At 40.8% G+C, this 144,179-nt stretch overlaps 5 protein-coding genes across 10 annotated transcripts in view; 2 read left to right on the top strand and 3 right to left on the bottom strand.

The window, feature by feature from the left end:
- Positions 1-9,610, top strand: part of LOC139479608 (receptor-type tyrosine-protein phosphatase eta-like) — a 17,453-nt gene extending 7,843 nt beyond the window's left edge. The window contains exons 3-14 of the mRNA XM_071262449.1: positions 311-383; positions 1,151-1,215; positions 2,262-2,338; positions 3,107-3,194; positions 4,170-4,243; positions 5,367-5,403; positions 6,017-6,114; positions 6,335-6,460; positions 7,166-7,317; positions 7,865-8,000; positions 9,064-9,191; positions 9,322-9,610. Coding sequence (XP_071118550.1) covers positions 311-383; positions 1,151-1,215; positions 2,262-2,338; positions 3,107-3,194; positions 4,170-4,243; positions 5,367-5,403; positions 6,017-6,114; positions 6,335-6,460; positions 7,166-7,317; positions 7,865-8,000; positions 9,064-9,191; positions 9,322-9,610 — 1,343 coding nt within the window. The remainder of the gene's footprint in view (positions 1-310; positions 384-1,150; positions 1,216-2,261; positions 2,339-3,106; positions 3,195-4,169; positions 4,244-5,366; positions 5,404-6,016; positions 6,115-6,334; positions 6,461-7,165; positions 7,318-7,864; positions 8,001-9,063; positions 9,192-9,321) is intronic.
- A 17,149-nt stretch (positions 9,611-26,759) lies between these two features.
- Positions 26,760-47,462, top strand: LOC139478403 (uncharacterized). Its single transcript, XM_071260848.1, has 17 exons — positions 26,760-26,826; positions 27,924-28,602; positions 29,053-29,209; positions 35,265-35,289; positions 36,513-36,533; positions 37,884-37,959; positions 38,741-38,805; positions 39,854-39,930; positions 40,692-40,779; positions 41,373-41,446; positions 42,717-42,753; positions 43,361-43,458; positions 43,679-43,804; positions 45,020-45,171; positions 45,719-45,854; positions 46,886-47,013; positions 47,174-47,462. The coding sequence occupies exons 1-17, from the start codon at positions 26,760-26,762 to the stop codon at positions 47,460-47,462; spliced, it is 2,295 nt and encodes a 764-aa protein (XP_071116949.1).
- A 6,017-nt stretch (positions 47,463-53,479) lies between these two features.
- LOC139478725 (ornithine decarboxylase 1-like) lies at positions 53,480-86,394 on the bottom strand. Of its 6 annotated transcripts, none has more exons than XM_071261327.1 (11): positions 86,243-86,394; positions 68,417-68,596; positions 67,704-67,800; positions 65,952-66,028; positions 65,287-65,459; positions 63,876-64,013; positions 62,845-63,010; positions 62,015-62,189; positions 57,911-58,041; positions 56,006-56,217; positions 53,480-54,259 (listed from the first exon to the last, which is right to left on the bottom strand). In XM_071261327.1, the coding sequence occupies exons 2-11, from the start codon at positions 68,501-68,503 to the stop codon at positions 54,208-54,210; spliced, it is 1,308 nt and encodes a 435-aa protein (XP_071117428.1). In that variant the 5' UTR covers positions 68,504-68,596; positions 86,243-86,394; the 3' UTR covers positions 53,480-54,207. The 6 variants fall into 6 exon arrangements, with proteins under 6 accessions (XP_071117428.1, XP_071117433.1, XP_071117432.1 ...); XM_071261332.1 differs by having other exon boundaries at positions 62,021-62,189; XM_071261331.1 differs by having other exon boundaries at positions 68,417-68,509.
- Positions 86,395-117,229: 30,835 nt separating this feature from the next.
- On the bottom strand, positions 117,230-134,745 carry LOC139480401 (ornithine decarboxylase 1-like). The gene is made up of 9 exons (XM_071263467.1): positions 134,659-134,745; positions 126,842-126,938; positions 126,232-126,308; positions 125,585-125,757; positions 120,867-121,004; positions 120,247-120,412; positions 118,117-118,282; positions 117,819-117,943; positions 117,230-117,445 (listed from the first exon to the last, which is right to left on the bottom strand). The coding sequence occupies exons 1-9, from the start codon at positions 134,743-134,745 to the stop codon at positions 117,230-117,232; spliced, it is 1,245 nt and encodes a 414-aa protein (XP_071119568.1).
- A 6,264-nt stretch (positions 134,746-141,009) lies between these two features.
- LOC139479607 (mucin-22-like) lies at positions 141,010-141,768 on the bottom strand. The gene has a single exon (XM_071262448.1). It carries the CDS (start codon positions 141,766-141,768, stop codon positions 141,010-141,012), a length of 759 nt encoding a protein of 252 aa, XP_071118549.1.
- Positions 141,769-144,179: the final 2,411 nt, after the last annotated feature.

Raw genomic sequence — 144,179 nt, 5'->3', positions numbered from 1 at the left:
AGAGAGAGACACATACGCGCACATACACACAAGCTCAGATACACACATACACAGACAAACGCAGACATGTACAGGTAGACATACACAAACGCAGACACACATATATACGCAGACACACACGCATTTATTTTGCCATTGTCTTCCAAAGCGTTTGAGTCAATATATTTAGATACTGAATCACTGTTTAAATGACCAGCAGACAGCCACAGCTGTTAGCGAGAGGCCAATACATACGAGATATATTTGTGCATGTATTCTGTGACTTGATCATGACCATCTGACCGGTATGTAATGAACACGTTTGTTTCAGCCAACGCTGGAGCCACGTATGTTGTACTTGCCGCCATCGCCATCCTCATCCTCGTTGTCATCGTGTACAGAAGGTGCGCAGTTCATTGTATTCGTGTATACTCCAAGACTCCAGTTAGAGAATACCACCCCCATAAGCAGAATAACATCAATATAAGCCTCACTGGATGCTTTACCGTTCACCCATTCGTGACCAACTCGTGTTATTCCGGGACAAGCCGAATAGCGACTCGTTTCCCTCTCGTGGCCATTTTTGAGACCGGGTTCTGTCTTAGCCCAAACGGGCATACCTAAAACAATTGTCAACTCGTTGCGTAATGGTTCACATATATTTTCCCATATATTTTATATATTTCAGATGCAATTTAAAGCACATCTGGACATGCGTAGTTATACAGTATGATTGAACATATTTAACTGTGTCATGGGTATATTTTTAGATGCAAGACATATGTAAAATCAAAAATGATTTCTGGGGGATTCTTTGACGAAGAACTTGAAATCACACGCACATTCTGATTGGTTTGTCGTATTTTCGCACATTATATTCATCGATAGGGGAATGAGTCTTCTTGCAGGTTACGGAAAGGGGCGAGCGGTTACGAATGACCGTTTACCGTCAAGGCGACATAAAGTAGGGAACATGTTATTAAGGGTATGTCGTTCCATGTTGGTCCCTGAAACCATTTATGGAACTTTTATCGTCAGCCCGATGCGTGTCACGCTCAACAGGACCCACCCCGCAACGAAGAAGGGATCGCGCTTTACGTTGTCTTGTTTATTTATCATCTTGCGGATTTCACGATTATAAGAATACCAAGTGCCTTTTTTTCAAACAAAGGCGACGCAAAGGAAGACAGCAGAACCAAAAAGGAACTCCTAATCCAACTTACACATCGTGTTCGGGTAAGAATATAGCCAATAGACAATCGATCTAAACTAATCAATATGGTGTAAGTATGACTTTTGAGAGTTCATTTTACCTAAATTAACCCAATCAAAGGATTTTGTCACCAAAGGGATAAAATGTATCTTATGAACCTATTTGTGCAAAATTTAATTTCCCACCATGTTCGAGGTCCAATTGAACAAAATACATTAAACTACGGTTATAACGAACTCAAAGGGACCACAAATTTTAGTTCATAGAAACCGTAGTTCTTTACACGCATATATACAGCATAACTACAGCAAAAAGTCGGGACAAAATGTAAGTTCGTTATATCCGTCAGTTCGTTATAAGCGTGTTCGTTATAAGCGTAGTTTCATGTATGTGCATGTGGAATATAATTCAGAACTATGCCTATTTCACGTAAAGTTTCATCATGGAATATCACTTACATCGACTTCCTTGGATTCATAGATGGACAGGACAGTGTGACATGTGTCCATCCTCCTGAGTTATGTCCCTTCTATGTCCCTCCTATTGACCAATCAGATTCCCCTCTCATATCACTTGCATTGGTCTTACCCCGAGAAGTGCATCAGATCACTCGAGCACCTTGATTAAAAACATGAAAAGATTTGCAAAATATCTGTCAACGCCCAGTCGACCGAAATCTGCATGTTGAAATCTATGTTGTTTACGAAACATGTGACTAGTTCGTTACGCGATTTTGATTGGACCATGCAAAGACTCGTTAATGCAGCCAAAATGTAACTCCGGAATTCCAGCCTAGTTCGGCAAGGGTAGAAACTGCACTTTAATAGTCAGTTAAAGCCCTTGCCCCGGGGAGATGACAGGTGTCATGTAACTGGGATTTTACTGCATGCAATGGGATTTTACTGTTTTCGAAGTTACATACATGTTAATCTGCATGTCTTCGTGACCGGAAAATGTAAGACACATAACGAGATTTAACATTAGGATAAGACGTAAATTCTGCAAACGAATGTATACATGCAACCTAAGTGTGCATTCGGTACATATTAATCATATGTTCATCTTCCAGTCTATACACTAGGCGGGGACATGTGTGATGAGCTGAACGGGGACACGTCGAAGGAGGTCATGGAGGGGGAGTTTAAAGTAGGTATACTTCAAGGTTCTAAATATCATCAACCGTACGAGGGGCACGGGGGGGGGGGGGTCAGTCGTCTAATTGCCGCAGTTTTGCGTCCCTTGGGCACGCCAGAAAACTATGATTGTTGGTTCGAATCCCGGTTCGCCCTGATTATGTTTCTAGGTTTGTCAGCACCATACCAGCTCGTGGGTTTCACCGAAGTGGTAAATGCCTGAGACCTGCATCACTTCGGGCTTTCCTCCCACATTAAGCTGAGACGCCGTGATATAACTGGAATATTGTTAAAGGCGGCGTTAAATCAAACTCATTCACTCACTCAACCGTACGATAAAAAAATAATGTGTTGTCATATGGCGAGTGGATGATCTGTGGTTAACGCTGCTAAAATTTGGAGGCTTACGTCCTTGGTGCAAATATAATGTTTATCAGCAAGGGATCTTAACATAGGATGGATGTGCGATTCGAACCACACACCCGGGTGCCGTTGTACGAAGCGATCTTAGCGCTAAGGTGATCGTTACTCCCATACCATATCATAGACTTACGACAGTCGTAGCGTTAAGGTTGTGTTGTACAACGGCACCTAGGACCTTAAGGTACATACCTGCACATGGAACTCCCTAATATATAGATCGGGGAGTGCTGTATGACTCGGCTGATTCTGTGTCTCAAACCCGACCAACTTTTGCCAAGTCAATATTCAAGCATTTTTCTCCATGACATATTGCTCTCTGCGGCTGTAAACACTACAAGCTATTATGTTTCTGTTTTAGAAACTGCCTTCTTCAAATATAAAACCAGTAGATTGTGCCTCCTTGGACGAAAACGAAGGGAAGAACAGATACAAAGATATCCTTCCATGTATGTAATTATATATCCTGCTGTACTCTTTATCAAGAGTCATTTTACAAAAGAAATTTATACTTACTTTAATCAATCTTAGATAGGTAGAATTTTGCGGTTCGTTATGGAACTTCTACTTTGAGTAAATGTTCGAAATTGGAGTTTATTGATATCTATGCTTGCTGAGCCTTTTCGCGAACTCCAGGTGTCATCACCATTTTTTCAGCGATCCATAATTATATATTCACTGTTTGGGCTTCTGCGCCAAATCGGACAGGAGAGCGGAAGGTCCGGGGTTCGATCTCCGGCCGCGTCATACCAAAAGACGTTAAAAGATGGTACTTGTTGTTACCCTGTCTGGCGCTCGGCATTAAGGGGCTAAAAGGCTGGTCGGCTCGGAGTCAGTATACTTTGTCTGAGTGGGGTATTCATGTTAAACTGCGGCATGGTATCTCAGTGAGCTAGCACTATAAATCGGCATCAGTCCGGACTAGTACAAGCAGCCACACAAACACACACACGTACATGCACGTCGCTATATAAGTGTAATAATCTTGGACGCGACGTTAAACCCCATTTCACCTCACCTCACCTCACCTCACCTCACCTCACCTCACCTCACATCACATCACCTCTGCGCCAAATTGAGTCTGTTTTGGTGGATAATCGAGACTGGTCTCTGGCGTTGACGTTTTCAACTTCACATTCAATTTCGAGGTTTAATCATATCTAAAACATACAGATTCACACGGAGTACTTTTCTCTGATGTTGTTCAGCTTTATCACCCTATTTTCGAAATAGTCTCCATGTCACGTGTTCCTTAACAGTAGCATCAAACAGACATGGCGGATAGATATCTGATAAAATGCATGTCCCATTTGCTTGTTACACATGCGTGTCCCGCCAACTGCTATTGTTATCGCCGTTATTGCAGAGAAACAGTTCAATCCTGCCACAAAAACAGCATAAGATGTTATTTTTGGTATTTACAGTTGATGCTACACGAGTACCCCTTGAGATTGAAAATGAAGATGACAGCGACTACATCAACGCCTCCTACATAGATGTAAGTTATGAAGAATTTAGTTTGGTTCTTGTTAGATTTTGTGTGGTTCTTGTATTTAGTGTGGTTCTTGTTTTTAGTAAGACCGGCATCACTACCCGCTACCCACAGTTACCGCCTCCGTGGTCTAGTGGTAGAGCGCCCGACCGGAGAGCTGAAAGTCCGGGGTTCGATTCCCGGCCGCGTCATACCAAAAAATGTCAAAAGATGGTACTTGTTGTTACCCTGTCTGGCGCTCGACATTACTCATTAAGGGACGAAAACATGGACTGCTCGGCTCGGAGTCAGTATACTGTGTCTGAATGGGGTAATTATGTTAAACTGCGGCACGACATCTCAGTGAGCTAGCTCTATAAATCGGCATCAGTGCTGACTAGTACAAGCAGACACGCGCATGCACGTGGCCATATAAGTGTAATAATCTTGGACGCAACGTTAAACCAAATTTCCCCTAATCTCGCCTACGCGTTACTGGAATGAGTGAGTTCGGCTTAACGCCGCTTTTAAAATTATTCCAGTTATATCACGGCGTGTCAGCTTAATGTGGGAGGAAAAACCGAAGTGATGCAGGTCTCAGACGTTAACCACTTCGGTGAAACCCACGAGCACGGGTATGGTGCTGACAAACCTAGAAACATAATCGGTGCGAACCGGGATTCGAACCCATAATCATAGGTTTCTGGCGTGTTCAAGGGACGCAACTCTGCACAGCGAATCGCGGTGTCTTAGAAGACTTGGCCAACGTGTCCCCAGGCGTTACTAGGGGTGAGATGAGGAGAAATTGGCTTTAAAGTTTATAGTGATAGCCCACTGAGATACCATGCCACAGTTTAACATGAATACCCTACTCAGACACAGTATACTGACTCCGAGCCGACCAGTCCTTGTTTTAGCCCCTTAATGTCGAGCGCCAGACAGGGTAACTGCAAGTACCATCTTTTAACATCTTTTGGTATGACGCGGTCGGGGACCGAACCTCGGACCTTCCGCTCTCCGGGCGGACGCTCTACCACTGGACCACGGAGGCGGTCTGATATCACTGGAATAATGCTAACAGCTCAACAAAACTGGCTTAATAATGTATTGGGAGTTACACAGTTACTCATGGAGATTCCATCCCCCACAGGGATACATGGACCAGACCCGCTATGTTGCAACCCAAGGTACGTGGAGACTTTCATGGGTTTGGTAAACTACTTTCTTCCTCATCTCCACACATATCATAATACTGCCAATGGACATACTCGTGTCTATCCTACTAAGTCGACATTCAAATGTCTTCTTAGTTCAATATGACTATGCCAATACTCATGTCAATCGGAACAGAACAACTAACTCATGTCATTACGGGAATTCTTTTTTCGCTTTTATATGGATATAGTTACGAATTCATTTCAATATTTCTTGCGTTTATGGCCTCATATAAACGTGTTAACAGGTTTTAACGTTTCTAACTCCACAAACGCTAAAAAATATTTAAGTCAATTCATTTGAATAAATACGTCAACAATAATTACTTGACAGACTGCTTATTTCACCATTAACACAAAAACCAAAAGTACGAAATCGGTGACATCATTTAGCGCTAAAATGCAACACAAGCCCCGCCCATTCTATTATAAGCCAATCAAGAATCAAAAGCCCGCCAGTGGGCGTGATTTAATTATGTTTTGGTGAATTAAAACATAAGGACAGGACAGATTGGTTAACCAATCAAATGCCATGGAATGACATGCAACGTATTTGCTATAGATAGCCTTGAAAACCTTTCTACAGGGCCCTTGGAACACACAAAGAACGACTTCTGGAGGATGATATGGCAGCTGAACACCGCCAAGATTGTCATGGTTACTAACCTCATGGAGTCGGGGAAGGTCAGAATACATTATGTCAGCTTCTTGTGAAAATAATAATAATCAAGATGTCTCCTACCATGAAGTGATGATATCGTCGACGTTCATGTACAAATATATTTTGAACTGCCGATACAAAAATCTTTACTCGCCATCATGTCATCACATTAGGGATCATGAGCAAATAATAGTACTACTACATTAATAACCCTATATATAAATATATCATCCATTCTCTCAGTTTAAGTGCTACGGGTACTGGCCATTCTGCAGCTCTGAGTCCACGATGTACGGCAGTATAAGTGTTCAGTGCGCGAAAGAGGAAGTCTATGAGACCTACACCCTCCGCTCAATGGCGATCTGGAAGGTAGGTGACCTACACCCAGGGCTTCCTGTTCATATGGAAATAGGTGACCTGAAACACACGTCCGCTTCCTGGCCATCTCGAAGTTAGGTGACCCACATCCTCCGCCCCGTGGCCTTTGTGAACACAGGTGACCTTTTGGAAGGTTTCTGGCCATATGGAAGGTAGGTGACCTATTTTCTGAGCTCCCTGGACATCCGGCCTTCTGGAAGTTAGGTGACCTACACCCTCCACTCCGTGGCAATCTGGATGACAGGTGACCTACACCCTCCGATTCTGACCATCTGCCATATAGTAGGTAGCTTCAACTTCCAATCCCTGGCCATATACTCGTTGGGTTACCTACACCTTCCATCCACTGGTTCTATAGTAGGCGGGATAGCTACACCCTCCAACCCCTGGTTCTATAGTAGGCGGGATAGCTACACCCTCCAACCCCTGGTCCTATAGTAGGCGGGATAGCTACACCCTCCACCCCCTGGTCCTATAGTAGGCGGGATAACAACACCCTCCAACCCCTGGTCCTATAGTAGGCGGGAGAGCTACACCTTCCACCCCCTGGTCCTATAGTAGGCGGGATAGCTACACCCTCCACTCACTAGCCATATAGTACAAATTATGCCTACAACCTATCGACCCGCCCCTAGCAATTTAATGCAAGTGAGCTCTCCGCACCGGTTGAAGCGTTGCTGTTTTATGTCCTTACAGGAAGGTACAGAGACAAGAGTGATCAAGCAGTTCCACTTCACCCAGTGGCCCGACCACGGGGTTCCCAAGGACACTACAGCACTATTACACTTCCACAAAGTAGTGAAGGACACGGCACTACCACTGTCAGGGCCATTAGTGGTTCACTGCAGGTAACAGATATTTATTCCAAATATCTATTTCACGTACAATAAGAAAAACGTATGTATCTTATTAGTAGACAAACACAACTTAATCGTTAACGATGACATTGCCCTTAACTTGTGTAGCGACAGCATATGCTTACACCTGTCGTCAGAATTGGTAACTTGCAATGATTCAAAGTTCTTGAATTAATATATTTGGAATAGTTCTTCTGTCAAATGGAATATGGCATTGACTTTTGTTATCAATATGTACGATCCACACTTTTCACACAGTAATGGATTTGACGAATATGCAGGTTCGTTTTTGCTGAAGCAATTGATTGTGTTGAATACATGACATTTTTTAATGAAAGCAACTTATTTTAATCTTTGTAAGACGTCTCAGAGCTACTTCTTGCTCCTTTATCAGGTGAATGGTGAAGCAAGAAGGAGCTCTGAAATGTCGCACAAAGAATAAAATAAGTTGCTTTCCATTAAAAAGTGTCATGTATTCATGCTCTCCCAACTTCTAAATGCCAATCAAAGTATTCATTGTGTTTCTTGCCCTATGCAGTGCAGGTGTTGGACGGACTGGGACTTTCTTAGCGTTGGACTACTTACTGGACCAGGCGAGGAGCGAGGGTCGAGTCTGTGTCTACAACTGTGTGCAACACTTCCGTAGGAAGAGGATGAAAATGGTTCAGACAAAAGTTAGTTTATTACTAAAAGATTACTAAAATGTCTGACTGAAGTCCTGCGAACTTATGACATATAGTCTGCCTTAAACAACAGACAAACAAACAAACAGCATCTGCAGGTGTTAATCCCTTATCAGAGAAGGTAATTTGGAATAAGTGAGTGAGTGAGTTGGGTTTAACGCCGCTTTTAACATTATTATTAACAGTAATATCACGGCGTGTCAGCTTAATGTGGGAGGAAAGCCCGAAGTGATGCAGGTGTCAGACGTTTACCACATCGGTGAAACCCACAAGCACGGGTATGGTGCTGACAAACCTAGAAACATAATTGGGGCGAACCGGGATTCGAACCCACAATCATAGGTTTCTGGCATGTCCAAGGGACGCAACTCTGCACAGAGAATCGCGGCGCCTTTGACGACTGGGCCACCCGTACCCCCTAATTCGGAATAAAAATCCTTCGAGACATGTTAGCTGCATGCAATGTTCTTTGTGAAACAAGGTAGAGGTATCAAGAGTATTTCACGTTTTTGTTCACGTTTAAAACCACATCACACCTCAAGAATAATATCACGGGAATCCTTTGACCACATACGTTACACAAGATTTCTCGCCTGTGACACTGTTGGTACAATCAGAGGTAGAAGGTGACCAATGGTTATGCATGCGGCAAACATTGCTGTGACGCCCCTCTACAGGGTCAGGTCAACGGCAGACGGTGTTTGTCTTCCTATTTTACTTCCTTAATATATGTTGACCCTAGTGAAATTCAACATAACTGTTTAGTCTCCACAATCGTTATAAAGTGAATAATATTATCACGTTACTTCTAACAGAAAACAAACGGGCTAAAAATGTTCCAATGTTAATGCTGACAAGGACTTTGGTTAAATTGCTGTCATTGACGACATTATCAAATGTTGACCATGTGTTTTATGTTGTCCTGACACTATTAATATCGGTTCGGGATCAATATGCATGTTGTATTCCTGAAGTACAACACTTCAACTTTTTATGTTTATTCAAGAGACACGTTTAAATTTCGAAAGTTTGAGTTTGTGTGATGTATTTTCAGGAGCAGTATATATTCATACACAGCATTCTCCTGGATGCCTTGCAATGTGAACAGACCTTCACTCGTCCCATGGAGCCAGTACACATCCAGTGTGAGACATGCTGGAACCGGCTTAATAATACGCACAGGTGAGTGAGTGAGTGAGTGAGTGCGTAAGTGAGTGAGTGGGTGGGTGGGTGGGGGTGAGTGGGTGGGTGAGTGGGTGAGTGAGTGAATTAAATGCAAAATATTGTACTGTACAGCTGATTTTGATTTTAGGGTCAATATGGACATTTCATCCATTGACAGTGATGAAGAAGATGTCCTGTATGAAAATGTTCCCCATCACTTGGCACGTCAGCTTCAACAAAGAAGTGGAGATGCGGCCTCTCTCCCCGACGTCTGTGACGTGGTCTGTGAAACAATGCCCTTGCTGCCTAGTGAAACAGACATTACAAGCGAGGAGAGGAGCCCGGAAGAGAAGACGGACGACGAGGGAGTAAGGATGAGTTGGGTGTCGCCTCTGTTAGGTACAAGTGACAGGATACAGGAGACAGGTTACGAGTGACAAGTCACCGTTTCGTTCAGCCACATATTCCAGAGCTCCTTGAATACATATTTTGTTCATACTGTGCGTGTGTAGTGATAAGTAGGGCAGTGCATCGTATTGGTAAATTTCGTTTAAGGCCATCCATATCTTGTATATGTTTCTCATTTACAACCTTAACCAGCAAGAGAGAGGGCGGACGAAATATGATTAAAATAATCTGATGTTGTGTATATTATTCTATAACATTTTAAAGTTTTGCTTTCAGTCTTTAATAATTTATTTATGACGTAGATCGAGTTGCTTTGCTTCAGTAACGAATATCTAATAAACATAGCTGAAGAAAGATCAATCTCAACTGGTTTTATTATAGACTTCAGTGTGACTGAAGTGTAAAGTGTGAAGTGTAAAGTGAACATAACACTTGATATTTCACTGCAGTAACACGTTGACGGAACTATTGTTATACAAGAGTTACGTCCCCTTAAATTGTCTCCCTTTAGCGTAAATGTCAAGCCCGTACACAAACTGTTGATGTCCTTTTTACGTTAGTTCCACATTCAACAAAGCAAAATAATGACAGATGGTCTTTTATGGAATTAATATCACTTCTTTGCCGTTTGTTATTCTCTCGAAAATCTTTCGTTATAAATTGTACATTTCTCATTCAACGCGTCAATCGACACTGTTCGTTTCGCAAAGCGCCATTTTTGTTACTTGACCAGCGTGTATTCTTTCGCTTCCAACAGCAGTCTCCAAGTTTTCAAGAATATTTTTTGTTGATTTTGTATATAATCATATCTAAATGTATGATCAAGAATTTTCGTGACCCTAAATATTTTTGCATACTTTTGTACATATTTTTTAAGATTTTGCCAACACGAAACTACTTTTAAATCGCAATACAAGGGATGGTGAACCGTCCCTATGTGAAAGGTAGGGAGAATTTACGTTTCAAGGTTTTACATTTGTAATGAAATAATGTAATATTCCGGTAGATAACTGCACGAAAGTATACAATAAATAGGATATTCTTTGTGTCTCGTGAAATATCATGTTTCTCTTATCGTGTGCCACTCGTGAAAATATCTCCTTTCCGCCGTCACTCGATGAGAGATATATGACATTTCACTCGACACATGAAATATCCTCTATTTATTGCATGAATGTGCGATGGTAGTTGTAACTTTTTGTTATCACACCGGGGCTTATTTTTTCACAGCGGCGGGGGAATTTGATATACGAAAACTTATTGTTACTTCACGTCAGAATGAAAGTTCACAGCGGGTGGGAGATGGGAATCTCAGACTAAATCCGGACATCACGTAAGCAAACGCGCTTAATAGGATCAGTATCCATCGAGTGCATAAGCTGCCAGTTGCGTTCAATGCAATATGTTCATTATTTTGGTGATATAAGCAGTTCTCTATTAAACCTAATTGTACAGATCATGAAGGGTGGATAAATCTTTAACTTTCAATACAATTTGTACATAAATGGTGCTTATCAAGGAACTATACCATGTTAATAAATGCTTACAATGAAACTTACATCGATAACTCCAGGTGAGGTGAGGTGGACTGGGGTTTAACGTCGCGTCCAAGATTATTGCACTTATATAACGATGAGCATGTACGTGTGTGGCTGCTTGTATTAACCAGGCTATCATGTTAGTTGTGTTGATTTTGGTTTATCGTTATCATTTGTTATTATGTGTTATTATGAGTTATTCCTTCACGACCTTTCATCTGTACCATGATTGTTTTGCATAATTGGCCTGTTAAAGCAAGTACATGTATGCTGAAACTGAATTTGTTTTAATACTGATATCTCGAACCTATATTCCAAGCATGTTTGCGCTTTATATTTTATATCTATATTTCGAACTAAAGCTGTTACGAAAGGTTACCTAGATTACTGACCATCCCGGATTCCAGTTTGTTTAAGCTTGCTATATTTCTTTTCTTTCTTCTTTGAATAAAGTGCTATTTTAAAAAATCCGTTTGACAGCTTGTGTAGTCTTTAAATAAATGTAAGAGAACCCTTTTTATAATTATTAAAAAATCTCTGCCCGACCATACAGAATACAATTTGTACATAAATGGTGCTTATCAATGAACTATACCATATTAATAAATGCTTACAATGAAACTTACATCGATAACTCCAGGTGAGGTGAGGTGGACTGGGGTTTAACGTCGCGTCCAAGATTATTGCACTTATATAGCGACGAGCATGTACGTGTGTGGCTGCTTGTACTAGTCCGGACTGATGCCGATTTATAGTGCTAGCTCACTGAGATACCATGCCGCAGTTAAACATGAATACCCCACTCAAACACAGTATACTGACTCCGAACCGACCAGTCCTTGTTTTAGCCCCTTAATGCCGAGCGCCTTAGACAGGGTAACAACAAGTACCATTGTTAACGTCTTTTGGTAAGACGAGGCCGGGGATCCCACCCCGGACCTTCCGCTCTCCGGGCGGACGCTCTACCACTAGACCACGGAGGCTGTCCGATAACTCCAAATCACATTTAATGTACAGCGTTTATTCATACCTATGAACGTTTTTTATGGGTTTTTTTTATATTAACCAGGCTATCATGTTAGTTGTGTTGATTTTGGTTTATCGTGATCATTTGCTATTATGTTTTATTATGAGTTATTCCTTCACGACCTTTCATCTGTACCATGATTGTTTTGCATAACTGTTCTGTTAAAGCAAGCAATGTATGCTGAAACTGAATTTGTTTTAATACTGATATCTCGAACCTATATTCCAAGCATGTTTGCGCTTTATATTTTATATCTATATTTCGAACTATAGCTGTTACGAAAGGTTACCTAGATTACTGACCATCCCGGATTCCAGTTTGTTTAAGCTTGCTATATTTCTTTTCTTTCTTCTTTGAATAAAGTGCTATTTTAAAAATTCCGTTTGACAGCTTGTGTAGTCTTTAAATAAATGTAAGAGAACCCTTTTTATAATTATTAAAAAATCTCTGCCCGACCATGCCATAAGCACTATCAAGTGGCGATGGCACCGGATGTTCGCGAAAGACGTCATAACGTTTTATGTTAATCAGGATAAAATGCTAAGAGTCATCAATGAAGGTGGAGGTGACATTGAGTGAGTGAGTGAGTGAGTGAGTGAGTGAGTGAGTGAGTGAGTGAGTGGGCGGTGAGTGGTGAGTGAGTGAGTATAGTTTTATGCCGTTTTTAGCAACATTCCAGCAATCACGGCGGGGGACACCAGAAATGGGCTTCACACATTGTACCATGTCGGGAATCGAACCAGGGTCTTCGGCGTGACGGACGAACGGTGTAACCACAAGGCTACCCGACCGCCCCTAGAGGTGACATTGATTGCAGCATATTGCAAATACTTAAAACACGCAGCACGACAGCAGTTCAGTACTCGCCTATGTCCTGGACTGGGTGCTGGGAGCATTGTTTTACGCCGGTTTTAGATCTATCATGGCGAGGAACATCAGAAATGAGCATCAAGTATTTTAGCTAGAAAAGACATTTTAAACAATATTTATCAACAATTTTATGTTTTAAACGTACTTTCCATGAATCTTAGGAAACGGACCTAAAATATCTCTTGCTGGCGTGCAGGACTTTGAAAAGATATTCTTAAAAGCATTGGCATTAATCAGCGACTATGTAGCCTGGCGGAGGAACGTCTCTTAAAGTGCTAAAAGTCCTATAAGTAAATATTAGATCGAATTTTTTAAAGCGATCTCCCAGGGGTAAATCTCCAGGGCAGATCTTTTGCACAAAAACTCTTGATCTTGAAATATGTCTGACATATGTTTTCTGAGCGAGTGTGAAAACCCATCCGGAAACTATCCCTTACATCACAAGAAGATAAATTAGTTTTCCGAGTGAGTGGCTGTGTGGTGAAAGGTGATATGGGGTTTAATGTCGCGTCCAAGATTATTGTACTTATATAGCGACGTGCATGTACGTGTGTGTGTTTGTGTGGCTGCTTGTACTAGTCCGGACTGATGCCGATTTATAGTTCTAGCTCACTGAGATACCATGCCGCAGTTTAACATGAATACCCCACTCAGACATAGTATACTGACCTCGAGCCGACCAGTCCTTGCTTTAGCCCCTAAATGCCAAGCGCTTGACAGGGTAACAACAAGTACCATCTTTTAACGCCTTTTGGTATGACGCGGTCGGGGATCGAACCCTGACCTTTCGCTCTCCGGGCGGACGCTCTACCACTAGATCACGGAGGCGGTCGAGTGGCTATATACAACGCGGCTTTGTTCAGGGATTTCAGCTTGAAGTACGAGTGATGCAGGTCATAGACGTGTACCTCTTTGGTGAAACCTTCAGGTACGTGTGAGGTGCTGACAAACCTGGAAACATAATCAGGGGGCGGATCTGGGATTCGAACCCAAAGTTGTGTTTTAAGGTGGAGGCGAACTGACCCTAATGTTGTTCCTGTGAAACCGGGGTAGAATAGGTCTTCAGCAACCAATGCTTGCCGTACAAGGCGACTAAGCTTGTCGTAAGAGGCGACAAATGGGATCAGATGGTCAGGCTCGTTAATTTGGATGATGCATGTAATCGTATCCCAATTGCGTGGATCAATGGTCATGTTATCAATCACTCGATTGTCTGGTCAGGACTCGATTATTTACAGACCGCCGTCATATAGATGGAATATTGCTGTGTGCAGTGTTAAACAAAAAACAAACAAACATGTCCCTGTGAAAGAATGCTCTGAACATAAGTGGTTTCTGTATCGGTATTCTGAATACCCCAAAGCAAACGTGTATGTTCTTATGTTTTGTTTAAAACAGCATATCCTTGAGCATGAGGTAGATCAGGCGTTCAAGATTACTGCAAGTATACACCTAGAAATTAGTTAAACGCCACAAAATCAAAATGACACAGAATGATTAGTCTTGAAAAAAAAAGTTTTATCTAATATATTAGATATTATGTCCCCTTTCCCCCACCATACCATTGCCAATACCACCGTCAACGCCCGTGGTGTTGTACTTACTGCACGTGAAGCACAATAGCCATGAAATGTCTAAAACACATTACTCGTGAACATTGCAGGCACACACTTCTCAAACAGGCTGCATGCTCATTACGAAGCATTATCATGAGTATTGTTTTCCGCCGCTTTGAGCAATATTCCAGCAATATCACGGCGGGGGACACCAGAAATGGGCTTCACACAATGTACCCATGTCGGGAATCGAAACCGGGTCTTCGGCGTGACGAGCGAACGCTTTAACCACTGGGCTACCCGACCGCCCACGCACCTTTGAATATCAGTGGTAGATGATTTGTGGCGTAAGCAAACCGCGCTCACAGTTTTGTCATTACAATGATACGTCGGCCCGGGTTTAAAAATGTACTATGAATGAACATCTAAAAAGACGTATAGATGTTTCCTGAATAAAAGTGGAAAATGTGTGTGTAAGTGTGTGTGTATGTGTGTGTGCGTGTGTGTGCGTGTGTGTGTGTGTGTGTGTGTGTGTGTGTGTGTGTGTGTGTGTGTGTGTGTGTGTGTGTGTGTGTGTGTGTGTGTGTGTGTGTATGTGTGTGTGTGCGTGTGTACTCACACACACACACATATACATATATATATATATATATATATATATATATACATACATACATACAGATACGCATACATACACATACACACATATACATATACATACATATATATATATATATATATATATATAATTTCATACTTTGACGTTTACACTGTTTCTTTCGTGCTGATTGGCTGAATGGGTAGTCACGTGATCTGATATTTGGAGTTCACACACCTGTGAACAGACGAAAAAAGTTCACATGATGTGCACTATTTGTGAAATTGATCATGTGAACTTTTGCCGGAACTACTTTACGGGGTTCCCCGAATTCTCGATCAGTGTTAACTATCAACTCGTTTTTTCTATTTTCTTTTTAATCCCTGCATTTATCAGCAATATAATTAATTTAGTATTTTGCCTGGTCTTGGAACATTTCATCTGACTTATAAATAAAAAAAATAAATGCTTTGGTTCGGGTGTTTAATGTCGTCTAGCTGCTACATGAAACAAAATGGATGGTCCTTACGGTGATTTGGATGTGGAATGGCTATCTTTCAATACTAATAACGCAAGTAAAGAAAATTAATTCTGTAAAATTACTGAGGTGAACGAAATTGATTTATTATGTGATATTGACTTTGATGCCTTGTTTTCGGAAATGACATGAATCTAGTAACAATGAAAACAATGTAGTACCCTGCTCAGATATGGCCGCTGACACAGAGCAAACGCGATTGCTCCTGATCAATCTCAAACTAAAACTCGATTCAGTATCTCATCGGGAAAAAATCTAAGATTTTGAGAAACCATAAAACATAAACATAAATTTTTAAAAACAAAACAAAAAAACTTGCCTACCTGTTTTACTGATTGGTTATCGGAGACGAGAAAATACCCCTAGACGAAATTAGAAATCTACTATTCCGGTTTCTGAGTTGGCCGACCTTCTCCGTGCATTCTAGGCTGAGAAGCGGCGGCACATGAGGAGAGACGGGGCACAGAAATGAAACTGGCATCAGGTCATACAGTAGGTCCATCTCAGGTGACAAGACACAACAGCTAAGCAAAGTATTTCAGCACATGCGACAAATCCCAAACTCCAAATATAACATACCCTGACATTGATGACATCTTTTTTGATGTCTTTATCCGGGTGTTTCTGAGTACGTGTCTGTCAGCTGGCATCAGTTGTTTTACCTACATGTATGTCTTTTTGAGTGCAGTACAGAGAAGGGTGGAGCGATTCATGTTTTATTAAAACGGGAAAAATCCAGATTCAAGATTTACTGGTCAAAACTATAGATCTATACAACCCAAAGTCCAGCTACCTTTCAATCGTCATTTTTGTTAAGATTTAATTAATAAACAAAGTACTTTTACGAGCGGATATCAAAACGTTTTGAGCCTCATCTGGTTTTCCAATCATTAATGCCCGATATATAGAAGTCCAGCCGTCAATTGTTGTCGTCCTCAAATCTTCAACCCCGCAGGCCCTTTTTCAATTTAGGGGACAAGTGGACATCACTGGGGGCAAGATATGAGATGGTGGTCTTGTTAGACAATCTAAAACAGGTACTAGTATTTGGGTATTCTCCATTGTTTTGTATAGAGTCGCTTAATGTGGTAAAGAATGCTCGTCGTTATCTACTTATTACAAGTGTTTTAGGCTCAAAGCATTTGATAACGTCCACATTTCCTAAATTCATTGTGCATTTTTTAAATTCGGCAAAATTCACAGATATTAATACAATTTACTGAAGATTTTGAACTAGTGCTGGTTTTGTTTCTTTTCATTTAATCGCGCACACTACTTTTCACAATTAAAACAGGCTTTTATAGGCATTGTGTGTAACATCATTGTCAATTTTTTAAATGAGTTCAATCTCTTTGATTATGTGTTTTTTCGAAGAGTTGCCTTCATTGCCACACCGATACGGACACAGTTCACTGACTTAATAGAACATTGCCCTTTTGGTCAGGTTTTCAGCTTTCTTATCTTGAAATGCCTATAGTAAGCAGATGTGTCTTTGATCTTTACCTTTGTGTGATCTATTAAGTGTTTGACCTTTTTAGAAATAGTGAAAAAGTTTAATCTTTCGAAACTTGGTATTTTGCTGTTGGCGAGTCTGGTAACTTCCATTGCTTGGCCTGCACTTTTGTTTCACGTTGTAAATGGTGGTAGTGGTCATTGTAACATATGTGATTAGAAACTTCTAGGGTTTATAATACAAAACTATGCATTCTGATATGTTTCATCTGCCTTGCATAAACCGCTTTTATTCCTGATTCGATGATGATAATGATGATGTGATCCACCCTTCCAACAGAGATGCTAATAACCCAGTGAACACAGGGGCTCCAGGCAACGTTGCATACGTAGGTTACTATTTGGTTACTATGTAGACTCCCAAGGATGTGACGAGAGCGTTCCTGTGGAACCATGCAACGTCTGTGCAACGTTCGAATTATTGGCTGCTTTAATACGTTGTAGCAATATTACGACAACGTCACGTTGAGGGTAACGTTGGATGCCACTTTTCTTAAACAAAGTAACGTTCTTACAACATTGTGGGGAGGTACATTTGTTAGCTGGTTACACTTGCAGTCTGTCCTTTCTGGCCATTGTCATGCATTAGATTAATGGTTTCTATTAAGTTCCACCGAAAACGTCCCCACGCATCGAATGCGAATGGTGCTTTTAATGTTGTGTTTTTAAACTAATCTTATTGATACTAACTTCTCACAATATTGTTTATTCGTTTGTGAAGTGGGGTTTCATATTTTGAAATATTACGGGGTTGAAGTTTGTATGTAAATATACCAACTTGCGTACCAACTCAATATATATTTGCCTCAAAATAATTATATCAGAATAACTTAAAATTACAACATTTATGTATTATGGCACTGTAATATAGTTGACATCATGTTACCACTTCATTAAACGCAATTCCTAACACCACATTTTATGCGTGGGGACGTTTTCGGTGTACCTCTTTCTATTTACGGCTTCCAGATTGTAGATAATATCTTTGGATATATATAAAGTTAATGCTTTACGTCAGATCGGGAACTGGTTCTACTTTGAGAACATGGGCGCCTACTCTATCAGTCTCCACTCACGATTCAATGGAATGGCTGTGCCTGAGTGCCATTATATGTGCGAGGAAGAGATCTGGTAAGATGAATGGTACCAACTTATACCCCACGAGAACCCTGTTCAGAATAGATCCCCACCACTGCTTGTCTTCGGATGCTGCTAGATCAGGGCCCACCTTGCACAAAGCGATCTTAGCGTTAAGATGATCGTAACTCCCATACTTTAACATAGGCTTACAATAGTTGTAGCGCTAAGATCGCTTTGTGCAAATGGGCCCAGGTGTCAGGCTTTATGACAGGTTGTTGTGATGCCGCTGGAAACTTGCTGACGCAGCGAGATTGGAGATGAGCCACGATGCCTGATACTGGGTTTCAATTGGTAGACATTAAGATATTAGTAGCGGGGCTTCCAACGATTCTAGCTAAACGCGGTTACAAGATATCTGTGGATGGTTTAACCTTTAGCCGTACTGACGCTTAAATATTTCAGCTCATCTGTTCGTGGTTGCACAGTATTCGTCATTGTAGAGATCCGGTGGACTGTCATGTGTTCAGCATTAGCACCACATCAACTTCTCATTAGTTTTGTCATTATTACTGCAGAAACAGATCTCGGTAAACACGTGCTACCAACCAGGCATTTGCTATGTCTACGAAATGCAGTCGTCTTCATCCAAATTGTGTGGATAAGGTTGACCTTAAGTTCCTAAAGAGAGGACTGTTGTGTGTGTGTGTGATGTTTGGACCCTTTACAGGACAAATGGCACTTCATTTTAACTTTGCAGATAAACTCACATCAACCTGATTATGCTCCTATGATGTCTTGCAATATGGATTTGTTAAAGCACGAGGACCTGGGCCCACTTGCACAAAGCGATCTTAGCGCTAAGACTATTAAGCCTATGCTAAAGTATGGGAGTAACGGTCATCTTAGCGCTAAGATCGCTTTGTGAAAGTGGGCGCTGGTGTCTAATCCTTAACACGGTTAGTTAAGAGTCAGATTTATTATCATGGTCCATGGTCCAATTGCTCTAACCTATTAAAACCATTTCCGCAAATTCAGCACCTAAAAGGCTTAAAAAACATTTTTTTGTTAAAGGTATTTTGAATGATATTCATTAACCCTTTCGCACGTGCACCTCTCTTTGCCAACTCGGGTTATGTAATGCATGACCCGGGAATTAGAACTATTTATTTTGTACCAGCTCGAGCACATTTATCAATCACCGAAACATTACTTACCCATGTTGCTGGGTCTATTATGATCAAGCATAGCCCTGATCAAGATAATAGTAATTTCCTTTCCTTCTGTTCTTTTCTTTGAACGAAAAGCTACCAAATCACAATTGCATGCATAAAGTAATGATAGGAAAGAAAAGAAGTTCCGTCATTGCAAAGTGGTGTTTAACTAACGTTTCAGTTAGTTGGAGCATCGTGAAAGACAAAGGAGCCATGCTTTAAATGTATGTTGTTGTTTTTCAGGGAAACGGTTTTGAAGGGAGCAAGACAGATTAATGGATATAAATAAGATCATCTAGTTTCTCCATTTCCAATTGATCAACATGGTGTTTGTTCTCGGTTTGTCCTATTTATAAAAAAAACACATGTCACGTAGAGATACAAATCAGTGTCCAACTACCGCTCAACCATACTTGGGGTGCAACACAATATACTTTATATATGTATCAGATACATGACCAATTCATTTTTATGCAGCCCTATCAGACAGTTTATAAACTGGAAAGTAGAAATTGGATAATTATCACGACAAGTGGATGGTTTTGGATGAATGATACCATTAATGTTTTTTATCACGTGGAATCTTAAATTATTGGTTCTACTTTCAATTTCAATATTGAAATAAATCCTTAATGTTGTAAGAAGTTGGTATTGCGTTTTTCATATTTTGCATTTCACCTTTGAAATTTGAAATTTGATTAATATGTCGTAAATGCAACGATGTCCCATCGCTGCTATTCTGAAGCATTAATGCAATGAAGCCGAATCGACGCCAACAGTTGAAGTGGAAGGATCTTGCCATAATCATAGCATTTCAACTGTCAACAGTCACACTGTTTGTATGTTGTGTAAATTCGATGGATATTCCCCTAATGCCAATCGCAAAAAATATTTTGTCAATACCGGTTGCCCTTTCACAAACAGATTCAATGGATTGTTAGATAGAGGATTCGGTCAAATTCACAGACAGAGATTCAATGAATTTACAGGTATAGGGATTCAATTACATTCACAGAGGGATTCAGCAACATTTACAGACATATCGATTCAGTAATATTCACAGACAGTGGGATTCAGTGACGTCTACAGAAAGAGATTCAATGAATTTACAGATATAAGGAGTCAATGCCATAAACACAGAGATGGATTCAGAGACGTTAACAGACAGAGATTCAATGAATTCACGGGTACATGGATATAATGGCAGGTACAGACAGAGGGATTCCATGACATGTACAGAGGAATACAGTAACATTTACAGACATAGGGATTCAGTGACATTCACAGACAGAGTGAGTGAGTGTGTTTCATTTTACGCCGCTTTTAGCAATATTCCAGCAATATCACGGCGGGGGACACCAGAAATGGTCTTCATACATTGTACCAATGTCGGGAATCAAACCCAGGTCTTAGGCGTGACAAGCTAACGCTTTAACCACTAGGCTACCCGACCGCCTCACCCATGCAACATGAATTCACCCTAGCGATGTCATAAAAAATGTGTGAAGCCCACAAGATTGCTAAAAGCGGCGTAAAATCAACCTCACTCACTCACTCACTCACTCACTCACTCACTCACAGTCGAAAGACCAATGCATGTACTCGAAAAAAAGAGTAACAATAGTTTTCATCTCCAGTTTATTACTGCTACTGATGAATTAAAACCAAACTCGTAGTTCATGCCATCAAGGAAGTACGATTGCGAAACGATAGGGGCTGATAATTTATTGGTTTGTTTTGTTTTGTTAAACCAATGATCTTTATACGTATTATTCACCATTTCTTACGAACAGAGATGACAAAATCTCAGGTGTGTTGTTTTAATTTCACCTAACTGTTTTTTGTCAAAAGTCATATTTTGTCTAAATCTTGGTTTTTTTGTCGGTCGGTCTCGAAAACTATTTAAACAAATATATGGCTTACCTGCTACAACGATTGTTATTGTTTTTAGGATAAGCTTGTCAGAATAAACGTTGGACATGAATACAGATTACATAAGGAATAAATGAATGAGTGAGTAAGTTTCTGTATATATATTGTATCACGGTATGTTAGTTTAATGAGTAATGGTTTTACGCCGCTTTTAGCAATATTCCAGCAATATCAAGGCGGGGGACACCAGAAATGGGCTTCACACAGTGTACCTATGTGGTCATTCGAACACGGGTCTTCGGCGTGACGAGCGAACGCTTTAACCACTAGGCTACCCCACCGCCCCTGTTAGTTTAATGTTAGAGGGAAGTCCGAATGGATGCAGGCCTCAGGTTTATACCACTTTTGCGAAACTCTTTAGGAACCAAGAATCATAATCAGGGCGATCTGGGATTCGAACCCACAATCTTAAATTTCAGACACGCCAAATGGACTCAACTCCACACAGCGAAACGAACAGGGTCGACGACAGGGATACACGTTTCAAATTCAGGGTGTGAGGCATTTTGTTGTTGTTTTTTGTTTTTATGAAAGGGACATAATTCGTGTTTTGTTGCAAAGCGGAAAAAGGGAAGGATTCTCCCAAAGTCAAAATCGAATTAAATATCTGAAAATAGATAGGGAAGGAAATATGGCCCGACTGGGCGAACAAAGAGAGAGATTAAACTATTGTATTTAAATGTGAACAGGGAACCATCATATTCAACAACCCGGCACACAATAAAGTATCATTTATATTCATAGGATTGTATGACAATTCTAGAGAAGTAATGCTATGTTCATTACGACGAATAACCAGTATTGAGGCAGTAAAAGTGTATGGAATAATGAAAAACTACTATGTTTTAATGTTATTATAATATAATGTCCTATTAAGAAGATTAAGAAGATCCGACTGATGATACCCTTTTCTGTAACTTGATTGTAAAATAAGGTCCCTTTAGGTAACTTGTGAAACCTTCCGGTATTGTGACTGATTTTCACAAAGAGAAGCAACTGTTGCGACGTCTTAATAAATGAGTGAACCTTCAGCGACATTAAAAGCTGACAAGAGCGTAAGCAGATATTACATTGTCTGGGTGCTAGTGACGATGAGACACCGTCAACCAGGACACACATTGTGTGTAGCTACAAAGGGTGTGAGTGACGATGAAACACCATCAACCAGGACACAAATTGTGTGTAGCTACATAAGGTGCGGGTTACGATGAGACACCGTCAACCAGGACACACATTGTGTATAGCTACATAAGGCTCGGGTTCCGATGAGACACCGTCAACCAGGACACACATTGTGTGTAGCTACATAAGGCGCGTTTTACGATGAGACACCATCAACCAGGACACACATTGTGTGTAGCTTAATAAGGCGCGGGTTACGAGGGCCACCGTCAACCAGGACACACATTGTGTGTAGCTACATAAGGCGCGGGTTACGAGGGCCACCATCAACCAGGACACACATTTTGACAACCCGATCCTCAGCTTTCGGCCCTCACTACAAACATGAGATACAGGGAAACTTTTCTGCCACTGAATCCCTTTGCAATGGTAATCGGTTTCTTAAGTCTTTGACACCTTTGTTACAGGGAAGTAGCTCATTTTATGCCCAATAAAGGATACACCCTCAGCATCATAAAAGCTGTGAAAACCTTTACAACACAAACTTCTGTTCGTCAAGCTAATGCATGGTCAATATTTCCGCATCATAATTCTGTCAAATGCAGAAGGGGAAACTATTACTACAGCTAAATGCTGTATTTTGGACAAAGATGACTAGTCCTCGGGGATGTATGCACGGAAGGTGAAACGCTGGCTCTGTAACAGATGAAGCAGCCACAAGGTACTCGTAGTTCACGTCTCTACTGCTGAAGCTGATAAAGGTAGTGCTCCATCTTTGTTTCATACATGGACATTTGCTCATGGCTTTATGATATCGTCACATTTAGCAATTCATACACACGTAAACCCGTGACAGGTCTTCAGCAACCCATGCTTGCCGTAAAAGGTGTCTATGCTTGTCGACTAACGGGATCGGGTGGTCAGGCTCGCTGACTTGGTTGATGCATGCCAATAACGCGGATCGATGCTCATGATGTCAATCACTGGATTGTCTGGTCCAGATTCGATTAATCACAGACCGACGTCATATAGCTGGAATATTGCTGAGTGTGGCGTTAAACAACAAACAAACAAACATAAACACGTGCTTGTGACAAGTCGGTGTCAATAGACTCTGATTTCAGCAGATATTGTAACGGATTATGGGATGGGTTTTGTCGCTTGAAACAACAGAAGCCAAATGATTTTTCTCGATTTGAGATATGCCACCGTCTGAACATATGCTGTCAAGGTGGTGACAATACCGACATACTTCATAATGTCCAAGGTTATTGCACTTATATAGCGACGTGCATGCACGTGTGTGTGTGGCTGCTTTTACCAGTCCAGACTGATGCCGATTTATAGTGCTAGCACACTGAGATACCATGCCACAGTTTAACATGAATATCCCACTCAGACACAGTATACTGACTCCGAGTCGACAGTCCTTGTTTTAGCCAAGTACATCTTTTAACGTTTTTTGATATAACGCGGCCGGGTGTTGCTTAAGTGTTTAAGAGCTTGCCTTCTGCCTCGGCTATTTCTTTTGACCTGTCCTTCTGTGGGACTCATGTTGTGTTTCTTTGTTGTTTAACGCCACACTCAGCAATATTCCATATTAATACATATAAATAACCGAGTCTGTAGCACACAATCCAGTGATTGACATCATGAGGATCGATCCACGCAATTAGGATACGATGACATGCATCAACCAAGTCAGTATACTGACTCCAAGGCGACAGTCCTTGTTTTAGCCCCTTAATGCCGAGCGCCAGGCAGGGTAACAACAAGTACCATATTTTAACGTCTTTTGGTATGACACGGTCGAGGATCGAACCCCGGACCTTATGCTCTCCTGGCGGACGCTCTACCACTAGACCACGGAGGCGGTCACTTCATAACCAGACGTGAGTCTTATTGAAGGAAAACTGCGGGTAATGGGTTGACGTTGGTTTTATGAGTATATAACTACTGCGGAGTACAATAGAAATTCAACCCATTTCAGAAAGTGTATCCATATTATAACGTCGTTCCACAAAGCAGACGGACAAAACTTCAAATTATAGCATTTGGAATGTTTGGGATTATTTGGGATGTTTTCAGAGGGTATCTATTTTCCATAAAATACCCTGACAGGACCAGTGACAACCACGGGGACGGCTGAATACCCATCTCTTCATATATACCTATAGTAAGCAACATCGGTTACATTAGGCCGAACGATGTATACAAGTTTAATAAATTCACGTAAATCAACAACAAGCGCATATAACACAAAATTCACTTTAAGTGTTACCATTGAATAAAAAAATGAATTATCGGTCATATCAAATATCATAAAGTCTCACCAGTTTTATGAAAAAACGGTTGCATCTAAATCTTATAGTTCACGCTCAAATGTTGCCTTGTTGATCGCATTGAACGAGAATATGCATTTTATAACTAATTAGATAATACTCGGAAATCCTAGCCGGGCTAGCTCTATTGTGATGAGATGTCCTACAAGCGTGTGTATGAGGCGGAAGGATATTTCAATTTTCCTGGTATGACTAACCCATTTGTGTTCCCTGCTTAACATGTGGATGTTTGAATGCTTTGCTGTGGTTAATACTTGTATCATTGCAATGATGTGTACGTGCCATGGTAAAGGTACTTCCTTGTTTGAGTAGCCCAGCGGTAGAGTGTTCGCTCGTCAAGCCGGCCAGGGTTCGATCCCCATACGCGGCTCGTCAAAAAGTTAAACAAACTTTATAATGGACCATAACCAAGGTGGGCTAGTTAATGTAATACATTGTTTGAGTAGTTCATTGCAAGTGTATTTGGTCTCTTGTGGCCGTTTGTATATTAGTGACACCGAGTTGAACGTGGTAGGGCTCCAATTGGACACAGAAATGGAAAAGAACGAGTACCGAGCAGTCAAGTTTTTGAGAAAAGTACTCCCTGAGAAATTCATGACCGCATGTCACAAGTGTATGAGGATACGTGCCCTAGCTATCCAACTGTTGAGCGTTATGTTTAAGGCTGGGATTATGACCCCAGGTCTCGTCCCTCAACTTCCATCCATAAAGATTCAATCAAGGAGATAGAAAAACATATGCTGTCAGATAGACATATTGCCATTGCTGAACTTAAGGAAGACTCAGGTCTAAAAAATGGATCCACTGAAAATCATATTCATGAACATTTACATAAGAATAAGATATCTACTCGTTGGGTGAAAAAGTTTCAAAATTCTGATCTTGAGGTAAAACGAACTGACATTAGGAGAAACAATTTAGAAGAGGATTTTGTCAAATTCCAAAAAAAAATTAGTAACGGGTGATGAAACATGGGTTTTCCAATTTGATCCCGAGTCTATTGAAGAGCACCATCCTATTTCTCCGGCAACAAAGAAACTAAAGTCTTCAAGATCAGTGAAGTAGGTTATGGCTACTGTATTCTGGGATGCAAAGTGTGTGATCCTTGTTGATTACTTAGAAAGTCAAAAGACGATTACCGGTGCCTGCTATGCTGATTTGCCTCATCGCCTGAAAGATTATATTAAAGAAAATCTACGAAAGATGCTGACTGCTGGAGTTCTACTACTTCATGACAATGCCTCTTCTCACACCTCTCGACTTGCAAAAGCTGCTGTGCGACAATGTGGGTTCGAAAACACTTTCACAATTGTTGGTTTTGTTAGAACCAGCCTTCAAAGACACTACACGGGTGGCCCAGTCGTCTTAGGCGCCGCGATTTGATGTGCAGAGCTGCGTCCCTTGGACACGCCAGAAACCTATGATTGTGGGTTCGAATCACGATTCTCCCCGATTATGTTTCCAGGTTTGTCAGCACCACACCCGTGCTCGTTAGTTTCACCGAAGTGGTAAACGTCTGAGATCTGCATCACTTCGGGCTTTCCTCCCTCATTAAGCGGATTTGAGAGAACAACTGGTCTTTTTATTGCGTTACAGACTTGGCACAAGCAGACACGATGGTATGTTTTCTTAGTTATGGGCCAGTCGTCAATCTATAAACACCGCCCAAATCGGTATTAGGTTTCCAAAAAGAAAGCACCGATACACTTGGCTGTGTGACTCTGTTGCAGGTTCCCTGGCGCCTGTACCCCTCCCCTCTCCAGCATACAGGGTATGAGTGGAGACAAGGCTGTACATGGAACATCCCTGTATTGTTTACCATCCAGGTCGACGCCGTGTCCATGGGGATAGAATGCAGGCCACGTGGCTCGCTACCTTGTCCGCTGTTATCATCCTGATTGGTCCAAGGATCCCATGCAGTAAGATTTAATGACGTAATATACTGTACTTGAGTGAGTGAGTGAATTTGGTTTTACTCCGCTTTACGCAATATTCCAGCAATATCACGGCGGGGGACACCAGAAATGGGCTTCACACATTGTACCCATGTCGGGATTCGAACCCGGGTCTTCGGCGTGACGAGCCAACGCTTTAACCACTAGGCTACCCAACCGCCCCTACTGTACTTGAAATTAGCTGGCCAGCAAAAGCAAGTATACACTAATGTGGGTTTTAGGGTGGCAATAATTATACAAACAAGAAATGGTTATTCGATGGTGATGTATTTGATACGGGTATCAGAGGCCATACTGCATGCATCGTATCAGGTGAGGTGAAATGGGGTTTAACGTCGCGTCAAAGATTATTGCACTTATAAAGCGACGTGCATGCACGTGTGTGTGTGTGTGTGTGTGTGTGTGTGTGTGTGTGTGTGTGTGTGTGTGTGTGTGTGTGTGTGTGTGTGTGTGTGTCTGCTTGAACTAGTCCGGACTGATGCCGATTTAATAGTGCTAGCTCACTGAGATATCATGCTGCAGTTTAACATGAATACCCAACTCAGACACAGTATACTGACTCCGAGCCGACCAGTCCTTGTTTTAGCCCCTTAATGCCGAGCGCCAGACAGGGTAACAACAAGTACCATTTTTAACGTCTTTTGGTATGACGCGGCTGGGGATCGAGCCCCGGACCTTGCGCTCTCCGGGCGGACGCTCTACCATTAGACCACGGAGGCGGTCGCATCGTATCAACGATTATGTCACAGCAAGTGTCTGTGTTCAGCCTAGTAACTTGTGCAAGTTTTAGATTAAATCCAGTTTTCAAGTGTATATTTTCTTTTCCCCGGCACTTTATCTCGACAAGAGTAACCGTTCTGTTTATTTTTAATATTTAGTAAGATATCAGGAACAACAGATTTAATAAGTGTAGAAAGTGTGCATTGTCCGAAGGGCGGAATCAAATTACCATGTATGCATGTATGTAGTTTTCATGTATTTTGTTGTATTAAGAAATGTGTTATATCATTTTTAACAATGTATGTGTGTATCTATGATTGTTCTGCCAATTTATATCACAGCATCCTCAGCAAGCACACCATGCAGCAACTGTGACGGTAACAACGTGACCTGTGTTGACGGTGTGTGTCTACCTCGCTGTAGTGTGACGTCATTTGGAGAGTGTCTCCAGTGTCGGGACTCCAGGTTCTATGGTAAACAGTGTGAACATGACTGTCCAGACACCTGTCTCAACTCTCGCTGTCAGATGGACAACACCCGTGTTGTGTGTACAGAGGGATGTGTGGCCGGCAAGAAGGGAGATAACTGTGGTGTGAACTGTCCTACAGCCTGTACACAGTGTGAACGTTCTGGTGATGGTTGTACAGGACCATGTCAGAATCCCCGGTATTACGGTCAACACTGTAGAACGCCTTGTTCCTCCAGCTGCACAGATGGATGTGATAAAGACACGGGGGAGTGTGACAGCTGTAAACCAGGTTACACAGGGGACAAGTGTAATGTTACCTGTCCCCACAACTGTAGAGATGGATGTGATAAAGACACGGGGGAGTGTGACAGCTGTGAGCCAGGTTACAGAGGGGACAAGTGTGATGTTACCTGTTCCCCCAACTGTAGTAGAGATGGATGTGATAAAAACTCGGGGCAGTGTGACAGCTGCGTCTCGGGTTACAGAGGGAATAATTGTAATGACACCTGTCCCCCCAACTGTAGCGATGGATGTGATAGGGAGATCGGAAAGTGTGAGGGTTGTAAAGCAGGGAACAGTGGGAAGTACTGTAATATCTCCTGTCCTATCACCTGTAGGGAAGGATGTCATCAAGACGGTGGATGCATCTTGATACGTAAGTTGTACACATATTATTTTATTCATTTCAATCCCACATTGGAATAAACACTTCGAAAGTAGTTATGTTGTGCACTTGCTGGTGTCACAAAGAGAGGGGGTTGTGACAGTTGTGATACTAGAAATACGATAGGGATTAGTTTGTGTTTCTCTGTCTTTACTTTGGAATACGGAAACTGATTGAAGAGGGCCATATAAACATAAAGTCTACATGGAATAATCCGTTGGGATTCCGGGTTAGAACGTTATGGCGATGGTTGTACAGGACCATGTCAGGATCCCCGGTATTACGGCCCACACTGCAGAACACCTTGTTCCTCCAGATGTCCAGATGGATGTGATAGGATCACGGGGGAGTGTGGCAGCTGTGAGCCAGGTTACATGGGGGACAAGTGTAATGTTACCTGTCCCCCCAACTGTAGAGATGGATGTGATAAAGTCATGGGGGAGTGTTACAGCTGTAAACCAGGTTACACAGGGGACAAGTGCGATGTTACAGAGGTGCATAGTCTGAATGTGATGAGAGCTGGGTGAGTTACACGTACGGATTGTGATAGTTATGGCCGGTTACAGGGATGCATTGTGACAGCTATGGCCGGTTACAGGGATGTATTATGACAGTTATGGCAGGTTACAGGGATGTATTGTGACAGCTATGGTCGGTTACAGGGAAGTATTATGACAGTTATGGCAGGTTACAGGGATGTATTGTGACAGTTATGGTCGGTTCAAAGGGATGTATTGTGACAGTTATAGCCGGTTACAGGGATGTATTGTGACAGTTATGGACGGTTACAGGGATGTATTGTTACAGCTGTAAACCAGGTTACACACGGGACAAGTGCGATGTTACAGAGGTGCATAGTCTGAATGTGATGAGAGCTGGGTGAGTTACACGTACGGATTGTGACAGTTATGGCCGGTTACAGGGGTGTATTGTGACAGCTATGGCCGGTTACAGGGATGTATTGTGACAGCTATGGCCGGTTACAGGGATGTATTATGACAGTTATGGCAGGTTACAGGGATGTATTGTGACAGTTATGGTCGGTTCAAAGGGATGTATTGTGACAGTTATAGCCGGTTACAGGGATGTATTGTGACAGTTATAGCCGGTTACAGGGATGTATTGTTACAGCTGTAAACCAGGTTACACAGGGGACAAGTGCGATGTTACAGAGGGGCATAGTCTGATGATGAGAGCTGGGTGAGTTACACGTACGGATTGTGACAGTTATGGCCGGTTACAGGGATGTATTGTGACAGTTATGGTCGGTTCAAAGGGATCTATTGTGACAGTTATAGTCGGGCTACAGGGATGTATTGTGACAGTTATAGTCGGGCTACAGGGATGTATTGTGACAGTTATAGTCGGGTTACAGGGATGTATTGTAACAGTTATGGTCGGGTTACGCGGATTTTTTGTGAAAGTTATGGTTGGTTCACAGGGATGCATTGTGACAGTTATAGTCCGGTTACAGGGATGTATTGTGACACTTTTTAATCGGGTTACAGGGATGTATTGTGACAGTTATAGTCGGGTTCAGGGGATGTATTGTGACTGTTATAGTTAACAGGGATGTATTGTGAAAGGTATGGTCGCTTTACAAGGATGTATTGTGAGAGTTATGATCGGTTCATAGGGATGTATTGTGACTGTTATAGTCGGTTCACAGGGATGTATTGTGACAGTTATGGTCGCTTTACAAGGATGTATTGTGAGAGTTATGGTCGGTTCATAGGGATGTATTGTGACTATTATAATCGGGTTACAGGGAGGATATATTGTGACAGTTCTGGTCGGTTCACAGGGATGCATTGAGACAGTTTTAGTCGAGTTACAGTGATGTATTGTGAGAGTTTTAGTCGGGTTATATGAATTGATTGTGACACTTTTTAGTCGGTTCACAGCGATATATTTTGACAGTTTTTCTTGGTTTACGGGGATGTATTGTGAAAGTTATGGTCGGTTCAAAGGGATGTATTGTGACAGTTATAGTCGGTTCACAAGGACGTATTGTGATTGTTATAGTCGGTCCACAAGAACATATTGTGACACTTATAGTCGGGCTGCAGGGATGTATTGTGACAGTTATAGTCGGGCTACAGGGATGTATTTTGACAGTTATGGCCGGTTACAGGGATGAATTGTGAAAGTTATGGTCTGTTCAAAGGGATGTATTGTGACTGTTATAGTCGGGTTACAGGGATGTATTGTGACAGTTATGGTCGGTTCAAAGGGATGTATTGTGACAGTTATAGTCGGTTCACAAGGACGTATTGTGACAGTTATAGTCGGGCTACAGAGATGTATTGTGACAGTTATAGTCGGTTCACAGTGATGTATTGTGATTGTTATATTCGGTTCACAAGGATGTATTGTGACTGTTATAGTCGGTTCACAGTGATGTATTGTGATAGTTATAGTCGCTTTACAAGGATGTATTGTGACTGTTATAGTGGGTTTAAAGGGATGTATTGTGAGAGTTATAGTAGTGTTACAGGGATGTATAATGACAGTTATGGTCGGGTTACAGGGATGTATAATGACAGTTATGGTCGGGTTACAGGGATGTATAATGACAGTTATGGTCGGGTTACAGGGATGTATAATGACAGTTATGGTCAGGTTACAGGAATGTATAATGACAGTTATAATAAGGTTACAGAGATGTATTGTGACAGTTATGGTCGGTTCAAAGGGATGTATTGTTACAGTTTTTGTCGGGTAACGGGGATGTATTGTGACAGTTATAGTCTGGCTACAGGGATATATTGTGACAGTTATAGTCGGGTTACAGGGATGTATTGTGACACCTTTTTGTTGGTTCACAGGGATGTATTGTGAAAGTTGTACTAGGTTTGTGGGGATGTATTGTGACAGTTATGGTTGGTTCACAGGGATGCATTTGTTTCAGTTTTAGTCGGTTCACAGCGATATATTATGACAGTGTTTCTCGGTTTACAGGGATGTATTGTAACAGTTATAGTCGGGTTACAGGGATGTATTGTGACAGTTTTTCTCGGTTTACAGGGATGTATTTTGACAGTTATTATCGGTTCACAGTGATGCATTGTGGAAGTTATAGTCGCTTTACAAGGATGTATTGTGACTGTTATAGTGGTGTTACAGGGATGTATTGTGCCAGTTATGGTCGGGCTACGGGGATGTATTGTGACAGTTTTAGTCGGGTTACAGGGCTGTACTGTGACAGTTATAGTCAGGTTAAGGGGGATGTATTGTGACAGTTATGGTCGGGTTACAGGGATGTATTGTTTGTATTTTGGTCGGATTGCAGTGATGCATAATTAAAGTTGTTGGTGGCATAGCAGATACTTATGAATACAGTTGTTCACGTTGTTAGAAATGGGTGGGTTCGTATTATGACAGTTATAGTAGAAACGTTTGGATCGCGTTTCATACAAAATTCTAATTCGTTTTACTAACTACTGTTTATGACGAAACATGGAGGATCGCTTGGTGTAGTCATCTTACTGTTCGTATACCCATCCACACGTTCCTTAAATATACTCTTCAAAAGGGTAGGGAATACTCAGAAATAACTTAGAATTTCCAAAATGGTAACATATTTTGTTTCCTATTAATGGTTCTATGAAAATAATGAACAAATTGGGAACACATTACAACTTGTAGTGATGAATGACAGTAGATGTTATGAACGCCCGCGATAGGGAGAAGTTGGGAAATTTCAAAGTTGACGTTTCTGGATCAGTAGTGCGAAATACCGCCACGATTTGTCTAACATCCATTCACTCGACGAGCAAACTGCTTATGAGTCTCCCAATAGCGATTTGAGGGAGCTTGTCCCACCCCTCTTGCAGCGCCTTGCCCAGGTAAGCCATCGTCATCGGCGGCCATTGACGTTGACGCCCACGTCTCCCTATAATGTTCCAGGCATTCTATGGATGGTGTGCTGCTGGAGGTGGGCATTTGCGATCAGTGCACGGTGATCGAGGGTGTTCTCGTCCTGAAAAAGCCTTGCAAAGGGGACATCAAAAAGTGTCAGGATGTTGACCCGATGGTACAGATGGTACCTTCTTTGCACAATATGGAGTGGGATTCGGTCGGTCATAGTGACACCTGTCAACTCTCATATGATCTCAGGTTGTCATTGGCTTGAGGTTCATTTTGACGTCGCTAGAAACGACCACGTCTATCAGGGAAGTGCAAAGTTAATCAATAATTGACAGAAATAATGGTCCATAGAGATTAATCGGCCTTCCTTTAAAGTGTCTAAATCAGGAATGACATCTACAGATGTGTTTGGCGCTAACTGTGTGAGGAACGTGCAAACTGAAGGTAGTGTTTTCAGACATAAACGTTCCGTCACAGGAAGTTATCTTTGTTCTTTAATACTTTGTATTTACATTATATTTCATGTTCCCCTAAGTGTATAATTTGCTTTTTTCAACGGAACAGAGCGTAAACTAGTTCGCACTTTGTACAGTTCCAAATGCTGTTGAAGGAAGAGCAAACATTCTTCTGACTAGAGGTTCTAGAGGGTCTGGGGGGTCTGGAGGGTCTAGAGGGTCTAGAGGGTCTGGAGGGTCTAGAGGGTCAAGAGGGTCTGGAGGGTCAACAGGGTCTTTGGCCTTCGTCCTTCTTGTGGACATGCCTGTAATGATGTCTTTGGTATGTCGTAAACAGACTCAAGACATTAACTGGCAGTTCGATGATTAGAAAGACTGCCAGCGTCCCAAATTTACAATTAAATTCATATGACATTGTTGTCCATGTAGCAGGGCGTGGAGTCATCCCACAGATGACATCCTTACCTTGTCAGCTTGCTGACAGGGTTAACCTCTTTGGTAATGTGGACAAGGCGTCCGACCTCGGATCAGAAGGTCCGTGGTTTGCATCCCATCTCGGGACTCGGAAATTTTATGGCCGCTACATACACAACAGTCGAATCCACTGATTGTCTCCGTAAAGTCGACTTCATTTAACGCTGTTAGATAGATGCAAAGGATATCCTCCGGAGACAAGGGAGTTGACTGATTATTAAAGTCCAGTTTCCATCCGAAACTGGCTAGAAGTTCGGAGTTATCTTTTGGCTGGACTAACGAGTCTATGCATTGTCCTGTCAAAATCGCGTTGCGAAATCAACATACGCTTCCTAAACAACATTGCTACCGCCGTGCAGATTTCGGTCGGTTGCAGGATTTGCAAAACATGTGTACCGCCAACTCGTCGTAAACGCGAAGTAAAACCCGTTTGATCACAATATAGGTTTTCATTACTGATCAGATCGCCTTGACTGGGCGCCGCCATTTTGTTTGAGGCAAATGCAAGTGATACGAGAGGTGGAATTTGATTTAAGAGTTATAGTCGGGTTACAGGGATGTTTTGTAAGAGTTATAGTCGGGTTACAGGGATGTATTGTGACAGTTTTAGTTGAGTTACAGGTATGTATTGTGAGAGTTATAGTCGGGTTACAGGGATTGATTGAGACACTTTTTAGTCGATTCACAGCGATATATTGTGACAGTTTTTCTAGGTTTACGGGGATGTATTGTGGCAGTTATGGTCGGTTCACGGGGATGTATTGTGACAGTTATAGTCGGTTCACAGGGATGTATTGTCACTGTTAAATTTGTTTTTTTATAGATGTATTGTGAAGTTATAGTCGCTTTACAAGGATGTATTGTGACTGTTATGGTCGGGCTACGGGGATGTATTGTGACAGTTTTAGTCGGGTTACAGGGATGTATTCTGACAGTTATAGTCGGGTTCAGGGATGTATTGTGCCAGTTATGGTCGGTTCACAGGGATGTATTGTGACAGTAATGGTCGCTTTACAGGGATGTATCATTCTATTATGGGCGGGTTACAGTGAGGTAAAATTAAAGTTGTTGGTGGCATAGCAGGTACTTATGAATACAGTTGTTCACGTTGATAGAAATGGGTAGGGTCGTATTATGACAGTTATGGTAGAGACGTTTTGATCGCGTTTCATACAAATTAAATTCGTTTTCCTATCTACTGTTTATGACGAAACATGGACGATCGCTTGGTGTAGTCATCTTACTGTTCGTATACCCATCCATCAGCACACATTCCTTTAATTTACTCTTCAAAAGGGTAGGGAATACTCAGAAATAACTTAGAATTTCCAAAATTGTAACATATATTGGTTTCCTAGTAATAGTTCTATGATAATAATGAACAAATTGGGAACACATTACAACTTGTAGTGATGTATGACAGTAGATGTTATGAACGCCCGCGACAAGGAGAAGTTGGGAAATTTCAAAGTTGACGTTTCTGGATCAGTAGTGCGAAATACCGCCACGATTTGTCTAACATCCATTCACTCGACGAGCATACCGCTTATGAGTCTCCCAATAGCGATTTGAGGGAGCTTGTCCCACCCCTCTTGCAGCGCCTTGCCCAGGTAAGCCATCGTCGTCGGCGACCTATGACGTTGACGCCCACGTCACCCTATAATGTTCCAGGCATTCTATGGATGGTGTGCTGCTAGATCGCATTTGCGATCAGTGCACGGTGATCGAGGGCGTTCTCGTCCTGAAAAAGCCTTGCAAAGGGGACGACAAAGGGTGTCAGTATGTTGACCCGATGGTACAGATGGTACCTTCTTTACACAATATGGAGTGGGATTCGGTCGGTCATAGTGACACCTGTCAACTCTCATGTGATCTCAGGTTGTCATTGGCTTGAGGTTCATTTCGACGTCGCTAGAAACGACCACGCATATCAGGGAAGTGCAAAGTTAATCAATAATTGACAGAAATAATGGTCCATAGAGATTAATCGGCCTTCCTTTAAAGTGTCTAAATCAGGAATGACATCTACAGATGTGTTTGGCGCTAACTGTGTGAGGCACGTGCAAACTGCACGTAGTTTTTCAGACATAAACGTTCCGTCACAGGAAGTTATCTTTGTTCTTTAATACTTTGTATTTACATCATATTTCATGTTCCCCTAAGTGTATAATTTGCTTTTTTCAACGGAACAGAGCGTAAACTAGTTTGCACTTTGTACAGTACAGCTGTTAAAGGAAGAGCAAACATTCTTCTGACTAGAGGGTCTAGAGGGTCATGAGGGCCTAGAGGGTCAAGAGGGTCTGGAGGGCCTAGAGGGTCAAGAGGGTCTAGAGGGTCTAGAGGGTCTGGAGGGTCAAGAGGATCTAGAGGGTCAAGGGGGTCTAGAGGTTCAGGGTCAAGAGGGTCTAGAGGGTCTAGCGGGTCTGGAGGGTCTCATTTGGCCTTCGTCCTTCTTGTGGACATGCCTGTAATGATGTATTTGGTATGCCGGATACAGACTCAAGACATTGACTGGCAGTTCGATGATTAGAAAGACTGCCTGCGCCCCAAATTTATAATTAAATTCAGATGACATTGTTGTCCATGTAGCAGGGTGTGGAGTCGTCCCACAGATGACATCCTTACCTTGTCAGCTTGCTGACAGGGTTAACCTCTTTGGTAATGTGGACAAGGTGCCCGACCTCGGATCAGAAGGTCCGTGGTTTGCATCCCATCTCGGGACTCGGAAATTTTATGGCCGCTACATACACAACAGTCGAATCCACTGATTGTCTCCGTAAAGTTGACTTCATTTAACGCTGTTAGATAGATGCAAAGGATATCCTCCCGAGGCAAGGGAATTAACTGATTATAAAAGTCGAGTTTCCACCCGAAACTGGCTAGAAGTTCGGAGTTTTCTTTTGGCTGGACTAACGAGTCTTTGTCCAAATCGACATACGCTTCCTAAACAACATTGCTACCGCCGTGCAGATTTCGATTGGTTGCGGGATTTGCAAAGCATGTGTACCGCCAACTCGTCGTAAACGCGAAGTAAAACCCGTTTGATCACAATATAGGTTTTCATTACTGATCAGATCGCCTTGACTGGGCACCGCCATTTTGTTTGAAGCAAATGCAAGTGATACGAAAGGTGGAATGTGATTGTAATTAGGAGGGACATAGAATGGACATAACTCGTAATAGCCACTGGTGACGCTACGATCGATATTTTCCAAATCTATGTATGTGTATAATCAAGGCGCTCAAGTAGATCTTGACTATCGATTAGAGCGTCTTGACTGGGAGCCGCCATTTTGTTTGAAGTGATATGAGATGTGGAATCTGATTGGTCAATAGGAGGGACATAGAAGGGACAGCACTCGTAATAGCCGATCGAGTCACGAAATTCACGAAAATCCGGCCTAGTTCGGCAAGGATAGGAACTTGACTTTTATAGTCAGTTAGCTCCCTGGCCTCCGGAAGATGTGCAAAAGAATATGTTCAAACTAAATGCGATTGCCCAAACGATTTACATTTAATAACATTACTTGCATATACAATGTAACAAACACGCAGACACATATACACATATACGCAGACGCAGACACACACACATACTCACACACACATACGCACACATACACACAAACGCAGATACAAACATATATTCACACATACACACAGATGCAGAAATACACATACAGAAACAGACGCAGACACACACAAACACATGACGCAGGCACACACACACACACACACACACACACAAATACGCACCAATACACAAAGACGAAGACATACACATACATATATACACAGACGCAGACATACACACACACACATAAATAGACAGACGCAGACACACAGACTCACGCATACAATTAGACGCAGACACACACACAGATACCTATACAGAAATACATAGACAGACGCAGACACACAGACTCACACATACAATTAGACGCACACACACACACTGATACCCATACAGAAATACATACACAGACGCAGACACACAGACTCACACATACATACGCAGACACACACAAACACACGGACGCAGTCACACATACATAGAGCGAAACATACGCGCACATACACACAAGCTCAGATACACACATACACAGACACATGCAGACATGCACAGGTAGACGTACATAAAACCAAGACACACACACATACGCAGACACACACACATTTATTTTGCCATTGTCTTCCCAAGCGTTTGAGTCAATATATTTAGATACTGAATCACTGTTTAAATGACCAGCAGACAGCCACAGGTGTTAGCAAGAGGCCAATACATACGAGATATATTTGTGCATGTATTTTGTGACTTGATCATGACCATCTAACCGGTATGTAATGAACACGTTTGTTTCAGCCACAGGAGCCAAAGCTGGAGCCACGTGTGTTGTACTTGCCGCCATCGCCATCCTTATCCTCGTTGTCATCGTGTACAGAAGGTGCGCAGTTCATTGTATTCGTGTATACTCCGAGACTCCAGTTAGAGAATACCACGCCCATAAGCAGAATAACATTAATATAAGCCTCATTGCATGCTTTACCGTTCACCCATTCGTGACCAACTCGTGTTATTCCGGGACAAGCAGAATAGCGACTCGTTTCCCTCTCATGGCCATTTTTGAGACCGGGTTCCGTCTTAGCGCAAACGGGCATACCTAAAACAATTGTCAACTCGTTGCGTAATGGTTCACATATATTTCCCCATATATTTTATATATTTCAGATGCAATTTAAAGCACATCTGGACATGCGGAGTTATACAGTATGATCGAACACATTTAACTGTGTCATGGGTATATTTTTAGATGCAAGACATATGTAAAATCAAAAATGATTTCTGAGGGATTCTTTGATGAAGAACTTGAAATCATACGCAGATTCTGATTGGTTTGTCGTATTTTCGCACATTATATTCAACGATAGGGGGATGAGTCTTCTTGCAGGTTACGGAAAGGGGCGAGTGGTGACGAATGACCGTTTACCGTTAAGGCAACGTAAAGTAGGGACCATGTCATTAAGGGTATGTCGTTCCATGTTGGTCCCTGAAACCATTTATGGAACTTTTATCGTCAGCCCTATGCGTGTCACGCTCAACAGTACCCACCCCGCAACGAAGAAGGGATCGCGCTTTACGTTGTCTTGTTTATTTATCATCTACGCCCATCTTGCGGATTTCACGACATGTATAATAATACCACGTGCCTTTTTTTTCAAACAAAGGCGACGCAAAGGAAGACAACAGAACCAAAAAGGAACTCCTAATCCAACTTACACATCGTGTTCGGGTAAGAATATAGCCAATAGACACTCGATCTAAACTAATCGATATGGTGTAAGTATGACTTTTGAGAGTTCCTTATACCTTATTTTGACCCAATCAAAGGATCTTGTCACCAAAAGTATAAAATGTATCTAATAAAACTATTTGTGCAAAATTTAATTTCCCACCATTTTCGAGGTCCAATTGAAAAAATACATTAAACTACGGTTATAACAAACTCAAATTTTAGTTCGTAATAACCGTAGTTCTTTACACGCATATATACAGCATAACTACAGCAAAAGGTCGGGACAAAAAGTAAGTTCGTTATATCCGTCAGTTCGTTATAAGCGTGTTCGTTATATACGTAGTTTCATGTATGTGCATGTGGAAAATTCAGAGCTATGCCTTTTTCATGTGAAGTTTCATCATGGCATATCACTTACATCGACTTCCTTGGCTTCATATTTGGACAGGACAGTATGACATGTGTCCATTCTCCTGAGTTATGTCACTTCTACGTCCCTGCTATTGACCAATCAGATTCCCCTCTCGTATCACTTGCATTGGCATCAAACAAAATGGCGGCGCCCAATCAAGACGATCTGATCGATAAACAATATGTATATTGTAATAAAACGGGTCTTACCCCGCGAAGTGCATCAGATCACTCGACCACCTTTATTACGATGAAAATATCTGTACACATACTTTGCAAATCCTGCAGTCGACCGAAATCTGTATGTTGAAATCTATGTTGTTTACGAAACATGTGACTAGTTCGTTACGCGATTTTGATTGGACCATGCATAGACTTGTTAATGCAGCCAAAATGTAACTCCGGAATTCCAGCCTAGTTCGGCAAGGTTAGAAACTGTACTTTAATAGTCAGTTAACGTCCTTGAAATGTTTTCGAAGTTACATACATGTTAATCTGCATGTCTTCGTGACCGGAAAATGTAAGACACATAACGAGACTTAACATTAGGATAAGACGAAAATTCTGCAAACGAATCTATACATGCAACCTAAGTGTGCATTCCGTACATATTAATCATATGTCAATCTTCCAGTCTATACACTAGGCGGGGACATGTGTGATGAGCTGAACGGGGACACGTCGAAGGAGGTCATGGAGGGGGAGTTTAAAGTAGGTATACTTCAAGGTTCTGAATATCATCAACCGTACGGGGGGCACGGGGGGCCCAGTCGTCTAATTGCCGCAGATTTGCGTCCCTTGGGCACGCCAGAAACCTATGGTTGTTGGTTCGAATCCAGGTTCGCCCTGACTATGTTTCTAGGTTTGTCAGCACCATACCAGCTCGTTGGTTTCACCGAAGTGGTAAACGCCTGAGACCTGCATCACTTCGGGCTTTCCTCCCACATTAAGCTGACACGCCGTGATAGAACTGGAATATTGTTAAAAGCGACGTTAAATCCAACTCACTCACTCACTCAACCGTACGATAAAAAATAATGTGTTGCCATTTGGCGAGTTGGTTGTCTGTGGTTAACGCTGCTAAAATTTGGAGGCTTACGTCCTTGGTGCAAATATAATGTTTATCAGCAAGGGATCTTAACATAGGATGGATGTGCGATTCGAACCACACACCCGGGTGCCGTTGTACGAAGCGATCTTAGCGCTAAGGTGATCGTTACTCCCATACCATATCATAGACTTACGACAGTCGTAGCGTTAAGGTTGTGTTGTACAACGGCACCTAGGACCTTAAGGTACATACCTGCACATGGAACTCCCTAATATATAGATCGGGGAGTGTTGTATGAATCGGCTGATTCTGTGTCTCAAACCCGACCAACTTTTGCCAAGTCAATATTCAAGCATTTTTCTCCATGACATATTGCTCTCTGCGGCTGTAAACACTACAAGCTATTATGTTTCTGTTTTAGAAACTGCCTTCTTCAAATATAAAACCAGTAGATTGTGCCTCCTTGGACGAAAACGAAGGGAAGAACAGATACAAAGATATCCTGCCATGTATGTAATTATATATCCTGCTGTACTCTTTTATCAAGAGTCATTTTTACAAAAGAAATTTATTCTTACTTTAATTTATCTCATATAGGTAGAATTTTGGAACCTTTACATTGAGTAAATGTTCGAAATTGGAGTTATGGATATCTATGAGTTGCTGATCCTTTTCGCGAACTCCAGGTGTCATCACCATTTTTCCAGCGATCCATAAGAATAGTGTTCACTGTTTTGCTTCTGCGCCAAACTGAGTCTGTTTTAGTGGATAATCGAGACTGGTTGTCTCTGGCGTTGACGTTTTCGATTTCACATTCAATTTCGAGGTTTAATCATATCTAAAACATACAGATTCACACGGAGTACTTTTCTCTGATGTTGGTTAGCTTTATCACCAAATTTTCGAAATAGTCTCCATGTCACGTGTTCCTTAACAGTAGCATCAAACAGACATGGCGGATAGATATTTGATAAAATGCATGTCCCATTTGCTTATTAGACACGCGTGTCCGACCAACTGCTTTTGTTATCGCCGTTATTGCAGAGAAACAGTTCAATCCTGCCACAAAAACAGCATGAGATGTTATTTTTGGTATTTACAGTTGATGCTACACGAGTGCCCCTTGAGATTGAAAATGAGGATGACAGCGACTACATCAACGCCTCTTACATAGATGTAAGTTATGAAACAATTTAGTTTGGTTCTTATTAGATTTTGTGTGGTTCTTGTATTTAGTGTGGTTCTCGTATTTATTATGGTTCTTGTATTTAGTGTGGTTCTCGTATTTAGTGTGATGCTTCTTTTTTTACTGTGGTTCTTGTATTTAGCGTGGTTCTCGTATTCAGTGTGATGCTTCTTTTTTTTTAATGTGGTTCTTGTATTTAGTGTGGTTCTCGTATTTATTATGGTTCTTGTATTTAGCGTGGTTCTCGTATTCAGTGTGATGCTTCTTTTTTTTTAATGTGGTTCTTGTATTTAGTGTGGTTCTCGTATTTATTATGGTTCTTGTATTTAGCGTGGTTCTCGTATTCAGTGTGATGCTTCTTTTTTTTTACTGTGGTTCTTGTATTTAGTGTGGTTCTCGTATTTATTATGGTTCTTGTATTTAGCGTGGTTCTCGTATTCAGTGTGATGCTTCGTTTTTTACTGTGGTTCTTGTATTTAGCGTGGTTCTCGTATTTAGTGTGATGCTTTTTTTTTACTGTGGTTCTTGTATTTAGTGTGGTTCTCGTATTTATTATGGTTCTTGTATTTAGTGTGGTTCTCGTATTCAGTGTGATGCTTCTTTTTTTACAGTGGTTCTCGTATTTAGCGTGTTTCTTGTATTTAGTGTCACAGTAGTTCTCGTATTTAGTGTGGTTCTAGTATTTGGAATGAGTAATTGGATTCGAACCCCAGACTCGTCCTTATAACGGTACTTAGTTGGGAAGCATCACAGCGATCTCGGGGGTTTCTCCAAGGTTGTACTCGTCTTTGACCGGCACCGCTACACTTCACTACACAGGAACACGTGGTGAGACCGCCTCAGCGGTCTAGTTGTAGAGTGTCTGACCGGAGAGCGGAAGGTTCGAGATTCGATCCCCGACCGCGTCATACCAAACAAACGTTAAAAGATGGAACTTGTTAATACTCTGTCTGGCGCTCGGCATAACTCATTAAGGGATTAAATCATTTTTAACATGAATACCCCACTCATACACAGTGTACTGGCTCCTTGTTTTAGCCGATCGCTAGACAGGGTAACAACAAGTACCATCTTTTAACATCTTTTGGTATGACGCGGTCGGGGACCGAACCCCTGACCTTCGCTCTCCGGGCGGACGCTCCACCACTAGATCACGGAGGCGGTCTGATATTACTGGAATAATGCTCACAGCTCAACAAAACTCGCTTAATAATGTATTGGGAGTTACACAGTTACTCATGGAGACTCTCTCCCCCACAGGGATACATGGACCAGACCCGCTATGTTGCAACCCAAGGTACGTGGAGATTTTCATGGGTTTGGTAAACTACTTTCTTCGTCATCTCCACACATAAAATAATACTGCCAATGGACATACTCGTGTCGACATTCAAATGGCTTTTTAATTCAATATGACTGTGCCAATACTCATGTCAATCGGAACAGAACAACGAACTCTTATCATTACGGAAATTCTTTTTTCGCTTTTATATGGACATAGTTAAGAATTCACTTCAATATTTTCTGCGTTTATGGCCGCATATAAACGTGTAAACCGTTTTTTAGGTTTCTAACTCCAAACTCTCAACACTAATACATATTAAAGTCAATTCATTTGAATAAATACGTCAACAATAATAACTTGACAGACTGCTTATTTCATCATTAACACAAAAAAACAAAAGTACGAAATCGGTGACATCATTTAGCGCAATAATACAACACAAGCCCCGCCCATTCTATTATCAGCCAATCAAGAATCAAAAGTCCGCTAGTGGGAGTGATTTAATTATTTGTTTTGTTGAATTAAAATATAAGGACAGGACAGATTGGTTAACCACTCAAATGCCATGGAATGACATGCAACGTATTTGCTATAGATAGCCTTGAAAACCTTTCTACAGGGCCCTTGGAACACACAAAGAACGACTTCTGGAGGATGATATGGCAGCTGAACACCGCCAAGATTGTCATGGTTACTAACCTCATGGAGTCGGGGAAGGTCAGAGTACATTATGTCAGCTTCTTGTAAAAATAATAATAATCAAGACGTCTCCTACCATGAAGTAATGATATCGACGACGTTCAAGTGCAAATATATTTTGGACTGCCAATGCAAAAATCTTTACTCGCCATGATGTCATCACATTAGGTATTATGAGCAAATAATAGTACTACTACATTAATAACCCTATGTGTATATATATCATGCATTCTCTCAGTTTAAGTGTTACGGGTACTGGCCATTCTGCAGCTCTGAGTCCACGATGTACGGCAGTATAAGTGTTCAGTGCGCGAAAGAGGAAGTCTACGAGACCTACACCCTCCGCTCAATGGCGATCTGGAAGGTAGGTGACCTACACCCAGCGCTTCCTGTTCATATGGAAGGTAGGTGACCTGGAACACCCGTCCGCTTCCTGAACACCTAGAAGGTAGGCGACCTACACCCTCCACTCAATGGCGATCTGGAAGGTAGGCGACCTGAAACATCCGTCCGCTTCCTGGCCATCTGGAAGTTAGGTGACCCACATCCTCCGCTCCCTGAACACCTAGAAGGTAGGCGACCTACACCCTCCACTCAATGGCGATCTGGAAGTAAGTTGACCTACACCCTCCGCTCCCTGAACACCTAGAAGTTAGGTGACTCACACCCTCCGCCGCGTGGCCTTTATGAACGTAGGTGGCTTTTTGGAAGGTTTCTGGCCATATGGGGGTTGGATGACCTATTTTCTGAGCTCCCTGGACACCTGACCTTCTGGAAGATAGGTGACCTACACCCTCCGCTCCGTGGCATATTAGGAGGTAGCTGACCTCCGCCATCCGATCCCTGGCAATCTGGATGACAGGTGACCAACACCCTCCGATTCTGACCATCTGCCATATAGCAGGTCGGGCAGCTTCAACCTCCAATGCCTGGCCATATACTCGTTGGGTTACCTACACCTTCCTTCCACTGGCCATATAGCAATTGGGTTACCTACAAACTCTACACCCTGGCGATGTAGTCGTTGGGTTATCTACGCTCCTATAGTAGGCGGGATAGCTACACCCTCCATCCCCTGGTCCTATAGTAGGCGGGATAGCTACACCCTCCATCCCCTGGTCCTATAGTAGGCGGGATAGCTACACCCTCCAACCCCTGGTCATATAGTAGGCGGGAGAGCTACACCCTCCACCCCCTGGTCCTATAGTAGGCGGGATAGCAACACCCTCCACCCGCTGGTCCTATAGTAGGCGGGATAGCTACACCCTCCACCCCCTGGTCATATAGTAGGCGGGATAGCTACACCCTCCACCCCCTGGTCATATAGTAGGCGGGAGAGCTACACCCTCCACCCCCTGGTCCTATAGTAGGCGGGATAGCAACACCCTCCACCCGCTGGTCCTATAGTAGGTGGGAGAGCTACACCCTCCACCCCCTGGTCCTATAGTAGGCGGGATAGCTACCCGTCCACTCACTAGCCATATAGTACAAATTATACCTACAACCTATCGACCTTCCCCTACCAATGTAAGTGTGCTCTCCGCACCGGTTGAAACCTTGCTGTTTTATGTCCTTACAGGAAGGTACAGAGACAAGAGTGATCGAGCAGTTCCACTTCACCCAGTGGCCCGACCACGGGGTTCCCAGGGACACTACAGCACTATTACACTTCCACAAAGTAGTGAAGGACACGGCACTACCACTGTCAGGGCCATTAGTGGTTCACTGCAGGTAACAGATATTTATTCCAAATATCTATTTCACGTACAATAAGAAAAACGTATGTATCTTATTAGTAGACACACACAACTTAATCGTTAACGATGACATTGCCCTTAACTTGTGTAGCGGCAGCATATGCTCACATCTGTCGTCAGAATTGGTAACTTGCAATGATTCAAAGTTCTTGAATTAATATATTTGGAATAGTTCTTCTGTCAAATGGAATATGGCATTGACTTTTGTTATCAATATGTACGATCCACACTTTTCACACAGTAATGGATTTGACGAATATGCAGGTTCGTTTTTGTTGAAGCAATTGATTGTGTTGAATACATGACATTTTTTAATGAAAGCAACTTATTTTAATCTTTGTTAGGCGTCTCAGAGCTACTTCTTGTTCCTTCATCAGGTGAATAGTGAAGCAAGAAGGGGCTCTGAAATGTCGCACAAAGAATAAAATAAGTTGCTTTCCATTAAAACGTGTCATGTATTCATGCTCTCCCAACTTCTAAATGCCAATCAAAGTATTCATTGTGTTTCTTGTCCTATGCAGTGCAGGTGTTGGACGGACTGGGACTTTCTTAGCGTTGGACTACTTACTGGACCAGGCGAGGAGCGAGGGTCGAGTCTGTGTCTACAACTGTGTGCAACACTTCCGTAGGAAGAGGATGAAAATGGTTCAGACAAAAGTTAGTTTATTACTAAAAGAATTCTAAAATGTCTGACTGAAAGTCCTGCGAACTTATAACATATCGTCTGCCTTAAACAACAAACAAACAAACAAACAGCATCTGCAGGTGTTAATCCCTTATCAGAGTAGGTAATTCGGAATAAGTGAGTGAGTGAGTGAGCTGGGTTTACGCTGCTTTTAACATGATTCCAGTAATATCTCGGCGTATCAGCTTATTGTGGGAGGAAAGCCCGAAGTTATCCAGGTCTCAGACGTTTACCACTTCGGTGAAACCCAGGAGCACGGGTATGGTGCTGACAAACCTAGAAACATAATCGGGGCGAACCGGGATTCGAACCCACAATCATAGGTTTCTGGCGTGTCCAACGGACGCAACTCTGCACATCGAATCGCGGCGCCTTAGACGACTGGGCCACTCGCACCCCCTAATTCGGAATAAAAATGCAATGTTCTTTGTGAAACAAGGAAGAGGTATCAAGAGTGTTTCACGTTTTTGTTCACGTTTAAAACCACATCACACCTTAAGAATACTATCACGGAAATCCTTTGACCACATACGTTACACAAGATTTCTCGCCTGTGACACTGTTGGTACAACCAGAGGTGGAAGGTGACCAATGGTTATGCATGCGGCAAACATTGCTGTGACGCCCTTCCACAGGGTCAGGTCAACGGCAGACGGTGTTTTTCTTCCTATTTTTCCTCCTCAAAATATGTTGACCCAAGTGTGCAGAAATTCAGCAGAACCGTTTAGTCTCCACGATCGTTATAAAGTGAATAATATTATTACATTACTTCTAACAGAAAACAAACGGGCTAAAAATGTTCCAATGTTAATGCTGACAAGGACTTTGGTTAAATTGCTATCTTTGAGGACATGATCAAATGTTGACGATGTGTTTTACGTTGTCCTGACACTATTAATATCGGTTCGGGATCAATATGCATGTTGTATTCCTGAAGTACAACACTTCAACTTTTAATGTTTATTAAATTTCGAAAGTTTGAGTTTGTGTGATGTATTTTCAGGAGCAGTATATATTCATACACAGCATTCTCCTGGATGCCTTGCAATGTGAACAGACCTTCACTCGTCCCATGGAGCCAGTACACATCCAGTGTGAGACATGCTGGAACCGGCTTAATAATACGCACAGGTCAGTGAGTGAGTAAGTGAGTGAGTGATAGAGTGAGTGAGTGAGTGAGTGCGTGCGTGAGTGCGTAAGTGAGTGCTTGAGTGAGTGCGTAAGTGCTTGAGTGAGTGAGTGAGTGAATTAAATGCAAAATATTGTACTGTACAGCTGATTTTGATTTTAGGGTCAATATGGACATTTCATACATTGACAGTGATGAAGAAGATGTCCTGTATGAAAATGTTCCCCATCACTGGGCATGTCAGCTTCAACAAAGAAGTGGAGATGCGGCCTCTCTCCCCGGCGTCTGTGGCGTGGTCTGTGAAACGATGCCCTTGCTGCCTAGTGAAACAGACAAGACAAGCGAGGAGAGGAGCCCGGAAGAGAAGACGGACGACGAGGGAGGAAGGATGAGTTGGGTGTCGCCTCTGTTAGGTACAAGTGACAGGATACAGGAGACAGGTTACGAGTGACAAGTCACTGTTTCGTTCTGCCACATAATCCAGAGTTCCTTGAATACATATTTTGTTCATACTGTGCGTGTGTAGTGATAAGTAGGACAGTGCACTGTATTGGTAAATTTCGTTTAAGGCCATCCATATCTTGTATGTGTTTCTCATTTACAACCTTAACCAGCAAGAGAGAGGGCGGACGAAATATGATAAAAAAAGTTGTTGTTTTTTAAAACAAAATAAACTGATGTTGTGTAACTTATTCTATAACATTTTAAAGTTTTGCTATCAGTCTTCAAATAATTTATTTGTGACGTAGATCGAGTTACTTTGCTTCAGTAACGAATATTTAATAAACATAGCTGAAGAAAGATCAATTTCATCTGGTTTTATTATAGACTTCAGTGTGAAAGACTGAAGTGTAAAGTGATATTTTCATTGCAGTGAACATAAAACTTGCAGTAACACTTTGACGGAACTATTGTTATACAAGAGTTACCTCCCCTTAAATTGTCTCCCTTTAGCGTAAATGTCAAGCCCGTACACAAACTGTTGACGTCCTTTTCACGTTAGTTCCACATTCAACAAAGCAAAATAATGACAGATGGTCTTTTATGGAGTTAATATCACTTCTTTGCCGTTTGTTATTCTCTCGAGAAACTTTCGTTATAAATTTTACATTTCTCATTCAACTCGTCAATCGACACAGTTCGTTTTGCAAAGCGCCATTTTTGTTACTTGACCAGCGTGTATTCTGTCGCTTCCAACAGCGGTCTCCAAGTTTTCAAGAATATTTTTTTGTTGATTTTGTATATAATCATATATTAATGTATGATAAAGAATTTTCGTGACCCTAAATATTTTGGGATACTTTGTTTATATTTTTTAAGATTCGCAAACACGAGCTACTTTTTAAATCGCAAATACAAGGGATGGTGAACCGTCCCTATGTGAAAGGTAGGGAGAATTTACGTTTCAAGGTTTTAGATTTGTAATGAAATAATCTAATATTCTGGTAGATAACTGCACGAAAAGTATACAATAAATAGGATATTCCTTGTGTCTCGTGAAATATCATGTTTCTCTTATCGTATGCCAAACGTGAAAATATCTCCTTTCCGCCGTCACTCGATGAGAGATATATGATATTTCACTCGACACATGAAATATCCTCAATTTATTGCATGAGTGTGCAATGGAAGTTGTAACTTTTTGTTATCACACTGGGGCTTACTTTTTCACAGCGGCGGGGCAATTTGATATACGAAAACTAATTGTTACTTCACGTCAGAATGAAAGTTCACAGCGGGTGGGAGATGGGAATCTCAGCCTTAATCCGGACATCATGTAAGCAAACGTGCTTAATATGATAAGTATCCATCGAGTGCATAAGCTGCCAGTAGCGTTCAATGCAATATGTTCATTATTTTGGTGATATAAGCAGTTCTGTGTTAATCCTAATTTTACAGATCATGAAGGGTGGATAAATCTTTAACTTTCAATACAATTTGTACATAAATGGCCTTATCAATGAACTATACCATGTGAATAAATGCTTACAATGAAACTTACATCGATAACTCCAGGTGAGGTGAGGTGAAATGGGGTTTAACGTCGCGTCCAAGATTATTGCACTTATATAGCGACGTGCATGTATGTGTGTGGCTGCTTGTACTAGTCCGGACTGATGCCGATTTATAGTGCTACCTCCCTGAGATACCATGCTGCAGTTTAACATGAATACGCCACTCAGACACAGACTCAGACACAGTTTACTGACTCCGAGCCGACCAGTCCTTGTTTTAGCCCCATAATGCCGAGCGCTAGACAGGGTAACAACAAGTACCATTTTTTAACGTCTTTTGGTATGACGCAGCCGAGGATCGAATCCCGGACCCTCCGCTCTCCGGGCGGACGCTCTACCACTAGACCACGGAGGCGGTCCGATAACTCCAAATCACATTTAATGTACAGCGTTTATTCATACCTATGAACGTTTTTTACGTTTTTTCATATTAACCATGTTATCATGTTAGTTGTGTTGATTTTGGTTTATCGTGATCATTTGCTATTATGTGTTATTATGAGTTATTCCTTCACGACCTTTCATCTGTACCATGATTGTTTTGCATAATTGGCCTGTTAAAGCAAGTACATGTATGCTGAAACTGAATTTTTTTAATACTGATATCTCGAACCTATATTCCAAGCATGTTTGCGCTTTATACTTTATATCTATTTTTCGAACTTAAGCTGTTACGAAAGGTTACCTAGATTACTGACCATCCCGGATTCCAGTTTGTTTAAGCTTGCTATATTTCTTTTCATTCTTCTTTGAATAAAGTGCTATTTAAAAAAAATCCGTTTGACAGCTTGTGTAGTCTTTAAATAAATGTAAGAGAACCCTTTTATAATTATTAAAAAATCTCTGCCCGACCATGCCATAAGCACGATCAAGTGGCGATGGCATCGGATGTTCGCGAAACACGTCATAACGTTTTATGTTAATCAGGATAAGATGCTAAGAGTCATCAATGAAGGTGGAGGTGACATTGAGTGAGTGAGTGAGTATAGTTCTATGACGCTTTTAGCAATATTCCCAGCAATATCACGGCGGGGGACACCAGAAATGGGCTTCACACATTGTACCATGTCGGGAATCGAACCAGGGTCTTCGGCGTGAGGTGCGAACGGTTTAACCACAAGGCTACCCAACCGCCCCCAGAGGTGACATTGATTGCAGCATATTGCAAATACTTAAAACACGCGGCACGACAGCAGTTCAGTACTCGCCTATGTCCTGGACTGGGTGCTGGGAGCATTGTTTTACGCCGGTTTTAGATCTATCATGGCGAGGAACATCAGAAATGAGCTTCACGAATTTTAGCTAGAAAAGACATTTTAAACAATATTTATCAACAATTTTATGTTTTAAACGTACTTTCCATGAATCTTAGGAAACGGACCTAAAATATCTCTTGCTGGCGTGCAGGACTTTGAAAAGATATTCTTCAAAGCATTGGTATTAATCAGCGACTATGGAGCCTGGCGGAGGAACGTCTCTTAAAGTGCTAAAAGTCCTATAAGTAAATATTAGATCGAATTTTTTAAATCGATCTCCCAGGGATAATTCTCCAGGGCAGATCTTTTGCACAAAAACTCTTGATCTTGAAATATGTCTGACATGTGTTTTCTGAGCGAGTGTGAAAACCCATCCGGAAACTACCCCTTATATCACAAGAAGATAAATTAGTTTTCCGAGTGAGTGGCTATGTGGTGAAAGGTGAAATGGGGTTTAATGTCGCGTCCAGGATAATTGTACTTATATAGCGACGTGCATGTACGTGTGTGTGTTTGTGTGGCTGCTTGTACTAGTCCAGACTGATGCCGATTTATAGTGCTAGCTCACTGAGACACCATGCCGCAGTTTAACATGAATACCCAACTCAGACACAGTATACTGACTCCGAACCGACCAGTCCTTGTTTTAGCCCCTTAATGCCGAGCGCCAGACAGGGTAACAACAAGTACCATCTTTTAACGTCTTTTGGTATGACGCGGTCGGGGATCGAACCCCGGACCTTCCGCTCTCTGGGCGGACGCTCTACCACTAGACCACAGAGGCGGTCGAGTGGCTATGTACAACGAGGCTTTGTTCAGGGATTTCAGCTTGAAGTGCGAGTGATAGGTCATAGACGTGTACCTCTTTGGTGAAACCTTCAGGTACGTGTGTGGTGCTGACAAACCTGGAAACATAATCAGGGGGCGGATCTGGGATTCGAACCCACAATTGTGTTTAAGGTGGAGGTGAACTGACCCTAATGTTGTTCCGTTGAAACCGGATAGAATAGGTCTTCAGCAACCCATGCTTGCCGTACAAGGCGACTATGCTTGTCGTAAGAGGCGACTAACGGGATCAGATAGTCAGGCTCGCTAATTTGGATGATGCATGTCATTGTATCCCAATTGCGTGGATCAATGATCATGATATCAATCACTCGATTGTCTGGTCAGGACTCGATTATTAACAGACCGCCGTCATATAGATGGAATATTGCTGGGTGCAGCGTTAAACAAAAAAACAAAACAAATATGTTCCTGTAAAATAATGCTCTCAACATAATTGGTTTCTGTATCGGTATTCTGAATACCCCAAAGCAAACGTGTATGTTGTTATGTTTTGTTTAAAACAGCATATCCTTGAGCATGAGGTAGATCAGGCGTTCAAGATTACTGCAAGTATACACCTAGAAATTAGTTAAACACCACAAAATCAAAATGACACAGAATGATTAGTTTTGAAAATAAGTAAGTTTTATCTAATATATTAGATACTATGTCCCCTTTTTCACCCCACCATACCATAACCAATACCACCGTCAACGCGCGTGGTGTTGTCCATACTGCACGTGAAGCACAATAGCCATGAAATGTCAAAAACACATTAGTCGCGTACATTGCAGCACACATTTCTCAAATAGGCTTCATTCTTATTACAAAGCATTATCAGGGGCGAAACTACCATTGTAGCAAAAAAGCAATTTCTTACACAAAAAGCAAAATGTCTTTTGCATCTAAAAAAAAAAAGAAGCAAAATTTGTTTTACACCTAAAATATCCATATTTTCTTGTTAATTCAAACTCTACACGGTCGAACATGATATTTGTCTTCTTTTTTTTATCGTAATCTTTACGCACCTGAGGATATCAGTGGTAGATGGTTTGCAAACCGTGCTCACAGTTTTGTCATTACAGTGATACGTCGCCTCGGGTTTAAATATGGAAACAAACACAAATAAAAACACAAACTACGAATGAACATGTAAAAAGACACAAAAGTAATATAGATTCGTTTTATTTCATCATAGATGATTCCTGAATAAAATTAGACATATAGACATACACATACATACATACATATACATATATAGATACATATACACACATATACATATATATACATATACATATATATATACATATATATATATATAACATATACATATATTACCAATGAAACATTATTATAAATTCCAATATTTGTTACAAATAATATCTCACATACAAGGTCCCTAAGTGCAGCAAATAGCGATTAAGAGCATTTCATTTTATAAAAAATTCGGGTTGAGCAATCCCCAAAACCCTCCTCGCGGGCCCTCCTCATAACATTTTTTTTGCTCACACTTACAATTGGTCAAGTTATCACGGCACAGCGTGGTTTGTCTGAAGCATTCAGATGGCAGATTATTGGAATGACAAATGCAGGAATGTCTTGTGACATTGGACGTAAACTTGGACTGTAGTTCAAGACCAGGGCAGACACACCGAACAACAAACGAAGTTTAGAACAGGCCATGACCAGGTCAGCCTCACAAGACATCGGACACCATCCCTTTGGCGGGGGATCGGTAATGGCATGGGGATGTGTACCAATCAATTCAACACTTGACTTGATCAATGTGCAGGGTAATCTGGATGGACCTCGATACCACCATGACATCCTAAAGACGGCAGTTATCCCCCTTTTTGACGTCCATGTGTTGGCCACAAGACCTGTCTTCGTGGAAAATTATTCAAGAGACCCATGAAGATTCCGGGTTAGCATAGGTCTTCATAAACCCATTCTTGCCGTAAAAGGCGACTATGCTTGTTGTAAAAGGCGACTAACGGGATCGGGTGGTAAGGCTCCCTGACTTGGTTGATATATGTCATCGATCCCAATTGCGTTGATCGATGTTCATGATGTCAATCACTGGACTGTCTGGTCCAGACTCGATTATTTTACAGACCGCCGTCATATAGCTGGAATATTGCTGAGTGCGGCGTTAAACAACAAACAAACAAAGATAATTCAAGACGTCACAGATCACGTGCTGTTCTGGAGTGCTTACGTCAGAATCTCACTGAGACATTCTTTAGCTAGCAAGACGTCCGGATCTTCCAGAAGAACAATTGTGGGATGAATACCCTAAAGGCAGTGATGTTACAATCCCCTCAATTTGTTGTAACAAATATAATAACACATTGTTGGTCTATACACGTACATTCAATTTATTGTAAGTCTTTCTACAAAAGGCAACATGTTGATATAAATAGCAGTAGCAACAGCATAAATAATAGCGGAAAACAATATCTTGCATTACAACCAGGATGCGAAGACAACAATGTGGTTTGATAGACATTCGTGTATCATGGATGCCATATATAAATTCTGTTTTTGAAACAATAATGGCAGTTAAGGTTACACCAGGGTATAAATTACTTGCTACGTTAGAGGTGACTAATGGGATCGGGTGGTCAGGCTCGCTGACTCGGTTGATGCCTGTATCCCAATTGAGTGGATCGATGTTCATGATGTCAATCTCTGGATTGTCTGATCCAGATTCGATTATTTACCTCCGTCATGTGGCTGGAATATTGCTGGGTGCGGCGTTAGAGAACAAAACAAACTTGCTAAGTACTGACAGGGATATAGCACGTCGTGATAGAGCATTAAATGTGTAAAATCTGATTATCAAACCCGTGGTATCTTTGAAGTAAGCTGTAAGAGAAGTCCCTTTTCATTCTGATACGAGTTTACAGAAACTGAAGAAATCTGACACAAGGGAAGCAACTCATGGTCATGCTACCCATAACTGCACGGATAACACTGGTCAACTCCAAAATACCTGTCCTTCCCGATTATAAACCAGACTATACATGTGTCTTACATAGGAAATACTGTCATCTGGAATACAATGGCAGAGCTTGGTGCTGTCCACATTAACTTAAGAATGGTTTCCACTGAAATGTCGTCCATTTTCTGTGAAAATCTTATCCCTGAAAACAAATAAACACATCTAAAAACAACACTGTCTTTAAATATATGTCCATTACTCGGTGCTAGGTGTAAACAGCTTGAATTATTGGTTGATTGCCACCAAGGGAGACAATTGATGAGACGAACTAGAGGTACATACACAATACGGCGCTTGAGTTTGTGAGGAGGCCAGTTGCTGTGGGTGAAAGAAGCCCTGCCTTGTAAGTGAATGAGTATGGTTTTAAGCCACTTTTATCAATTTACCAGCAGTATCACGTAGGGGGACACCAGAAATGAGCTTCACACATTGTACCGATGTGGGGAATCGAACCCTGGCGTGACGAGCGAACGCTTTTACAACCATGCTACCCCCCTTGTCTTGGAAGACACGAAGCAGTCAGCATCGATTTGGTATAAATGTTTCCCTTCAAAATGTCAAACGTCAGAAACATATAAAAGGTAAATTAGTGATGAAAGCTTTTTGGATCAGTGGAAAACTATATGGAACCCGTGATGACTTCATAAAATGGATAAGCATGTTCTGCTATGCCGCCACTCGCATAGTTTTCATAAAAGATAAGGTTTTGTTTGTTGCCTAACGCCGCTTGTCCTGATCAGGCAGGTGACCAGAGGGATGACACACTGGCGGTTGAATGAAAGAGTTTCCGGAAACACAGATCTCAGATGTGGCCTCATTTGGGTTCTTACCCCATGTCATGAATGCATGCTCATGTAATTTGCATATGGAAAATAGCGAATAACCGTTACATTCCTAACATACCACTTCCATACAACCATTACATCCCCAACATACCGCTCCTATATAACCATTACATACCGCTTCTATGTAACGATTACATCCCGCTTCTATATAAACATTACATCCCTAACATACAGCTTTTATAAAACCATTACATCCCTAACATACCGCTTCTATATAACCGTCACATCCCTAACATACCGCTTCTATATAACCGTCACATCCCTAACATACACCTTTTATATAACCGTCACATCCCTCAAATACACCTTTTATATAACGATTACATTCTGCCTCTATACAACCGTTACATCCCTAACATACCGCTTCTATATAACCATTACATCCCTGACATACCGCTACTATACAACGATTACATCCTGCTTCTATATAACATTACATCCCAAACATACCACTTCTACATAACCATTACATCCCGCTTCTATATAACCATTACATCCCTAACTTACCGCTTCTGTATAAATATTACATCCCGCTTCAATATAACCATTACATCCCGCTTTTATATAACCATTACATACCACTTCTACATAACCATTACATCCCGCTTCTATATAACCATTACATCCCAAACATACCACTTCTATATAACCATTACATCCCGCTTTGATATAACCATTACATCACGCTTTGATATAACCATTACATCCCAAACATACTACTTCTGTGTAACCATTACATCCCGCTTCTATATAACCATTACATCCCAAACATACCGCTTCTATATAACCATTACATCCCTTACATACGCTCCCGTATAAGCGTTACATCCCCAACATACATGTCCTGTATAATCATTGCATCCCTAACATGCTGCTTCTATATAACTATTCCATCCCTTACATACTGTATAACCGTTAAATCCCTTTTCCCTAGCCCTGGCTGCAGACTACTTATCTCCTAGCATGTTGTCCGGGGTAGGCAATATATTACCCAACTGACCAAGGGAACCATACCTTCTGTTAGAATGAGACAGTGATCTTACCAGACCTTTTCTTCGCATATATAATAACATCCAGGTATGGGCATTCCGTTAAAACGTGAAGCTATGCTCTTGGTGTAGGCGCCCATGTTCTCAACGTACAACCAGTCCCCGTTCTGCAGCTCGGGTAGAGAAAGGCCCTTCTGTACACAATCAAGGCTGTCACATGTCGGACCCCACAGGCTGGAGGTGAAGGTCACGTCACTAGAGGGCGCCTGTAACCGAACCAATTGGATATTACTAGGGAATCGATCGTTTGATATTATTGGGGTAGGGGTGTTGACAGGGGCAGGATGGTTTGAGACGGATTAGTCAGCACTTCGAGACATACAATATATTTCTCTGAACGCAGCTAAGGGTTGCTGGGTTGGTGGGGGATTAAACTATAAGGTTTGGTTGGCGTGACGAACAAGTTCTTTGCTGCCCAAGTACCCACAAACAAAAATATGTGGTCTGTATCCGATATCACCAGCGTTCCCTTTTCGCTATACCCTGCCCTTAATTTCGGCTGTGGCTGTGGATGTGGAGTGTTTTAAAGTATGTACATGACAACATGTATTTAAATACCAGTATTGTTTATAAAACAAATGTTGTCTCTGCCCCATCAGTTGAGATAATTCATAAAGATTGATTTCAAATATGCGTATATGAAGGGGTACAAAAACCGGTTTGCACACTTCGTAAATCCGCAAAGCAGCATCGTGCAACACAAGTGCAATACAAGTCGAACACAACTCCATCCCCACTCACTTTTTTGTCAGCGAACCAGAAAGGAAACCAAAAACTGGTAGTGGTCGAGGCCTAATTGTTTTCTCTCTTTTTTTCTCTTCTTGGGCATGGGGAGGTATGGAAACATGTAATTAAACATACAAAATAACTTTTAGAGTGAGCCCGTCAAATACCAAGGAATCAGTATTTGTTTAGATTGCAATAAATCGAGTTTCACTGCACCCATTATCTACAAAATGAATACAATGGAACAAGATGAATTGACTCCTTCGAACATCAGGGTCAGAATCGATCGAAACACATGCAAAGGCACCTGAAAAACACGGGAACATATGGTACAAGTCAAAATAGGGAATTGTATCGCGGGATCGGATATCAGTTTTGTCAGATGCGTCAAATTTTGGAAATGTCGAGCATAAACCGTTTTGAAAGCTTTACTGAGCTTCTGATCAAGAGTTGTACGAAGCTATTTAAAATTTTGTTGGAAAGAGCATGCTCTAGTGTACCTGAAAAGTGAAATGTTGACACTAAGGACTAAGGCTGGAATATTGCTCGACATAAAGGGAAAGCTGACAATTGGAAAGTTGAAGTCATCCTTCTTATCATGCAATCTTGTGGAGGATGTTTTGTCACTCTGAATCCTTATGCATAGATCTAAAGATGAAACAGATGAGGCGGTCCCACGAGTCTCCTTTATTTCTAGTTCAGGTGGGTACATTCAAAGGAAGGGAATTTGCTATTTGACGGTTATTGAATGATATCAGATCATCGATATACCTGAAGCTTTAGTTAAACTTCTTTACCTAAGGACTTGTTTTGACTTTGCCAATCCGAGCAGAAAGTCCTACTCATATGCATAAAGAAACAGATCCGCAAGAAGGAGAGCACAATTGGTGCCCATGGATGCCTAATTGCCGAAATGTCTTACCCCCAAAATGCACATGCTTGTTACCAGTGCTTTTCTTAAGAGGCGACTAACGGGATCGGTAGAGCAGGCTCGTTGACTTGGTTTATGCATGTCATCGTATCATCGTATCGATGTTCATGATATCAACCACTGGATTGTCTTGTCCAGACTCGACTATTTACAGAGCACCGTGATATAGCTGAAATATGACTGTGATTTTAAACAATAAACAAACAAGATGAATGGAAGTGGAATATAGATGTAATATCTACCTTTACTAATTTAGGGGATATGTGCATGCCTTCGAAGATGATTACGTTGAATGATCCAAATACACCGTCTGTGAGGTAGTACATGAAGGTTGGTTTGTTGTCACTTGACGTCTCCGACTCACAATTGTTCTCTTATAATAGAAAGAACATCAACAACGAATAAGAAATTACAATACATATGATAAATTGTGTATTTATGTACTTATTCTGTTTCACACTTTGCATTTCTCCTCTTCTCGATCCTATAAACGTGCTTGAACAAAGTTTCCAGCTTCAATAAAACATTTCCATTACCACCGTCACCAGCCCGACAATCTAGGTCACGCATGACTCTCCTGCCCCTGATCACTGGTGATCACCCCAGCCACCTCATTCTCTTTCTGGAGCTAACAGGCTGGTCGGCTGGGCATATAGCATGTGCGATAGGATAGGTATAGTACAATTTAAAAATCTCACATTGTGCATTTATCCCCCGGCTGGATGATGGAGCGCAGATACCCTATCCTGCAGGAGACAACAACGGGGAGACATACACAAGGAAGCTGGTGCAAAACAGTGAAAAAACAAATTATGTATAACACTGCCTAGAGTCGTAAAACAAGAACTCGCGAGCAGGAAAACACACCACATAAGTGATACAATACTGATACCTTTATCAAACGAAACAAATGAGATGCACTACATATCTTCACGTATGCCCACATTAACGACTGTGTAGCTAATACAGCATACGATTTGTAATCGATTCGTAAGGACTCCATCCAATCGATTCAACAAGACAGGACATATAACAGGAGAATAAGATATATGGACAATAGAGTGCGCCTGCTCAGCATTTCTTTTAGTGAATCGTCAAAGCTACCAATCATGCCCTAGGAACGATCGACAATATTCATAAAAGGGATCTCTGCACCAATCACCGTCAGCACATGTACCAGACAGATGTGAGTGGAATAACCGTTCATGATCAGGACACTGTTAAAAATGGCTGCGACCTGTGAACACTTCCTTGATGAAGACTGACGTCTCTTCAGACGAGTGAATCCACCCTCCAACAGGGAGCCCGTAAACTGAAAAAAACAACAACACAGGAACGAAGAACAACAAACAGGATCGGGTGTGAACCTCAATTATCTACCCTTCTGTGCAGTTGAGAGCAGTTGTGCCAGGACAAATGCATGTAAGCCTTGGATGTCTGTAACGAAGATATCACGGGGATAGTAGGAAGTGAAAACCATGTTCGGATCCTGTGCAGCAGAGACAAGGATCAGTAGAAAACTTGAAACTGATCATCTAAAAGTCTTTGTCAGCAAGTAAAATGACACAGAATGTTAAGATCCCATGTGGGAGGCCAGAAACAGGATGTCGTAAAGATGGAGTGTTTTGAGCAACTTTTGCAGCAGCTGGGAGTGAGGCTGCAGGAGAAGGTCGTCTAATAGGGAAGACAGTAGAACCTTCAGTCAGCAAGCAGTATTAACGTGGGAAAACAATTCCGAGTTGGCCAAAAGGGTGCGACCACAAATCAGTCAGAGTAAATTGGTGGAAGCTACTTTCTGAAGGACCAGAGATAGAACAGCATGGTCCCAAGCTTAAGGATCGAGGATGGGAGAGACGAACCAGGATAACTGAGCGTTGAACCTTGTAGCAAACAGATTGACTTCTGGGACAGGTTAGTGTTGGCAGATCCACCTGAAGATCGACGGATGGAGACACCATTCTGTTGGTGACAGCCGGTCAGATCAGGATGGGGAGTCGGCTATCGCGGTGGAGATCACTTGAATATGCATCACTCGATCATGAATGTTTAGGGAGTCGATCTGCAAGAAGAAGTTGAGTAGGAGTGACATCGACTTGGTGGAAGCCATCTTCTTGATGAACCAGACGACCGAGCTGATGTCCGACTGGATCATGAGGTGTGATGAATGAAGGAGCTCTCTCTGATGGGAGATTGCCAGGATGACTGCCTTGAACTCAAGGTTGTTGATGTGAAGTGGCTTGTCAGTAATGGACTAGTAATGAAACCATGTTCAGAGGAACTGAGACAAGGCAATGGGTGTCAAAGCTGACGTGGAAATTGCAGGGGCCACCAGAGGTCTGAAATGAGAATAGAAAGCCAAAGACACAGCTTGCAGAATAGACTGGACTGGTAGGTAAAACATTAGCATTCTACAAAGTAGGAAGTACCTGTGTGGACGAAGGAGTGTCACAGGAGGATACAGACAAGGTGGTAGTGGCCCGAACCAGAAGCGGCAACAGAGATAGGGATCGACTTGATGACATGCGATTCCCAGGTGTGGCTGTCAGCAACAGACATCTTCAGAAAGTAGAAAAACAGTGAGGTCATCACAGTGATGATTAGCAGAAGGTAGATCCCTGCCTGGAAAGCGATAGTATCGAGCACAGGAGCGGTTATCTGGGTGAAGGTGAAGAGCATCCATGCCAAGGAGAGTACAATTCATTTACAAGGGGAAGTGTTCCCATTCACTTGTGAGTTTCGCGATAAATGGAGGGTAAGAAGCGCCCCAAAGTCAATGAACATTCCAACAAAGCAGTAAAGTGAAGAATCCAGGGTGTCCCTGCCTGAACGACGATGCGCATATGACCAATCCCCCAAGCGATGATCATGAGTGGAGCGTCAATCATTGGAAGAGCATCTTTCCATTGAGGAGCGCCAATTTTGAGATGAGCAATGATTGTGAGTTAAGCATTGATCCTTAGAGGAATGCTGATCCTTAGATGAGCGTTGATCCTGAGAGCGCTGAACTCCCAATTGCTGATCCCTGTCCTTAAAGCGTCAATCCCTAGAAGAATGTTGATCCTTGGAGGAGCACAGATCATTGGAAAACCCAACCTCCGATTGCCAATCCTTATCACGAGAGCACCGATTTTTGAAAGAGCGATTCTGTGAACGTGAATCCCGCGATCGCCGATCCTGAGAACGTCTAAAACACTAAAACACTAAGGTGATCGGCGAACTGGTGATCGGCGAACTGGTGATCGGCAAACTGGTGATCGGCGAACTGGTGATCGGCGAACTGGTGATCGGCGAACTGTTGATGATGGGTCATAGATGATGAGTGGGAGTGAGCTTCACTACGCCAAACTGGAGGATCAGACGAGCTCAAATGAACAGCAATGGAGGACGTCTGTGTCGTCAGCAGCATCAGCAACAGTAGTCATGTGAGAAGAGGACAAAAAACGACTCATTGCAGACTCTGTTGGAGCAGGACAGGAAATGACTGACTGTGAAGGCAGGGTGGGATTCAACGATCCTTGAAGAAACCAAGATTACATTTTCTTGAACCAGCCACCAATGCTGCTGCCAATTTAGACCCCCAAATCCTCAGGGATGGACTGCTTGTAAAGAACAACATGGATGTCGTCCGATGAATAAGTATCTCATACACTTTCATCTTTGAGGGAGAGCGCAGGTAGAGCTGATTCCCGAGGCTTGACTTCCTGCTTCCAAGGTTTCTTGGTAGTGGTCTTCTCAGCCTTGATGAGTTTACACTCCGAATCCTTCGCCCGTTCATTTTTTGACACCGACATTTGTGCAGGTAGGTACAGTAAGCTTCATCAAAGAGATGAACTTAAAGGGGACATCGTGAAGAAGAGCTGCTGTGATACCAACAGTCACAACACTTGTCGTATGGGTTGGAGGGTGAAAACCTTAGTCACCAAATGAGCCAGGCGATGTGTTTCTTGGTCGTCTATGATCTCTCAGTGTAACCACCTTAACGACAAATATGTATGCTTTAACAAACAAGCAAGTCACAACCGTGTTGCGGTTACAGTTATGTGAGTTAAATTTTAAATCACATCGACCACGAGTGTGGAAATTAGGAAGAAAATGCGGTGGCTGGAGTGATGACTTGTTCAGCGCGTGTATGTTGCTTGGCGCTAGAGTTGTGCGTGACTCAGATTTCGGATGAATTGTTTTTAAGCAGGTTTCGACAAAGGATCGAAAAAAAGACAGAAAAATGCATAGTTTGAGATAGGATAAGACTTTTCCTCAAAGGCGGGTGATTGAATCCTAAACGTGTGAAATATAGGTTTCTGACTTTTTTTCACTAAATTGCCTGGTAATCATTACTCAACACATACCGGTACCTGAGTTCTTATGATCTCTATGTTTTGAAAGGCATTTCCTTTTTCCGATCACACTAGTCACTAAGGTGAAGGCTGATGATGCAAAATACCGCCCTGGTTCTGCTATGACCTTGACATTGGAGCTGATGGGGAAGTACTTGTCAAGAGACTTGTTCAAGGCGGTGGCAACCTGAAACAAATCAAGCCCTGGATTTCTTTTGGATAACAGCTTCTTATATTCTTTGTCAAGCAGTTTCAGAGCAGCTTCATGTCCTTTTATTATTTACCCGTTGAAGAGGCAAGTAGTAATAATGAAACGTCGTCCTAAGTATTAAAAGAACTTGTTATCTATAGAAAGTGTCATGTGTTCACGTTCTTCCAAATTCTAAATGCCTATCAAAAACTTCAAGAACAGACACTGTGGCAGTATCACCATGAACGTCCAGTGTACGAAGTTAATCAGATGTTTTACATTCACAAACTGCTGACAAGATTCCAGGAGTAGTGGGGCGAATGTTTGCCCATTTTGTCAAAGGTCCAGAATCGAGTCCTAGATCATACAGGAGGTTTGAGTAGGTGAGCTAGCTTAAACGTCGCCCTAAAAATATTTTCAATCTTTCACAGCCTGTCAGGTTAATGTGTGAGGAAAGCCCAGAGTGATGTAGGTTTTAGACGTCAATCATTTTGATGAAATCCACGGGTAAGTTTATGATGTTTACAAATCAAGAATCAAAATCGGTTTTCGAACATTTTTGTACCCATGACAAGGGCAAGACAAGAAGGATGCATCTCTGTAGACTGAATATTGGCGGCACCACCTGCACCCAAGGTCAAGGATGTTATACCTTTTCAAACGATAGTGGTGCTCCTTTGTGACCGTAGAAACCTCCGCCAATGTCAATAATATTTGGTGTGAATCCTAATTTCTCTGCCATAGCAAACACATTGTGTGATCTCTGTAGCGAGGCAGCAAAAGCTTCCGGGTCCTCTGCTCCACTCCCAACGTGGAAACTGCGAGTATAATGAGAGATAGTCAAAGATTGATCATGTTTATTTAGTGCGAACCCCTTTTACTGTCGTTGTCGTCTGCGTATTTAGAGGAACATAACTACGATCCCATCATTCCTAAATCCGGGCATATGTTAAACTGGACAATTCAATGGAACAGAAAACTATGGATGAAAAAAAAGGGACTTGTTATGCAATTATTAACTCTACACACAGTTACTTTTACACAGTGTAATACACTTCAGCCCAGTGTGCATGTCCAACCTTTAGTTTCGGAATATCCCATGGATACTTGTACTAAAATAAGCCCTTCTAGCAATTGGAATTCTGTGAAATAGTGTACAAATCAACATCTGAATGAGGGTCTACATTGTCAATTGGATGTAACCAATGTACTTATTATCACTACTTCTGTCCATCATACATGTTCTAATGAATCGTTGGTGCCTATATTCAACTATTCGACTAATCATGATAATATTAAAACGTGAATTTGCGTAATATACTACTCAAAAGAAGTTAAAGAACATCCAATTCTTTCATATTACTATAGTTAATCTCACATGCCAAGACAGATTAACTATAATAATATGAAAGAATTGGGTGTTCTTTAACTTCTTTTGAGTAGTATATATTTGGATACTCGGTTAATACCGAGGTAATATAAGGTTAGTGTAAGACTGAAAGCTTATAATTCATTGTAAATAAATATCAAAATAATATATTATCATTATAATGAGCTTTTCCGTGTAGCAAGGTCTAGCTGTGTTACATCTATTGTTGTATGTTGTATTTCGTGATATGTTGTCGGGGGAAAAAAGCCAGGTTGATAAAATTACCGTTTTGTCCAAAAGAGGAATGCTCTCACCTAACTCCGACAACATGTAGACCGAGAGTTTTTGCTGTCCTCAGGATTCCGCTGACGTCACCAGTGTGGCAGCCAAATTTCTCGGACAGGTCGTACAGAACTTTGTAGTTAGCTGGGGGGACAATCCGTAGGAGGAGTCTGGAAGAAACTTGATGTCAGGGAGGGGTGGATGGGTAAGAGATACTAGTGAGGTGAGGTGAGGTGAAATGCGTTTTGGTATGACGCGACCGGGAATCGAACCCGGGACCTTCCGCTCTCCGGGCGGACTCTCTACCACTAGACCACGTAGGCGGTCAGGTGCTAGTGAACTAGCAACAGAAAGGCCATGAAAAATCAAATAACGTGATAAGCTGCCAATGGCAGTTCTCACTATCGTGTCAAGTACAGTGAAGTTATCTACATAATGCGAAGCCATATATCAAACATGATGAAACTGGGATATAATTACTCTGTCGTTACGTTATCCTGTGTCAGATTGGGTTATATGTTTCAACTGTAGTTATTATGTGCAGAAATGGGAGGGAGACGTTGCCAGTTTAACGAAACAGCAGGCTCGGCAATAACATGACCTGAATAGGCTGCTGCGGTTCTTCACAGTCGAAAGACCTTTAAGTATGTAAGGGAGATAATCGGATAGTAATTAGGAACAGGGAATAAATTGATACCATTAGTGTTCATATTGTTTTAAACATGCCCACGTAGACAGGAAAATAATTTTATTGTACCTTTAGTTTGTTTACCATTTTTATAAGGACATGATAATGTGTTTCCGTTTTCTTGGTGTATCATATACAACTCTCTGTTCAGTTCTTGACAGTAGATTGTGTACACTACGATTTGGGAACTTGCATACTGCATAGGATACAACACAATTACTGGTGACACTTGACTTAGGGGCGTGGAACAATCTAACTGTATAATAATATTCAAAGAAGTTGAAGATTGCTTCCATGACTACAGTTAATCTGGGCTGGTGGGAATTGAAACGCACATTCTTCAACTGCTGATGTCCTTAACAGGTGTTAGTGATTCCTAGAAACAAACTTTATACAGATTCCAACCCCTAAAAACTTATTACACAACATTTAGAGCTTACCTTATGCCAGTCATGTTCACCGAATTGAAATAATATACTTACTCAAATGTTGTAGGCGCATAACAGAGATTGCAAATTGAAACAACCTTGCTCCATTTGGACAAACTAAATCAAGTCATCTTACATCAGAGGATTGGTTTCCACGTTCTGGAGGTCTTGTAACATCAGTTTCCTATACAGCTAGAATACTCACTAGACGACATCAGTTCGGGATTTCACTCATTTAGCTGATGTAACAAGAATACAGTTAAAAGCAGCTTTAAACCCAACTCAATCTCTCATACGCAACAGATAATCTAGATGTTTTAAGGGTACCTTGCACCTGGATACGTTGACTTGACTTTGTAGAGTTCATCTTCATTGTCGAAAGTCATGAGATCTATGTTGTTCTTTACTGCATACTCAAGATGGGAAATCTGTTTGCATGGGTTGGCATACACTATCCTGTCCGCGGCCACGCCCATTTGTAATACCATGTCCATCTCAGACTGTCAAAAAATATATTGTTCAGATTAAACTTTCATTATTATAATAACAGCTTGTGTCTTTTTCTGCAGTTCCGAATAGCTAAGAAAAGAAAAGATGTTACATTTAGACCAAGGTCAACGGATCAGTATGCACTGGGAATATCATTCTCAGATCCATGTGGAAAATACACCAGCTGTTGGTTACGTCTATCAATGTTCTGCATTTATGTCATCACCCAATCCTACTGACGTAATGATAATACTAATAATGGGTGTAATTATATGTAGCTTGCCTCCATACTCCCGAGCAATGGATCGATGTGCACTCAATGTTCACTATTTGACAGTAGTTCATGCTCATGATATAGTCGGAATCGTGCAATCGTCTCTGTTTTCTTGTCATTATGGGAAGGATTTGGTCGTATATATTAACCTAGTCTCCAGGTGTATATTTGTCATTGTGGTTAACTATTATTCATTCAACACGTCCATATAGAGATTATGAGGAAGTACCTTGCTTGCACAGTCGAATCCGGTTCCCATTTCAGAGAGAACACGAAGCAGTAATGGATCAGGGTTACACTTGATAGCTGCAGAGGAAAAACGTTCAATTCAATCAAATACACAAAAGGTACTAATGGTGTTTTGAGAAATAATGTCAACTGTGAGCATGGAATCAGAAAGTTTGAAATGTGTTGGGGTTTTTTTCAAATGTAATGAATCAAAATTTCTACAACAAACAGATACAAGTTCAAGCTGTTTGAAACATATTTTCAGTTATGTCACAGCGTGTCAGCATAAGTGGGAGAAAGGGAGGGCTTAGACGTTTACCACTTAGGTGAAGACCGCGAACACAGGAATGGTGCTGGTGCTACTAAAAACGATATGACAGCGAATCTGGGATTAGAAATGCTCGATAATATGTTCCTGGCTTACCGATGGGACGCCTTACAGCGCCATCGAGTACCGGGCCATCCCTTCCCCAAAGTAAAATGAGAAATGGTGAGCAAGAGTTAAATAAAAGGGCAACATGTCTACCTTGTTATGCCTGTTTAACCAGACAGATGAACGAATAATGGTTGACTGTGTGATCAGCAAATATAAGGGACAAAATCCTTTACATATTCATAATAAATCTGGGCAAAAATAGTCGATTATATTATTCCGACTATATCATGAGCATGTCTTTATGAATCACTATCAAATATCGATGATATCAGGTGTTCGTGAAAAGGTAAGCGTATCCTGCCCCACCGGTGGCACCCATCAAAAACACATGCAAAGGAAACTCAATTGCTCACATGGAAAACATAGGAACATATGGTGCAAGTCAAAATAGGGAACTGCATCGGATATCATTTTCGTCATTGATGCATCAGCCTTGAAAGGTCTTCCACGTGTCGACCATAAAACGTTTTGAACGTTGTACCCTTTATCAAACAACTTCTGATCAAGAGTTGTATGACACTAACTGAAATCTTGGTGGAAAGAGCATGGTCTACTGTACCTCAAGAGTTGTGAGTGTAAACACCAAGAGCCGGAGCCGCTGGAATATTGCTCGACATAAAGGGGAAAGTTGACAATTAGAAAGTTGAAGTCATCTCTTTTGACATACGGTCAAGTAGAGTGTGTTTTGTCACTCTGAATCTTTATGCATAGATCTTAATATGAAACAGATAAGCGGTCTCACTGGTCTCCTTTATTTCTAGGTCAGGCGGGTAAATCAGTGGAAGGGAATTGTCTATTTGATTGTTATTGAACGATATCAGTTCATCGATATACCTGAAGCTTAAGTTAAACTTTTTTACCAAATTACCTTGTTTTGCCTTTGCCAATCCGAGCAGAAATTCTGAATCGAATGCATAAAGAAACAGATCAAGAAGGAGAGCGCAATTGGTAACAATGAGGATGCCTACTTCTTTTTTGCTTTCATTTTGGACAAATGGACCTGAATCTCTTAAGATAGATATGTAACTATATCTGTGGTCACCACGTTTGTGACAAAATCCTCATGGAATTTTTCCTAAAGTTTATGATGTGGGATAGTGGTGTACAAAGGTGAAAAAAGTTTTAAAAACATTGAACCTGGTTTTTTCTGCGATCAAAAAAGTCCAGCAAGATTTGGAGACTCCACAAGGTATTAATTCCACTTGTCTCAAATAATTTTGGGGAATGTAGCGAAAGTCCTTCCTTGATTGTATAAAGATTTATTCGTGCCCTTACCTTCACCAAATGCAAGGTTTACATAATATACGTGTAAATTACCGTAGAATGGTTCCACCCGTGGCAATAATCTCTGCCAACGTCGATGGTTGCTGACGACGTCACCGACATCCATAACATAGAAAGCGTCGTCAACTCCCTGCAACGTAGACGTCCACATATATATGGTCATAGCTGAGCAGGCTTGTGCATAGTTTTCAATTAATTCCTAGATCTTGTGGTGTTCCAGGGGAAGATTTGATCATAAAATCTTGGCCATTATCCGATACGATGATATAAACACACATGGGTTTTGTCCAAGGTGAGTAATACCATACACTTCGAGGTGTATTGGCCAATACACCAGGGACTCCATGTGTATAACTATCATGTTGTCCAATTTGGGCCTATAAATATTTTCATTTTTTTTAAGAATTTTATTCTCTCTTGAATTTTATACGGAACCAAAAAGCACTGTCCAGCCACAAAATTAAAATAACAACAATTCATATTTTGCTCTGAATGTTGAATTACGGACACGATAAATGGGATTCGACGTTTTTTAAGTACTGACACAAAATGACACATGGGAGGTATTTGGCTGATAATCAAAGATAACGCACTTGACTTCCTGAATTATGGATTATATCTTGCGTGTGAAATTAACGTTTTAAATCCCTCGCCAAAGACCAAGACAGTTAACGTTAATTTCCCCCAGCACATACAATCCGTAATTCCTCGTGGCTCCGAAGTTATTCTCTGTTATTCGACAATACCTTTAGTTCTCTGGCGTTCACTGCTGTGGCAACTCTGTCTGCTGTTGACTGTTTGGCAGGCACCATATGGACATGTTGCCTGTTCATGGTCAGCTGTGTGGGAGATCGGGAGAGAATCAGTCTGGTTGTCACACCCGTGTTGTGTACTTCAGCGGTGATGAGAAGCAGAACAATATAACTCTGTATTTGGGGCAATAGAAAAAGCTGATTAATTTGTGCATGTGTCACATTTGCATTTCTACCTCGGAATTATGTATTGCCGACGTCATCCACCAGCTGATTCGAGGCTGATAGGGACTACAATTATCATTATGTGTTGCAATTAATAAGCCATTGTTGTCCTCACTGAAGCTTCAAATCTGGAAATGTCCTCCACATGTCCACCATAAAACATTTCTAATGTCTTGGATGTTGTAACCCTGATCAAACAACTTTTGACCAAGAGTCGTATGGCGCTCTTTGAAATTTTCGTTGAAAGTGCATGCTCGATTGTACCTCAAAAGAAATGTAGATACCACAGACTGCGGGCTGCTGGAATATCGCTCAAAATAAAGAGACTGTAAGAAAGTTGAAAGTTATCCCTCTTGTTAAAAAGTCTTTGTTTGGATATTAGCATGTGATTGGTTATGTTAAGGCTCATTCGATACGTATTTGCGTTCTTTGAAACTTTACGTTTCCTACGCCTCCTACGCCTCCTTAAATATATAACGTAAACACCAGAGAATAATGAGTCTCGAATATCCACCGAAAGAGATTCCATAAGGCGTAAACTAAAACACATACATGACATGTCAGTTGAATGTTTGTCAGGCTTGTTTCTTGTTTACGGTGAAGTCGGCAATCTAACCTTTGTGGTCTACTCGTGCTCAAATAGGCAACAAAATACCGGGCTGCAAAACTATAGCTGACGTCATGTCCCATCATTTCGATAACACCTTTTTTTTACAGAATAGACAGGCCATAGGATCTCAGTACAATATATGAGGGGTGTCAAGAACATTCTAATTTTAACCACTTGACAGGTTGCATGTATAAAGTACAGCCCATTCCATAATTACAGGCTGCATTTGAACCAAATAAACAGACAGGCAGCATATTTCTGCAGGTATCAAAGTGACTAGGTATTGTCTCTTGATGAAAATGGACAAAACGGGCCAGGCTACCGCATGGCATCATGTATCTCCAACTGAAAGGGCCAACTCCCCCAAAAGCCAGTCATGTGGACATTGTACCAACTTTAGAGGATGATGCTCCACTTTAAGAAATGGGCTGTGGAGATCAAGAGGGGAAGAGAAAGCCTTTAAGTCTTTTCATTGAGGAAAATGTTCGTAAACTACATGATATGAGTATAGATGATCGGCGACTCACCATGCATCTCATAGACAATATTAACGGCATAAGGAAGGTGAGAACATTGTGAGGAATGAACTGGGGATGGCAAATATTTCAGCATGCTTCTGACTTGAAAAGGAACGTTCGTCGTCTCTTGTGAGAATTTACGTCGTTTTGAACCATACCCTGGAGATTTCTGTTGAGCGATCGGTAAGTATGGATGAGTGTTGGGTTCACCACTATCAACCATAGACTAAACAAGTGCTATCGCAATGGAAACATCTAACATCTCCTCCTCAATAAACAAGACAAAGTCTGTTGCATCAGCTGGCAAGGTGGAAGGTTCGGATTCTGGGATTCCAAATGAATCCTACTGGTGGACTACCTCCCGAAAGGTCAGGAAATTAATGGCTAATAGTATGCTGGTGGCAACTTCGTTGAGATATCAAGACTAATCGTGGAAAACTAAAAGTATGTTGTTTTATCAGGACAAAGCATCTGTCGCAATGGTTGGAAAGCATGAATGTGACTTTGAACCCACTGAAGATATGTATTTGACACCGCCACATTTCCACTTCTTCTCAAACTGGAAGAAAGAATGGCCTGGCGATTTTATGCAAATGACGATGACGTCATTTCTGCTATTGAGGACCTTTACACCGCCAGGAGGAAGTTTCACGTACTCCATCATCGTTGGTAGAGGTGTGTTGACCTCCGAGGTGATTATGTTGCTAAAAAAATAATCTGCAAACAATTCCATTAACGCAGTCCATCATAATCAGGCTCAGAACGCGTATGCCCTCATCGAAATAGTGGTACATTTCTTTCTTGGAAATGTTAGAGCAGACCTCGGTCAGGTTTTGATACTAATATATGGAATCTGTGTTTGACTGGACAAAGTGTGAGTCTTGAGGGAAATGAAGTTTTCCTTATTGAACATAGATCCGACAAGGTTATGAGTAACGTATTCACCACAGTAGCAAAGAATTCGTGTCATCTTTACCATTATATGTGTCCCGTGAGTGAGTGAGTGAGTGAGTGAGTTGGGTTTAACGCCGCTTTTAACAGTATTCCAGTCATATCACGGCGTGTCAGCTTAATGTGGGAGGAAAGCCCGAAGTGATGCAGGTCTTAGACGTTTACCACTTCGGTGAAACCCACGAGCACGGGATTGGTGCTGACAAACCTAGAACATAATCGGGGTGAACCGGGATTCGAACCCACAATCATAGGTTTCTGGCGTTCTAAGGGACGCAACTCTGCACAGTGTGTCCCGTGAAGATTCCGGGTTAGATTATGTCTTCAGCAACACATGCTTGTCGTAAGAGGCGACTAACGGGATCAGGTGGTCAGGCTCGCTGACTTGGTTGATACATGTCATCGTATCCCATTTGCGTCGATCGCTGCTCATGATGTCAATTACTTGACTCGCTTATTTACAGACTGCCGTCATATAGCTGGAATATTGCTGAGTGCGGCGTTAAACAGAAAACAAACAAACAAACCATTATATATTTGTTGTATAGGACCATCTAGTTTTGAATTATCTTAATGGTCATTTACACTAGGTATCTGGTGTGTGAAATAGACAGACAGACAGACTCCGAAACGTTGTGTTCCTCATAATAAAGAAGTTGACATCCATATATTCTCTTCCTTATGTGAATCACTTCTAAATGCCTTTCAAAGATATCTATATCTATATATATCTATATATATAGACTGCGTTATACCATGGGTGCATGAAACTCAGAGTTGCAAAATGATATAAGGAAAGTGTATCCAAATCTGTATTTATGCTCTACTTTGTATTGAGCACTCTCTTCTGCAATTGGATCATACTTTGTGTTTTTGTTGTTTTTTTGTTTGTTTTTTTTTTGGGGGTGTGTGTTTTTGTTGGGTTTTTGAGGGGTTTTTTTTGTGGGGGGGATGTTGTTAAACACTGCACTCAGCAATATTCCATCTTAATGAAGGCGGCCTTTAAAAAAATCGATCTTAAACCACATAATCCAGTGATTGGTATTGTGAGCAACGATCCACACCATCCTGGTACGAAGACACGCAATCAACCATGTCACCGAAGTTGGCCATCCGATCTATTCGATTCATCTTACGACTAGAATGTTTTTTGGGACCTATTCTTACCCGGTATCCCAACTATTAGTATCAATAAGAAAGGAAGCAGTTCTGAGTGTGTTTCCATGGATTTACTGGAATCATATATATCATGGAAACGTGCCTGTGAGATATGGCATGGGGTTGTTTACTCTTCTGTCAGCACATACAACAAAATATGAGACCATTAAAATAATCATTTCACAAATTGTTCTGAGCTTACAGCGAAATATCCAATTATAGGATATCATAAATATAATATTTATCACATCCTTGCCCCTTAAATGTTACATCGCTAGATAAAGATGAGCTTCTGTACGGCGGTACTCTGAGCTTTAAAATTCAGTTGACATATGCATTGCACTATGTGATAATATTTTGTTGGTTATCTTTGGACAATCCTTCATGTTTGTTATACACATGCATGTTTTACAATAATTAGTAAATGTATATGTAATTATGTCAAACAGATTTATATATGTAGCTTTACACGTATCTTCATGAACGCTTTTCGGGTTAAATATATTTTACGATAAAATTATTATTAAACAAAAATGAATAGATAATTACTCTCACAAATATATATTCACAGTTGACTTAGACTGATGATAATGTTGAGTGCACAAAAGGGAACTAGTCAACATCTGACCAGAATCGGCAATACCATATCCATCTATTTTTATATACATATTCAGGTACGGAGAAGAAGAATTTTACGTTATTGTGCCAGTGTCTGTACTTTATTACAGTACTATGGTGAAATCACGAGGATTAGATTGTGTTAAAATATATGGTTATAATTAATTAACATCTGTTACCTTGCAGGGCCCACTTGCACAAAGCGATCTTAGCGCTAAGATGATCCTAACTCCCATACTTTAACATAGGGTTAAAATAGTCTTAGCGCTAAAATCGTTTTGTGCAAGTGGGCCCTGGTGTCAGTTCGTGATTTACCTGCAGTCCTGATTAACCTGAATATACGTTACTTTTCTGATATAAAACGGCAACGACAGAGAATAATCCAACTCGATTATCAGCCGAAACAAAAATACTGGGTATAAAAGGCAATATAGTGGAAAAATTGGTCACTGAAACTCAAAGATGACACCAGGTGTTCACAAAAGGGTGAGCTTGTCTTGCTCTAACGGTGGCTACCAGCCACTCACACAATTTGCCACATGTAAAATATATACTTATTGAGATCTGTATGTTATCCATACAATACATTATGTTCTTGCATTAACATATTGATGGGTGTGGGTAATTGTCCCTCTGTTGAGGGAATTGTGGGGAAGTGTCCTTTTACATGACATATTGTGAATGACAAAGGCATTGAATAAAAAAAGATTCGGTAGTTCATTTCAAGGAGTTAAAAATAGGCTGAAACATAATGAAATAATAAAGTTGCTGTGTGGGATCGTACCGACATTTACGTCATGTTGATATCGGGTTTCAGCCACATGTGTTTGGCTATAATTGTTCGTCAGAAACCATGGGCAAAGATTTATGTCCGTATATGTAGTGGCGAAGTTACTGAATTGAAATAGAGGTCTTGAATATTATAAATATCGTAAAATCGTTTCTAAATACCATTCTGTACCATCGATTATACGAAACACACTTTTTGTAATGCTTTCAATTACAAGTGTGATATGCAACTATCGTTTGAAAGAATCTAAATGTTATGGTGTAAAAAGGTGTTGAAATCTTTTACCTGGTCAAACGTAAATTTATACAGCGCTTTATGAGTTAATATTCATACATTTTGATGTGAAAAAATGATCTACAGCGCTAGTAGAAGAAACACATTATCCAGAAAAAAGCAATATGTAATTAGGATCCTTTAAAAAAGAAGAAGAATTTATGGTTTATTTGCTTTGTAATTAAGATCAGGGAACTGCACGTTAACATTTTCTTTGAAACTTTTGGTTTTGCTTTTGAGTCAACAGAACTTTACACGAGTGAGTGAGTGAGTACGTTTTTACGCCGCTTTCAACAATATTCCATCAATATCACGGCGGGGGACACCAGAAATTGGCTTCACACATTGTACCCATGTCGGGAATCGAACCTGGGTCTTCGGCGTGACGAGCGAACGCTTTAACCACTAAAGTGACCGACCGCCCCGAACTGTGCACGAAGCCCCTACTAAAGGATATCATTGTTACGGCCTCGTAGGTGTAAATTGTTATGAAACAATTGTATCACAACAGAGGACTGAATAACATGCGACAAATATTTGTATAATTTCGTATAATATTGTATAATATTATATAATACATTGTCCCCCAATGTAATCGGTTTGGGCAGTTATTAGAGATTTAGTATTCTCTGGCGTTGACATTTTATATCTTATTCAAGCCACGCCATGAAACTTACGAACTTATTTGTTTAAATGACACCTCTGAAAACAAGGAGTGAACCGTTATACGGTAATAATCGGAGTAACTATATTCTGTGTTAAAGTATATTCTATATACAGCACATACATGTGAGGTGAGGTGAAATTGATTTTTGCACTTATATAGCGCGCGTGTGTGTGTGTGTGTGTCAGACACAGTATACTGACTCCGAGCCGACCAGTCCTTGTTTTATCCCCTTAATGCCGAGCGCCAGACAGGATAACAACAAGTACCAATTTTAACGTCTTTTGGTATGACGCGGCCGGGGATCGAACCGGGCGGACGCTCTACCATTATACCACGGAGGCGGTCCACACATACATGTAAATGAGGATGTGTCATTCCATAATCAGTACGATATTCAAGTAAAAGTACAAACACTTAAAAGTAGACAGGTGTTGACCATGATAATGATAGAGAGATAAATATACGCAGGTCGTCTCAGTATTATTTCCTTTTTTACAGTTAATAGTTAATTATAAGTTGCATTTTTTCAAACAGATGAAAAGTATGTTGATGCAAAAACAGACAAGCAATTGCACACCAGTATAACCGTGATACAATCGCGTTACTCAATACAACCCAAAAGGAACACTATATAAGGCGCCGTTTTACTAGTTATTCCTTATTTTGTTATATCAATAATTCATTTATTGATACGAAAGAATGAATTTATGTCACAAGTTTAATTTTTTTATATCCTAAAATAGTAATTGATATCGCAAATTGTACACATAAATAAATAGAGGTTATCTATCGCAAGCCTTGGTGAGCTAAATACATAGTGTTTATTCCTAATACAGGATATTTACCATCCTCAAACACACAAGCGTGATAACCTCATCTAATGTCATTCTTCAACTGTGTTCCCCAAATCTCTGTCCATCTCTCACAAACATTTCCTAAACATTGCAAGTCTTAAAAGGTTAAGCGATGTGTCAGTCGGACAGTTACAGTAGCAAATACAGTTCCATTGAAACCCGTTTCTTACACGCTGGCGTAACTACATATAAAACAAAAATTGCCTACACAAATTGTTTTACTTGCTTACATCGTTTTAATCTGTTGGATTTAACCTACCGAGAAACCTACCCATTGTATGATAAATGCATTTATTATATCAACTTATGTATTTTATCATATAACAAAACGAATTTCTGATATATTAAAAATCAAAAGTAGTTTTTTGTATATCAAATTGTGAGAATTACATTCGCTAGAGTGTTTTATCAACCCAGCATATCGGTAGATATATATTTATTTGCACATCTCCTACTCCACTGGGTGAATGTTTTTTCTCAACATTTAGTGATTTTTCAGGGGATCCTTTTCGATTAAATGAAGCACTTATGACCACATACAGTGATCCTGATCGTAGGATATCTATAGCCGTCGTCTCCGTGACCATAGGCCCATTTTTGAATAGTTCGTGTAGATAGGTAGAGTATCGTAACTTTAAGTATAGTCACATTCAGATGGTGTCTAAATATGTATATAGTGAGTGAGTGAGTGAGTTGGGTTTAATGCCGCTTTTAACAGTATTCCAGTAATATCGCGGCGTGTCCGCTTAATGTGGGAGGAAAGCCCAAAGCGATGCAGGTCTAAGACGTTTACCACTTCGATAAAACCCACGAGCACAGGTATGGTGCTGACAAACCTAGAAACATAATCGGGGCGAACCTGGATTCGAACCCACAATCATAGGTTTCTAGCGTGTCAAGGGAACGCAAATCTGCACAGCGAATCGCGGCGCCTTAGACGACTGGGCCACCCGTGCCCCCTGAATATGTATGTAAGCTCCCCTATATTTAATCAGCTTTCCTCCTGGCTCATCTGGGCATGAGATCATATCATGTATTTCAATGTGATTTCAAAATAACATACATAATCAACTGATCCTACTTACTACATACTTTACATGAGACGTTTTATCTTTAAATGCCACCATAAATTAATTACAATTATTGCTGGTAAACACACAATTTACAAATATTCTAAAACACATGCTTGTAAACGATTCATATACATTGAAAATAATTGATATTTTAAAAGCCAAAATGATGTATCAAGGATCACAAGGAAACATATTTATTGAATAGTACCTACCTTTGCAATTCGGACAATCCACCGAATAGTCTAGTTCAGTGCACAATAGTTAAAAAACAGCCATGAAGTGAATACCAATCTAATTTGTATCAAGCCATGCAAAATGTGATACGTTGTTCTGGGAAATGATTCATGCTTTGGTAGATCAGGCAGGTGTTTTGGCTTCGTTTACAGAACACGCCACAAGCTGCTGTACAAACCCAGTAAAACCATATGTCGTCAGTCTATGAGCGTACACGGTTCTAGGCTGTTACTTATTATAGCACAGCTCATAGCCTCGTTTTGGTGTAGCTCTACAGTATAGATGCCTATACTTACTGCAACTGAAGAATGATCAAATGACTGTTGAACCTGGAAGAGATGTGATTTCAACTGTCCGCTGCAACAACAAAGCGGATTGTGCAATTTGGCTCCATGCTTCTAAATGACGTCATTGTTTCAAAGGATACAGACATCTGTATGTCTGGAATAGACTTAAGAGACTGGTGTGTATATCATTTCCTGCTATTTACCTTTTTGACTGTATCAGATAGCATAAGTAGTATTTTTTATGGTATGACGTGTCTTTGCTTCACATCTCGCTTTGACCAAATGACCCACTGACATGTTCTGATGACTTAAACTTGGAATCGCCACAGGTTCATTAAGAACTTCGGAAATCTCTCCCAGTCACGTTTATTTGTCGGCCATTTTGACGTCTTGTACTTGATTTACGTCTTGTATCAGGACGCTGACATTGTGAATGACTTACTGGGGTAGTTTTAACAGGCCTCTCTAAAGGTAATAATGATATTTTTTTAATATATTTTTTTGTTTTTACGCCGCTTTTTAACAGTATTCTAGTTATATCACGGCGTGTCATCTTAATGTGGGAGGAAAGCCCGAAGTGATGCAGGTCTCAGACGTTTACCACTTCGGTGAAACCCACGAGCACAGGTATGGTGCTGACAAACCTAGAAACATAATCGTGACGAACCGGGATTCGGTCCCACAATCATAGGTTTCTGGCGTGCCCAAGGGATGCAACCCGTGCCCCCAAATGAACTACAAAAGAGAGACAGACAGACAGACAGACAATATGGCTGTTTTTAATTCTGGCCCCCAAAATGTCGAATTAATTAGGGATTGAGCGTTGAAGCCTTTGAGATTCAATTTATATACATTTTATTTGATCATAGACAATTAGACCTTTCGGAATGCTATTGAGGTGTGCAAATGGTAACTGAATCCAACATGTTTGTTTGCTGATGTGGACCTGGTAAAAGTCAAAAGTCAAAGTCTACACAGGGTAGAATTAATAATGAATTATAAACTCGTTATGATTGTAGGATTTCAGGAGATGGATTCCTAGAGAAATAACACAGAGAAAATGTGAAATATAACTGATTTGGTCATTGGGAGTACAAAAAAGCGTAAACAAAATTATTTATCCCCACGGGACATGTTTGACATAATGGCGAAATTAAGGTATACACTTCAAGGACCACTGAAGTGAGCGCAGTGTTCATCACATTCCGCTGAAGTTATGTTACAAATTGAGCTACACGAGGTAAGATAATCAATAAGTAATGAAAACATACTTCAAAACTTTTGCACTAATGTACATTTTAATTAAACTTGATCTGATGATAATTTTGCATCAGAACATCAGTAAATGTTGAACAAGCTCTGAAAAGAAATATCTGCCCGTAACCAAGGAGCATACTAGTTATTAATGTTACCTTAATTAATAAGCGAGGTCCTGTTATAAGATAAAATGCATAAAAAAACGGTATCGTCACGGCTATACTAACCATGGTGGCACAGTGAGTGAGTGAGTTGGGTTTAACGCCGCTTTTAACAGTATTCCAATTATATCACGGCGTGTCAACTTGATGTGGGAGGAAAGCCCGAAGTGAAGGTCTAAGACGTTTACCACTTCGATGAAACCCACGAGCACGGGTATGGTGCTGACAAACCTAGAAACATAACCGGGGTGAACCGGGATTCGAACCCACAATCATTGGTTTCTGGCGTGCCCAAGGGACGCAACTCTGCACAGCGAATCGTGGCGCCTTAGACGACTGGGCCACCCGTGCCCCCCATTGTGGCACAGAACGTACGGCACCCCATTAGGATGGGTCCCTAAACACAGTTACAACAATCCGAACACTTTACGCCTGTAGGTTAGGCCCCAGTGTCACTGTATTTATTAGACAAGGTACCTGGACATTATGAAAGCACTATATGGTGTTGAGGAAGTTGATGGTCGCCGCCATAATATGGCAGACCATTTCATCATTTTATTTCTAATACATTAAGGCCACGGGCCTTTGTGTACAAAAGTTGAATACAGACGGATTTTAAACATTCAGTTTCGCATTTCTTACATCATTGGCATAAAAGAGATATTTTGCTAGATTTGTAATAATATATTTATCTGCTGATGACAGAAGCATTTTAAATGTATGAACGCTAGGATGACAATAGAACTTGGCTTTGAGATATAGTTGCCGTAACTTGACATACGTTGGACAAATAAGCAGGAAGTGGTACAGAGTGTGCATTTTCTTAAATTTCTTAGGATTTTATAAGGACGTCCATTCTCAAAATTTCCAAAGTATGACAACTCAGTCTGAATCCCGTGAGGGTTGTTTTCCTATTTTGCGAATTTAAGAAGGCCAAATAAGGTTCACATTTAAACAAGTTTTAAAAGAATCACAATGTGACATTTTTAACTTGAAAGAAGTTCACAATGCCAGATCTCCTGAAAATTGTCTTTTAAACGTTGATGACTAAATTTTCGTTGTGTTCATTGACATTCCTGGATTCTGATTAGCTGAATTGGTCACGTCTTATTACATTCATTTCCCAATGAATGTATAAAATTAAGACACGCCCACCGCGGCGCACTACTTTTATTACTGCGGAATGTCGGGGAATGCCAATATTTCAGTCGAGGGAATTCCCTTTCTGCTCACGTGTATCGTCAAGCACAGGACATTTAGCGACTGCCATGCATATTCATTGTCCAAACTACCCTTTGAAACCGAAGACCGACAATGGATGAAACAGCAAACTGCAGGCTCACTCGCCTTGGTTCAACTTTCATGTCTTCGGGTTTCATTTCTAAAAAGCATTTTTCAAACTGTGTTTTACCGCAATCAGGGAAGTAATGTTTGAATCTGGCGGAAACTGACCATGTTATTTGAAACAGCTGCCTTCTCCCGGACATATTTCTTCCGATGGGCAAACTGTATGAATCTGCGTAGCGGATTCTTACAAAAGTTTGCACATCGGTTTTTCGATTCATACCTCAATGAACCGAAAAAATACACAGTCAATCCTTAATTGAAACATATTAAGAAAAACATTTCGGTTATCATACGTTTGAAACATCCATACATCCCCGAACACAAGTTTACAAAGACAGTTCCTTAATTTAGTTACCCAACTGACTCGACCATGTTCATCATACAGGCACAACATATTGTAGCACTTTCTTGGTAAACGGAAGTCTGGCATCTTTCAGGCATGTTCAGCCAATATTTCACACATCTGGTCAAAGCATATACACGAATTGGGTATCTGCCACACTCGCCCAATACAACATTATTATTTGATGCAGATAATGTTAAACCCCAAAACCGTTTGCAAGCATATAACTGCACTGTTTCGAGTTTTTCAACATTTTCAAACCCTCAGACCTCGGCACCATACAGAAGCACCGGCATGATCTTCGCATCGAAAATTTGGAAGTAGGAATCTGGTGAAAAAGGTTGTGGCGACTGTTTACCTCTCAGGATAGTTACCCATACCCTCTTCGTCTGCAGGGCAATCTTATCAAGAGTTTTAGACCAGTTAAGCCTATTATTAAAATACAAACCCAAGTATTTATAGTCGCAAACAACTTCAACCCTTTTTCCCTTTGTAAAACCACTTTTCAGAACATGACAACCAACCACCATTTTTAAACACAACAACTTTGGTCTTAGACATATTAACTGACATTTTCCGAGTATTACACACATTCTCAAGGACGCTTAATTTCTTCTGGACGTTAGAAACACTATAAGCAACGAGCATCAAATAATCTGCAAATAGAAGTAAAAGGATGTGGATAATGTCTGTACACCAAACGAACACTCCTCTTCCATCTCAAGAACTATTTCATTTATAAAGAACTGGAACAAGAACGGGCTAAGTACACAGCCTGGTCTGACACCCAAAGGGCAATCGAAGGCCTCAGACATACGATTGTTAGACCTTACACATGCCTTAACGTCCTTGTAGATTGACTGAAATACCCTACACAATTTTGTACTTAATCCCCGTTTATAAGAGAGACTCCAAATATGGTTACAGTGTATGGAATCGAACGCCTTGGAGAAGTCAATAAAAGCGGCGTACAACTTACCCCCTTTACGTGAAAAGAATCGTTGTACAAGAGCATAAAGGACACAATAGTTATCGACAGTGGAATACCCCTGGCATTCTGGCATTCAGAAATAACACAAAGTGTGTCTGCCCAGAAAACTATTCTCTCGCACAGAATTGAAGTGAATACTTTGCAAAGGACACTCAGAAGGCTTATGGCTCGATAGTTATCTGGAACCGTTGCGTCATCTGCGTCATACCGGGATGATAATTCCTAATGACAATTTTCAGGAAAAACACCATTTTCATACATACTATTGAACATAATTTCCAAGTAAGGAGAAATAACATCTGATGTGTGTTTTTGCTTATGATATGGTCAACTCCAGCTGATTTATTGTTCTTTAAGGCACGAATACTGTCTGTGATTTCTGATCTTGTTATGGGGCAGTCAAGAGTGTCTGCTGTCAATTCGTGTGATTCACATAAGTACGGACTTTTATCGTCACTGTCAAGAGGATCAGTATTTGTGTTTAATGTTAGGAAATATTCAGCCCACTCTCCCGCGAATATAGGATTGTGATGAATTTGACGCCCGGACAAATGTCCCAAAAGCGTTTGGAGTCACCAGTTGAGATTTTCAGATCTACTCTATTACGCTGGTCCCCTTTGTCCTGCACAAGGCCCTGTACTCATTGCGTACCTGTTTGTACTTGGCTAGATGTTCAGTGCCTTGGGTAGCCCGAAAAGTGTTTAGTGCATGACAGCGTTCGTGTTTTTTAATAAGACATTCATTGTCATACCATGGGGAGTCACTTTGCCTTCGATTCTCCCTTTTGAACACACGTGCGGCAGACAGAATAGCATCTGCCAGTAAAGTCAATGCAGTAGATGCATCTGAGAGTGAAGATAAAGCTGCACGTTCTGGCATATCAGTGATACATGGCGGTCATATATTCATCATGAATGTCTCATGAAGTTTATCAGTCCATATGTACTTATAGTGTACCCGACTATCCTCAGGTTCAAACGCATCTCCCTTATGACGAATGCTCACACTGACTGGTAAATGATCACTTTCTGAGCGGGACATAATGTCAAAGTCTGCGATATGTTGAAATATATCTGATGATGCTAACGCATAGTCTTAGACGCTGCTTCCCAAATGGCCTATGAAAGTGAAGTCGCCAGAGTCTGCTCCAACCCATCTATTAGTAATATGGATGTCCAGAACTGAGCGCTTTTCCAGGAGAGATCTACCGAACGTCTTCACCTTCTGTTCGCTAGATATTCGTGGCATATCGTATTTGGTTAAAAGGTTGGTATAATGTTCATCCCCTTCCTTATTCTGTGCAGTTCTGCTGTTTAAATCCACGAATAATAGTGAGTGAGTGAGTTGGTTTTAACACCGCTTTTAACAGTATTCCAGTTATATCGCGGCGTGTCAGCTTAATGTGGGAGGAAAGCCCGAAGTGATGCAGGTCTCAGACGTTTACCACTTCGGTGAAACCCACGAGCACGGGTATGGTGCTGACAAACCTAGAAATATAATCGGGATGAACCGGGATTCGAACCACAATCATAGGTTTCTTGCTTGCCCAAGGGACGCAACTCTGCGCAGCGAATCGCGGCGCCTTAGACGACTGGGCAACCCGTGCCCCCAATTTGATACACAAGATCCCCATAATTATATTGCGCGTTACACCAGGTGGGACCCTATTAGAACAGGTCCCAAACTCTCCATTGTTTTTTCACACTTTTAGGTCTCCATCAATATATTGCTTGTCACTACAGACGACTCAATTAAGATAAGTTCATTTTGACCATCTAATCCCCATTTTAATCAGCTCTTGCGACCAGCATGAGATAGCGAGCTAGAATAATGAATGGATAATTACGTGGATAAAATAAATTAAAACTTCGTTTTTGTTGAAGGCCACACACAGCAATATTCCAGCTAAATGACGGCGGTCTGTAAATAATCGCGTCTGGACCAGACAATCCAGCGATTTACATCACGAGCATCTATCCAGGCAATTGGGATACGATGACATGCATCAACTACGTTAGCGAGCCTGACCACCCGAATCGGTTAGTCGCCTATTACGACGAGCATAGTTGCCTTTTAAGGCTAGCATGGGTTGCTGAAGACCTATTCTTACCCGGATCTTCAAGGGCCATTCTGTACCTCGAATGTCATCTTGACCTAAGGTGTCCCGGTAAAACAGGTTTATCTCAACCCTTGGGCTCATGTTACATCCAATGCACAAAAAATATATAAAATCTACCGAGGCCTTGAATCCAAGATGGAGGGCCGGGTGCGCTCATACAGTGATAACAGCCCTCAAAGGTTCAGACGTGCATATAAAGAAGGCCTTATATACAGTATACATATTGTTGTAGAAAACGGTTCATTGAAGCAAGTACATTAGCCTTCTTATATTTCATCTTAAGAAAGACGTTTCTGTCAAAATGTACATGAATGAGCCATTTTACTTCAGGCATAAACACACTGGGATGTTTGTGGTACTCTGCACGCTCCAGAAAACCTACATCAACTGATAAACTGAAACCACAGTGTCTGTTGATTGTGTACCAGGCCTTTATCCGCCCGGAGAGTTGGTTTTTTTCATAGCATCCATACATGTATGTTACCTAGGCCGCAATTGCGCGACAATCTCGCATAGTTGTCAAGTTATCTTATGAACATTCACTCGGCGCGATTGAAAAACACGTCGATTTCTACATTTTACTTCTTGTGCACTTTCATTAATTTCGTCCGCATTGACACTCTCAATCGAAAATGTATTGCTTGAAAAAAATATCTACCGTACCTAAAAATGGCAATACAATCTTCCACGATCGTCTATTCATACGTCAAAAGCTGCCAATCGAAACAGCGAGTTGCATACTCGCAACACTGCACGCATTTCTCACCGTTGCTTAACCGATTCCTATATCGCTCCATCGAGCTTTGCATCGGCACAGTGCGCAACATTGTTGATCCCCGTTCTGCAAAACGAGTGTTTCTCAACATCAACACGTTGGAAGCACACGATAGTCTCATTTCGCTTAAACTAGTGATCTACAACACTAAGTTATTTTTTTTTAAATGGTTACTCGAATCTTACCAGAACAATAGCGGGTAAAGTTTCAAAACGCAGACAAATTTCGATTTTGGAACAAAACAAATCTTTTCTAAATGGATACACCTACAACTCTTTCTCCATAATAATATTCAAAATTCAGATCACAAACATATCTATTTAGTTGCTATTCGCCTAGCTTAGGCAGCACTGGTACCGGCGGGAATGTTTTTACCAATATCCTCCTATTTCTTGCATCTTCCCGAGGCAAGAGAGTAAACTGACTTTCAGTCCAGTACGCGTTTTGTCCCTCTAGTGCCTCTTCTATGGACCAATCAGATTCCACCTCTCGTATCACTTGCATTTTCTTCAAACATAATGGCGGCGCCCTGTCAAGTCGATCTGATTGATAATCAAGATCTACATTGTGATATAACGCGGCTTACATCGCGAAGTGCATAATCACGTGAACACCTTGATTAAAAACATGAAAAGGTTGAGAAAATATTGGTTGATAACGAGTTGTCGAAGCACATGCTTTGCAAATCCTGCAATCGATCGAAATCTGCATGACAGTTTACGAACCGGATTTCGATTTCGTTGCACGATTTTGATTGGACTATGCATAGTCTCGTTAGTCCAGCCAATATGTAACTCCATTATACCAGCCTAGATCGGTAAAGTGGGAAACTTGACTTGTATGGTCAGTTAACTCACTTGCCTCGGGAAGATGATTTCTTGTGGCCCAAAAGCAATTCTAATTTAGAATATGCTACGATACGTTTGCTTCCAGGTGTGTCCATATAAAATGAAAGATGTGACAATCATTCAAATGTTTCCCATAAACATCGTGTCAACAGTCTTTTCAATTCGGGTTCTTGTAGACATTTTCTGGCTGCTGCATGTGGCAAACACGCCGCCTTCTGCGTTCTCCAGTTTTACACACAAAACAATGTTCATTGTAAATGCTGACTGAACAAGATTCACTGCACATGCTGACTGGACAAGATTCACTGGAGTGAGTGAGTGAGTATGGTTTTACGCCCCCTTTTAGCAATATCACCCGGGTCTTCGGCGTGACGAGCGAACGCTTTGACCACTATGCTACCCGACCACCCCTAGATTCACCTGACGTGCTGACTGACAAAAATATATTCTATAAATGGGGTGGGTGGGGGGAGAGTTGTTTAAATCCAACAATCCTTCTAATGAAGTAATATATATTCCGCGGCTTAAGCATTTCCCATTCTTGTCGAGTCTAACATCATTTAACCCCATAAACTCAAGGAGATGACTGAGCTCTTCTTTGCTGTATCTTGAATTTCGATCACGTGACTGTAAAATGAGACTGACGTGGAATCTAATGTGAAGTGAAACGGGTTTCCAACGAGGTACGTCCGTGTGATCATAGAACGTTCCCCCGATGCGTGAAGGATTTGCTCTTACTGCATATCCTTGAAGCTGTTGACGTTACTTAAATTGTGGCACTATTAAGACATGTAAAGTATATAATCCATACGTTTGTCATTGAAACAATGCACCTGCGCCGTTTGTGACATCAGCTTAAAACTTTTGAATATCATCATGGTATGGAGGTCGCGGGGTTGAAGTCAAAACGGCCTCATGTCAGAACGGTCACACAACTCAAAAAATCAAAACAGCCACAAACAAAAGTTAAAATGGCCACACACTAACGTCATAACGGCCACAAACAAATGTTAAAATGACCACACAATAACGCCATAACGACCACAACGAAAAAGTAAAAATGGCCACACAATAACGTCATAACGACCACAACGAAAAAGTAAAAATGGCTACACAATAATGTCATAACAACCACAAGGAAAAAGTAAAAATGGCCACACAATAACGTCATAACGACCACAACGAAAACGTAAAAATGGCTACACAATAACGTCATAACGACCACAAGGAAAAAGTAAAAATGGCTACACAATAACGTCATAACGACCACAAGGAAAAAGTAACAATGGCCACACAATAACGCCATAACGACCACAAGGAAAAAGTAAAAAGCCACAGGTAAAAATTCAAGATATCTGCGATGATAATAAATGAATATCCAAAGTGAGCAGGGTGTGTTGAGTAAACATGCTAGATGTTGTGTAAACATGCTAGATGTTGTTATTACAATGTAATATCTTCCAGTAAGTGTTCACGTGCTGTTATAACCATTCAAATCAATTTACTTTGATCACTGAGCTGCTGAACATACATGTATGAGTTTCAAACCACTGAAAAAGGGTTTAATATGTAATATGGATGTGACACAATATTTGAGTCTGACTTTTTTGTTGTTTGCGTGGCCGTTTTGACCTGCCTCCGGGTCATGCGCATACATCGGCAACGCATTAGCGGAGTCACACTGTAGCTATGGTTACATACAGGCAACATCATGAACTCACCCACCTTCCTTAGTCCCGGCTCCGATCCAAAAACTGTTAATTTTCAACAGGAAATGTGTGTCTCACAAACGTCAGAAGAAGTGGCAGAATCCACTGTAAGCAGTTTTAGCATAGCAACTGGTTGATTAAACAGGTACCCCTCGACCTTCACGTTAAGTAAATGACCTTGTTGAGTGTTAAGAGGCAGAGCTAGAAAATAGTTTCACTTGACTGGCTATTACGCACAGTAAGTGGTAAAAACTCGGGTTCAGATTCTAGTACTCATACCCAACACAAAAATAGATGTAAACAATTTCGTTGCTTAGTTCTCAGTGAATGTAATGAGAGGAAGTCAGGTCAGGAGACGGTTCAGTTGACACCCCGTACACAACAAAATTAAATATTCTATTCATCCTATGTCTCTTATGTTTAACAAACATAAAGCCGAAGTCACGTGAGGTAATGTCCGGGTTGGGGTACAGTCTGAGTCAGGCATCAGGACGTCCTGTTGATATGGATGAGCGAGTGAGTGAGTTGGGTTTAACGCCGCTTTTAACAGTATTCCAGTTATATCGCGGCGTGTCAGCTTAATGTGGGAGGAAAGCCCGAAGTGATGCAGGTCTCGGACGTTAACTCACGAGCACGGGTATGGTGCTGACAAGCCTAGGAACATAATCGGGGCGAATCGGGATTCGAACCCACAATCATAGGTTTCTTGCGTGCCCAAGGGACGCAACACAGCGAATCGCGGCGCCTTAGACGACTGGGCCAACCGTGCCCCCTTTAATATGGATGAGAGATCAATGACATCCATTTACTGTGTTTCAGGTTATGGAGAAGTCATGACAATCTGTTCATACAACAGATTCCAATGATTTCTCGGACTTAAACCATGTTATCGTGGATACATAATTTCTCTATTATTTTGCATAATGACCTATAGTTGCGTTTTTCACTTGTTTAAACTGCACGCTCAGAATCGTCAGTGAATTACTGGCTCAGAATCAACTGAATGAACAATGGCGTGACGTCATGATAATTGTTTAGCCGTTGATAAATTATAGTGCAAAGTCAAAGGGCCAAGAGAGGAGATTGTCCAGGTTTGTTAGCCGGACCTCCTTTCATGGGCGACCGATAAAATTAGCCCAATGATTATTTGCATAAGAGGTTAAAGTATCGCCTTCAAGAAGACCGTCTTCAAATATTTTACAACTCTTTTATCTTACCCATATTTGATTATTGTGATTATATTTGAAATAACTGCAGAAAGAATCATGAGCTTCTCTTGGAAACTGTTGTAAGATGTATTAACAATCTTATTTCATTTATATGTAAATCCCGTTTCGTCTAAAGTGCCAATGCCACTTTTGTAATAACTGTTTTTTGGCGCTAGTAATAAAAGCATGGCGACCATCGCCTATGAACTAAAACATGTCATCGTTTACCATTCATCAAGCTTATAAACAAGCAATTATCATAACAGAAACTTTAAATCAAGATGCTCTTCGGTCCATCTGTTGATCCGATAGAGGCATCAGTTATCGTCGATAATATCACAAAATGTTTATTAAGAAAACGTCGTCATGTTATCAGACTTAATTCCACTGAACGTATCTACCACTTCCACATCCGAGTGATACTGGATCATCCAACCTCCTACAGAATCCCCTTTGCTGCACTGAACTATACAAAAACATCATTCATTGGAATATCAGTGCACGGAATCTTTCACATAATTTTTAAAAAAATCATGTTGCTAAACCTAATGCCCACAGATTATTTAAAATATTTTGTAATATATTTAATCAAAATTTTCACAGTAAATTGAGACTGAGCTGCAGCGCTTTAAACGAAGATAGGCTTAATGGATTCATCCATGATGACCCTACTTGCGCTGTGGTCAACGAGGACACTTTTCATTATTCATTCCAATGTCTGAATTATTGTGATATTATATCAACCTGTTATTTTTATGTCAAGGGCTTTAATAACAAGACCGTGTTGTTTGGAAATACTAATCTACAAGACGAAGTTAATATTAACATAATTGAATCTGTACATCTCTATATTATCCTCACAAACATATTTTGCAGCTACGTAAATATATTGTAATTATTGCAATGTATTCTGTTGCAAATTTGTTACATGTAAATTTTCTTTATCTTCAGGAGTGTTGTTCTGTCTTATTTATGACTGTTATTTTGTACGGGAGCGGTCTTATGCCTGTTGACCAATTCCATTTCTTTTTAAAAAAGATATTGTTCAAACCACAGGTAGCCAGCCAAGTCACCGACCATCCAATGGGGATTGGGTGACAGCTTTTGACAAATGAGTTGTCCAATACGCTGAGCATAGCTTGATGCACTCTGGTAGGACCTTTGGCTAGTTGTTTAATGTTTAGCAACGGTTGTTGCAATGAAGGCTTAGCTGGGCCAGTTGCTCCATATGCTTAGCAACGCTTGTTGCAATATAGGCTTAGCTGGGCCAGTTGTTTCGTATGCTTAGAAACGCTTTTTGTAATGAAGGCCCAGCTGGGTCAGTTGTTTCATATGCTTAGCAACACTTGTTGCAATGTAGGCCAAGCTGGCCCAGTTGGCCCATATGCTTAGCGACGCTTGGTGTACTTTGGGCGTGGTTATGCAAGATGTCCCATAGTGTTCGTTCTACCTACTGCAACCACATTAAAGCAGAAAGTCGGTTACTGTTACGAGTAATCATTCGTACACGTGTGTACGCGTACGGACATAAATCTCTTGTCGTGGTCTCCCATTAGCGTTGGATGGGACACATGGTCACTCTGAAACAAGAGGCACATGTTGGAACAATCTCATTAAAATCAGATCTTAGTTCTCACTATCGCTAAACAAAGATCTGAGAACATCTCATTACGGGTCAGGTCAGAACGACCTTTTATCCAACCAATCAAAGCGTCGCTTATCAGATCATGAAAGTGACTGTCGGAATGTTTTCTAATCATGCAACCTCGAAAACGTTAACACGGGGATATCCCGAACGACAGTTACGGCCCGTATGAAGGATTCCGTCAAAATCATCGTCTATCTCTCGCTTCCGTGGGATATACATTTGAACGGAAGAGGCGTTGCACAGTATGCTGGAAACACTGGCATGCAAATTAGACATTCCGGAATTTCTTCAGTTTTCAAAAATTTTAATCGAGAACTGTGTCAACATATTTTTCAAGCGTAGTCTGAAATGGAAGTCGCCGGGTTGAAACGGGTGCCGTAAAGCTCTTGAAAGCTTACTTATTGGCTGATGTCGACTTCTCGTTAGTAATTTCAGTGGTCAGTCAAATTTCGCGAAAGGTCATTCTGACATGACCCGTAATGGGATGTCCTCAGATCTTTGTTTAGCGGCGGCGAGAACTTAGATCTGATTTTAATTAAATTGATGTTGGAATAAAATGTTTAGAATTGACGAGCTGGGGAATAGACAGAGCGAAAGATTATTTGAACAAATAATTTGAACAAACAATACCGCTTCCGTCAATTTAATAAAGTATAATTTAGGAATTAAAATGGAGTGACACAAATGTCCGTAAATATGTCAAACTCTCATGGAGTGATGGTTCGTCCTGACGGACTACTTCTCACTCGGACACTCTCTCACCTAGATAATATCGTGTGACGCCTTGCTGAGCAGTTTGCACACATAATGAGACCATTGTGTAACGCAGTAACTCAGTTTACACGTTATTGGATGAATCTATGTGTCATTTCAAGGACCGGTAGCGACCTTTATATCGGGACAAGGGCCGTGAAAAGACTTCGTATACTTGCCGTCAGAAAGAGTGAGTAAGTGAGTTGGGTTTAACGCCGCTTTTAACAGTATTCCAGTTATATCACGGCGTGTCAGCTTAACGTGGGAGGAAAGCCCGAAGTGATGCAGGTCTATCTCCGACGTTTACCACTTTGGTGAAACCCACGAGCACGGGTATGGTGCTGACAAACCTAGAAACATAATCGGGGCGAACCTGGATTCGAACCCACAACCAGAGGTTTTTGGCGTGTCCAAGGGACGCAACTCTGCACAGCGAATCGCGGCGCCTTAGACGACTTGGCCACCCGTGCCGCCACCCGTGCACCACAGAGTTGCGTCCCTTGAAGGGGGTGTGCGTGCGTGCGTGGCTGCTTGCACTAGTCCGGACTAATGCCGATAATACTGCTAGCCCACCGAGCTACCATGCCGCAGTTAAACATGAATGCCCCACTCACACACAGTGTGACTCAGAACTGACCAGTCCTTGTTAACCCCTTAATGCCGAACGCCAGGCAGGGTAACCATCTTTTAAACATCTTTTGGCATGACGCGGCCGGGGATCGAACCCCTGACCTTCCGCTCTCTGGACAGATACTTTATCCACTAGGCCACGGAGGTGGTCCAGTAAACATGTACAGCATTGAATGAAATCAGAGGGTAATACTGGATACACATTCTACATCCTGATGGCTGTCAAACACTAACACCTGTTTTCTTCAAACACAATCCTGGTATAACTCAGTATTACAGCTATACCCTGGCTAACCTTAATATAATTCTGGCATTTAAATAACAGAAAGAAAGTACAGACATTTACCAATAAAGACTGAGTGTGTTTTACGCTGCTTTTACCAATATTCTCGCAATATCGAGGCGGGGAAATGAAATGGGCTCAACACATTGTGCCCATGTGGGAAGCGAACCTGGGTCATCAACGTGATGAGCGAACGCTTTAACCACTTGGCTACCCCACCGCCCAGTAATAAAGGAGAATAAACAGATCTAGAACATACAAACTTGAAATTTAGCCATGTTATTAGAATATTGGACTGAAACAGTCAGTGAAGACTTGCATCTCAATAAATCAATTTAGTTCCAACATTTAGCTAACATGGCAATTATGAAAAAAATTATATTCATATAAACTATAGTAGTCTGTGCTTCATGTTGATGTCCGGAAATCAGGAGAAGCCAAGATCATGGGGAGTGCACATTATTTGTTTGACCTTTGTGTAGATTGAACATACATTCAGAACATTAAGGCAGTGTCACAACGACCGATTTGGGACAACCATTGTCTGAATGAGCATTTTATTCCAAAGGCTAATTACCGTGTAGCCATGATATGTATATTGATCATATAATGGGTAGGTTTCTCGGCAGGATAAAGCCAACGCATAAAAACGATATACGTTGGGGTCATATGCGGATAGAGATGCAAATATCAAAGGTTAAGTAGGGACTACTTTCACTGTTTATAAATAAACATGGCGTCGCCCTCGTCATTCGATGATCGAGTCAGAATTAACCATCGGGAATGTGGACAAACTACAGCAAACATTGTTATCATTATAAAAAGAATAGTTTAATGTACTGAAAATCAGAGTCTAACTGTGATGTACTTAAGGCATTTTACAAGTTTTGGCACCTTTGGAAAATATAATTTGCGAAACAATTTAGCGAGGGCACTAGCCAAGCGGGATCACTTTGCATATCTGTTCATGTAGACCTCTGCGGCTTGGAACCTTTTCCACAAATTGAAACAGTTGGGTTTGGCCGAAATATGTTCGAATTGTTATCTTGTTCGTTTTGTCGCTGTGTACATTTGACTGCACTTATAACGCTATGACAAAACAGGCCGACTGTCAACAACGTCTGAGAGACAAGGGTTAGAGTAGCTTCCCTTTGACAAAGGGCAGCTATTCTAGCGGACAGACTGATGGATTGCCGCGAAAGGCAATTAAAAACAATTGTTGTTTTGCGTATATGTTGCTTCTCCACTGTATAAGAAACAGATTCCAGTTGGAACTTTATTGGCTACTGTCACTGTCCGTCTGACACATCACTCACCCTGTGACGTAATAAATATTAATGCGCGCATTCCAGGAAAACTCGCAATGTTTCGCTAATGTTTGTGAGAAAGGGAAAGCGATTTTGAAGCACAGAGTTAAAGAAAGACATTAAGTGATAAAGAGGTTATCACGCTTGTGTGTTTGGGGATGGTAAATATCCTAATGCAGGATATTTACCATCCCCAAACATACTCGCGTGATAACCTCTATGTATATCGCGTATATGCCGATATCTATAAGATGCTAATACCAAGTTTGAATCCCTATTGTATCATACACTGACTGTCTGCCATCATAAAAGAGCTGTGCGACTATGTCACTGATTAATTACTGTTGTTTAAACTTATGACTTAATTCATGTCAGGTTATCTTGGTTATATAAGCCTTGGTCCAGAGATGAACATCAGAGAGAGAAGGTCTTACCCTCAGCCTGGCTAGAGTTGGGCTAGGTGCTCCGTGACGCCAAAACCGTCACTTTTAGGGTTGTTACGATTCACTCGCGTATTCGGTGAATCGAACCGTAACCATTCATGAATTGATTTCGTTATTCATGGCCACTAGAATCGAATATTTATGAATATGTTATGTATATTTACATACCCTGTACCTAAATAAATTCATAACAACATATCATATGCATAGATTTCTTTCAATGACAACATTCTAATAATATTTCATTTGATAGTATTGTTTTCACTTGTCACTGTCGCATCTGAGCAGATACTAGTACCTGGATAAGTGCAGTATATAAATGTATAATTTGTTAATAATTAACAAACCATGTCATATAATAAATAATACATAAACTGCTGACTTGTTATTGTAATTGTGAATAAATATTCGTATTCGTTACCCTATATTCGTGATATGAATCGTATTCGCCTCATAGTGTATTCGTTGCAGCCCCAATCACAACGTGCTGCCACTATCTGGCACATAGTGCTTCAGGTATGTATATATCTACCTGTATAAAGTAAACTTGTATATACTGCAAGCCTTCGACTCCATGTTGTCACTTCCTACCCGACCCGTGAAGATCCGGGGTAGAATAGATCTTCAGCAACCCATGCTTACCGGAAAAGGCGACTATGCTTGTCGTAAGAAGCGACTAATGGATGGTCAGGCTCGCTGACTTGGTTGATGCAAGTCATCGTATCCCAATTGCGTGGATCTATGCTCATGATGTCAATCAATGGATTGTTTGGTCCAGACTCGATTTTTTACAGACCGCCCTCATATAGCTGGAATTTTGCTGAGTGCAGCGTTAAACAACAAACAAACAAACAAACATTTCTTACCGAGAACCGTGCACTGAGCCCTTGTATTTGTAATATGCAAATAATCATGAGCAGTGTCACGTGTTTGTAACACACTTGCAGCTATCGCGCTGTTAAAAGTATTACTATCACATTTGAATACACATAATTATTTGTAACAGTTATTGAATAAAACAACAACTATATTCTATGGATATAAGAATATAAACTCAATATTTCATGTTGATTCGTTCAGATGCTTCTCAATAATTACGTTAATGGCGGTCTGTGTTTTTGTAACCTAAGTGATAATCTTATCAACTTGGGGGATTTCCAATGCTGGAACGTGTGTCGCTGTTGTACATTTGATAAACACATAATTGCAAAGTTCGATGATAAATGTCCAAACAAGAAGTCTTGATGTCAACCAAGTCACCGAGCCTGACCACCCGATCCCTCAGGTCGCCACTTCCGACCAGCATAGGTTGCTGGGGACCAAATCTAACCCGGATCGTCACCGGTACCCTGTTAGAGAATCATGCGGGATATTGATAAAGGTTATCGACTTCAGAGTGAGTGAGTATGGTTTTACGCCGCTTTCAGCAGTATTCCAGCAATATCAGGGCGGGGGTCACCAGAAATGGGCTTCACACATTGTGCCAATGTCGGGAATCAAACCCGGGTCTTCGGCGTGACGGGCGAACGCTTTAACCACTAGGCTACCCGACCGCCCCTTATCGACTTCAGAGTCAAACTTATCGATCTGTGTAATAACCGTGATTATTTTATCGGCAAGGAGGCTAATGGGTAAATGTAACTATTTGGAAGACAACATTGGACAGACGGTACAACTACAATGCACATTGTAACATCACCACGATGGATGCGATTTTCACACCCGTGAAGATCCGGATTAAAATACGTCTTCAGCAACCCATGCTTGCCGTGAAGGCGATTATGCTTGTCGCAAGAGGTGACAAACGGGATCGAGTGGACAGGCTCGCTGACTTGGTTGATGCATGTCATCGCATCCCAATTGCATAGATCGATGCTCATATTATTAATCACTGTATTGTCTCGTCCAGACTCGATTATTACAGTTCGCCGTCATATAGCTGTAATATTGCTGAGAAGGGTGTTAAACAACATTCAACAGGAAAGCATGCGATTTTCACCGATTTCGAAATAATTAATTACTCACCCCTCTATTCTGCAGTCCGCCTAATGGTGCTGTCAAATATATGTTGTTAATCAGCCATATATATCCGATGTTGTACCATCAAGTACAGTATCCAAGAACAACACAGATGTAACAAACGAAACGTTCTGACACAGAAATGTGTGGATCTCTTCTGTCATAATAGCAGCACGTTTCGCACGTTTCGCACGTGAAGGTCGCGAGCAGACGCACGTGAGGGCATATGGCCTTTGACATAGGGCACGTGATTGTGGATTCCGCACACCTGACATTTGGATTTTCCGACCGCAAGAATAAACCTGAGAACGACCCTAAAATAACATGACCAAATAAATTCTGAAACTTCAGTTTGACAGGTCGAAGACATGTTTAGAAACCAATTTCTAAATCAATCAAAACCAGGATGGACCACTATTTTAAAAGTATCTATTCCTACCACAAAACGTATATTGGCCCATTGTTATACTGTCGCGTGTGACAATGTCCTCGAAACCAGCAGTTGGTAAAACATTCTGATACCAATGTGATACTGTACAGACATAACTGGTTCAGACTCCTTTCTCCGACATCAATTTGATTTTGTAATAGAAATCACTTTGAATAAAAATGTTGATGTTGTTGTTTTAAGCATTTAACAAGAACGAATGTCTGTTCAGTGCCACTATAGTGAAACGAAGTATTGACTGCACATCTCGTACTGGGGGCACGGGTGGCCCAGTCGTCTAAGGCGCCGCGATTCGCTGTGCAAATTTGCGTTCCCTGGGCACCCAAGAAACCTATGATTGTGGGTTCGAATCCAGGTTCGCCCCAATTATGTTTCTAGGTTTGTCAGAACCATACCCGTGCTCGTGGATTTCACTGAAGTGGTAAACGTCTGAAACCTGCATCACTTCGGGCTTTCCTCCCACATTAAGCTGACACGCCGTGATATTACTGGAATACTGTTAAAAGCGGCGTAAAACCCAACTCACTCACTCACCACACCTCGTGCTAATAGGCTTAATTATGACTGTTAACGTTTACATTATAGCCTTGTCCGCGCATGTTCCCTTAGTCTTCCCGCTCACGCCAATTGAAATGGAGTCACGAATTATCGCGATTATTATTATTAACGAAGATAGCTGCTCAAATACTTATAAAGAGATGGCAAGCCAATCCGATGATTTTACTTCAAGTCGCGAGAAGTATTAACTCATTCAAGATGGTCCAAGTTTCAAATATAGCCACGATGGAAGACATTTTGAAAAAAACCATGTTCTTTTGACAGAGATACGAATATGAATAGCCCTTAGAACCTTCCTTTAATTTCCTCACATATGTGCATGCAGACATGTCTGAGTTCCTTTTCAAGTGTACATCGGAGAAATTAGCTGACTATAATCTGCAATGAGTAAACACGGAAAAGTTGCGTTCTGAATCTTCTGTAACGCTGTCGGGGAGGATGCTGTAAAATCATTAAAATTATATATAGAAGGAGGTGTAATGAACAGGTTGGTTGGTTGGTTTGTTGTTTAACGCAACACTCAGCAAAATTCTAGCTATATGACGGCGGTCTGTAAATAATCGAGTCTGGACCAGACAATCCAGTGATTAATATCATGAGCATCGATCCTACGCAATTGGGATCGATGACATGCTTCAACCTAGTCAGCGAGCCTGACCACCCGATCCCGTTAGTCGCCTCTTACGACATGCATAGTCAGTCGCCTTTTGCAGCAAGCATGGGTTGCTGAAGACATATTCTACCCCGGATCTTCACGGGTCTGTAATGAAATGGGGAATTATGTTGCGTTCAAGACTATTGCATGTGTACAGCGATGTGCGTGCGCACGTGCATGTGTGTGAGTGTACAAGTCAGGACTAATGTCGGTTTTATAGTGCTATCCCACTTAGTTTAACATGAATACCCCTCACAGAAACCGATCCGTTAAGTTCATGTATTATCCCCTAAACGCCGAGCGCCAGTCACGGAAACAAAAAGTTCCATCTTTGAACGTATGTAGGTACGCGCCTGGGGATCGAACCACCGACGTTCCGTTCTGAGGGCAGGCTCACTATCCACTATACCAAGGAGCCGAAATATGAATAGACATGGGCGTTCGTAATCCCCTCAACGTTTTATAACAATAAAATAACACATTGTTGGTATATGCATTTATTGTCCATGTCTCTAAATAAAGTAACATTCAGATAGCAACAGCAGTAGCAAGATCAGTAACAATTGCGGTAAAAATCTCTGGCATTACAACCAGGATACGAAGACACTGATGTGTTTTGATAGACATTGTATTATGCTTGCAAAATATAACTTCTGTTTGTGAAACAAATCATGACAGGTAAGGTTACTACAGGGAATAGATTACTTGCTACATACTAGCAGGTATTAGCATATCAGGACAGAGAATTGATTGTGTAAAGTGTGATCACCAAACCCATAGTATATTTAACGTAAGCTATAAGAGATGTTCATTCTCATTCTGATGCGGGGGCGGTCGGGTAGCCTAGTGGTTAAAGCGTTCGCTCGTCACGCCGAAGACCCGGGTTCGATTCCCGACATGGGTACAATATGTGAAGCCCATTTCTGGTGTCCCCCGCCGTGATATTGTTGGAATATTGCTAAAAGCGGTGTAAAACCGTACTCAATCACTCACTCACTTACTCATTCTGATGCGAGTTTACAGAAGCTGAAGAAAACTGACCCGGGCGAAGCAACTCTGGTCATGCTGCCCATAACTGTACAAATATAAGTGATAAGGTCAATTCCAAAATACATGGTCGACTAATTTATAAACCAGACTCTACCTAGCCATCACCGACTGTATATGGGGCAGGGCTATCTACCTAGCTCCGGTCGAGGTTCGTCAGTTCGGCTTCGTCCATCGAATAAAGTGAAGCAAATGCATCCCCTCTGAGGTCATACTTCTCACCGGACGATACTTCTTTCATAAACTTTAAGAATGGTTTCCACTGGAATGCAGTTCATTTTCTGGGAAAGTCGTATTCCTGAAAAAAAAGAATCACATCTAAAACATATGTCGATTACTCGATGCTGGTGTAAACAGCTTCATTTATTGGTTGATTGCCACTAACGCAGACAATTGCTGAGACGAACTAGAGGAACAAACACATTACGGCGCTGGAATGTTTGAGGAGGCCCATTGCTGTGGGTGAAAGAAGACAAGAGCATACATTGGGTATGAAAGGTTCATTTCAAATTGTTAAACATCAACACCCGAGAATAATCAGTCTCCAAACAGGTTCCATTGGGCGTCACATGCAGTGTACTTATAACCATCACATCCCTTACATACATGTAATTTGCATATGGAAAATAGCGAATAACCGTTACATTCCTAACATATCACTTCCATACAACCATTACATCCCCAACATACCGCTCCTATATAACCATTACATCACGCTTCTATATAACCATTACATCCTAAACATACAGCTTCTATATAACCATCACATCCCCAACATACAGCTTCAATATAACCATCACATCCCCAACATACAGCTTCTATATAACCATTACATCCTTAACATACAGCTTCTATATAACCATCACATCCCTAACATACAGCTTCTATATAACCATCACATCCCCAACATACAGCCTCTATATAACCATCACAACCCCAACATACAGCTTCAATATAACCATCACATCCCTAACATCCCGCTTCTGTATAAGCAATACATCCCCAACATACAGCTTCTATATAACCATCACATCCCTAAAATACAGCTTCTATATAACCATTACATCCCCAACATACGGCTTCTATATAACCATTACATCCCTAACATACAGCTTCAATATAACCATCACACCCCTAACATCCCGCTTCTGTATAAGCAATACATCCCCAACATACAGCTTCTATATAACCATCACATCCCTAACATACAGCTTCTATATAACCATCACATCCCCAACATACAGCCTCTATATAACCATCACAGCCCCAACATACAGCTTCAATATAACTATCACATCCCTAACATCCCGCTTCTATATAAGCAATACATCCCCAACATACAGCTTCTATATAACCATCACATCCCTAAAATACAGCTTCTATATAACCATTACATCCCTAACATTGAACTTTAATATAACCATCACAACCCCAACATACAGCTTCTATATAATCAACACATCCCCAACATACAGCTTCTAAATATCCATAACATCGCTTACATGTTGTTTCCATATAACCATCACAACCCTAACATTGAACTTTAATATAACCGGTACACATCCGTTACATCCCTAACATACAGCGTCTGTATTACGGTTACAATTCTAACATAAAGGTTTTTATATCTGAAACATTCCTCACATACAGTTATTTCAATTTTTGAAAGTAGGTTAACTTTGTCTTTCTTTATTTCAAACATGCACCATGTTTCGAAGGATGGAGAAAGTCATGAGTGACTTCCAATGTTGTGTGTGTGTGTGTTGCTCTACTACACAGTCAGCAATAGACTCTGGAACAGAGTAGTAGTACAGTGTATTCATAACAGAAACACATACATAACATGTCAGTTGAATATTTGTTAGCAGTGTTTCTTGTTTACTCTGCAGTCGGCAACAGGGCAGCTATATAACCATGGTCTTAAATAATCAAGTCTGTACCAGTAACTAACCAATCGCCTGACAGTAGTATACGTAATGATGGTTCTGCCGCAACCCTACTGGAGCCGGATTTATATACCTATACCTATACTACAGGGGGAATTTTTATGCCAAAATGATTATGCGATTCAACGATAGTCATGAGATTAAGTGAAATTGACTCTAGCTCACCACCACCTATGATAAAAAAAGAATTTATGTAATAGGGGTTCTGCCGCAACTCCACTGGAGCCGGATTTATATACCTACTACAGGTGGCATTTTTTATGCAAAAATGATAATTAAACTAAATTGTAATGAAAATATTCTCTATTATTTTTACTCATACTTATACCATTATTTTTAACGAAGTGATATTCAACATTTTTACTAAGTTCTTTGTTCATTTTACTAGGAGACCATACTATATATTCTTCTTGATAATTGGAAAGAAACAATTGATGACCGTATTTGGTTGGTTTGACATCATTGATAAAATATATACCTTGTGGTAATTCTCTCCATTTGATAATTTTGTCCCTGAGCATAAATCTTTCAATAGCTTTTTCGAGTTCTTCCTTACGTAAGCATTCATCAAAATGAATTTATGATTTTTTATGCGGTGTGATCTAATGATAGTAAGCAATCTATTTTTAATCTCCAACCAGTTCTTTGGTTTTGGCACGGAATAATTGATGCGCTTGTTGCCTCCCCTGTTCTATGACCTTTTTTTTCTCGTCTTCGCTAATACAACTTGTCTTACGAGAATTGGATCGAATCTCCAGCTTCATTATGTTGTATTTGGTGAGTTCTGACAACACTAAACGAAACTCCTCCTCGGATATCTTACAATAAGCCATTGCTGTTGAATTATGATCCTCAATGCTGTTCAACTTTTTGTTCGGCGAGTATCCGAATACTATCGTGTTTTAATGCTTTTTTTTGCAACCTACGAGAAATGAATTTTATCATTATTCCTGCCAGTCCCGAGACTCCAGCGGCTATTTCCATGCCAAGTACGATAGGCGCGGCGGTTATAGTTGATAATAAACCAACACCTGCTACACCAAGTCCCATGCCAGCTGTTACAAGCGCAGTGTCAACTCCGTCCAGAGCATTCACAGCTCTGCGATACTTTTTATACAGTCCAAGTCTCAACTCCCTCTCCTTCTCTATTCGATGTTTTATGTCGCGTATTTGATGTAATCGAAATCCATCAACAGTATCCATCTTTTCAAATGCCTCATCGAGCGCCGGATATAAACTCACAGTGTATATTACGGTCATACAATAGTCTTTAATTGGTCTTGCTTAAATGTTTGAGAGTATACATCAACCTTATCAAATGAATATTATATGGCAAGAATATCTTAGTAAGAGAAATACTACCACTTTTAATAATTTGGACACCCTCGAGGGTTGCAACGGGTGATGCTCCGATATAAATAATACTGCAACGTTGACGTTGGTGTTTCTTGAGCCATTTAATCGATAGACCTGGTAATATTTCGAAGGCATCTTCCTGTGCATCTCCGAACAAGACTTCAATAATAAGAGTAGAAATATTAGGTATTGCACTCAAGTTAACTTTAATATCATTGAATTCAGTAACCAAATTTAAACTAACATTTTTTATGGCCGGACGACTATATAACATATGACCTGGGTCTTCTGGTAGGGGGGTGACTAACACACTTTTTCGTTTTAACGGGATATAAGCCGCGAGTACGATGCCACTATTTATTATCTTAGTCAAATAATGTGCCTTACCCGTCATCACATAAGGTGGGGTAATGACGATATTCAGTAGCCACTCGATGTTTGCTTCGACCATAATCCATTTATTATCGCCGTTGAGAATAATATTGTACAAAGTGTTTTTATGGAGTCTACTAACGTCGACATCGCTTAAATCTTCTAGATTACCCGTGAATGTACCGAATCCTTCTGTGTCTCCGAGATAGGAAAGCGCAATTGTATTACATTGTCTGAGCGTTCCAGGGCCTGATGAATCAACCATTATTTATAATATGGAGTGTTACACTTAAGTATCCTATATGTACAGGTTGGTGTTTCACATCTAATATAAAAAATTTGAGGTCTGAAATAATACCCCGCTTTAATTTTTTATATTGTAATGTTGAGAAAGATTCCGTTCTACCGCTATTATATTTTTCATCTTTGACTGTAATAGATCTGAGCAGTGTTGAAGGACTTTCTAATTGAATATTTTCCATCGTGCTTATTTAATCAAGATGGATGCACAACTCTTTATAGGGAACTAAATCGGGTAATGTATCTCCATGCTGTGTTTGGTTAGGTAGTACTATTTTATTTACTTTACTATCAAATCCAAGTGTAATTGCTAAGCTCTGGGCAAGAATTACACCATTTTCTCCACAGTTCAAAATCAGTATCCCATTCGACTCATTTTGTGTGAGACTAATTCCAATAGGCTTAAAAATTTAATCATTGAGCGAGCATACACTGTAATACCCATCAGGTATAATGTAAATGCCATCATCTATTTTATCTAATATAATCATCTCATTATTTATTTTTGCAGCATTTATATTGGTCCACCGCGGGCAATACGTTACATGACATGGAGCGACTTCGAGTTGTCGATCCGAGTTATCGATAGTATGAAGCAGTTGAATAGACTGACCATTTGTTATTGAGTGTGACATACATATTAAATATACAATGATACTATATCATAACTTAAATATGGAATCAACCATTATTTATGATATGAAGTGTTACACTTAAGTATCCTATATGTACAGGTTGGTGTTTTACATCTAATACAGAAATTTTGAGGTCTGAAATAATACCCCGCTTTAATTTTCTATATTGCAATGTTGAGAAAGAATCTGTTCTTCCGCTATTGTATTTTTCATCTTTCACTGGAATAGATCTGAGCAGAGTTGAAGGACTTTCTAGTTGAATATTATCCGCCGTACTGATCTGATCAAGATGGATGCACAACTCTTTATAGGGAACTAAATCGGATAATTTAACCCCCTGTGCTGATGTCTTGAGTACTGTTATATCTCCATCTGCAAATCCAAATGTAATTGCTAAGTGCCTGTAAAGCTTGACATCCTTTTCTCCAGCTTTTAAAATCAGCATCCCATTCGACTCATTTTGTGTGAGACTAATTCCATTGAGTGAGCATACCCTGTAATACCCATCAGGTATAATGTGTTTTTTACTATTTATTACTGTCTCATTATTACCTCTTGCAGCATTTATATTGGTCCACCGCGGGCAATACGTTACATGACATAGAGCGACTTCGAGTTGTCCATCCGAGTTATCGATAGTATGAAGCAGTTGAATAGACTGACCATTTGTTATTCCCGGGAGTGTGACATACATATTAAATATACTATATCATAACTTAAATATGGAATCAACCATTATTTATGATATGAAGTGTTACACTTAAGTATCCTATATGTACAGGTTGGTGTTAAATTCCACAAATAATCCGTACAATAAGTGGGCATTCGAACGTATTTGTCAGGAATTTAATATTTCTACGAGTAAAGATTGGCGTATTAAAGGAGCAAACCATGGTCTAGGTGTTCCATACTGTGGACAAAGAACTGTTAAAGAAGTCAGCGATGATTTAGTTAAAACAACTCATCAACCTTTCAATCCATTTAAATTCTTACAGATAGACAATCTTTTTGTAAGATTGCATAATCTTAATCATGGCTGGGAACTTTCGAGTAATGATTGGAGAGGTTCTCTTATGAGTTTTAAGGGTGGTTTGGCTTATATTGTTACAAAATTTATACAACTGAACGATACCTCAAACGCTTGGAATGAATTTCTTAATGATAAAACGGAAAATAATTTTACTAACCAAGGAGTTAATGAATCAATAAGAACTTATGTATGGGCAATTCTCGGTGCACAGTCGCAAACACGAACGTCCATTATCGGTTCTGGGATGGCGCTCGATGCTCCAAAACAGTTTGTCGAAAACGTGGAGGACGCCATTAATTCACCAGTTGACATACCATCGTCTTTAAAGCGTTATTAAGATGTATTACAGTTCACTCAATCCAAAGTGGACTACGTTTATGCGCCGGGGCTATACATGTCTCCGAGTAATTTGGAACTTAAGATCGGTCAAGTGATAGGCTATAATAATAAAATTGTTATTGCTACCGATCAACAAAAAACAGGTATAAATTCAGATATTAACGCAGAATTAATGACGCAAACAAACACAGGCGAAACGGGAATAGTCAAGCCACAGTTATCTACTAACGCTCAGCCATCTACTGACGCACAACCACAAGTGCCACCGCATATTTGGGCTAGAAATCAACAACATATCAATGAAAAAACAGTGCTTGTATTAGGTGGAGTCGGTTTACTGATGATTTGGTTAAATAGTTCTTAGCGGATACATACAACAGCCCTGCAATTGCTACGATCAGTGCCCACAAATTTTGACTAAGCCAAGTGGTGGTCTTAGCTAATAAATTCAAGAGCCAGGAAACAACACTCCCTATTATACCGGGAAGTGCAGCCGCGGCTTTCACAGCGAGCTTTCCCAGTGCTGAACCTAATGCTTTTAAATGCTTTTTTATCCACTCTTTTATACCATCCCTGATATATATCCCTTTATACCGGTTAACGCGAGAGTCAAAGTCGATATAATAAATCCCAACGTGGTTAAAATACTGGCAATTGTTATTCCCTGTTCTCTGAATAATGTTTTAATTTTATCGGCCAGTGTAGTGTCATCGTTGAGAACTTGATCGATAGTTTCTCGAATACCACTGATTTGTGAACGAAGTGCCTTTCTATGACTGGAAGCAGCCTTGAGGCGGGCCGATCTTTACTCTTCTAAGTTGCACAATCTTTCCGCTACGCGGCGTCTACTGAACTCATCGCCCGCCTGTTCAAGTTTTGTTTTCTCATAAGCTATATGCTTGTCAATTTCGGATAGCTTGGCTATATTATTGATGAGTTCTCCCCGCATTGTTTGCATTGCCTTGTCAAGACCTCGTAATTCCCTAATACTGAACTCTGAATACGTGGAATTATCGTAGTAGGTATCCAAGATTTCTCAGAATCCGTCTGAGGCCACCTTCGATCTTTCTTTCAAATTATCTATGTTACCGAGTTCAGTACGCACAGTCCGAAGAACCTTAGTAGTCTTCGCGGAAAGTTTTGCTCCTCGTGAGTAGTCCACAAAACCTAATTCATCACGAACAGTGCTGATACCGTGTTTAGCGGCTATCGTAGGCAAGGCTAGGGGCTTACGAGTATGAGAATTCATAAGATCAATATCTGGAGCGCTGCGCAGTCGCAATATTCCTTTACTATCTATCTCAAACTTAGTCATGAACAATAGGACTAACATCTTTAAAGGTATCGTAATAATCATTGACGGTTGATTGTAAAAGTTCATCGTTAAGATTCATAAAGCTGGTTTCATCAGTACCCTCTTCGATTGTACTAGGGTTATCAAAATCATCTAGATTAAAATCATCCATTTCTATATTAAACATATGGTTATAAAATGTCAATATAACAATGTCTTCGCAATACGGACGCAAGTTAAACCCACAACGTAGACTTCGAGATCCATTAGGGGTCAAAGCAATTTGTCAATCTGTAACTCTAACTAATAACACCAGTACCATCGATCAGAATCAAACGCTTCTGGTTCGCTTTCCTAATCACGGTGCACACGATGTGTTAGTTCCGGGAACTGTCCGACTACCATTTACGATTATTTTGACTTCTACCGACGTTAACAGGGAGCCCGTTCAGAACATACGTCGTTCTATTGTTAAGAAAATCGCTATTAGAATTAGAGGTAATGAGGCTTTGAGTATCGACAATAGCGATATATACTATTGTTACATGGATCCCTGGAGAACAGATAAAGAGCCGGAAAACTTACAGTACCAAGGTATTTGTAATCGGAACACACTGAGACTGCGTGTAGATGCTTCTAGTGGTGATGGTACCGTTGTAAAAGATCAGGCAGTTGCCGACGCATTAGGTAACAGATTCTATATTCCCCTAGACTTTGAAGTACTAGATTCCCAAATGCCCTTTTATCAAGCATCCCTAGGCTATAGGTTAGAATACGAACTCACTTTTAATGACTACGGTAGAGTAATCAGAGCTGCTGAAGATGCTAGCTATTCCATTGACAATATCTCGCTGGAGTATTATATGATAACAGATCCCGAATTAGCCAGACAAATTTGTAACCAGTATATAGGAAGTTTAGCCATTTTGTACGATCGTGTACATCGAAAGATCACCAGGAACAAAAAAGATACTACGTGGAATATCAATCTAAACGTCCCCACGAGATCGTTGAAGGGTATTTTAATGTTGTTCGAGGACCCCTCCGATGCATTTAAAAGAAATACCGAGAAGTTCTACAATCCCAAGATTACAAAAGTAGAATTGACTATCGAGGGCGTTCCTAATCAACTATATAGCCAAGGAATGCTAGCGTATCAACAATGGGATGAGATTAAAACTTCCTTCTATAAAACGAAGCCCAGAAGTTAACACGGTGGTGAAAGATCTGTCTCTAGGGGGTGTATCGATGGGTGAATACCTCACCACGAAGTACGTGCTATGGCTCAACATGCGAACAACGCATATTTTTTACAAAATCTTATCGGGACGTTTTCGATCATATTATTATTCTGTGCCCGACTATAAGCGTTAATAAAACATACCTATCGAGAGATTGGGTAATGAATGACGACGGGGTACACAGAGTCGGTCCGGGCGATCGTTTACAAGACTGTTTACGAGTATGTCACGAAAAATACAAAGGAGAATCAACCCTTTTTCGTAATAGACGACTGCAGCGCGAGTAAAGAACTCACAAAAAAGAAAGATATGCTTTCGTATTTAGCATTCTCTGGACAGCATACTCAGCATAGTGTTTGGGTACTTACTCAAAAATACAACTCTGTCCTGAAAGATCTCAGAGAGCAGACAAAATGGGTAGCACTGTTTCATTGCAAAGATCAAGACTCATTCGAGGAATGTCTACGCGAAAATGATGTCATTTATACCAAGCTCGAATGAGATAAGGTCAGAAAACTGTTAGCGGCAATGAAGCACTGTAAACTCGTATTAAAAACTGATCAACCAGCTGCTTATGCAATTGCTTAACAAATTATAGCAAAAATGTAGCAAATTATAGCAAAATGTAGCAAAAATGTAGCAAAATGTGTCAAAAATGTAGCAAATTGTGGCAAAATTGGGCAAAATTGGGCAAAATTATAGCAAATATAGCGAAAAAATACAATTAATTGAACATTAGCAGTTTATATGACATAATGTGGTTTGAAATCCTCATTCTTTCACAACAGTTCATTATTACGGGATGTATTGGATATGCCATATCATATTATGTTAGACTTAAATATCTCCTTAGGTATTACATTATGGAATGCGACGAACTCATCGAACAAATGCTCAAAGAATCTGAAGAACATGCAGATCATGCAGAAGAACCTATGACAGATAAATCTTTAGATAAACATAGAGAAAGACTCGCGGCTTTGGTAGCCGGTGGAAAATGTTCCCAATACTTGGGGGGAAAATATACCATCGAAAAAATTGATAACATGACCGACGAAGAAATTAAAAAACTGTACGCGCGATACGAGTCTAGACTGGGAGCTACCATGACTAAAAGGATAGGGTCGGCTATATTACAACTATACACAGTCGTAGTACGTTTCTCCCTATCCCGGCAGAACATTGCATGTATTTATGCGAATCTCTCGAGAAAGACCCCTTCATCAAACACGCTATAAGCTCAGTGAGCTGTGAGTTTTATCATAGATACGGAATGTTCTTAGCTCCACTCACCACAGCTTTAATAATGGTTAGGTATTGTCAATTTAAACATAAGTGCCCACTTAATAATAATGGAGACTCAACAGGTGACACAGATTGTGAACGAGGAAATAATAACCCCGACTGCACAACAGATAGTGAATGAGGAACCACAGATTGTGAATGAGGAAATACTAAAACCCAGAGTTACTAGGAAAAACAAAACAAAAATCTCTGCAGGCAGGATGGGAGGACTCGCTCGCAAAGCGAAACTAATGAATAATTCAAATATTGATCCGATTAAAACATGGGCACTAGTAGGAGTTGCTGCTATAGTGGCTGTATGGTTGTTTTATAAGACCGGAGAAGAGGAAACGTCACCCCCGATGCCACAACAACAAGTTCAATTAGAGGTTAGCCCCATATAATGCTATAAGAAGCATGACTACTCCAGTTACAGATGGTAAAATGTTGGTAAACGCAACGTATCATTCAGCGGTGGTCACCGGATTGGCCATTGGCTATGCCCGTATGGCTAAAATGATTACTAAAGCCACACCTCCCAAGCTAGATTTTAATGGTTATGATATCGGTATGTCCGTTCTTCATATAGGATTGGCTATGGCTACAAAGGATATGCTCATCAAACAAGGGCTTATCCCGGAAGACATAATGAAGTAATTAAACATTTGAATATTTTATATTCATATAATATGGCATCAATTGCGATGATGGTCGGTGGAGCTATTGTTAATGCTCTAGCTTTTTGGGGGAGTAATTTTTTATTTTCTAGTATGAGAGGTTCGGGTTGGGGTGTGGATAAAATCGATAGTTTATATTTAGATATAGCAAATTATATGCCCTTCAAAGGTGGATCTTATATAGATTTACCCCCATATTATAAGAAGAAAAAAGCCATAATTAATGTAAAAAATAAATCTGATGACTGTTTAAGAATGATGATAAGATCTGCATTGTTCCCCGTAGATTCTAAAATTGCAAATAGACCTTCTAGCTACCCCCAAAATGATGGACTCAACCTCGATGGTATAGACGAACCTACACCAATATCACAAATTGATAAGGTGGAAAAGCAAAATAATTTAGCTATAAATGTTTTCGGACATTATAAAGGAATTGTTGTACACAGGATAAGCTCCGCTCTGAAACATATTCCCAGAATCAATTCATTTCTGATCGAAAAAGATGGAAAATATCATTATACATGGATAAAGAGTTTAAACAGGCTATTATACGATCAAACAAAACATGCTAGAAAGAAATATTTCTGCGAAAGATGCCTACATAGGTACAGCAGACAAGATCTATTAGAAGCGCATAAAGAAGACTGTAGAGGTGTTGGACAGACTGCTGTCAGGATTGATATGCCTAAAGAGGGGAAAAAATATATTAAAATTTGAACATTATTGTAATCAAATGCCAGTACCGTACGTAATTTACGCCGACTTCGAAGCGTTTATCAAACCCATAGAAAATAATCAAGATAATAATCAAGATACGTATAAAACTCAAGAACATATTCCTTGTGGGTTTGGATATATAGTTGTAAGGTATGATGAGAAAACAAACACGCCCATGATTTACAGAGGTCCCGATGCAGCGGGAAAGTTCCTAGAATATCTACAAAATGAAGAGAGAATAATCAGGGAAAATTTATCGCGTAAGAAACCCATGTCTATCACGAGGGATGATTGGAGGGCCCATAAGAAGTCAACGAGTTGTCATGTTTGTAATAAACCCCTGAATGGGTATTCCGTAAGAGATCATTGCCACGTCATGGGTAATTATCGGGGAGCCGTGCATAACGAGTGTAACTTGAAGCTAAAAATGAATTCTCAAACAATACCCATCCCCGTTGTGTTTCATAACCTTAGGGGATACGATTCACATCTCATCATGCAAGCTATCTCAAAGACCGACGGCGGTTTAACGAGCATTCCTAATAATATGGAAAAATACATATCATTCTCATTGACTAAAACTATACATTATGCGGACAAGGATGGGAAAGCCAGAATAAAGCAAAGTAATGGGCTTAGATTCATAGACTCCGTACAGTTTCTGTTATCTTCCCTGGACAATTTAGCTAATGCGAACAATCCCGATGACTTTGCGATAACAAATCAATATACCGATAAGATAACTCGTCATTTGTTGCTGAGAAAAGGTATATATCCTTACGAATATATGGATGATTGGTCTAGATTCGACAAAACTAAATTACCCCTTGAATCATTCTATAGTAACTTAACAGAATCTAAAATAACAGATGCCGATTATGAACACGCTCTGACGGTGTGGGATAAATTAGGTTGTAAGAATTTAGGCGATTATCGCAATCTGTACTTAAAAACCGATGTACTGTTACTCGCTGATATATTCGAGATATTTAGAAAGACATGTTTAAAACAATATGGTTTGGACCAGGCATGGTACTATTCCAGTCCCGGACTGGGATGCATTGTTGAAGAAGACCGGCGTAGAACTAAACTACTCACAGATTACGATATGCACTTGTTTATTGAGAAATGATTAAGAGGGGGTATATCAATGGTAGCGAAAAGGTATTCTAAGGCTAATAATAAATTAGTGGAAGGATATGATCCGAGTAAACCCGACACGCATATATTATATCTCGACGCTAACAATTTGTATGGATGGGCTATGAGTCAACCTTTACCCACGGTTGGTTTTGAGTGGGTCGATGATATTGATATCCATAATATCAATGTGAATAATATCAATGTGAATGATTCCGATAAAGGGTACATACTAGAAGTTGACTTGGAATATCCAAATTCCTTACATAAAGACCATAACAGTTATCTGCTAGCTCCCGAAAGGTTAATGGTTAATAAAGATTGGATGTCGGAATATCAACACTCCTTGATGGGTAATACAAGGTTAGCTAACGTAGAAAAACTCCTACCAAATTTGATGGATAAGACAATATATATAGTTCACTCCAGAAATCTCCAGTTATATCTATCGTTAGGTATGAAACTTAAGAAAATACACAGAGTTCTAAAGTTTGATCAAAGCCCTTGGATTGAGCCCTATATAAGGCTGAACACAGATTTAAGAAAGCTAGTCACCAGCGATTTCGAAAAGAATCTATATAAGCTCATGAATAACTCGGTATTTGGTAAAACTATGGAGAATCTAAGGAAGCGTGTTGATGTTAAATTAGTCAGATCTAATGAGGAAGAAAGATTCAGGAAACTTATAGCCAGTCCGGCTTTTAACAGAAGCAATATATTCGATAACGACTTACCCGGGTTGCATATGCAGAAGAGTCATATAAAATTCAACAGACCGGTGTACGTCGGTATGAGTATTCTCGACTTGTCAAAACACTTAATGTATGACTTTTATTACAACAAACTTAAGAAGCAATACGGCGATAGATGCAAGGTGTTATATACCAACACAGATTCTTTGTTGATGGAAATACAAATCGAGGATGTGTATAAAGATATGGTATGGCAGAAAAAATAGATATGTACGACACGAGCAATTACCCAAAAGATAATCCACTGCACAGCGTAGTAAATAAAAAGGTATTAGGTAAGATGAAGGATGAATGTGCTGGGACCCCTATAGCGGAGTATGTCGTATTAAGAGCTAAGATGTATTCTATAAGGAAGTCCGATAATGGAGAGATAAGAAAAGATAAGGGTGTTAAAAAGTATGTGGTAAAAAAGCATATTAAACACGAACAGTATAAAGAAGCATTATTCAACGGTAGAACGTTCAAACATGAGATGAACTCTTTAAGAAGTTACTATCATAGGATATATGGATTAAGAATGAACAAGACATCATTATCCCCCTTAGATACAAAGAGATGGATTGATACTAATGGTTTAACTACCTATGCTTATGGTTACTTAGGGCGGTAATACTGTATCGTTGGAAACTATGAACAACTCTTCTGGCACAAATGCCCTGCCTGGTCCATCTTTAAGATAATAAAGAATAGGCTCTCCTTCTTTCATAACCAATTGACTAATGTTATATGTCTTAAGAGACCATATGGGATCGGTTGCGCGACGTAGGCCTCCTTCGAGTTCACCGGGCTGGTATAAATATCTTACCCTCACTCTATCCGGAAGTTTTTGTTCTTTGCCTCTCCTCGGTGCTGAAGATTCGGAAGTCACATAATTCATTTTAATCGCAATTAATCGCTGGTATTAAGCCAAACTCTAACCCTTTTAGTCTACTCAAATAGGCAACCAATTCAGGTCTTGTAGGTGAGGAGTGTTGTGAGTTCATTACATGCCAAACTAAAGCTGACGTCAGGAAAGCGGTGTCCTATCTATCAATAACACAATTTCTTTACAGAACAGGCAGATCTCAGGACAATATATGAGGGGTGTCGGGAACATTCTAATCCTAACAACTTGACAGATTGCATGTATAAAGTACAGCCCATTCCATACTTACAGGCTGCATTTGAACCAAATAAACAGATAGGCAGCATATTTCTGCAAGTATCAAAGTGACTAGGAAATATCTCTTGAAGAAACTGGACAAAATTGGCTACCGTGCTATCATGTATTTCCAACTGAAAAGGTCAACTCCTCCAATGTCATGCGGGCATTCTATCAACTTTTCTTTATTAACTAATTAATTAGCTGTGTCGTTCAAGAGCGGAAGAGAGAATATCAAAGATGATCCAAGATCAGGAAGTCCTTCAACTTCATCACTGAGGAAAATGTTCGTAAACTACATGATATGAGTATAGATGATCGGTGACTGACAATGCATCTTATAGACAATATTAACGTCATTTCTCATAAGGAAGGTGAGAACATTGTGAGGAATGAACTGGGGATGGCAAATATTTCAGCATGCTTCTGACTTGAAAAGGAACGTTCATCGTCTCTTTTGAGAATTTACGTCGTTTTGAACCATACCCAGCTGATTTCTGTTTAGCGATTGGTAAGTATGGATGAGTGTTGGGTTTACCACTATCAGCCACAGACTAAACAAGAGTCATCGCAATGGAAACATCTAATATCTCCTCCTCAATAATCAAGACAAAGTCTGTTACATCAGCTGGCAAGGTGGAAGGTTCGGATTCTGGGATTCTAAATTAATCCTACTGGTGGACTACCTCCCGAAAGGTCAGGAAATTAATGGCTAATAGTATGCTATTTATCGTAAAAGATGTAGTGTTCTTTCTTAAAGACACTGGATAATTGTTTGATCGCCGATGAGCATTTTATGAAGATTTGATTGTTTGTTTGTTTGTTGTTTAACGCAGCACTCAGCAATTTTCCAGCTAAATGATGGGGGTCTGTAAATAATCTAGTTTGGACATCATGAACATCGATCTACGCAATTGGGGTACGTTAGTCGCCTCTTACCATAAGCCCAGCCGCCTTCTTTTACGGCACGCATGTGTTGCTGAAGACCTATTCTAACCCGGATCTTCACGGATAATTTTCTGGAAACGTACATGGAAACGTACATGGAAAGGTGCATGAAACACACCACGTATATATATATATATATATATATATATATATATATATACTGAACAGATAATGAAACGTCGTAAGAATACAGAAAATAGTGAATTGTTTATTCAAATGTCAATAATGCAAAAAGTAATTGTCAGAAAACAACCACCTTTGGCACAAAGGATTGGTTGAGTGTCAGTCATGTTATTGCAATGTCATATCGAGGGTCTGATCACGTGATCCTCACAAATGGAGGCTGAAAGTCAGTACCTGGTGTGTCCACCTTGTGCGTTGATAACATCCCGGCATCTTCTGCACGTGGAGTGGCACAAACGGTTTACAGACGCCATTGGAATCTGCGCCCAGACCCTGAGGAAAGCTGCACTGAGTTCTGCTGCATTTCTTGGATGTGGTTGGATCTGGTTTAGTTGTCTTTGGATGTCATCCCACAAGAGTTCAATTGGGTTTAAGTCCGGGCTGAGTGAAGGCCATGGCATTACTCTGATGTTATGCTGTTGAAGGAAGGTCCTGGTGGCTATGGCAGTGTCTGGACGGGCGTTGTCATGCTGGAAGGTGTGGTTTTGGAGTCTTGCAAAATGAGGTACAACATGGGGTCAGAGAACCTGGTCAATGTAACGGGTGGCTGTGACTCAATGGCCTCTGCCTGGGCCAATATTCTGAAAGACAACAGGTCCAAGTGTCTGATTGATGCCGATGGCACCCCATGCCATAATGCTTGGTCCTCCCCACGGGTCTCTTTCAACCACACACTGTTCTGTAAAACGTTCACCTCTCCTTCGCCACACTCGTACTCTGCCATCTGCGTTGGAAATGCAGTACCGACTCTCATCTGAGAACACGTGGGTCCTCCACTGCTGATGCCGCCAATGTTGACGTTGCTGACGATGATGAGGAGTGAGCACTGGACCCCTGTATGGACGGCGACAAGACAGGTTCTGGGAGGCAAGCCGATTTCGAACAGTGTCAGCACTGATGGGTCGCTGATGGTTACCAATGGTCTGACGAGCTGTCTGTGCTGCTGTGGTGAATCTGTCCTGCAGATGTTGCCGCAGGATGAGGCGATCTTGTCGTGGTGTTGTGACTCGGCGACGACCACTGCGTGGATGGTCATTAGTGCTGTTGGTGGTGTTGTAACGAATCCGAAGTCTTTCATTGGTTCGTACACTACAGTTAAAAGCATTGGCAATGACTTGGGTACGTTGTCCGGCATTTAATCGTCCGATGGCTTGTTCACGTTGTTGGGAGGATAGTCGTGGCATGGTCGCTGTCTTCCCAAAGCAACTGAATTCTCAGTAGGTGTCAGGTGGTTCTTTTACAGAACCCTGGCACATGTTTCACGTGCATTTTAATTTTCCTGTGCATCACTTGCAACTTGCTCCCATGGGCATCTCACAGTTCCCAAGGTTCACAACAGTTACACTGAACGCAACCGGTAGTATCAGTTGAATGTCAAAAACTGGCTTTTTTTTAAAGTCTAAAAAACATATTCATGAAGAAAAATAACAATTTTGATTATGCACAATTATGTCCTAATAATCCAAAAATACGACGTTTCTTTATCTGTTCAGTACATCAAGCCATGCGAAATGTGATACACTGTTCTGAGGATTAATCCATGCATTGGTAGATTATGTATGTTCTGTCGCCTGATCTACAAAACACAAAATGGTTGATGTTATTAAACAGACTCAATACTACGTCAGTTTATGAGCCTAGATATAAAGTTAATCAAAATTACAAATTTATTCATAGTCGTATTCATATTGTATTACAGCATATGTGACTATGCCAGAAGTGATGCTGCTCTGTGTGGACATTTTGCACATGTGTTCATGCGCACTTCACTCTGACTCTAAAGACAGAGTCATGCCGGAAGTTTGTTGAAAACTGACTACAAATCATCGTTGGTAAGAAGATGTAAAACATCCATTAACTTAAAAAGGTTGTCTGAAACCCGAGAAATATTTAGGATATGTTTACGAAACTTCTGGTTGTGCGCACTTGATATTACTCGTTGTAACTCTTTAGGAAGGTCCTTTGCTACCCGATTAGTTTCAGCTGACCCGTCCGTCTGTGCAACTGGTTTCTGTGTGAGAATGGGAAAGGTTACTATTTTAATAGATGCTGAGATGGATTCAGATGTTAATTATGGCCTGTTTTATTCTCGTTTGGGATCATACTGATGGCATTTTCAGTCTCCGGAATGCTTGCTTGCCAATACTATCAGAACTAGCTTACTCTCACAACAAATATGAAGAACTTGCTTGTCAAACTTTGAATGTTGTTTTTTTATTCTTCCATGCGGATATTAGAAATCATGCTCTGAATGGTGAATGGACTATCAGCATCACTACAAATCCCTTTCATCGTGTGGCTTTGGATGAGGGTCACGAATCAATTTTCAATATACGTCTGAAAGAATTAACAACGAATCTGTCAGAAACTTGCTAATTTCATGGTATGTCTGAACAAATACCTTTGCCTCTTCCTTAATGCAATTTTCCGTTTCAAGAAGAAACAAGAACTAACTGATTCAAATAGATTTGATTACGTTCAAGCTATTCGTCCAGATATACAAGAAAAGTGTATATTTAACTCAGATGATGCCTGAAAACTTTCAAACATGTTTTCTGAACAGACGACTGATCTTGACATGAAACAAACAAATCTTCTCACAATTGCCACAGAAAGACAGACACGCATGCATACATCCATTAGACAACATGTACTCCTCCTACATACTGACAAACCAAAGCGCAACAACGCACACAGCATTATCATGGCACGTGGTAGGTTGTATGGAGCTTTCAGGTGGCTGATTATTGAAATGAAAAATGCAGGAATGTCAGACTGTAATTTCAAGGCAAGTACAGATATACCGAACAACAAATGAAGTTAAGGACAGGCAACCAGGTCAGCCTCGTAAGCCATACAGGAGAGAAGATGTAACATTATTAAGGCTTGTGAGAGGACCTCCATTTGACAACGGTACAGTTTTAAAGCCACAGCATTTACCAGGGAGAGCGATTTCAACCAGAATCATCATCATCTGAAAACAGCTTGATAGTCAGAAGACCAGTCCTTGTTTTAGCCCCTTAATACAGAGCGCCAGACAGGGTAACAACAAGTTCCATAGCCAAGATACGAAGATAACAATGTGTTTTGATAGACATTAGTTTATTGTGGATGCAAAATATAAATTCAGTTTGTGAAACAATAATGGCAGGTAAGGTTACTCCAGGGAATGAATTACTTGCTACGTACATTCAATGTACAAAGTGTGATCACCAAACCCACAGTATATATAACGTAAGTTATAAGAGATGTTCCTTCTCATTCTCAATATGAGTTGACAGAAGCTGAAGAAATCAGATTCAGGGGAAGCAACTCATGGTCATGATGCCCATAACTGTACAAATACAACATACATGGTCGACCAATTTATCAACCAGACTATACCTGTGTATGTCTTACATACTTGGTGCTGCTATCGTGATGACACATATCTAAGAAATATGAATTAATTGTTTAAGCATGATATAACTCTGCTTTATATAAATATTGTAGTCAAAGAGTAAGTGAAGATAAATAGTGTATATTGTAACAAAGTAGGGAACATATAATCTAGGACTAAGTGCATGTGTAGAATGGAAATAATATATTAATGTATGTGATTGCTAAAGAGCTGTATAACGCTGGAATCCCGGAATGATCAGGCAATGAACCGACTGGGCTACCCGTCCGTCCGCAGGGATATCTTGGAAGCTCCGGTCAAGGTTCGTCAATTCGGCTTCGTCCATGGAATAAAGTAGAGAAAATACATCCCTGTGTTGTCGTACTTCCAACCGGACGAAACTGCTTATATCTCTTGTTTCAATTTTTTCCTAAAAAATTGTATTCCTGAAAAAAGATTAAAGACATCTTAAAGTAACCGATTCTTTTACTCGACGCTGGGGTAAACAGCTTCATTTATTGGTTGATAGCCACTAAGGAAGACGACTGATGAGACGAACTAGAGGAACAAACACATTACGGCGCTGGAGTGTTTGAGGAGAAACAAGCCTTGTCTGGGAAGACACGAGGCAGAAAGCATACATTGGGTATGAAAGGTTCCCTTCAAAATGCCAAACGTCAACGCCCGATAATAATCAGTCTCCAAACAGATTCTATCTGGCGTCAAATACAGAGTATTTATAACCATTACATCCCTAAATTACCGTTTCTACCAAACCGTTACATACATAATATACAGCTTCTACATGTATATAACCGTTACATCACTCACATGTCGTTTCTATATGAGCATCACATCCCTAATATGCAGCTTCTATTTAACTCTAACATATGGCGTCAATATAACCATTCCATCCCTAACATTGAATTTCTATATAACATCAACATCCCGAATATTGAACTTCTATATAACCGTTACATACTGCGTCTACATCCGTTACATGCCTAACATACTGATTCATATTCTGAGTAACAATTCTAACATAAACCTTCCTTATATCTGTAACATTTCTCACATGGTTACAACATGGTTACAACCTCAATGAGCGTGTCATACACTAAACTGTTCCATTCCGGATATGCAGCTTTGATAAAGGTTACATCCTTACATGCAACAGCAGCTTGATTGGCATGTTGTCCGAGATAGGCAATATGTTCCACTGAAAGACTGAACCAATCCTTCTGTAAGAATGAGACAGTGATCTTACCAGACCTTTTCTTCACATATATAATAACATCCAGGTATGGGCATTCCGTTAAAATGTGAAGCTATGCTCCTGGTGTAGGCGCCCATGTTCTCAAAGTACAACCAGTCCCCGATCTCCAGCTCGGGTAGAGAAAGGCCCTTCTGTACACAATCAGCGCTGTCACATGTCGGACCCCACAGGCTGGAGGTGAAGGTCACGTCACTAGAGGGCGCCTGTAACCGAACACTTTGGGATTAACTGTTTGATATTTTAGTGGTGGGAGGGTCTTGCATGGTTTGAGACGGGATTAGCTTTAACAGCCAGCACTTGGATACATTCACTATGTTTCTCTGAATGCAGTAGGGTGGGTGATAAATAAATTTTCTGTAACCCATGCTTGTTGCAAGAGACGAGATCGGGTGGTCTGGCTTGCTGATTTGGTTGTTGCATGTCATCGTATCGCAATTGTGTACATCGATGCTAATGATATCAATCACTGGATTGTCTGGTCCAGACTCGATTTACACAGCACTGTTAAAAAAACGGTATTAAAAAACAAAAAAATATACAAGATGAATGAAAGTGGAAAATAGGTGTAATATCTACCTTCACTAAATTTGTGGTTCTGCCTTCAAAGACAATGACGTTGAATGATCCATATATACCGTCTGTGAGGTAGTACATGAAGGATGGTTTCTTGTCACTTGGCATATCTGGCTCACAACTGTTTTCTGATAACAAATTGTACGACAACCATGATTAAAATTTATCATTTTAAGAATATTGACCGGTGGTCGTTTCATTTTTCTTAATGACTCATGACTGAATCCTAAACGTATGAAATATGTTTCTGGCTTTATTTGAGCAAATTGCCTGACATTCATTGCGCCACAGTTGCCTGTACCTGAATTCCTGTGATTTCCTTTAGGAAGGCATTTCTTTTTTCCGATCACACTAGTTAGTAAGGTGTAGGCCGATGATGAAAAGTACCGCCCAGGTTCTGCTATGACCTTGACATTGGAGCTGACAGGGAAGTACTTGTCAAGAGACTTGTTCAAGGTGGTGGCAACCTGAAACAAAATATGCCCTGGCACTGTAGCTCACCAGACAGAAATGCAAGAACAGCCACAGTGGCACATGTTTTATATTCACAAACAAGCTTCCAGAAGTGATGGATGCCCATTATCCCACAAATCCAGAATCGAGAATTGTGTAAAACAATTCATCTTCCATCTGCTTGAAAAAATTCTCATCCTGAAAAACAGTATTTCGTGAGCAAAGATAATCTTTGACATCGAGACATGAGTATGCTAGATAAGTATTACAGGCATACTGTCTGTCAGAATCATTTCACATGATCCAGTTCAAGATGTCACATCTTGCAAGTCACCGTGTCGTATCTTTGGAGAAGGTTATCGCTGTGATGACTGATACAGTTGATGGCCCTAATGTGAAATTCACAATAAGCATAATTTACCCTTATGTGGTAAAAAATACAACATAAACATACTTTTATTGACAAAATACATGCATTATAAATCAACATCACTACAATATACAAGTTATACCATGAATGAGAACAAAAAAGAAGGTATTGTGTCCACTGTTTGGAGAATGGGGTCAGCTGTTCAGTATTCGATCAATCATCTAGACTGAAATCAGCACATGAAACTCCTTTTAATCATTAAGAATGTCTCAATGTTAAGTCAGTATTGTGTATGCCCACCACAGGAATCAATGCATGCCAGAACGTGCCCACGAGAAGAAGAAGTGATACATACGACTGATCACAAGAAATGGAATTCAACACCATTCTTTTCAGAGGACCTGTGTTACGTGATCCTTGTTATAAGGGAGACCTGGATGCGCTCTATTGTGACGGTTCCACAAGAGTTCTATAGGTGATAAGTCTGGTGATTGTGCTGGCCAAGGCAATATGTTGCATGGGGCCAGGTGTTATCTTGTTGAAACGTGGTCTGTCCTGTTGTGTTGCAAGAACGGTAGACCAGGGTAGAGAGAATGGTATATGTAATGCTGCCACTTCGAAACGATTCAACATCTTGATTGCAACAATGTTGACACAAATGCAAGGGATAGCTTGAAGCTGCTCATACCAACCGCCAATTCTTTCTGTTGTAGGGTTAATCTTAACATGCTACTGTCCAACTGTTTGGGTGTGAATGAACAGGATATAGTTCATTTTAATACCCATATTTTTGTAGGCTGGCATGTTGTAAGTGCAGAGAAAGATTTACTTCAAAGTCAAGTTCCATTGATCTGGGTACTGTCGCATGTTCTATACTCAGCAAATTGTTTTGGATGTGTTTTGGTGATTGATTCTCAACCATTTTGTAACACTATTCTGGATTTGGAACTGACGTGTCTAAACAGTTTGGTAACGTTTATTCGTCAGTTTACACCAAAAGTTATGCTATTTATGTCCATCATCCACCGTCTTAGTAATTAAAAAGGTACATTCATAGAGCAGTTATGAGTACAAAAATGTCATGTTCACTATTTTGTCTGTCAATCTGAAGAAAAATGCACACTGGGCTTTTTCTACACATGGAGTCGTAAAACATGGTATTTTATTATATGAAAATGTTTTATTAAACTGATATTTTACAATGAACTGTTTTAAAATCACCAACATCTGTACTGTTTTAACGAACTGCGGGATCATTTTAACAATCTTCCCTATGTTGAACTCGACCTTCTTGTAAAGAAAAAAGTATCATGACTGTACCCAACACACGCACACACATACCCATACCCAAACCCCCTAAATATCAAATAGTCTGCCCCTAAGTGAGCAGGATTAAACGTCGCCCTGCGTGTGTCATCTTAATGTTTGGTGAGCCCATAGGAATGAAGGTTGTAGACGTTCGTCACTTTGATTTGTAATTAACAAACAAGAAACAGGAATTAAAATTATGACGAAGGGACACAACTATGGGACGCAACTCTGTTGACCGAATATTGACGTGGCCTGACACGACTAGGTCACCCGTATTCCAGGTTAAGATTGTTATACCTTTTCAAACGATAGGGGTGCTCCTTTGTGACCGAAGAAACCTCCGCCAATGTCAATTATATTCGGCGTGAATCCTAATTGCTCTGCCATAGCAAACACATTGCATGATCTCTGTAGTGAGACAGCAAACACTTCCGGGTCCTCTGCTCCACTCCCAACGTGGAAACTGCGGGTATAATGAGAGATAGTCAAAGTGATTCTGTAAGAGTAAGGATTATGTTCATATAATGTATAATTTAGTATCTGAGTCTGCATTGTCTCCATACAATCTTTCACTCAGGGGAGACAACCGATGTACATGTTATCTCCACAGCTGTCCAGCATAGGTTAACAACTCAAATAAATATTAAAATTATACATTACCATCATAATAAGCAGAGATGGTTAATGCCTCAAAAGGTGGTTATTGTTCTGTGGGTCGAAATCTGTTGTGTCTAACTACTGTTGTGATTGTATCCCCCCCCCCCAAATAAGACTGGGGGGGGTCGTGGGGCAGGGGCGGGCAGGGGCGGGCAGTTGTACAAATATTCCACACACACACAGACACAGACACACATCAAAGAAAGTTAACTACAGCCTTGTGTATTGTGATCGAGTCTAGTCTTAAAAAATGTTCTCACCTAACTCCGACAACATTGAGACCGAGATTTTTCGCTGTCTTCAATAGGCCACTGAAGTCACCTGAATGGCAGCCAAACTTTGTGGATAGGTCGTCAAACACTTTGTAGTGACCCGGGGGGACAATCCGTAGAAGGAGTCTGGAAGAAACAGCATGCTAGGGAGGGTTGGATTAAGTGGACTGGTTAGAGGTGCTAGTGAACTAGCTGCAGGAAGGGCATGCAAAATCAACTTGATAAGGGGCCAAAGGCAGTTCACACTTTTGTGTCATGTACAGTGAAATTATCTACATAAAGCGAAGCCATATATCAAACATGATGAAACTGGGATACAATTACTTTGTGGTTACGTTATCTTTCGTCAGATTGACTCAGAGTATTGCAGGGGGTGGACACAACCCAACTATAATGATGCTCAAAAGAAGTTGTCTCTATGACCATAGTTAATCTCCTATGGATGGTGGGTATTGAAACACACATCCTTCCAAATGTGGATGTTCTTTGAATTAATTTGAATGGTATATGTGAAGATATTAATAGGCATGTAGATGTTGGTGATTCATGAAAAGAAACTATATGTGGATTTCAAGCTCAATAAACTTATTACACAACATTTCGAGTTCTCATTCAAATTTTTTGTCCAAACACTGTTAACATACTTTGAGACATATTAAAAAGATGAAAATTGGCAAAACTGCTCATCCACCTTGAAATTAAAATGTCAAATGTTCTTAAAGTGAAACACAACACTAGTCTCTGAGACAATGGCATCGTAAGTCAGTATCTCTTGTGTCCGCCATGTGCATTGATGACTGCAGTGCAACGTCGATACATGGAATGGATCAGGCGGTTGATGAAGGCCATAGCTACTTGGGCCCACACTCTGAGGAACACCTGACGCAGTTCAGCTGCGCAGTTGTCAGCCTTGGTCGGACGTAATTCAGCCGTCTTTGAATCTCGTCCCACAGGTGCTCAGTGGGATTTAAATCGGGCCTGAGGGCAGGTCACTGCATGATTCTGATGCCTTTCTGCTGGAGGAAGTCTCTTGTTGCTCTTGCAGTGTTGGCACGGTAGTTATCATGCTGAAACTCGTGGTTGCGGCGACGTGCCAAATAAGGTATTGTGTGGAGTCTCAAGACTTGATCAATGTACCGAGCTGCTGTGACACCATTGCCTCTCCCTGGAACGATGTTCTGGAAGACCACAGGGCCGACCCTCCATGCAAGACCAATTCCACCCCACACCATGATGCTCGGACCACCCCACGAGTCTCTCTCAGCAAAACAATCATCCGAATAATGTTCCCAATGGCGTCTCCAAATTCCCTCTCTGCCATCTGCTGTTGAGATACAGTAACAGTTCTTGCATTAGAAGTGGACTCTTCTCCACTGCTAGTGGCGCCAATGCTGGTGCTGTGTTGCCCACTGAAGACGGTCCCAATGATGACATTGTGTCAGAATGGGTCCTTGGTGTGGCCTGTGACAGTGGAGGTGTCTGTTCGTCAATCGTCAACACATGGTGTCTGCACTAATGTGTCCCCATGGTCTGTCAAGCAGTTTCCACAACAGCAACAAAGCGATCTTGAAGATGCTGTCGCACATTCTGACGATCCTGATGTCGGGTGGAGACCCTTGGTCTGCCACTACGTGGTCGGTCATCTGTAGTGTTGGTGGTCTGGTACCATTGCTGGAGCCTGTATATGGTCCTTACATGGACTTGAAATGCATTGGCTACTTGCCGGGCGGTTTGTCCAGCTTGCAATTGTCCAATGGCTTGGTGTCACTGATTTCTTGTAAATCTTGGCATGTGGCAGCAATTCATAAACAAATGAATGATTTTTATAGGGCAAGAAATTGGGGAACGCATGTGCATTTCAATTTGCACGGAACTCACGTGCACTAGGTTATCATGGCCGTTGTCGTAATGTGTTTGGGCGATCGGTTTTATTGTAAGGTAATGTTAAATTTTAGAAACTTTGACAACAGTTACCCAGATATTTAAATGACAACTTTTCATGCAATGTTACTTTGGGTGACATTACTTTTGCGGTTGAGTTTATATAATATACTTAGTATAGGTATAAACCAGAGGCTGTAATGTGTACAGACCTTGTTCCACCTGAACAAACAAGATCAAGTCATCAAACATTAGGGTCGGTTTCCACGTTCTGTAGCCTTTGTTAACGTCAGTTTGCATTCCTCCAGTTGTCTGTACAGCTTGACAACTCAGTACTTTATATAAGGAGGCACGGGTGGCCCAAGAGTCTTGATGTACAGAGTTGCGTTCCGTGGGAAACTTTTGATTTTGTTTCTATGTTCGTCAGCACCATACCCGTGCTCGTGGGTTTTACCAAAGAAACAAACGCCTGAGACCTGCATCACTTTGGGCTTTCCTCGCACATAAAGCTGACATGACATGATATGACTGGAATACTGTTAACAACTCTCTGATGTGTCGTTAATTAATGTTATTTGCATACTCGTATATGCAAGGGGTCGGCGTTTGGTTCTCGGTTGTAAGTGACAACATTGAGACGATGGCTTGCGGTATATACAATTTTACTTAATATAGGTAGATACATACATACAAAAAACACTATGTGCCGGATCAGCACATAGTGATAGTGATTGTTGTCTTGGTGTCCTGGAGCACCCAGCCTAAGCCTTGCTAGGCTAAAGATAAGACCTTTATCTCCCTCCATCCGATTTTCTCTCTGGACCAATGTTTATAAAGCCAAGGTCACCTGACATTTAGTAATGTAATCAACAGTAATATACTGAACCAAATTAAAAAAATCACAATCCTAAAATTTTAACATTTTGACCAGTTATCATTGTGGGTCCTTATTGTGTATTTAAACAGTAATGGCCACGTATCGTGTTCAGATAATACCCATTTTTTGTGCAGGTGATTTGATCAAAATCACGTGCACAGCACTATAGTGGCAAAAGTGTTTTTTCACGTGCAACTGGTCACGTGGCCATAATACCCACGTGTTTTCAGCCATACTTGTTAGCAGTCATTAACAAAAAAAGAAAAACACAAGAAAACAAAAGTCTTTCGACCATTTCTCATGCCACACCCTTCAAATGTGCAACGTGAACGTGCCATCAGCATGTTGCAGACGGGAACGTCCGTAGCTGAAGTTGCAAGGACGATGGGTTTTAGTCGACGGACTGTTTATGATTTACAGACGCGTCTACAGCAAACGGGTAACACCGCTGATCGCCTTCGGCCAGGTCGACCACGTGTGACGTCACATGCGGAGGATCGTCAGATTGTCTAACGTCACCCCCGCAACTGATTTTTGATGGCTACATCAACCAGAAATGAACTGTTTAGGGGTAGACCGAGTGCGCAAACTGCTCAAAACCGTCTGAGAACTGTTAACCTTCAACCACGACGGCCATACTGCGGGACGATTCTGACTCAATTCCACAGACGTCAACGTCAATTCTGGGCACAGCAACAGTTACGATGGACTCAGAGGAATTGGAATCAAGTCGTGCTGATGGTAGGGCGAGGGTGTGGAGGCGCCGTCATGAACGTTACGCCCAGTTTTGTGTACAGGAAGTTGACAGATTTCGAGGCGGAAGTGTCATGGTGTGGGGGGCTTTCTGTGGCAATGCACGTTCCAGCCTTTTTGTTATCCGTGGCAACCTCAACGCTGTTGCTTACCGCAACCAGGTACTGGCACCAGAACTTCTGCCTTTTATGGCAGTGCATGGACTCGGTTTGATCTTCCAACACGACAATGCCAGACCCCACAAAGCAATTTTGACAAGGAATTTTCTTCAGAATGCGGGAGTCAACGTCATGGACTGGCCGTCAAGGTCTCCCGACCTCAATCCCATCGAACACGTCTGGGATGCTCTTGGCAGAAGTCTGTGCACTCTCCAAAACCAACCACAGAATATGCAAGATCTTGGCACCCTTTGCAGCAACAATGGCGTCGTCTTCCCAATCATGTGTTCACAAGCATCACAAGGTCCATGCGGAGGCATTGTGTGGCAGTTGTCAATGCACATGGTGGCCATACCCGCGACTGAACTTGTGTCCCATCAGATTCTCGTGCTTGTGACTTATGATTTAAACTGTTGATGTTATTATGGTCCTGTGCAGGGACAAAATCTTGAAGGGGAAGTCTTAGCAGTGTTGCTAAGATATTTGACAAGGGAAGGTTTGGGAGATTGGAGAACTTGTTCTTGATCAGCGACGTTCTTGTTGTTTCTTCAAACTTGTTACATAGTGAATCTCACCCGAGTGTCTTTTGATAACACAAGTTGATAAAAGTGGAAAAACTCCGAGGCTTGCCAACTACATGTAGTTTTTCCACTTTTAACAACGAATGTGACGTTGCTAATGAATAATTTGCATATACTCGTATATGTAAGGGGTCAGCGTATGGTTCTCGGTAGGAGCTTATTCAATTTTACTTTATACAGGTCAGCACATAGTGGTAGTGGTTTGTTGACATGGCGCCCCGGAGTACCCAGCCTAACCCTAGCTAAGCTAAGGGTAAGACCTCTCTCTCTCTCTCAGTGTTTCAAGGCATATAGATGTCATGGCTCCAGGGTAATTCGCTTTTGGAATTAAATGTTCATTCAGACAATGGGCGTCCAAAATCGGTTGCTGTGACACTGTTAAAAACGACTGGTTTTAAGCCCAATACCCACATTCACTCTCTCACTCACTAGATAATCTAGATGTTTTAAGAGTACCTTGCACCTGGAAACATTGACTTGACTTTGTAGAGTTCAGCTTCACAGTCAAAAGTCATGAGATCTATGTTATTCTTTGTTGCATACTCAAGATGGGAAATCTGTTTGCATGGGTTGGCATACACTATCCTGTCTGCGGCCACGCCCATTTGTAATACCATCTCCATCTCAGCCTGTTGAAAAAAGATTAAATTCCCATGGAGATATTTAAGATAGCAAGAGCATATGATTTCTTTCTCTTTTCTGTAGTTCTGACAAGAGACGGAGATTAGGTTCTGAAACGCATTACATTGTTACAGATCAGTTTGCTCTCGAAATATCATTCTCTGCTCTATGGAAAAAATACGACCCCAGCTTCTAGTTAGGCCCAAGAAGATTTTGCATTCATATCAGCCCTCTGTTCTACTAACCTTATAATATGAATGTGTGAACTTAGATTTGCACTCGATGTTCACTATTTGATAGTGGTTCAAAAACACATGTTTATGTTATGATCGTGATAGTACAATCGACTCTGCTTTTAGAAATGTCTTGTGAATATGGAAAGGTTTTTGACGTTTTTATTTACCTATCTCTCAGGTGTATATTTTCATTGTGGTTCACAATTAAACATCCAACACGACCATATAGAGATTATGAGGAAGTACCTTGCTTGCACAGTCGAATCCGGTTCCCAGTTCTGACAGAACACGAAGTAGTAATGGATCAGGGTTACTCTTGATAGCTGCAGGGGGCAAAGGTCTCACATAAATATTTAAATCGATTACACAAAATGTACAAAATGGTGTTTTGAGAATTATTCATCATAATGTCAGCTGTGAGTATGAAATCAGAAGTTTGAAATGTTGTGGGGTTTTTCAAATTTAATCAAACAAAATGTCCTCAACAGACCAATACGAATTAGGGTTGTGAACGCCGTTGGACACATTATTCCACTTTCGTCACAGCATGTAAGGAAGCATAAGTGGGAGAAAGTGATGGCTTAGACGTTCACCACTTTGGTGAGCCTCACGTACATGTGAATGGTGCCAGCAAAACTAAAAACGTAATGATGGCAATTATGGAATACAAGGGATACAACTTTTAATTAATCTTAGAGGACTGGACCTCCGTGCCCCAATGTAAAATGAGAAATGGTGAGCGAGACTTTTATGAAATGGCAAACTTGTGCTTAGCAAATAAGTTAGCACTGACTTATTCGTGCCCTGCTCTCCAACGTATGCAGGGATTTATATACTAATCATGTAATGAATTCACCGTAGAATGGTTCCACCCGTGGCAATAATTTCTTCCAACGTTGATGGTTGCTGACAACGTCACCGACATCCATAACATAGAAAGCATCGTCATCTCCCTGCAACGTAGATATCTACATATATACATCGACATAGCTGAGCCATCGGGCATGTGCATTGTTTTCAGTTAATTCTTTGTCCTACAGGTGTCCCAAAGGAAGATTACTTGATCTTTAAAAAACTTGGCCTGAACACGATAATATATGGTAATGCAAGAACATATAGGTTTTGTCTCGTGGCTTTAAGATCTAGACCATACACATCGAGGTGTATTGGCGAATACACCTACAGTTTCATCGTGCGACTATTGGTGTATTGGTGTATACACTGAGGAATGCATGGGTATATCTATCTTTGTGCCCAATTTGGGCATATATTTATTTTTATTCATTTAAATCATTTGTTCCTGCTTGTTTTAAAACTAAACCTAATGGGCTGTCCAGACACAAAATTAAAAGAACAGCAAAACATTACTCTGACTGTTGAATCTGTGATATGATAAAGGGATTCAGTTTTAAGTATTCACACACAAACACACAGATTAATTCTTGACTTGAGATTAGATTTAAGTCACAAACATTGCTGTTGTATTTATCTTATTCATGTTTATGCTTTTAAATGATACTGAAATGTGTAAAGAAACAATCCAAGCTGGCTTCACTCGTGTCTGTGAAAAATTGAATTTAAGAACGATTTATGAATTTCCCTTTTCACACACAAGGTTCGGGAATTAGCCATGCCATGTCATACAACAAGCATGATATCCGGCGAATATGGCACATTATCAATAAAACCAACTGATCTATTATTTTCATATGGAAGCCCCAAGCAACATTGAAAGACTTCTGCTCTACCAGCCGACGATTCTAGCAAATTTTAGTTTCACTAACACAATAACAGTAAGGGTGGTTTATTTGTTACAGATCATCCTCAAGTATTTGGTTACTGTATGGTCAAACATAATCATATACAGCTCTGTATTTAAATTATTTGCAATTATGTATACTACCAACAAAAATACGGGAACAAATGAAATAATTGTGAAGGTGTAATGTCTGTAAAATTTTATTTCCGGTGCGTAGATAAGTATCTGGTGTGTCCACTATGTTGGGCAATACATGCATGACACCTTGATGCCAAACTGTTGATTAACTTGCACATGGTTGCCCTGGGTATTGCCCACAGTTCCGCCTGAAGAGCTGCCCCAAACAGGTACATGTTGGCGGGTGCAGGGTCTGTACACGGTCCGCTTGACATCATCCCACAGATGATCCGCTGGAGACATTAGGGGACTTAGCAGATGTGGTCTGGCATTGTCATCTTGCAGTTTAAAATTTCTGCTGATAATGCTAGGGCATGGAAAAACGATGGGACAATTTCGTCAACATGTCGCTGCCAATGTCCATTCATAATAATCGCATAAGTAAACTGTCATCATCTGTAAACATAGGGTAACGCCATTGGCTCGTAGCCCACCACTTGTGTTGCCTAACCTTCATATTTCTCCGCCTATGGTAAGCTGTTAGGGTCACACCCTTCACAGGACACCTTGCTTTCAAGCGGATGGCATAGAGATGGCTTTTAACAGAAGAAGTGGAAATTCGCTTTCCTCCATTTTAGGGAATTCGCTATTGACAACACGGCAAGGTTTGAATCTTTTGTTTAGTGCAATTAATGTAATGAGACGATCTTATCTAGGTGTCGTTTTATTCCTGCCATGCCCAGATCTCATTGCAAACACACACGATTGACGGTACTTGTCCCACAATCGAAAATGTACACTTTTGGATTTGCCAAACATTCGGACAACATGGTATATTGACGTCCACTCTCCAGCATACCCTTTTCGCCAATTTGTCTGTTCATTGAGATAGTGTCTCTTAGGCATTTTTAAATGTATGCTTAGCTCAATAGCCTTAATGATTGTGACTTCCCCTATATGAGCAGACACTTTGGCTTCTGTGTGCACGATGCAAGATGTGAAACATAATTGTGATTAGGTGTTGCATTCAGATGCAACGTCACATTATTGTAAATGTACACCTCAATGATAGCTACATTCACATCATTATTCCCTTATCTTTTGTCGGTTGTGTATTATTTAAAGGAAAATTTGTCATCAGGCTCATTAAAACGTAAGAGAATGAGAAGGTGTGCAATGCAAGTAGTATAGACGATGGGGGTACGATGACACTCCACCCTGGACCAGGACCAGGCCCTAACAATGCTTCTATGGGGGTTTTAAGTTCATGTGAATTATGTGATGATGATGCCTTGATCGTCATGTATCAAGATGCCCTCCTATATCCATGGAAACCTTTAAGCCAAATTGTAATGCAAATATTCTCTATTATTTTTATTCATATGCATACCATTATTTCGTACTTAGTGATATTCAACATTTTTACTAAGTTCTTCATTCATTTTACTACGAGACCAGACCGTATACTCTTCTTCACATTTGGAAAGAAATAATTTGGATGGCTTGACATCCATGACAAGATATACACCTTGTGGTATTTCTTGCCTTTTCATAATTTTGTCCCAGAGCATAAATGCTTTGACAGTTTTTTCAAGTTCTTTTGTTTGCTTGTAATTGTCCATTGTTATACACTTGTGTAAACATTTGTCTAAATGGTAATATTTCATTGTATTGAAGGAACATCAATATTAATTAATGATGGATAAAATTTACCATGGCCAGTGAGGATATTGGAATGGTAAAGGGGCAATACAAAAACTAGCTGCAGTGGCTAAGGTATCTAAAGATGTTGCCAAGGACTGGTTAAAGAAGCAACCAATATGGCAAATATACTTACCAGCCCTGTGATAAATATCAAGGAAAAGGTTTGATATTTCTATAACTAATGAAGTTCATTAGGCTGGCATCTTGTTGCCAAGCTATTGTTGAAAGATTCAACATTAGATTTCCAAATCTTCAGCACCAAGGAGAGGTAAAGAACAAAAACCTACAGACAGAGTAAGTAAGATATTTAAACCAGCCCCGTGAAGAAGGACAACGCAAGTGATCAGGTTTGGTCTCTTAAGATATATAGCATGAGTGGATTGGTTATGAAAGAAGGCCAGCCCTTTCTGTATTATCTTAAAGATGGGCCGGGCAGACGATTTGTGTGAGAAGAGTTGCTTATAGTTCCCAGCGATACAGTATTACCTCCCAAAATAGCCATAGACATAGGTAGTTACACCATCCTTGTAAATCCATCTCTTTGTATCTAAGAGGGATGAGGATGCCCTTTTTATTCTTAATCCATAAATCCTGTGCTTGTCACTTTCTATTCATCTCATGTTTGAATGTTTTGCCGTTGAGTTATGCATCTTTCTACTGTTCATGTTTTATATGCTTTTCCACCACATACTTCTCAACACCTTTAGCTTTTTCATCTCCACATTATCAGACTTGTTTATAGAATCCATCTTCAGTCTTAATCCAACATACTCAGCAATTGGATTTGTTGCACACTCATTCTTCATATTGCCTAATACCTATCTATTTACTGTGCTGTGCAATGGATTATCTTTGGGGTAATTGCTCGTTTCATACATATCTTTATGCACATCCTCGGTTTGTATTTCTATTAGCAAAGAATATGTATCAGTGTATAACAAGTCGCATCCATCAGCATATTGCTTCTTATGTTCATTGTAATAAAAGTCATATAGTAAGTGTTGTGATAAGTCACAGGTGCAATTGTTTTTACGTTGTATCTAAAAACTATATATCAAAACCCGCACACCTTATGTTCTTGTGTATGGTATGTAAAACTGCATTCAGTACTATGTTCAGTATTTTCTATCTGTTTTATAAGGGCTTCAAAGTCAGCATAAAGTAATTATGGCACTGGCATTTGATTACAATAACAATCAAGTTTAATATATTTTATCCTTTTTAGGCATATCGATCCTGACAGCAGTCTGCCAAGCACCTCTACAGACTTACAGTCTTCTTTATGCTCTTCGAAAAGATATTGCCTGCTGTATCCATGCACACATCTTTGACAGAAACATTTCCTTTCCCTATGTGTTGTTTGATCCTATAATAGGCTGCTAAAACTCTTCATCCATGTTTTATGATGTTTGCCATCTTTTTCAAAAAGAGATAGATTGATTCGTGGAATATTTTTCTGTTTTTCCAACTTATTAATTTGTGAGATTGGTTTAGGAGCATCTATACGTCCAAAGTTGAGGCCATCATTTTGGGTATAGCTGGAAGGCCTCTCTGAACATTTTTCAGAATCTGCAGGAGTAAGTGAGTTGGGTTTAATGCCGCTTTTAACAGTTTTCCAGTTATATCACGGCATGTCAGCTTAATGTGGGAGGAAGGCCCAAACTGATGCAGGTCTCAGACGTTTACCACTTCGTTGAAACCCATGAGCAAGGGTATGGTGCTGACAAACCTAGAAACACAATCAGGGCAAACCGGGATTCGAACCCACAATCATAGGCTTCTTGCATGCCCAATGGATGCAAATCTGCACACCGAATCGCAGAGTCTTAGAAGACTAGGCCACCAATGGCCCCAAATCTGCAGGAAATAAGGCACTTCTAAATGCCCATCTAAAACAGTTATGATTATTTTTAACGTTAATTATTGCTTGTTTTTTCATATGATATGAGGGTAAATTTATATAAGATCCACATTTCAAAGGCATGTAATTTGCGATATCTTAAAACAAAGTTTCAATTCTATCCACAATCCAACCTGAACCTCTATTAGTACATTGCTCTAAAGTTTCTTGGATCTGTTGAAATGATGTATTTAATAATGAACTTATAGAATTCGATTTGGTTAATACTTCTTGTTGGCCCCAGAAATAAGTATTGGTTGTGTATTTTCAACGCTGTCATCAGTGTTATTTTCACTTAATGACATTTTAAATATTAGCTGATATTTTATTCCTTTCCAAATCATCTAAGTCCTCATTCATTTTGCTTCATAGCATCCTGGGGGAACAAATCTTAACTAGTAAAGCAATCAATTCAGCTTTTTTTTCAAAAATAACATCTCAGTTTGTGATTTCTTGCCTGAGCTTTGAGTCCTCTAACAGTCGGGGGTTTGTTGTAGTCCAAACCAAGTAAGGTGATCAATTCACTCTTTCGCATTTGAGAATAACCACTTAGACCACATTGTTTTGCCAGAGCTATCAGTTCTCTGACAGAAGCCACTGTTCTGTATGACTTTATGCAAAGTCAATCTCTAAATGGTGTTTCTTAATGTGACTAAATTCTAATTCTTCTCGAGCTATTTCTCTCTTTGAAGTAATCCTTCCCTGCGTAAATATTCGGGTTTCAAACTGTGGCAGCTCCATGGGCCTTACATAAACAATGATGACCCTTGACCTCAATTCCACATACAGAACAAGTATAGTTAACGTGAACATTCCTTGTTGCTATGACATGAATTCCACAATATTCACCCACACTACACTTGCCACAAGCGATGGACTTCCCCATCAGCATGAACTGCCATCGTGATAAATATACACTTCCAGTTACATGTGTCTAAAAGCGGGTCAGCTGAGCTGTTTCAAGTTGTTCTAAAGCTTTATCCCTATATTTGTCTTAATAAGCCATACCACTGCTATAACAACAGTAGCTAGTGCCTATGGAGGCCAATCCATTCAGCATGTGGACTGTGTTCAACTAGTAGTAGTTTTGTCTTTCTTGTTGCGGGACCTTTTTTACCTGCTGCTACCTTTTTAGCTTTCTTAGTCACTCTCACAACTTGTGGTGTTTCTGCATTCACTTGTGGTGTTTCGGCTTCCATTAATATTAGGTAGGCACTTATGTTTAACTTGATAGTACTTAGCTATTATTATAGCAGTGGTAAATAGTGCTAAGAACATTCCGTATCTATGGTAAAACTCACAGCTTACTGCACTTAAAGCATGTCCAACAAATGGGTCTTCCTCGAGAGATTCGCATAGATACAGCCGATTTTCTGGTGGGATAGGAAGAAATATAATGGCTACAGCTGTTTATTGTTGTAACATAGCTGAACCTATTCCTTATTGTAGACTCATATTTCACATATAGTTTTTTAATTTCTTCATCAGGTATGTTATCATTTTTTTCAGTTGTTTAATTTTCCCCTTAGTATTGGGTGCATTTCCCACCAAAGGCCACAAGTCTTTCTCTATGTTGTTCTATAGATTTATTCACTATAGGTTCTGTCTCATCTTGGAGCAGTTGTTAAAGAAGTTCATTGCATTCCATCTTTTTCATGTAATACACTAGCCGATATTTAAGACTAAAATAATTACATTTGAAATATCCAATACAACCTGAAACAATAAACTGTTGCAAATGAATGAGTACTTGCCACCACATTATTGTATACACAAATGTTTGGAAGTGTTCAATTTGCTATATTTTGCTGAGCATTTTCTACATTTGCAAAGCAGTTGCTATATTTTGCTAAACAGTTACTATATTTTGCTGAGCAGTTCCTATATTTTGCTGAGCAGTTGCTATATTTTGCAAAGCAGTCTCTATATTTTGCAAAGCATAAGCTACATTTTGCTGATCATTTACAACATTTGCAAAGCAGTTTCTATACTTTGCTAAGCAGTTGCTACATTTTACTAAGCAGTTGCTATATTTTGTTGAGCAGTTGCTACATTTTGCTAAGTAAATGTATAAGCAGCTGATAATCACATACAAATATAAGTTTAAATTACCAGTCCTTTCAGCCTTCTTCTTTATCTGTGTAGTGACACCCTCACTAGCATTCTCTATTCTCCGCCATTTGTGATGATGGGTAAGGTACATCATTTCACTAAGATAATGAATAGTGGGATTTTACTTGGCGCTTACATTCCTTCAAAAGAGTGTGTTAATAGCTCCACTGTAAGATAAACCTAGCCATATGTTATATGAGTTGCCCAGCATTAAAAGATATTAACTTAAATTTGAAGGCTATACCTCAATGCTCTACCATCTACATTGAAGTATTGTTTGGGGATGCACCAAAAGATGCCCAAGCTGTGTAATTCGGGTTACGTCTTAATTGGGTAAAGAAACATGAACATCAACATTGAGTATTTTTATACAGACAGGAAGAGCGCACTTTTCAAGACTTGATGGGGTCCAGTTTATAGCTGGAAGCATTCTGCTTAGTCAGAATTTATGCCCCCAAAAAACTCGTATCTAATAAGGTTGATATGGAAGTAGCAGCTGGAGTCTCTGAACCGACAAAAATAGCTCTTAAATATATTTCACGTCAGTAGCAAAAGAAAGCATTACAATATGATAGTGTGTGTTGGCTGAATCAAAGTTAAATAGCATTGCGGATCATATCTCAACAGCATTAAGCTGATTGCAAGATATCTGAGGAAGAGTTTCCAAATACAACACAATGAAGCAGGAGATTCGATCTAAGAACAGTGGCATTAGTGAAGATGAGAAACAAGGTTCATAGAACAGTGAGACAACAAGCGCACCAAGCATTCCGTCCCAAAACCAGAGAACTGGTGGGAGATTAAGAATTATTTCTTTTCTTGATACAGGATGACATCTTGATAAATATATTTACGTCATACATGATGATCCAGTGATGCACATTTCCTTTATACGCATAGATTTGATACTTGTTGGGGCAAAGGAGAACGTCTTAATTGCATTTGACGAACACTGACACGAGTTGAAATTAACGTTACAAATCCTTCCTCAAATACCAAGGCTGTAAACGTTAATTTGCATTATGCAAATATAATCTGTCATTCCTGGTAGCTTCGAAGTTTTTCTCCAATTCGACAATACCTTCAGTTCTGTAGCGCTCACTGCTGCGGCAACTCTGTCTGCTTTTGACTGATTAGCAGGCACCATGTGGACATGTTGTCTGTTCATGGTCAGTTGTGTGAGAGATCAGTTGAGATGTAGTTTGGTTGTCACAGCCGTGATATGTACTCCAGCGATGATGAAAAGCAGGAATATGTAACGCTGTGACCTAAAGTAAATAAAACTATCATTTACAATTTGAATTGTATTTGCTCGCCATTCTTTTACATTTATCAGGAATAATATTGTGTTATTTTTGTAGCAGCTTTTACTAATATTTCTAATAATAATAACCATTATCAAAAGCACTTTAGTACAGCTGATTATTATACCCGCATATACTTAACATTTAACAAGTCTTCCCGCCGTATCATATTAGTGTAATAACAAAGTTAAACTTCGCATGGAATCGTGTACATGGTATTTCTAGTGTTGGGTGCCCACGGTTGTCTTTGCGTTCAGGGAAAAAAAAGCATGTAGCCGTATATTATTCGCACACCAATGTACACAGGTATCACTGGCGAAGCTCTAGACAAAGCAGAGATACAGCTATTCCCCTTAGAAAACTAGAGATATGAAGCAAAATCAAAGCCACCATAACGTCGCTATATACATGCAATAATCTTGGATGCGACGTTAAGCCCCATTTCATCTCACCCCCAAAGTCACCATAGCCCAAAGATGGCAAGCCTAGTGGGACGCAAGTAAGATCAGCAGATGGCTATGCGACATTCAACCCAAGATCCACCAAATGCCACATTTCATACTAAAATGAAAGGAAATAGCTATCTCACGCCTCAGGCTCCTTCACAAAAAGCATAGTGACAAGGTATGTTCATCTTGCAATCAATTGCTCACTTGATACAGGAATGTCAAGAACAGTTAAAACAATGGACAGCTACTCGACGTATATAAACAGAGCAGCCAAAGATAAAAATGAAACTGGTTGTTTTGGCGTCGACGTTTTATGTTAACTGAAGTTATTTGTTGAAAATGATTGTTATGTAAAGCTACTGTAAACATTTATCAACAAAACTGAAAAGTATATGTGACATCATCCACCTTAGTAGAAGATATACACCTATCGTCGATGGGTAACGTGACATCTGCCTCCCGAGTTGATCAATATAGTGGCAGTTAGTGTATCTATGTTGAACTTTGTCATGGCATCTCAGTGGGATAGCACTATAAAACAGGCATGTACGTCCGGATAACCACATGCTGCAACATACCCACACCTGAATGCGGTAATCTTGACGTTAAGCCCCGTTTCAGATCATATCACCTCACATCACCATTGTTAACGTTTGCTTGTACATAGATATAGTGTAGGTAATGACATGTTTTAATTCAAATCAGATTTAGTTAATAGTTATAGAAGAAAACTCTAATGTTCTTAAAACATTTGGAACAAATTAAATCAGGTTTTACACAGATATAATGAGTTACACTTAATATTTCAAAAGATAACATTCTCTAAGAAATAAATGGTTACCTCACCAACTTAAATGCCACCCAGGTCTTGGTGACTATGCACAAAATTACAAAACAAATATCATGTACTGTTTTATAAAAACTGCTTCATCCTATTTGTATTATAGTTATATTTTAGCATTTTTTAACAAAAGAACGCAAGAACATTACAAAAAAATGCCTATTTATTTTTTACTGTATACTTGTATGAAATAATGATGTCAAATAGTTACTTTTTCACATCATTTATTTTCAGTTGAAAGATATTAATCAAAGAATGCTCCGCTGCCGTTCTCTTGAAGCATTGATAGATTTTTACAGGCTTTCTGTTAAGGGAGATAACTCCCACCAACTTTAATACTGAAAACCACAATGAACTTGATATCCAAACTGAAGCGCTCATACAATATTGTCAATAGATTTCAAGATTTCAAGATTTCAAGATTCTTTATTTCAGTATTGGAGGCCTCGTGGCCCAGAGTACAATACATTTATATCTAACTTATTAGTGGATCTCACACAGTTGATTTACAATGTTTCCATAATATGTGACGTAATACATACTACATAATTATGTTTGTTTGTTTCTTGTGTTTTTCAAATTTCTCTTTAGGTACAAAGCAAGACCTTTGATTGTTGAATGTGTTGTAGAGGACATTAGTTCAATTAATTTTTGACGAGAAGGATGTTTATGGTAATACTGTGGAATAAATGTGTTTCTACTTTGCTTATAGTATGAACAGACTAGTACAAAATGGTACTCGTCCTCTACAACTAATTCATCACACTGGTCACAGTATAGCATCAGCTGATCAACATTTGTTTTCGCATTATTTTTACTATAACGCAGTTTTTGTATTTTCAAACTATGCGAAAGAGTGCGGAACTTAGCTAATACACAGATCAAGTCTTTATCTAAAACACCCGATGTGATATACATCTCTGGCGCTAGTAATGACTTGTATGAATTATAATGTGACAGGAAATGTGAGCTGGTAATCTTTTGAAACCATTTCTGTATCTCCATATCTACACATCTCTGTTTAAACATAGTTATGAAACCCTTCGTGTTTCCACAATCCTGAGCAATCCAGACATAACCAAAACCTGTTTGAAATAACAACATCCTGACATGTGAAACCCAGTTCAAAGCCCCAATCGCATCGTGTGACTGTAACATTTTATAACAGGCATAGGGGTAACGCTTCGGATTCATACGAATAAGTCTACACCAATATTTTAGACACCTGCTAAAATAATTTATACATAGGTTATAACGGCCAACTTCGCCCAAAACGGCACTTGAAGACGCTTGTTTTCCCAGTTTCAAAAATCTTTTAAAATATAAACTTTGTACTCTTTCTATAGATCCTCTGTATGTATATCCCCAAATTTCACTGCCATAATATAGAATGGGTGCAATTTTTGAATCAAAAAAAGCAACAATTGTCTTCAAAGATATATCTGGATAAGTTTTCATAAGTTGAAATAACGGAAAACATGACTTTCTAGCTTGTAATGAAATAGTCTCACAAGCTTTAGACCAGATTAACCTGGAAGAAAATATAATGCCCAGGTATTTATAATGTGAAGTTGCTTGCATTTCCATAGATTTATAAAACCATTTTTCCACTTTTTTTAGATACCCCCCGTTTCTGAAAACAATAATCAATAGCTTGTTTTCGAAACAATTATATTTTCAATTTGTCTTCCAAAATAGCATGTTGAATGTGGTATATATCTCTGTCCGAGACAGGCCATTGCGCGGAGTTTCTGGGTTTCCAGAACTAAACTGGGACGTGTTATATACATCGATTTATGTAGCATACCGTATTTCCTCTATTTGACGCCCGGGCTTCTATTTATTTCGGACAAGCCTTTGACCCGGCGTCAATTAGAGGCCCGGCGTCTGTTGGAGGCCCGACTTCTATTAATACCCCCATTTCACTATGAAGAGGAAGGGAGTCCTCATTATGTAATTTAGGTCCCAAAAAGGGATCATTAATTGTACCAATTGATCGACCCGGCGTCTATTAGAGGCCCGGCTTCTATTTTTTGGCACTGAACAATTGACCCGGCTTCTATTAGAGGTCGGCGTCTATTAGAGCTCGGCGTCTAATAGAGGAAATACGGTACACATATTCTGGAACGGACACCGTGACTTCTAATGTATTGTGCCAGTCTCTGTATTTCACTACAGGACTATGACTATTACATTGTAAGATCATGAGAATCAGATTCTGGTAAAACAAATGATCATAATTTATGATCCCCTGTTACATTCCATGCGTCAGTTGGTGATGCACTTATTCTGATGCAAAACGTCAACGCCAGGGAATAATCAGACTCGATTGTCAGCCTAAAGGGAAATCATTGGGTACAAAAGGATAATAGTGGAGAAAATGGATCACTGAAACTCGTAACGACACATGGTGTTCACGAAAAGGGTGAGCTTGCCCTGTCCTTCCGGTAGCACTCGCCATTCACAGTTTGCATAGAAATGTAAGTGTCTGTTTCTTACCTGATGCCACACAGCAGTAGTCCTGTCATGCATCGGTGGTCCACACAATCAAAGATGGACCAGTGACAAGATAGCGAATTTACCCATCCCTAGACACCAATCCCCACAAAATATTGTTTCAGATATGAAATGGCAAAGGGCCATTTGGAAATAGAAAACAATAGTCAACCTTTTAAGCTTGGCTCCGTATCATGAATTGTCGCTGCGTATATAAAAGATCTATCCTCCTATGAAAAAGAAAACTTTGTTTAAATCTTACCTACCTTTGCAATTGTGACAATACAACGTTTAGTATTGTACAACGTACACTGTTTGATAAATAGCAATATGCATTCTCCTGTAACATGAAGTGACTACCAATCTAATTTGTATTCATCCCTGCTAAATGTGATTCACGTTTCTGAATAATAACCCATGCTTTGGCGGATCAGGTAAACACGCCCCATCTGCAAATGTGGCTGACAGCGCTCGATACGCCCATATATCGTCAATATATGAGCCTAGACACACAGTGGACATAACTGTAATTCCTGTTTTAATATTTGCCCTGTGACCGTGTTCGAATCTGAGGGAAACCTTATGGTTGTGTCTTCAGTGCCTTCTGTGGCCGAGTCCAAGGGAAACCTTATGGTTGTGTCTTCAGTGCCTTCTGTGGCCGAGTTAGAGTCATAGGGAAACCTCATGGTTGTGTCTCCAGTGCCTTCTGTGGCCGAGTCCAAGTTAGAGAAAACCTTATGGTTGTGTCTTCTGTGCCTTCTGTGGCCGAGTCCAAGGAAACCTTATGGTTGTGTCTTCTGTGCCTTCTGTGGCCGAGTTCGAGTCATAGGGAAACCTTATGGTTGTGTCTTCAGTGCCTTCCGTGGCCGAGTGCAAGGGAAACCTCATGGTCGTGTCTTCAGTGCCTTCCGTGGCCGAGTCTGCGGGAAACCTTATGGTTGTGTCTTCAGTACCTTCCGTGGCCGAGTCTGCGGGAAACCTTATGGTTGTGTCCTCAGTGCTTTCCGTGGCCGAGTCTGCGGGAAACCTCATGGTCGTGTCTTCAGTACATTCCGTGGCCGAGTCTGCGGGAAACCTTATGGTTGTGTCTCCAGTGCCTCCCGTGGCCGAGTCTGTGGGAAACCTTATGGTTGTGTCTTCAGTACCTTCCGTGGCCGAGTCTGCGGGAAACCTTATTGTTGTGTCTTCAGTGCCTTCCGTGGCCGAGTCTGCGGGAAACCTTATGGTTGTGTCTTCAGTACCTTCCGTGGCCGAGTCTGCGGGAAACCTTATGGTTGTGTCTTCAGTGCCTTCCGTGGCCGAGTCTGCGGGAAACCTTATGGTTGTGTCTTCTGTGCCTTCTGTGGCCGAGTCTGCGGGAAACCTTATGGTTGTGTCTTCAGTACCTTCCGTGGCCGAGTCTGCGGGAAACCTTATGGTTGTGTCTTCAGTGCCTTCCGTGGCCGAGTCTGCGGGAAACCTTATGGTTGTGTCTTCTGTGCCTTCTGTGGCCTAGTCGGAGGGAAACCTTATGGTTGTGTCTTCAGTCCCTTCTCTGGCCGAGTTCGTCCTAGGGAAACCTTATGGTTGTGTCTTGAGTCCCTTCTGTGGCCGAGTCGGAGGGAAACCTTATGGTTGTGTCTTCAGTGCCTTCTGTGGGTGAGTCCTAGGGAAACCTTATGGTTGTGTCTCCAGTGCCTTCTGTTGCGAAGTTCGAATCATAGGAAACCTTATGGTCGTGTCTTCAGTGCCTTCTGTGGCCGAGTCTGAGGGAAACTTTATGGTCGTGTCTCCAGTGCCTTCTTTGGCCGTGTCTGAGGGAAATCTTATGGTTGTGTCTTCAGTGCCTTCCGTGGCCGAGTCTGTGGGAAACCTTATGGTTGTGTCTTCAGTACCTTCCGTGGCCGAGTCTGCGGGAAACCTTATGGTTGTGTCTTCAGTACCTTCCGTGGCCGAGTCTGTGGGAAACCTTATGGTTGTGTCCTCAGTGCTTTCCGTGGCCGAGTCTGCGGGAAACCTTATGGTCGTGTCTTCAGTACCTTCCGTGGCCGAGTCTGCGGGAAACCTTATGGTTGTGTCTTCAGTGCCTTCCGTGGCCTAGTCGGAGGGAAACCTTATGGTTGTGTCTTCAGTCCCTTCTCTGGCCGAGTTCGTCCTAGGGAAACATTATGGTTGTGTCTTGAGTCCCTTCTGTGGCCGAGTCGGAGGGAAACCTTATGGTTGTGTCTTCAGTGTCTTCTGTGGGTGAGTCCTAGGGAAACCTTATGGTTGTGTCTCCAGTGCCTTCTGTTGCGAAGTTCGAATCATAGGAAACCTTATGGTTGTGTCTCCAGTGCCTTCTTTGGCCGTGTCTGAGGTAAATCTTATGGTTGTGCCTTCAGTGCCTTAAATTCTGTGGCCGAGTCCGAGAGAAACCTTATGGTTGTGTCTCCAGTGCCTTCCGTGGCCGTGTCTGGGGGAAACCTTATTGTTGTGTCTCCAGTGCCTTCCGTGGCCATGTCTGGGGGAAACGTTATGGTTGTGTCTCCGGTGCCTTCCGTGGCCGTGTCTGAGGGAAACCTCATGGTTGTGTCTTCAGTGCCTTCTGTGGCCGAGTCGGAGGGAAACCTTATGGTTGTGTCTCCAGTGCCTTCCGTGGCCATGTCTGGGGGAAACCTTATGGTTGTGTCTTCAGTACCTTCCGTGGCCGAGTCTGCGGGAAACCTTATTGTTGTGTTTTCAGTGCCTTCCGTGGCCGAGTCTGCGGGAAACCTTATGGTTGTGTCTTCAGTACCTTCCGTGGCCGAGTCTGTGGGAAACCTTATGGTTGTGGCTCCAGTGCCTTCTGTGGCCGAGTCTGCGGGAAACCTTATGGTTGTGGCTCCAGTGCCTTCCGTGGCCGAGTCTGCGGGAAACCTTATGGTTGTGTCTTCAGTGCCTTCCGTGGCCGAGTCTGTGGGAAACCTTATGGTTGTGTTTTCAGTGCCTTCTGTGGCCGAGTCTGCGGGAAACCTTATGGTTGTGGCTCCAGTGCCTTCTGTGGCCGAGTCTGCGGGAAACCTTATGGTTGTGTCTTCAGTGCCTTCCGTGGCCGAGTCTGTGGGAAACCTTATGGTTGTGTCTCTAGTGCCTTCCGTGGCCATGTCTGGGGGAAACCTTACGGTTGGCCCTTTAGTGGCTTCTGTGGCCGAGACTGGGTCTCATATAATGATGTCATATACAGTAACACACCACACGGATATAACGAATACGGCCCATTTACCACTTATGCCCCCGTGCACACCGGAGTGACAACTAAGTGAAGAGAGCTATTCATGCATGACATGTTATGATAAACCGGAGATTTACATTGACGTCAACGGGTAATATATGACCAGTAGCATACATTTAACTGGGTGAAGCAAATTGTACATTAAGAATAACAAATAACACACAGGTAGTGAAGCACACGGGTAATGAAGCCAGATAGACAGTAAGAATAACAAATAGCACACAGGTATTGAAGCACACGGGTAATGAAGCCAGATGTACAGTAAGAATAACAAATAGCACACAGGCAGTGAAGCACACGGGTAATGAAGCCAGATGTACAGTAAGAATAACAAATAGCACACAGGTAGTGAAGCACACGGGTAAAGAAGCCCGATGTACAGTAAGGATAACAAATAACACACAGGTAGTGAAGCACACGGGTAATGAAGCCAGATGCACAGTAAGGATAACAAATAACACACAGGTAGTGAAGCACACGGGTAAAGAAGCCCGATGTACAGTAAGGATAACAAATAACACACAGGTAGTGAAGCACACGGGTAATGAAGCCAGATGTACAGTAAGGATAACAAATAACACACAGGTAGTGAAGCACACGGATAATGAAGCCAGATGCACAGTAAGGATAACAAATAACACACAGGTAGTGAAGCACACGGGTAATGAAGCCAGATGTACAGTAAGGATAACAAATAACACACAGGTAGTGAAGCACACGGGTAATGAAGCCAGATGTACAGTAGGAACAACAAATAACACACAGGTAGTGAAGCACACGGGTAAAGAAGCCCGATGTACAGTAAGGATAACAAATAGCACACAGGTAGTGAAGCACACGGGTAAAGAAGCCAGATGTACAGTGAGGATAACAAATAACACACAGGTAGTGAAGCACACGGGTAAAGAAGCCAGATGTACAGTAAGAATAACAAATAACACACAGGTAGTGAAGCACACGGGTAAAGAAGCCCGATGTACAGTAAGGATAACAAATAACACACAGGTAGTGAAGCACACGGGTAATGAAGCCCGATGTACAGTAAGAATAACAAATAGCACACAGGTAGTGAAGCACACGGGTAATGAAGCCAGATAGACAGTAAGAATAACAAATAGCACACAGGTATTGAAGCACACGGGTAATGAAGCCAGATGTACAGTAAGAATAACAAATAGCACACAGGCAGTGAAGCACACGGGTAATGAAGCCAGATGTACAGTAAGAATAACAAATAGCACACAGGTAGTGAAGCACACGGGTAAAGAAGCCCGATGTACAGTAAGGATAACAAATAGCACACAGGTAGTGAAGCACACGGGTAATGAAGCCAGATGCACAGTAAGGATAACAAATAACACACAGGTAGTGAAGCACACGGGTAAAGAAGCCCGATGTACAGTAAGGATAACAAATAACACACAGGTAGTGAAGCACACGGGTAATGAAGCCAGATGTACAGTAAGGATAACAAATAACACACAGGTAGTGAAGCACACGGATAATGAAGCCAGATGCACAGTAAGGATAACAAATAACACACAGGTAGTGAAGCACACGGGTAATGAAGCCAGATGTACAGTAAGGATAACAAATAACACACAGGTAGTGAAGCACACGGGTAATGAAGCCAGATGCACAGTAAGGATAACAAATAACACACAGGTAGTGAAGCACACGGATAATGAAGCCAGATGTACAGTAAGGATAACAAATAACACACAGGTATTGAAGCACACGGGTAAAGAAGCCCGATGTACAGTAAGGATAACAAATAACACACAGGTAGTGAAGCACACGGGTAATGAAGCCAGATGTACAGTAAGGATAACAAATAACACACAGGTAGTGAAGCACACGGGTAATGAAGCCAGATGTACAGTAAGAATAACAAATAACACACAGGTAGTGAAGCACACGGGTAAAGAAGCCAGATGTACAATAAGAATAACAAATAGCACACAGGTAGTGAAGCACACGGGTAATGAAGCCAGATGTACAGTAGGAATAACAAATAACACACAGGTAGTGAAGCACACGGGTAACGAAGCCAGATGTACAGTAGGAATAACAAATAACACACAGGTAGTGAAGCACACGGGTAAAGAAGCCCGATGTACAGTAAGGATAACAAATAGCACACAGGTAGTGAAGCACACGGGTAAAGAAGCCAGATGTACAGTAAGAATAACAAATAACACACAGGTAGTGAAGCACACGGGTAATGAAGCCAGATGTACAATAAGAATAACAAATAGCACACAGGTAGTGAAGCACACGGGT

This window comes from Haliotis cracherodii, unplaced genomic scaffold, assembly GCF_022045235.1.
Source record: "Haliotis cracherodii isolate W230 unplaced genomic scaffold, xgHalCrac1.p SCAF_4, whole genome shotgun sequence".
NCBI classification, from domain to species: Eukaryota; Metazoa; Mollusca; class Gastropoda; order Lepetellida; family Haliotidae; genus Haliotis; species Haliotis cracherodii.
Note: the sequence above shows the minus strand (reverse complement) of the source record. Positions and strands in the feature narration are given on the sequence as shown.

What these genes read in the sequence shown, in the direction of transcription:
- LOC139478403 (XM_071260848.1), top strand. Translation starts at nt 26,760, where the DNA reads ATGCAGGCCACGTGGCTCGCTACCTTGTCCGCTGTTATCATCCTGATT. An exon ending in CAAAGGGGACGACAAAGGGT is followed by an intron (nt 35,290 to 36,512) that starts GTCAGTATGTTG and finishes GGATTTGCAAAG; the next exon opens with CATGTGTACCGCCAACTCGT. An exon ending in TGAAAATGGTTCAGACAAAA is followed by an intron (nt 45,855 to 46,885) that starts GTTAGTTTATTA and finishes ATGTATTTTCAG; the next exon opens with GAGCAGTATATATTCATACA.
- LOC139478725 (XM_071261327.1), bottom strand. Translation starts at nt 68,503, where the DNA reads ATGAACAGGCAACATGTCCATATGGTGCCTGCCAAACAGTCAACAGCA. An exon ending in CACCACTATCGTTTGAAAAG is followed by an intron (nt 62,190 to 62,844) that starts GTATAACATCCT and finishes GATTTGTTTCAG; the next exon opens with GTTGCCACCGCCTTGAACAA. An exon ending in ATATGCGAAGAAAAGGTCTG is followed by an intron (nt 54,260 to 56,005) that starts GTAAGATCACTG and finishes ATTTGTTTTCAG; the next exon opens with GGATAAGATTTTCACAGAAA.
- LOC139480401 (XM_071263467.1), bottom strand. Translation starts at nt 134,745, where the DNA reads ATGAACAGACAACATGTCCACATGGTGCCTGCTAATCAGTCAAAAGCA. An exon ending in TCAATGTTTCCAGGTGCAAG is followed by an intron (nt 121,005 to 125,584) that starts GTACTCTTAAAA and finishes TGTTTCTTCCAG; the next exon opens with ACTCCTTCTACGGATTGTCC. An exon ending in CTCAATGTTGTCGGAGTTAG is followed by an intron (nt 120,413 to 120,866) that starts GTGAGAACATTT and finishes TTATACCCGCAG; the next exon opens with TTTCCACGTTGGGAGTGGAG.
- LOC139479607 (XM_071262448.1), bottom strand. Translation starts at nt 141,768, where the DNA reads ATGGCCACGGAAGGCACTAGAGACACAACCATAAGGTTTCCCACAGAC.